At 37.1% G+C, this 129,845-nt stretch overlaps 3 protein-coding genes across 10 annotated transcripts; 2 read left to right on the top strand and 1 right to left on the bottom strand.

The window, feature by feature from the left end:
• Window positions 1-33,916: 33,916 nt before the first annotated feature.
• On the top strand, window positions 33,917-65,153 carry POLI (DNA polymerase iota). 2 transcript variants are annotated; one of them, XM_014846744.3, is made up of 10 exons: window positions 33,917-34,277; window positions 35,483-35,605; window positions 37,772-37,936; window positions 42,494-42,646; window positions 44,512-44,748; window positions 49,597-49,775; window positions 50,581-50,672; window positions 53,522-53,652; window positions 58,834-59,039; window positions 60,853-62,075. In XM_014846744.3, the coding sequence occupies exons 2-10, from the start codon at window positions 35,569-35,571 to the stop codon at window positions 61,672-61,674; spliced, it is 2,022 nt and encodes a 673-aa protein (XP_014702230.1). In that variant the 5' UTR covers window positions 33,917-34,277; window positions 35,483-35,568; the 3' UTR covers window positions 61,675-62,075. The 2 variants fall into 2 exon arrangements, with proteins under 2 accessions (XP_014702230.1, XP_014702224.1); XM_014846738.3 differs by having other exon boundaries at window positions 33,928-34,101; window positions 60,853-65,153.
• Window positions 65,154-74,718: 9,565 nt separating this feature from the next.
• Window positions 74,719-97,928, bottom strand: STARD6 (StAR related lipid transfer domain containing 6). 2 transcript variants are annotated; one of them, XM_014846824.3, is made up of 9 exons: window positions 97,752-97,888; window positions 97,102-97,192; window positions 96,400-96,483; window positions 95,021-95,114; window positions 94,790-94,839; window positions 86,986-87,112; window positions 83,651-83,768; window positions 81,252-81,345; window positions 74,719-77,112 (listed from the first exon to the last, which is right to left on the bottom strand). In XM_014846824.3, the coding sequence occupies exons 4-9, from the start codon at window positions 95,108-95,110 to the stop codon at window positions 76,911-76,913; spliced, it is 681 nt and encodes a 226-aa protein (XP_014702310.1). In that variant the 5' UTR covers window positions 95,111-95,114; window positions 96,400-96,483; window positions 97,102-97,192; window positions 97,752-97,888; the 3' UTR covers window positions 74,719-76,910. The 2 variants fall into 2 exon arrangements, with proteins under 2 accessions (XP_014702310.1, XP_070369100.1); XM_070512999.1 differs by having other exon boundaries at window positions 97,102-97,928.
• C7H18orf54 (chromosome 7 C18orf54 homolog) lies at window positions 97,290-121,799 on the top strand. Of its 6 annotated transcripts, none has more exons than XM_070512994.1 (9): window positions 98,001-98,185; window positions 98,852-98,947; window positions 100,650-100,978; window positions 102,023-102,805; window positions 103,129-103,279; window positions 105,945-106,047; window positions 111,880-112,011; window positions 113,332-113,402; window positions 118,908-121,799. In XM_070512994.1, exons 3-9 carry the CDS (start codon window positions 100,696-100,698, stop codon window positions 118,978-118,980), a joined length of 1,596 nt encoding a protein of 531 aa, XP_070369095.1. In that variant the 5' UTR covers window positions 98,001-98,185; window positions 98,852-98,947; window positions 100,650-100,695; the 3' UTR covers window positions 118,981-121,799. The 6 variants fall into 6 exon arrangements, with proteins under 6 accessions (XP_070369098.1, XP_070369095.1, XP_070369097.1 ...); XM_070512996.1 differs by lacking the exon at window positions 118,908-121,799 and adding an exon at window positions 118,280-118,424 and having other exon boundaries at window positions 98,026-98,185; XM_070512995.1 differs by having other exon boundaries at window positions 98,039-98,217.
• The last annotated feature ends 8,046 nt before the right edge of the window (window positions 121,800-129,845 follow it).

Below are 129,845 nucleotides of genomic sequence, written 5' to 3'. Positions count from 1 at the left end.
ATGGAAAATCAAAATTTATATGATTTGCTTTGGAAATGCGTGAAGGCAAACACTAACTCACACACACAAACTTGTCTGTCTCTGAGTCTGACCTTAGACTTTTTTTTAACGCTCTTGAGATTTGAGATACACTAAGTTATAGCTTCCTCCAGGAAATCTATCTAGAAATGTATCCAGCAAAGTGTTGGAAATTCAAATCAAGTCCTCAGGAGAGAGGTCTGTTCTGCAGACATGCTTTTAGAAGTCACCTTGTGAAAGTGACAACTGAAGGAAACCCTGCAAATAAATAAGATCTCCAAGGAAGACCATGCATGGCAAAAAACAATAATAAAAAAATAAAAGAAAGAGGACCAAGAACTGAATCTTAAGGTAGAGCTACAGTTAAGGCTCAGGTGAAGGACTAAAAGTCAGAGAAAAATGAGGTCAAAGTTTGGATGGCAAACACTCTGCAAGAGGAAGGACTTTTATTTTCACGCCTAGTTAAAAGTAAAGGATAAACATGAGCAAAAATCTCAGTAGAAATGGTAGTTGAGACAACAGATGGGAAAAGATATACTTTTGGAAAGTTTTACGTTTCCATGCTGTGTCTAACAAGGCATTAGATCAATTGATATAATGGATATAAAAGCCTATTTAAAGGAATAAGTCACTATGAATTTAAGGTAATTTGCTACAATCAGATTCCATTTGCTAAATCCCAATAGATATAGTTTAATGTTCCCTCAATTAAGAAAAATCTCATTTAGGCATTTTGAAAGCTCTTTTGGTCACACTTGAATTTTTCTGCTGTGATACCATAAAGCAGAGTACAAAAAAAAACATTTATTCTCCCACTAAAAGAAGAAAACAGTCTGACTAAGGAAGCAGGTTAAATTCTCAAAGGGACTAGATTGAGACCCTAAAAGTATTGAGAACTAAGAGATAGATCCCTTTATTTCTCTTAAAATACTGGACAAATACGAAAGCTTTTATAATTCTGAAAAAAACGCATTTTATATCATTCCTCAAAGAAGAATAGCAACATTGCTTTTCTCAGGCAGTAAAGTTGTGACCAAATTTTCCAGGTTTCTTTCTCTTTCATTGGAAAAGCTTTTGCTGGTTTCATCTTATGGACAAAGGGAAAGACAACAAGAAGAGAAAATTAAGTATGAAATCTGGTCTATTAAATACACAATAGAGATTTAACCACCTCTACTCTCAGCCTCCCAGGTGTAGAAGCAGGTGCTGAAACACCACCTGTCACCCTGGAAGACTATCCCTTCTTTAAAAGGTTTTTCCCTGTATTGTTGACCAGGTAAAGCTGAGGTTAAGCCATTAAAGAAAGCATCATTTTCAAGAATAATAGGCGTTAGTTTGAATTTTTGTTATGAAAAATAGAATAAATTCAGGGAATGGAACATAAAAGAACTGTTGGGAGATAATGGCTGTTTTTAAGATCTTTATATTTTATGGACAAATGTGTAACCTGCATTTGAATTTTTGGGTATGATAAGATATTCAATAAAAGAAGGATTTATATGTTGGAAAACCTCACTTTTTCCAATGAGCATGTATGCATCCAGTGGTAACAGGGGCATCATTTTCCATCTCTTATAGAGTCCAAACAGTATGGTCAGAATTTATTAAGATATCAAATAGGAGTATGGGCATAGCCAAAAAGCATTTTCCAACTCAAATTAGCAAGTTTTATGATTCACTGAGTTGGCCCAACTACTATTCACCTAATTCTCAACTAAAACAAAATGATGCTGGCATGATATGTCAGGAGGCCAAATGACACTTTCAAGTACATGCAGTATAAATAAAGATTTTTTTATTACCTTCCACTTGGAATGACTACAGAAGAGTCTTACACTGCATAGTTCAAAGTAAAAAGAGAAGAGTTAATTACTTGAAAGGCAAGTGAAAACAAGGAGGGGTAAATTTTAAACCGAGGGAAATTATTCCAGAAGATAATGTCTGGTATTTAAAAAATTCTCTGCTAGTTGTTACATTAAACATAGGTAAGTGGCCAGTATTAAGTATTTAGGATTAAGGGATGGAGAGATGCTTATTTGATTTAACTTCCTAAAAATAGAAAACACAGTCCTACCAATAGAAAGAAAATAATCTTATTGTTTCAGAGCCCTAAGATACTACTTAATATACTAAACAGTGGTTTTTAACCTCAATTCTGGCGCAAAATACCAGAATGCTAGGACACATGATCCAAGAGAAATAAGGGCTGGCTACAGCTGTAGTTCACCGGAAGGGGAGGAGAAGTAACGGAGTAAATCAGTAAATACACCGTGCCAGATTTCTTGCTGTTGGTGGCTTTCCCCAAATCTCACATATGTCCCAGAAATGGCAGAGCTAGGACTAGAACTGAAGTCTCCTGACTCCAAGTTTAGAGCTTTATCTGCTTAGCCGCTTTCAAACTGCCCTATTGCTTCTGGTTTCTTCACCCTTGAATTCGCTGCTACTTCAGAGTGGAAAAACCTCCTTTGTTTCCACCCCTACCCCCACCCCAGCACCTTTCTTTGGCTAATTCCTGCTTATCCCTTAGGTCTCATCTTAGACATCACTTCCTCCAAGGAGCCTGTCCTGAGCTCCCCCAACCCCTCCACTCCCACACCCCACTAGGTTGTGTACTCTTTGCCACACTACCATTAGGTGTTTCTCCCACCCATTTATTGTACTTTATTGTAATTAGTTATTTAATTGTCTTTCTTCACCTACCAGCCTAGAAGGCTATTCTTCATGTTCATCGTTGTATCCCCACTGCTTACTGGACTGGCCTGGAACGTGGGAGGGGTTATTAGATAGATACCTGATGAATAAATCTAATTAATACCTTTTGTAAAAATTGTGTACACTCAAAATAATGAGCAGCATATTTTCTTCTCAGTGAAAGTATATAATCACATGGATTACATAAAATCAGAATATTAACAGCTGTTCTAGTCTTAGAAAATGTGGGTAGGTTTCCATGTCCCAAGAAATATTTAACAATAAATCTGACAATTAAAAATGAGGCTTAAATTCCTTTTACAAATATGTTTGATTATTAGACAGTTATAATGTTTTCTTTAGAGTAGTCTCTTCCACAAGGATTGAAAGTAACTTTAACTATTTATCAGTTCCTCAAAAAGTTTGTGTAGTATGTATCGTAAGGGACTTAATTACAAAATGAGACTCTACTTCTTTGTTTGTGTGTGTGAGGAAGAGTGTCCCTGAGCTAACATATGTGCCAGTCTTCCTCTATTTTGTATGTAGGATGCCATCTCATTGTGGCTTGATGAGCAATGTGTAGGTCTGAGCCAGGGATCCGAACATGTGAACCCTGGTGCTGCCAAAGCAGAGTGCACACACTTAACCACTACTCCACCAGGCTGGCACCTGGGACTCTACTTCGTAACAACCATTCCTGAATTTCTATGTTTATCTACATGTGTGTTTCTGATTTTTGACTTCAAATAACTTGACGACTCCTAATATTCTCTGAAATTGTGTACACGCACATATATTTCAATGTGTTTTGTTTATTTTGGAATCTTTTACAAAGTTTTTCTGAATGTTTTCTTTTTGGCTTTACTCATTTCTAATTTACCCCTAATCTGTGATACTTTTTTATCATAGCTTAAAAAAACTAATAGAGAGCCTGTGATTTGGTTCAATGATCCCTATTCTGAAATACTTTCAGACTTTATATCCCAACCCTCAGCTACCTCAAGACTCCCCAGCAAGTTAATCACAATCGTATAGTTAATCTCGAGGCCTCATATTGCTTATCTCAATAATCTATTATTAATATAACACATTTTTCTGCATAGCTTGGAAGTCTGTCCTCTGAGATGGAAGATGAGAACAGGAGTGATTTCAGCAATTTTCTCTGTCACCACTTGTGGCAGACACATTGGTTGGTCTAACCCCAAACCCATTGCCAACCTGATTCTCCCTTGCCCACCTCCACCACAGAAACTAGAAAATCTAAATACTCACTCTCCATGGCTAGTTTGGGGGACAACAGAGGAGAGCTGGGAGTCGTTCTGAGAAAGTTTTTACTCCTCTATTTAAACAAAACAAAATAAAAACATGATTGGCACTGCTCTCTTCCCTTTGTTCCCTTTGTTCCCTTTGTTTATGTTTACATGGATGTGATTTCTGGAGCCATGACAGCCGTCTTGCAACTATGAAGCAAAGAACACAGATAAAAGGCAAACACCCTAAGAATAGCCAGAGGAACAGGCTGCATCCTGAGAGAGCCCGGGGATAAGAGGCAAACACTCTAACAGAGCCAGAGGAAGAGCCAGAGCCTGAACGACATTGTTGAGCAGCTGAACCAAGTCTTCCAGCTATTTAGCTCCAGACTTTTGTGTTATGTGAGAAACTGGACCATTTTAGCATTAAATCACTGATGAGTTTTTTTTTTTTTTTTTTTAGATTTTATTTTTTTCCTTTTTCTCCCCAAAGCCCCCCGGTACATAGTTGTATATTCTTTGTTGTGGGTCCTTCTAGTTGTGGCATGTGGGACGCTGTCTCAGCGTGGTTTGATGAGCAGTGCCATGTCTGCGCCCAGGATTCGAACCAACGAAACTCTGGGCCGCCTGCAGCGGAGCGCGCGAACTTAACCACTCGGCCACGGGGCCAGCCCCTCACTGATGAGTTTTTAAATAACTGCAGCAGAAAGCATTCTTTACTGAGATACAATTTCTTCCCTCAGTGAACTGTGTATTACCTCACTGGAAATCAGGCAGCTCCCAAGCTTAAGATCCCTGGGTAAGAGACTGCAAGGAGTAAAGGGGAGAGACAAAGCAGACGAGAGTGGTTGGTAGACTTTGCCCCCAGCAGCAGCAGACCAAGAAAGGTCTCCCTTCCATAGTCTGATGGAAGGAAAAACATTCCAAGAGATCACCTCTACTTCAACTTTAATTTTTATCTCCTTGCTTGGTCCAGCTCCAGAGAGTATGGTCCAGTAAATTATCTTTGAACTCGATCATTTCATTGCAACTGTCCTCTTCTCTTAGTAGAGTAACAGGAAAGAGGAGGGAGAGCCCAGATCAGTGTTTCTACAACTGAAATAGCAGATGTATTCAGTTTGCCAATTCTCTACAAAGAAAACAAAATTTGCAAAAACAAAATTTTAACATGAAGTTTTCATTTCAATAATAAACTTTTTATTATCAAGGAAAAGTCCTAACGCAAACATATAATGGACTGTCTGCATTACCACCTAGTATGTGAGTCATGCCACTTTGTTTCACTGCCCAAGATTGATCTTGTTAATAACAAACAGTGCTACTTCGAATGACATTGACTAATGAAAAAGGAACACATGCCAACTTAATATGTGAATAATGAGGCTTGTGCTATATGAAAACCGAATAACTTCAGGGCACATCCAGTAAAAGCTTTGCAGTCATTCAATCAGAGAAAAGTGATGGGAAAACTTGTTACCCAAAAAATACAGTGGTATCCATAGGCCAAAATCCAAACTATCTGACAGGTGACAATGTCAGAAGGAAAAGTAGTTTTCTCATCAGTAGAATCTTGCTGTCTATTTTTCTTAAGTCCTTCCTGCTGAGAGACTGTTGCTATTGGTTGGAATATTTAGGGAAAAGAAAGCAAAACATGAATATACATTCCCTTCTAACGGTGGTATCATTTGTGAGTGCCAAAAATTGTCCCATTAAATATTATGTTAATGTTTTGGGGTTTTTTTTTCTGAGAAGTTTAGAAAATAGTCAAATAAGTTAACCCTAAACTTAGAATAATAACTAGATTATAAGATCTGAATGTGTTACTGGACACATATATTGGTCCTTTATCTGCCACACAAAGGGGGCCAAATAAAAACTGGAACACCAGGCTTATGCAAGAAAAGTGTTTTTATTTCAGGTGACACCAGCCAGGAGACAAGAGTGAACCCTCAATTTCATCTCATCTCTCCATCTCTCTGAAAGATGGGAGGCAAGGGGTTTTAAAGGTTGCAAAGAAAGTGGCTGCTGTAGGGAGAGGGAGCCTGTGGCCTTGCTGGTTGGTGCTTTCCCACTAGGCTGCGTTTGGCCTTGTGTGGCTGCTTTCAGAAAGGAGGATGGTGAGATAAGGGAATCCACAGATGGATGTCCTTGGTTGTCTGCCTCCATGGTGGATGGTGGATTCTCGTGCCAGGAAGCTGAGGAGTAAGCAGGGAAAAGGGATGAGTGTTTTTGGGTTTAACCCTATATATGCTGGGTTTATTGTAGGGGAACTGATATCAGGGCCGATATCAAATGGTCTAATAAGATAGAAGGACAACATACTGTCAAAATATTTCCATAAAGTAAAGCAAGCTTTGACATTTCACTGGAGTGGGTGGGGGAACACAAGGAGGTGATTAAAGAACAACAGTATTATTCAAGTCTAGTTTTTTCCTAACCTTGCTTTATCATGGAACAGATGAGATAAAGGAATAATCTCTGAATGTATTTTGAAATGTGAGCCTCTTGTGACCCTTATGAGAATGTGAATTTCTTTGCCAGAGGAATATCATTTTAGAGTATATGCTGTTTAATCATTTAAGATACACCTGAATGGGGGAGGGAGGGGTTTGCAAGTGGAACTTTTTGCGTGTCCCCTGCTGAGATAATTGAATTGTAGAAATAAGAGATAATCGGAATGTCAAGTTTTAATATTCCTTTTACTCGTTGGTACTTTGGTGCTGATCTCACGTTCATAACCAAAGGCAGATCGTGCCACATGTCATTTTCACACCCATAGAAGCAGCACAGTGCCCCGACTACTGACTTGTCTTCCTTGAACTAACATAATATCATCACTTGATTGTGTAGCACAAGAGCCTGTCCTTCACTCACTTCCAAATGTTTTCTCTAACTATCATTTTGATCAGATCCCACGATTCTTAGGTTCTCATGGTACCTTCTCACTGTATCTTAATCAGATAAAGTCTTTCAACTTCAAACTTCAATTTGATTACATGTCAAATGCTTCGCCAGGTTGGCTGAAGCACCTTTACTTGGTTTCCTCCTATCCTGTTTCTTTCACTGTTTATATAAAATAGATTTTTCTTAGAAGATATTATTTAACTCTTCAGCACTTATCTCCAAGTCTTTCTAGGGACATAAATGCCCTGCTTTCTGTGTATTGTACTATTTATTTATACTTTCAAGACATTCTTAAGATCTTTCCCGTCCATGTACACAGAGTTTCCAAACAGCTTTCTCGTGTTTTACTCTTTAATATGGGCAGCCTAGGATCTCCAGATGTTTGAGGAAAGCCCTGACATGGAAAAGCAGACCAAAAAAAAAAAAAAATAGAAAAAATAACTTTGGAAGAAACGAGCAATGAAAGAAATTGAATGGACTTTTAAAAAATCAATTAATAGACTCAGAGATTAATGTTCAGAAGATGTTTCAGGATGAACAAGACAATACTAAAAAGGAACAATCAGAGAATAAGAAAGATCTCTTAGAAATGTAACTATGCTAGCAGATTAAAAATAATAATAAATGTAAGTATTGGAAAATTAGGTGAAGAAAATCTCCCAGGAGAAGAAAAAAGAACTAAGAAATTCAACATCTGACCAATAAAAGTTCCAGAAATAAAGAACAGAAAAAGCAAAGAGGAGTAAATTATCCAAAACAAAAATTAAGGAATTTTCTAGAGCATGAGTCTCCAGATTGATAGGCCCACTGAGACCCCAGCATAATGAAGAAAAACACAAACTCACCCCTACACAAAGCCTCACGAGGTTTCAGAACATTGTAGGTTAAAGTAGAGGTCCTGAAAACTTCTGATGAGGAGAGAACCCACGTACAAAGCATTGGCAATAAGAATAATTGAACTCAGAAAATTCACATACAAAGGATCAGCAGTAAGAATACCACTGAACTTCTCAACAACACTTAAAGCTACAAGGCAAAGAAACAATGCCTTAAATTTTGTTTTTAATTATTTTCAAACTAGAACTCTGTACCCCATCAACAATCATTTTAAGCACTGCAAGATAGGCCTCAAAAAGTAAATTTTCCAAGGAGTCTTTTCCAGGAGGCTGCTGAAGAATGTGCCCTACCGAAACATGGGAGTAAAACAAGACTGAGGGACATGGGAGAATCCAGGAAAGGGGGATTCCAACAGCACCGGACAGAGGAAAAGGAATGCCAGGATGATGGCGGCCAGAGCTCCTAAGAGCTGTGCAGTAGGCCTAGAGAGCAATATTCCAGGTTGGGGGGAAGAGGACAGAGGTCATAGGAGGCATATCTCTAGGAAAAAAAAAAAGGATTGGTTATCTCTGCTGATGCCTATGAAGAAGTTTATATTGGAAAGCTCTTGAAGACTGTGGAAAAAATCAGAGATGATTACATAGAACCCTAAGAAAATTTTAAAAAGAGGTAATCATTGACTTCAGGAAAAAAAGAAACAAAATATAATCATGGTGATAATATTGTGCTATTATGTAATATGCAGTAATATTTGAGAGTTTTAACCAAAAATTGTGAAGGTGAATCTACACTACAGGAAACAGCTAATAAAGCAGAAATTTGTTGCCTCTGGGGAGTGGGGCTGAGGAATAAATATGGGGCTGGGTCTGCAAATTTTCTTTATATACTTAGTATTATTTAACTTTTTGAACCATGTGCATGTATGATTTTGGTAAAAATATAACAATTTTTAAAAATTTAATGTGACTTCCTTTGGAAACTTCACTTAGCACCTCATGATATTAAGGATAATTACCATTATTTCCTGGGTGCCTATTACATGCCAGTCCTTGTGTTGGATACTTCACATGCATTGTATCTAGTCATTGCAACACCATGCAAAGTAAATATCATCTCCAGTTTACAGATGAGGAAACTAAGGCATTGAGAGGTTAAATTACCCATCAGAGTTTACCTAACTGGTAAATTATAAAGCTGGAATGTAGCCATCTGGTTTAAAACCCAAGCTCTTTCAATTACACATTGCAGTGAAATACAGCTTTACTTTTGTTTACATATAATTCTAATTTTTGCAGATGTTGCACGCATTGCATAAAGCCCTGTGTGGGGTTTATAGATATGTGGGTCAGTGTTGTCTGTTATGCTGTCATTCCTTAGGTTGATATTTTCAGCATGGAGCTTACTTGTCTTCCTCAGATTCCTAGTATATCATTTTGAATAACTCTTCATATTGTTTCTTCTTTAGCTGATCTGAGTTTCAGAGATTACCCTCAGCTCTAACTCTGAGCTTAGAGAAATTTTTAGCACTGAATGATAGCCTTGAACTGTTCAGAGTATTTGTTTGCATGTCTGATTGCTTGGTGTAGGAGAAGAAAAATGCTAGTTGAGAAGGTAAGGTGTGTCTAGAAAGAATTTCTGTAGGCTGACTGACTAAAGAGCCAAATGTTATACAGCAGCAGCCTCAGGAGACAGAAAGAGCAAAGCATGCTCTCTTGATAAGAATTATGCCCTCATTCCTCTCCCTTACTCGTCTCCATCTATTAATCAGGGAGTAACGATTCCAGTATAGGGGTTTCATAACAGTAAAAGTATATGAAAATATTAAAGTAATGTCAAAAAATTTAGTGGGAAATATTTTTCTTTAAAAGACATGAAACAGAGAAATGTTTACAAACTTTTCTAAACCCGTAAAATATCTATACTAATTATATATGAGGAAGATAGTTTTTGGAATCTAGTTAACAATAAAAAGAAGACAGAATTATAAATTGACTTTTTTAGCATCTAAACTTAGGTCAGAAAGAAATGCTTTCCCAACCGTACACGTTTTGTCGTTTACACTAAAATAACATTTATACATCTATGTGGATATGCTATTAGCCGCTACAACTTGAAGAATACTGTAATTAACTGGTCCTGAATAATAAATAGCACTTGAGGATGCCTAAGGAAAAACATTCCAAACTAAATTACATTTTAGAGAGAAATGGAGAATTAATAGATGCATGAAAATATGAAAAGAGAAATTCGTACTTATTTTATCAAATATCTTCTGCAAGCTTTTCAAAGTTTATGACTATACAAATCATGATCTATCACAAAGGGAAAAAAAACAATTAATGAAACCACAAAAATAAAATGATAAATTTTACAGTTTTTAAAACGAATAGAAAAGTCATATGGTTCCCATATAGATGAGAAAATAATAACATTGTGTTATTTTTGGAGAAAAAGGAAAACAGAGACTTTTAAAAACAGAGTCCATTGGAAGTACTTTAGGGGTTCCCCAAATGCATAATTTCTTAAAAGTCCAAGTATGCAGCTTTTTGTGTGCCTTTAGAACAATCTCAAACTTCCAGAAAATTTTCAAGAACATCCTTTTCCTCACTATTTGAAAATAAATTACTAATATAGTACCCAATAACCTGAAATACTTTAATGTGTAATTCTTACAAATAAGGACATTCTCCTCCTTGATAACCACGATACAGCCGTCACAATCGAGAAATTAGCATTGCTATATTACTACAATCCTCAGGCCCCATTCAACTGCTGCACTTGTCCCAACAATGTCCTTTCTAGCAACAGGGTCCAGAATCTCACAGTGCATTTAGTTGCCATGTCTTTTAAGCCTCCTTCCATTGTGGAACAGTTCTTCAGTCTTTCACTGACTTTCACAACCTTAAAGATTTTGGAGATTGTGGGTCAGTTATTTTGTAGAATGTCCTTCAATTTGGGTTTGTCTGATGGTCCTCAAGATTGGATTCAGGTAATGTTCGTCTTTGGCAGGAACATCAAAGAAGTGATGCTGTGTTCTTCTCATTACATCCTACCAGCAGACACAGGATTTCAATTTGTCCCATTACTGGTGATGTTAACTTTGATTGCTTGATTAAGATGGTGTCTGGCAAGGTTTTCCACTGTAAAGCTACATTTCTTACCTTTGTAATTTATGCATATTTAAGTATGTGGCTAAAATTTTTTAAATGATAAAACACACTGGAATATGTTATAAATCAACTTTTAATTCATTGGAGGTCATTTCAAGTTATTGGCTTAACTCATTTTTGCATGGAGTTTAGGATGTTGCTCAGGTTCTTAGAACATAATTTTGAATGACTCTTCATATTGTTTTTTCTCTAGCTGAGCTGAGTTTTCTGAGCTGATCTGAGATACACTCAGCTATACCTCTGAGCTTAAAGATTTTTTAACACTGAATCATAACCCTGAAGTGTTCACAGTATTTATTCGCCTGGGAATAAAGCATCTGCATTCGTTTTCTATTGCTGGATAGCAAATTACCAAAAATTTAGCCATCTTAAAATAACACACATTTATTATCATCCAATTTCCATGGTGCATGGTTTAGCTGGGTCCTCTGTTCTTAGGCATATTCAAGGAGTTGAGTAGGGCCAGGGTCTCAGTCTGAGGTTTAGGTCTTCTTCCAGGCTCACGTGTGCAAGCAAAGAAGTATTCATTAGTTGCGGCTTTAGAATTCATGAAAGCCGATTTCTCCAAGACCAGCAGGACAGTCTCTGACTTCTTCTGATCTCCAGACTCTCTTATAAAGGGCTTACCTGGGTAGATCAGGCCCTCCAAGGATAATATCCCTTTGATTAACTCAGCGTCGACTAATCAGGGACATTAATTACATCTGCAAAATTCCCTCTCGTTTGCCATAGGACGGGACACTTGAACTTCTTGTATTGCTTCACTGGCTTTTGAGTTTGTCGCTCTGTTCTGACTCAGCTTTTTTCTTCAATTTTAATTTGGGTTTTTGCATGTTGGAACACATAAAATTGTACAAGTAAAAACATTGTTACAACATGTGTGCACCATTGTGAAATATCAGACGAGGTTTGGGTATGTCTGCTTTATGCCTGCTTTGGAGTAAAAGTTGTGCAATAGCAAGTAAACGCACAGCATATTGAATTGTGATACTTTCATATTAAGTAATTTTAATACTTGTAGATTTTTATTGATTCTTGCCTGCCTATTTTGGTAAGGAATAAGACCAGTTATTAGATATTATTAGTGATTCCACTTAAAGGCAAACATTTATTAACATCCTCTCAAGCTTCTGTATCAGTTTAGTTGACGAATATATTCAGTTTATATTGGGCATTGATAAAAAAAATCTGAAATTGCTCATCTGTATGAATCTGGAATTTCTGAAAACTGCGTTCTGAACAAGGCATAGAAGTGAATGCTGAGGTTGATAGATCAGCAACAATCATCCACAAAATTTACATGGCAAGTCTGTGGTTACTATTCTCTAGTGACATACTCGTCCACAAGAATTAAAAATGTAACCTTATAAAATAAAATATGGTCATAAGTTTCTGTTTTTATCTGCAGCCGGGGCAGTGATTGAGGTGGATGTTTTGAATGAGATTTTGCCTGATTAAAGAGTCTTTTGCTTTAAAAAAAAGTTTAAAAGCCACAAAAAAGGTTAAACAAGATACTATTGGGAAGGATGGATCTATAGCTGATTAATGAATCCAGGAAATTCAGGAGCCTGATCAAGTAATAATTTAATTCAACTCTTTCTTTAATAGGACTTAAAGAGCTGCTATATAATTTGACTATTTGTATATTCACCCAGTCTGATAACAGGACTACTGACATCACTTCCTCCAGCTATAGCTTTGTTGTACATGATCAAGACCCTGTTTTTCACATTTTCTTACAGAGACATACAATAGCTCATCTTGTGTTGCCGAGTAAACCTTATATCTGAATCAATGTCTCCTACCACCAAGATCTGACTACATGCATTTTATCAGACAAGGTCAGTTCTTTCAACTATCAGCTATAGTTTTGTTAACTGTAGGCTGCATAAAGTCGATGATACAATTTTCCCAACATAGTAGATTCCTCGGTATATGCCTCCTAAGTGACAAAGATTTCCTCTCCTAGAATGGGGCCAGGAAGGACCTAAATCTAAACATCCTAAAGTGTTACGTTTCTCAAGATATTTTTCCCCTCAATCTTATTAAGGTATAATTGAAGTATACCAAACCACATACATCCAGAGAGCACAATTTGATCCATCTTGACATACGTACATACCATAACCAAGATAATGAACATTTCCATCAGCCTCAAAAGTTTCCTTTGCCTCTTTGTAATCCTTCCCTGCCTTAACCCCCTCCCCCAGAGAATCACTGAGCTGCTTTCTGTCACTATAGATTAATTAAAATTTTCTGGAATTTTAGATAAATGGTATCATCCAGTATGTGCCCTTTTTTTTTTACCTAGCTTCTTTCACTCAGCTACTCATTTTAAGGGACATCCATGATGTGGTGAACATCAGTCATCAGTTCCTTTTCATTGCTGAGTAGTATTCCACTGAAAGGATGTATCACAATTTGTTTATCCATTCATTATTGATGGACATTTGAGTTGTTTCCAATTTTACACTATTACAAATAAACTTGATATAAACTTTCACATCGATGTCTTCATGAGGGCATATGTTTTAACTTCTCTAGGGTAAATAGCTAGGAATGGAATGACATATGGTTGGTGTCATGTTTAACTGTTTAAGAAACTGCCACAGTGTTTTCCAAAGTCACTGCACCGTTTTGCACTCCCACCAACAGTGTATGAGTGTTCCACTTGCTCTGCATCCTCATCTACACTTGGTATAGTCAGTTTTTAGAAGTTTAGTCTTTTTTTTTTTTTCAAAGATTGGCCCCTGAGCTAACAACTGTTCCCAATCTTCTTTTTTGTTTTTGCTTTTTTCTCCCCAAATTCCCCCAGTACATAGTTGTATACCTTAGTTGTGGGTCCTTCTGGTTGTGGCATAGAAGTTTAGTCTTTTTAATGGGTGTGTAATGGTTTTAAGTAACATTTCCCAATGACTAATGATGTTAAGCATCTTTTTTTGTGAAGTGTCCAAATTTTTGGCCCATTTCCTTGCTAGCTTGCCCAGTGTGTTTTTAATGAATGTGTCTGGGAAAGATTTGGCATTCAAATAACTCATTTCCTCATGTTGAACATTTTGGCTCAGGAAATGATAAGTCAACCACTTCTATCACCACCAAATTGAGGGGACAGCTACTTTCCTCTCTGTACAACAAGAATCTGCTCTGGGCTGCTTGATCTGATCACCTCGGATGTTAGATATCCTCTGCCTTTATTCTTACATCTTTCCAGCCAGGGCATCGCTGCCTGTTAAAATGTTCAGCTACAATTTGGTGCCCTCTTTATTTCACACACCCTGTGATATTGTTATTGGAAACATGAGCACTAGAATTGGTACAGGGGCTTTTGAAAGCCTCCTTGCAATCAGTGTAGAGTGGGAGAACGGTTTTTTTGTGTTTTGTTTTATGGTTATCCTTCTAGGGAGAGCACGATCAACTTAAATGGAAAACTTTTCTCTAACTGTTGTCAACGAATATTATCCATAACCAATCTATAAATGAAAATTTGGGTGAGTTTATTCTGAGCTTAAATCTGGGGATTATAACCCGGGGCCTTTCTTCCCGAAGGAAGAAAGGGCACCAAAGAAGTGGGGCGCACAGAGTGGTTATATACCCCCAGAGAGGATGTTTCACAAAGGATTGAAATGTCCCTTTTACAATAGTCGCTAGACTGCTCTGTCGGCACGGCGATTGATGAAAACAGCAGGTAGGTCTTCTGTCTTAGTGAACACAGCAGGGTGGCAGTCTGTTGTCTCCAGCTGAGTGGTCACAGGTGAGCTGGGTGGTCAAAGGTGCGTGCAGCAATCAGTTCCTAGCCTAAGGAAAGATGCTTATCCCTAAGGAAATGCCAATGTGGGGGGAAGTTGCACTTTTATCTCAAGATCCTTTGTTCTGGCCATAGGAAATGTCTAAGCAGATATACAACGTGTGCTCAATAGCCACAGTCAGGCCCTTTTGGAAAAAACAAAGTCAGGCCGAATTAGGTTTATACCAAATGGCTTCCTCATATACTCCAATATATCCTATTGCTTGCCATTTTTATTTGTCACTGTATTAATAAATAAACGAGATATTGCCAGTAGAAATCTAAGGGAAGGCTTATATCTATCCTTAGACTTAGCATTATCTAATTAAAACAAGAGCAGTTAACTGAAAGGCAAGCTCTCTTTGCTCACTACCACTCTCAGGGTAGATATTTTGAACTCTGTAGGCAGCAACTAATATGTCTTTATTGTAAATCTTAAATAGCTGTCTCCTAGCTGAGTTGTGTGCATAATCGGACTTGAAATCAATACTGCCTGATAAAACAAAATACAGATAAAAAGATGAAGTCACATCCAAAATAATAGTGGTTACCTGTTTTCCCAACTATTGCAGATTGGGGGTGGGTAGTGTTAAATATTTGCTCTTAATATTTTAAGAATGAAGAGGACTTCTGCTCTACTGTCCCAGAGGTAATGTATTTACCTTCTTTCTCTCTGCATCCTCTCTTTGCTCTTCCCCAAGGCAAGAACAGATCTTTATTTAATTAGTGAGGAGGAGAGCCTGACAATCATAAAGCCAGGTGGGCTCAGCCTTTATAATCCTTTCTGGGCCGCCTCGCCTGAGGCATTGTGGGCTCTCTGCGCTTCCAGGTTCTCATCAGAAAACTGTCAGGTGTGTTTGGCGTCCTGCAGGCTCTGACAGGCCTCTGTTCTCTCAGAACCAGCTTCTTACCCTGCTACTGGTGGAAAAGTCAGATTGGCTGTTCACACTGGGCTGTTTCTCTTCAGTTCATGGTGGGTAGGGCAATGCGGGAAATAGAGAAGAGGCCTCTGAAAAAAGCTTTTGCCTTCAAACCTAGTTTCACCGCTAATAAAGCTGAGAATCAAAACATCTTCTATCTCCTCGGGTCTATTTCTGAGTTAGTAGAATCTGGAGTGGATTTGATTTGAGCTATGGGCTTTGAGATTCAAAAAAAAAAAAAGCTTGGATTGATTTATGAAAATGTGTGGCTCTGTTCTGTGCCCTTCGGGGACGCATTGCCCAGTTCAGGGGACACATACATGATGTGGTTCATGGCAAGCTCTGTTTTTGCCTCACCCTCTGTATATTCCTTCAAGACCAGACTCTCATCTTTTCCCTGATACTTAACTGAGATACTTTGTAAAAGGGCTGGGTGTTACACAAGCATTTGCTGAGACTTGCAAAAACAAAGGAAAGCGCAAGGAAAAGAAACAGTAAACTTCAAGGTACAAAGGGCTGATTTGAAAGCATTAAATAGAGCTACAGTCTGATAACATGATGTTAATGTGAGAATCTACCTCAGCAATTTTTCCTGAATAACAGATAAAGGTGACGCAGGAAACGGGTGACCTTACTGGAGCAGGTATTTAATGCCAGCAAATCTGGTTTTTTTCTAAAGCAAATGCCTCCTACTTTTATTTATTGAGTTAAAAACACATTTAGCCAGGCTTGGTGGTCTAGTGGTTAAGATTTGGGGCTCTCATTGCATGGCCCGAGTTCATTTCCTGGCCAGGCAACCACATCACATGTTAGTTGGTTTTCATACTGTGGTGACTATGTGTTGCTGTGATGCTGAAAGCTATGCCACTGGTATTTCAAATACCAGCAGGATCACCCATGGTAGACAGGTTTCAGTGGAGTTTCCATTTTTTTTTTTTTTTTTTTGAGGAAGATTAGCCGTGAGCTAACATCTGCTGCCAATCCTCCTCTTTTTGCTGAGGAAGACTGGCCCTGAGCTAACATCCGTGCCCATCTTCCTCTACTTTATATGTGGGATGCATACCACAGCATGGCTTGCCAAGCGGTGCCATGTCCGCACCCGGGATCCAAACCAGCAAACCCCGGGCTGCCGAAGTGGAACGTGCGCGCTTAACCGCTGCGCCACCAGACCGGCCCCTGGAGTTTCCATACTAAGACAGAGTAGGAAGAAGGAACTGGCCCCCCACTTCTAAAAAACTGTCCGTGAAAACCCTATGAATAGCATCTGAACATTGATACAGCACTGTAAGATGAGAAGGTGAGAGAATGGTGCAAAAAGACCCGGCAGGGTCCTGCTCTGCTGTGTACAGGGTCGCTAGGAGTGGGAATCAACGCGACGGCACTAACAAAAAAAACACATAATATTCTTATAGCATGCATTTTTCTCCTCACACTGTATATTCCTTGTGATCAGGATTGTAACAATAGTGGTTTTGCTGAGCACAGTAATTTTTAGGACTTTAACCTCCATAATTGATAAAGGATTACCATATTGCTTTTATATTTCAAGGGAAAATTTATTGAATTACAAAGAGGAAAATTAAATAACCTGGTTGGAAATCATGGGCTTTCAAATTCTATTTCTTGAAATTTGCCTCAGATATAGGAAAACAGATCAATAACAAACTACAGTTGACTTTATCCTTCTTATGTTCAAATGCCCATGATAGTGAGTCAGAGAGGCACACTGGAGGCACAAACTCACATGAAGCGATCTGAGAACTCAATAATTTTCAGTTTTATCATAAATTTATTACCTGTGAAAATGTGTGTCAAATGCTGGATCTGGACATTCAAACCTTCCCTGAGGACAGTGGACTAACTCTGGTGTGTAGGATTACAGAGGCTTTAGCCCCGACAGACAGTTTGGGGGCCTTCTTAGCTCTAACATTCTGGTACAATTACCCGGAACTTTGTAATTACAGTCTTTTCTCTGATTGAAACTTAGTAATACTTCCTCATATAATTCATTTGAATAGAAAGCTTGAATTAAATAGGGTGCATAGACTTGCTATCAGAACGGTTCAAAAATCTTCTCAGATTTGTGAGCTATGAGCCTTGCCACCTTCTTACTTTTCTTAAATTCTACCAGTGAGATTCTGTTTGAATGGACACACAGTAGATTCAAGCCAATGTCCAAGAGGGTATTCTTCCAACACTCAACAGAACAAACAAATTAATTTGTTGCCTATTTCAGCTACAAATTATGCCAGTATCCTCTTTAATAATTGCAAGTCTAAATTTTTAGACTATTCCTCTACTAACTGTTTAGACTGTGTTAGTGTCTTTGTAATGAAATCAGTTGAAAATGATGCTTATTGACAGTTTATGTTGGCCATTTATTGGCTGAACTAAGGACTAAACTGTTCAAGCTTAACACAGATCCTAGATGTTGATGATTTTACAAAACCTGGACCTCAGTGAGCAGGAATGATTTCCTGACAGACATTTCAAATAACGTCAAATACAATTTTAAGCCACCTATAATCCTTGTACATTTTCTTTAAATTGTGTCACTCTTTCTAAACTTGTATATTTGTTTATACTCTGCACAAGTGGTGCTTTAAATATATTTGGTTCTTGGAACTGCACTCTTCACAACATCCGACCACGCTGCGGGAAGGATAAACGTGAGCAACCTGAGAGGCAGACTCTGTCTAGGAAGACAGGTTGCTGAGATTAAAAAAGCACTGGTTTAGGAACCAGGAAACCTGTTTCTGCCAAACAGCTCAATGACCATGAACAAGTTATTTAATCTTTCTGGTTTTTGTAAACCTCATCTGTAAAATGACCCAGTTCTGAATATTTGAATATATGCTGTTTTAAAATACACTGGCATTTCTTAGAAAGCCCTTTCACATATACTTTATCAGTTTATCCTCAAAAGAATTCCTCAAGTTGACAAGGCAGGTCTTTAGAGAATAGGTCTAGAAATTGGGTGTCATTTTTAGATGCGGTAGCTAAGGTTGTGGGAAATTAAGAGCTCAACAAAGATTATCTATCTGATAAATAGCAGAAGAGGAACAAGAACTCAGGTCTTCTGATCCCAGCAAATATCTGTGTAGGCCACAAAAAGACACAAGAGAAAGCATAACTTCTTGGAGTCATGAATTCTAAGTATGAATTCCTTCTGCTCATGATACTTCCGTTAGTTACTGAAACCACACTAAACTCAAACTACAAGTAAATAACAGAAATAAAAGTAACAAAATGACCAGCGCTCTATTGTGATATGACCATGAGGGTAATTACAAGGGATTGAAAGATAACAACCGAACTCTGGGTGGGTAAATTTGAGGCTGCAGTGTCGAGCAAAGTTATGATTCAGTTATGGCCACTCCTTACCAGAAGTGTAGAGATAAGGTACGGGGGTGGTTGGTGCACAAAGTCATGGGGAAAGACAAGGAATTGGGAAACTCTCACTACTTAGCTAAGTGAAATGAGAAAACTCATAGACTAAAAATATTTGAAAAGCAATAGCACACAAAACACATAAATATCTACCATGTTGGAAAGAATTAAGATTAGGAAAGGAAATAACGTGATCATTAGATTGCAATAAAAAAAAGTTTGTGACTGCAAAATCATATGCCAAAAGGAGTAATAGGATTTCAAAACTACACACTGAAATGTTAAGGGGCAAAGGGCATGATATATGGAACCTACTCCCAAATAGTTCAGAAAAAAAAATAATAATGTGTGTCTACATGTGTGGCAAAATGTTAAAAATTGATGAATCTGAGTAAAGGATATATGAGAATTTTTCCACTATAATATGAGAGTACATTCTACTACTATTTTTACAACTTTTCCGTAGGTCTAAAACTATTTCAAAATTAAAAGTTAACAAAAAAGGACTGATAGGAGCAGTTACTCAGTAATTAAACAATGTGGCGGGACTCAGAGGGGAGAAAGACTTCATATTATATTTCATAAACAGGTTAATAGACCTGAATTATAGTCTACATTTGTCCTCCAAGTGACTATGCCATCTTGGACTACTCTTTGAAAAACTGTGGTTTTGGTCTAAATCAAGTGATTTTAAAACTGTTGTGTGGATTCTGGAAAAGTACTCTAAGACCAACAGAGCAAGGCAGGAGGCACCCCAGACCTGCCTTCCATTCCTGTCCCCATTCAACCAGAGCAGCTCCCCTTTTTTGGGATGTACTGTATAGTCGTATTTGAAGAAAGGGTCCCACTGCTTCAAAACAATTTTTTTCCCAAAGCTACCAAACTAGGTGACCTCTAAGAATGATTTCAATTATGAATTTATGGGCTTCAATTGTTTGGAGGGAACTATGTTATTGCAGAGATGGGCAAAGCAGGACCCACAGACCAAATCTAGCCTGTAGATGGTTTTGGGAGGACCCTCTACCTAAGAATGGTTTTTATAATTTTAAATGGTTGACAAGAAAGAGAGAGATTTTATGCCTCATGAAAATTATATGAAATTCAAATGTCATTGTCCATAAATAAAGTTTGATTGGAACACAGCCACACCCATTTGTGTATATACTGTCCATGGCTGCTTTCACTTACAACGGCAGAGATGAATGGTTGTGACAGACACCAGAGACCTTATGCCAACAGAGCCTAAGTATTTATTATCTGGCCCTTATAGAAAAAGTTTGCTAACTCCTCTGTCTTATAAAAACCAGTATCAATTGTATATTTCAGGGAATCCAGTGACTTCTGTGCACATACTCAGTTAAAAAGGAAAATGTGTTCTTAGGAAAGCTTGGATTAACTAGGGTAAGCCCTTGAATCCAACTGTGAGGTGACAATGAGCTGTGTTTACTCATTCCTGCATTACAGGCGTCATTACAGGTGTGATTGGTAGTTAATCTTTGCCCCTACCCACAAAATGTGCCTCTTATGCAGTCGACCAAGGAAGCTTCTATTATCAACTCTATAATTTCCCTCAAGGATGTTTGCACTGTAGGAAGAGCTCTACAGGAACCCTTGTCCAGAGGTGGGAAGTTCAGGCATTATGGCGGGACTGTGGAGACTTGGAATGGCATGACATCCTTGGGCAGTGCCCCTCAGATCTCACCTTTTCCACAGAAGGTCAGCCTTAGCTCTACCTCTCCCTTCATTCGCCAGACAGTCAATTTCTGCACAAACCAGAATAGATACTTTCTGCTTTCTGTTGCTATCTGACACAATTATTACTGACTAGGGAATAAAACCTCACCCAATCCCATAAGAGTTTGGGTGATCAGCAGAGGTTATAGATAGAAAGTATTAGCGATGTTTCTCTCCTACTATTTGGCTCCATTCTTAAGGGTGACATGCTAAGCTCCTGTCTGGCTCAAGGTTTCTATGAAGATCAAGAGAGTTAATGAATGAGAAAGTACTTCATAATGACAATGAAATAATACAAGGGAAAGCATTCCTGAGTTGTGGCACTATGACTATGATGTATACATAGTTGTTATTAAGTTAAAAGTAATGCAAGGTTAGAACTGAAAAAAATCACCAAATTGGTAGTCTTGTTTTTTAGACTATAAGCACATAACAGACAGTTTAGCTGCCCTAATCCTGATAGATACAGTATCCACTGCTGTTTTCTGTTCTCAGTGACTCATGATGTGTATTAGTTTACTAGGGCTGTAATAACAAAGTATCATAAACTGGGAGGCTTCCAACAGCAATTTATTGTCTTAACAGTTCTGGAGGCTACAAGTCCGAAATCAAAGTGTCAGCAGGGTTAGTTCCTTCTGTGAAGGAAAGATCTGTTCCAGATCTCTCTCTCCTTGCCTCGTAGATGGCCGTCTTCTTCCTGTGTCTCTTCATATCGCCTTCCCTCTATGAGCATCTGTGTCCAAATTCCTTCTTCTTACAAGGATACAGTCATATTGGATTAAGACCCACCATGGTGACCTCTTTTTAACTTGATTACTTCTGTAAAGATCCTATCTTCAAATAAGGTCACATTCTGAAGTACTGGGGGTTAGGATACAACATATGAATCTTGGAGTGACACAATTCAACCCATAACATGAAAGATAGCTTATTTTGTGAATTTGAGGACAAAGTCCTTTTCCTGAAGACCTCATTCTTTGATGACCCATTGATTTTAGTGAAAGATGCTTCTTTCTTCCTTACTTTCTCAACTTCAAGCAAAGCATGTCTCATTTCCACTGCTAAATCTATCTCGTTGAAATGGTGAAGAATCATAAGCTTGCCGTCTACAATACGGCAAAGAATGGTCAGTAAATTCAAAGATCTACCATGTAGAATTCCAGGCATACCCAACTTGGTGTTCCAGTCTTTCAATACACAGATCTTTCCCTAAGAACATAGGAACAATAGGTGAGAGCACACTTACCAATTTCTGCAAGAGCATAGTAAATGGCAGAGGTGTGGTTGTGGTTGAAGTCAGCCTGCTGGCTTGGCTACAGAATACAGTGTAATTAGAAGCGTCTGAGAATGGGTGTTCACCTGTTTAAAGGGAAATTCAAAAAGAATATTTTTAGAGGAACATATCAGTGATAGAACACTTACAAATACCAGATTTCAATAAGTTCTGTCGGGGAGAACACTTTTTTAAGAGACACAAGGCATTGAAGAAGTCTTTCTTTTTGTGGCTGGAATATCTATAAACCTGAAAATTAGCCTATTTATTTATTTTTAAACATTCAACTAAATTTATCTGCTATTTTAATAAAATCATTCCACCTAAAATATTAAGGGCAGCAGCTGGCCTTTTCCACTGTTCCCTGAGTGCACCCCCAAAGTCTAAAATACAGTCTTCATTTTCATTTGTCATGTACTAACATGTACTGCACATCTTAATTCAGGCAGTTACTGAAAATGTCTTTGAGGCAGTAAGACTGGTTCTACCTAATTCTCCTCTTCTGACTGTACAGGGTTCAATGATAAACTCTGGAAATGAAAAGAAAAAAAAAGGAAACCTCAAAAGCTTTTAGAAACTTCCTCCAAATTTTTATTCAAGCAGTGACCAGTTTAGTTATTAGCCGTAGGCCTCCCCTGCTACTAATAACTGCTAAAGAGTAGCAAAAGCTGTGTAGGAAACTGTCAGTTTGTGTCAGTGAGGTACATATAAGAAGCTCCAAAGTAATCCTTAGAAAAGACTGAAAAGTGTGTTGTTGGCTTCATGCCTGAGGTGGTCTGCGGGAACAAAGGCCTGAAGGGGAGGTCCTGAGTAACCTTTTGCAGTAGACTGATTTCCAGCCCATGCATTTCTTTATTCATGAATGCCTTTCCACCGTGCAAGAGCTGAAAGTGTACCGGATGGCCTTAAACCAACGTAAAAAAACGGTGGTAGGGTTGGCCTAGTGGCATAGTGGTTAAGTTTACGCACTCCGCTTCAGTGACCTTGGGATCATGGGTTCAGATCCTGGGTGTAGACCCACACACCACTCAGCAAGCCATGCTGTGGCAGCATCTCACATGCAAAATAGAGGGAAGATTGGCACAGATGTTAGCTTAGGGACAATCTTCCCCACTAAAAAAAAAAAAAAGGTAGTGACAATCACTGAGCCCAGCTGAACTGAATTGTTGATGCAACAAATACAATGAGAAGGAAAGAATCTTGCATTTCCTGAACACTTACTCAGTGACTAGGTCAGCACTTCACCAACTTTAATGTGCAAAATGAATCATCCAGAGCATCTTCTTAACAAGCATATTCAGATTCAGCAGGTCTAGGGCAGGGCCTGAGATCCTGCCTTTTTAGCCAGTTCTCAGTGACTGCCTGCTGCTGGTCCTTAGACCACACTTTGTGTAGTAAGAGTCTAGATCCTTCATATTTAATATCTCCAATAAATTTGAGAGACAGATATTATTATTACCTTTTAAAACAGACAGGGAAGGAGAGGTTAAAAAATATGTAAATGAGGAAAGCTAAAATTTGACTAATAGCAAAGCTCTTATTCTTTCCAATAATCTCATAACACCCCAGAGGAGTAACAGATGTTTTATTTTATTTTATTTTTTAAAATTTGTGTCCCACATATGCCTGATCACTTGTGACATTCCTATAAAATTCAGATCCTCAGGCCCCACCCCAATCTATTAAATTAGAATTTTCAGATGACGTGCCTAGGACAAGGTAATTTAAACTGGTACCTGGATGATTCTTGTGATCAGGGACGTTTAGGAAACAGTGATCATTTAGGTCAAAACACTGCAGTTTTGAAACTTAAGTAAGGAGCTCTGGTATTCTATATTTATAAGAGAGCTTGAAAGAACATCGTCTGCTCAGGCAAAAAAGATCTCGGAATCCCTTTAACGCCTTTCAGCCTCACTGAGAAGGACTAGTAGGGTACATGGAAGGAAACTTGCTGGTTTCACGATGTAAGGGATAGGTTTAAACCTGTATCTTATAACAGGGTGCTAAAGTATAGTATCTAATTATGTCGCTTTTCATTGTAAGGTGAAAGCAACAACAGCCACAAAGTTTTCTTTCCCTCGGTTTCACGTAAAGGATCTTTGTCTACCAATCCAGTTATGGAGCATCTGTACTCTAGAACAGAAGCTCATCAGAATAATATTTCCCATACCCAAAGTACGTAATTAAATTTTTCAGTAGGAACTCTCAATGGGATGAGAGTCAGGTTGGTTCTCTATCTCTACTTTGACAGGGTAACTGTGCACCAAGGAGATTACCCATAAATTTTTCACTATCGTTCTGAATGGTAAACAAAGGGCCAAAGAAGAAGACTATTTCAAATAGACATTGAGTTACTTCTTTTATATCACTGATATTTTTTCTGGCTTTAAAAAAACACATTTAGTGTATTGTAATACTATACATTATTAAAAGGCACTCTAAGATCTTGACATAGTTAAGTTAATGTATTTGTGAGATATATACTTTATTAACTTAATACATTTTGTTATTAAAAGAACCTAATAACTTAATAACTAGAAGACCTTGGGTTTTCTTATATATTTCTATATTTTGAAGGAAATATAATTATATATGACCATTTTCAAACAAAATATCACATTTCCTCTTAAAGTTAACAGGATATTTCAAATACGTCGAAAGACTTGTATGCTGAACTCTCACTACGACACAATGCACACTAAGGCTAGAATCTGTTGCAGCACAGGTAAAGCAGTATAAATAGACATTTAGAGACAGCCTAATCTGAGTCTGAAGTCTAAATCAGACCCGTTACTTAACTTTTCTGCGTTTCTATTCTCTCATCTGTAAAACAGATACATTCTCTTGCTGAGTTATGTTTTAGACTAGAGATAGATAGATGGGCAAGTATATGGTAGGCGCTTACTGAATTGTAATTATGAAACAGGGTATAATCGCTGAACTGTCAAAAGGACCTCCTTTTAATGATTATGATTTATAAAGGAATCTCAAAGAACGAATTCCCCCATCACTCATTTAGCAAAGATCCTGCGTTATTTACTTCCTCCATTGGATTACAGTGAAGTCACATGATATCTACTTTTTACTTATTCAAACTCAACTATATGCCCTTGACAAGAAAGGAAAAAAATGGAAAGGAGAAAGAAATCCCCCAATTTTAAATTAGTCAATTTAGCCCAATATTCCACTCAATGAGCAAATGCTCTGGCATAAATATAAGATGAGAAATGGGAATATTTCTCTCCACTGGTCTCACTTCCAATGGGGCTCTCAAAGTATGAACATTTTGCTGTATAAAGCATAATTCTAGCATCTTCAAATATTTATTTCTGTACAAAATATTCCTAAAGCACAAGCCAACAACTCCACTTTATCTGTTGCTCAACTGAAGAAACAATGCTCTGTTTCAAAGCTGGAGGGAAAACGGGCTCTATTAGAAAAATTGAGAAATATCACGTGTCTCTCTGAGGTAACAACTTCCTGAGGAATTTTCCAATGCAATTTTTAAAAATATTTTTATTTTGAAATAATTTTAGACTTACAGAAGTTGCAAGAAAGTTGCAAAAATAGTTCAGAAAGTAATTGTCTATCTTTTACCCAGTTGGTCTAATGTTAACAACGTACATACCCACAATCTAATGATCAAAAGCAGGAGATAAACACTGGTACAAAACTATTAACTAAATTACAAAGCTTATTCAGATTTTGCCAGTTTTTCCCCAATGTCCTTTTTCTGTCCCAGGACGTGATCTAAGATTCCACTTTTCATTTATTTGTTGCATTTTCTTAGTGCCCTGCAGGCTGTGACAGTTCCTTTGTCTTTCATGACTTTGATCTGCGTCTTCATGAAAGTAAAGAAAACTAAATCAAGTCAACATTTAACAAAATGTCTTAAGTAGGTATTGATTTCTTAGGTAATTCTGTGTAATACAAAACCAGGATATTTTCTACAGTGGATTATTTATTAATTTGTCATTACACAATTGAATGTAGCAGATGCCATTATCAGAACGAATATAACTACCCAAGTGATAACAAAAAGCACAAACTGCTCTTGCTCTTAGATAGTTACTATCTTACAGCAGGAGCCACTTCAGACACTGGTGGAAGAATCTGTTGGTAGCGTTCCATTTCTAACACCTCAGATGGATCGGAGATTCAGCAATTTTGACTTCAGGTACTCATTACTCCTGATTTCTTAATAATCTTTCTGGATTTTATTCAAAACAAAAATAAGCTAAAGTTTATAGACATGTAAGAATCCCTCATGTAGAAACTCTTTTTTTAAGGAGTGATGATTTTAACAGCAGTAATTATCGGTTTGGTGCCAGTAGGTTTAAAAATATCCTTCAACTGTAAATATTAAATGGGCATTAACTGCAAAGATAACATCTTTTAAGGATTTTAAAGTAGGGAAAATAAGAGTTGAGACCTAGGAGGTTTAAAAATTCTGTAAACATAATTCAAAGAGTCATAGTTATCTATATATGTATATTAACTATAATAAAAAGGCAGAATTTTCATTGCACTTTTGACTATTGTAGCAACATATAAGTATTTCTCTAGAGGACTCTTTTTCCCCAGTTTTATTGGTATAATTGACAAATAAAAATTAAATATACTTCGGGTGTATGATGTGGTTATTCAAGATATGTAGACCTTGTGAAATGATTACCACAATTAAGTTAATTAACACATCCATCGTCTCATGTAGTTACTTTTTGTGTATGTGTGGTGAATCTAGAGGACTCGCTATTTTCAGGTTTTTGTTCTTTTATTTGTAAAGATTTGAAAAAATATTGTGGTTATTTAGATTCTGTTTTGTGACTACCTACTTTTTTTAAATAAACTTTTTATTTTGGAATAAATGTATGTTTACAGAAAAGTTGCAAAGATAATAAAGAAAGTTCTCATAGATTCCTCACCAGTTTCCCCTGTTGCTGACATCTTACATTACTGTGGCATTTTGGTTAAAACTAAGAAACCAGGGGGCTGGCCTGGTGGCTGAGTGCTTAAGTTTGCACGCTCTGCTTCGGTGGCCCAGGGTTTGCCAGTTGGGATCCTGGGCGTGGACCTAGCACTGCTCATCAAGCCATGCTGAGCATCCCATATACAAGAACTAGAAGGACCTACAACTATGTATAGGGGGGCTTTAGAGAGAAAAAAAAAGGAGGAAGATTGGCAACAGATGTTAGCTCAGGGCCAATCTTCCTCAAAAAAAGCCCCCAAAACCTAAGAAACCAACATTGATACATTTTTGTAAACTTGCAATTTTATTTGGTTTTCACCAGTTTTCCCATTAATATTCTCTTTCTGTTCTGGAATCCAATCCAGATTGCCACAGTGCATTTAGTTGTTACGTCTCTTTCACTCTGTGACAGTTCCTTTTACCCTGTCTTTCATGACCTTGACAGTTTTGTAAATACTGGCTAACTGTTTTGTAAAACACCTCTCAATTTGGGTTTGTCTGAGGCTTTCTTATGATTACATTGAGATTATGCCCTTTTGGCGAGAATTCCACAGAGGGATGCTGTGCCCTTCTGAACGCATCCTGTCAGGGTCGTATGATAGCTACTTGATAGTTTTGGTCAAGGTAGTGGCTGTGAAGTTTCTCCACTGTAAATTTACTATTCCTCTCTTCCCATCCTATGTTCTTTGGAAGCAAGTTATTGTCTAGTCCATTTGCAAGAGGGGCAGCTTATCTACATATATTATTTGGATTTCTTCTATAAGGGAGATTTGTCTATACTGGACTTTTAAAATCTGATACTATTAAATTATCCAATTGATGTTGAAATAATGCTATTCATTTATTGCACATATGTTTTTGGTAGATACCAATAAAGTACAAGGCATACTAGGTCCCTGCCCTAACACAATTTATATTCTAGTAGGGAGAGATTAAAAACAAGTAAACAGCAAATAAAAAATTACGTATTTGGATAAGTGTTATAAGTGATACTCAGTATGTCGTGAGAGAATGTGGTGATTCTTGGGGAGCCCATCTGAAAGAGTGTGGTTTCAAAAGGGCAGTTACAGGTGTTGATATTTGAATTGAGAACTGGAAGCAGAGAATAAGCCAGTTCTGTGAAAAACTTTTCAAAAAATAGAGTGGTCTGGAGGCAGGAAATTGTCCTATAATGGTTAATTTCATGCATCAACTTGACCTGGTCACAAGGGTACCCAGACATTTGGTTAAACACTACTCTGGGTGTTTAACATTCTGAGATGTTTCTGGATGAGATTAATGTTCAAATTGGTAAACTGAGTAAAGCAGATTGCCCTCCCCAACATGGATGGGCCTCATCCAATCTGTTGAAGGCCTGAATAGTACCAAAAGGCTGAAAGGAATTCACTCTCTCGGCCTGACTGTCTTAGAGCTGGGACACTGGTTTTCTGCTATCAGACTTGGACTCCAACTGGAATTTACACCATCGGCTTTCCTGGTTCTCAGGCCTTCTGGCTCAGACTGAAACTCTATCATCAGCTCTCCTGGGTCTCTAGCTTGTTGACTACAGACTAATACATGTCCCCAGAACAGAAAGGGGGCTGGTGTGGCCCAAGTGCCAGGAAAAATGATAAACCACTATGAGAAGTAGAGAAGAAAAGTGAAGGCTGCCCCAATGGTGCCTTGAGGACCACATGAGAAAGGGGTTTGAATTTTGCTCTAAAGGTTGTAGAAAGCCGTTGAAATGTTCTTAGCAGGAAAATTAATTATTTCATTATTAGAGATCATTCTAGGGCCCACAGATGGTAAAGGACAGATGTAGGAAGTCACTGCTGTAGGCTAAGCCGGAGATGACTATGTGTGGTCTGGACGAGGAGTGTGCCAGCTCAGATGCAGAGAAGTGGAAGGATTTGAAAGAACGTTTGCAAGGAGAACTGACAGGCTTCATGTATCATGGCATACTTTCATACAGTGTTTCTTAATTTAAAAAGATAAAGAAATTCTTATAGAATTTTAGGAGGTTAAATTTGTCCTAGGGAAGGGTGGGATCAAACTCCCGAAGAAGGATACAAAGATAGACACACAAGGTTGTTCACTACTGCAAAAAATCAGAAATAAGTGTCCATCAATATGGAACTGGTAAAACAGAGCATCTACTAAAAAAAAGGCAGTAGATTTCTGTGCACAGAAAAGAAGTGATGATCAAGAGATATGAAGTGAAAAAACATGGTGAAGAAGTGTCTGTGTAGTATGATCCCACTCATGTAAATTAGAAATGATGATCACTATGTCTACCCCATATTAAGCACTATAAGAAAAAGTCTGATGAAGCCTATCAATAAATACTGTTAACAGTGCTTAACTCTGTTAACAGTGGCTATCTCAAGGTGCAGTGTGGATAATGGGGGGTTTTCACTTTATGCCTTATACCTTTTTGTCTTACTGGAGTATCTTAAACAATGGATGAGAAGAAAAAAATTTTTTATCAGAAGTATATGCAGTACTTTCAGGATTAACAGGTACTTTAATGAAGTCTTTGAACCAACTTTAAGAAATAAGTCCTATAGGGGCCGGCCTGGTGGCGCAGCAGTTAAGTGCACACATTCCGCTTCGGCAGCCTGGGGTTCACCAGTTCGGATCCCAAGTGTGGACACGGCACCACTTGGCAAGCCATGCTGGGGTAGGCGTCCCACATATAAAGTAGAGGAAGATGGGCATGGATGTGAGCTCAGGGCCAGTCTTCCTCAGGAAAAGGAGGAGGATTGGCAGCAGATGTTAGCTCAGGGCTAATCTTCCTAAAAAAACAAAAAAACAAAAAAACACAACAACAAACAACAAAAGAAAGAAGTCCTATAAATATTATTTTCCTTTATAGAGAGTTTATATCACACTCAAACCAGGAAAATAGAGATTACTGATTAAATTGAAATTATTAACATTTCCAAGAGGATGTTACAACCACATTTATTCATTTCCTTCAAATTAACATCAAAAACAAGTAAGTTTATAAAGGTTTTTCTACGTCATTTATTCAGGCAATGCCTCTCACAATGGTTTTTGTAGCTTGGTAAAGAAGTAGATACAGAAATTTATTTGTGAAATAAAACAAAACCTTCTTTTTAACTTGTGCTTTATGAAGGACTGTTAAAGCATGGTTATCCCTGAGCAACAAGATTATGGGTTATTTCCATTTTCTTCTTACCTCCTGTCTGTATTTTCCAAGTTCTCGATAATAATCACAAATTACTTTCACAGTCAGAAAAAGAGGTTAGTTTTTTTTAAATTGTTACATTAAAGATAGGTGTCCATAAATTCAACACAGTATACCTGAACTATGTCAATCTGCTTGCACTTTCTATATGACATCAAGTAGTTCTCCTTTTCTCAATGACTGAACTTTGCAGACTTTATTTACAAACTGGGACCGAATCACTTGCATTGTGATCACATTAGTCCCCACCTCTCTCCATCCAAAATGACAAGGCAAAGTCCATTGAGCACACCCTGACAAGCAACATTTTAAAGGTCATTACTAAAATTACTATGCAGGCTTCAACAGAACCACAAAGAAAGGTCAAAGCAAAGAGACGCTGACTGTTAGAAAAACTCCAGCCTCTTACACCATTTCTTAGCCACAATCTCATGGCATGTAGCAAATATTTTTAGATTACACTGAGAAAGCTTGAAACTGCAGCTTTGGTGTGCAGCGTGATGTGCAAAAAAGAGAGAGAAGAGGATTTCTTCACAATGATTGAAGTTTTTATGCAAAGGGTTCGAGATCCTTGGATGAACGTTAGTAAGTAAATACTACATGACATGCACCTGGTACAACAGCATATCATAATTATAGTTTGCTTTCATCCATCTGAAGCCTTTTTGTATTTTCTGGTTTTAGCTTCCAAGCCTTGTAAATTATTTCTGACTCATTAGCCTTTCACCCTAGGGGCAACTCAGAAGCTCCATAAAAGTATGGATATTTTTCTTAAACTTCTTTTCTAGCAAATGCATTCATTTACTCTTTAGCCTCAGAATGTAAATTCCTACAGTGAAAAGCAACTAAATAATACTTGTCTCCCTTTCTTATATCCTCCTGGTTCTAAAAATGTCATATTTATAACTAAAAGCACATATCTGAAGACCAATTCTTTATTACAACTGAGGACCTTCAGCAGAGGAGGGAGTTGGGAGCAGGATGGTGTAAACACTACTAGGCCAGAATGCCCCAACCTTGGCCCAACTGGCTCCTTGGGCTGGATAATTCCTTGTTGTGAAGGGCTATCCCGTGCATTGTAGGATGTTCAGCAATATCCCTGGCCGCTACCCACTAGATGCCAGTAGCACAGAGCTCCAATCCCCCACATATGACCACCAAAAGTGCCTCCAGATATTGCCAAGTATCTCCTAGGGGACAAAATGGACCCCACTTGAGAAGACCAAAGAACATACAAAACCAAGCCCTTTGTGCCATTGCCAATTCAAATTGTTCCTTCGACCCCACGATCAACTTCTACCTACCTACCTACCACCAACCTAAAATAGAGACACTCACAAACACCCTCACACTCTTCATGCTGAAGCCCTTGAACATTGTCAAGAGTCCTCCCTCTGAACCATGTGTGGTCAACTCAGCCAGGAGGAGAGAAGCAGGCACTGCTGTTTCCCACCTCTCACTGACATGGGTGTTCATGCTTGTCACTTTTAACATATGTAAATTCATAATGTCTTGACTTCTGAAGCACTAAAATATTTCCAGTTTCTTTATCTACTAGCCACACTCTGCAGACCCATGCTCCGTCATGAATATAGTTTCAACCATAATTTTATTTACTTAAATATGCTTATTCTACCTTGTGTTTTTCTCACTTGGCACTTAAATATAATATTATGATCTAGGCTCAAAATATTTACTTCCTGAAATTATCCTAGATTAGAGTCCCTTAATTAAAATGGGGGGAAAGGATTTATAGAATTAAAAAGAAAAAACAAAAAACAAAAATGCTTTCCCTAATTTATCCCACAACAAGCAACACATATTAGCTCATATAATTTTCTTTTGATGCCTCCTAATATATTCGAGGAATGTTTATTCTCCGTACTCCAGGTCGTCTGGTGTTTGAAGCACCAAGGAAAATGGGCAGAGGGAGAGATTTCCTCTATGGAAGAAATATTATTAATGAATTCTTCTCTATGGAAAATTCTGAAAAATGAATCTACCATTACTAACTTTGTAATCTTGAATAAGCACCTTAGTCTCTGCTGGCTTGTTTCACCTTTGGTAAAATGAGAATAGTGATTCCTACCCTCTAGGGCACATTGAATGAGATAATCTGTTCTAAACTCTTAGCTCTGTGCCCAACATATAGGTGGTTTAATAAGTCATTTTCCGTGCCACCTCCCTTCTTTGTCCCCAGTACCAGCTAAATAATTTGTGAGGTCCAGTGCAAAATGTAAAGGACGGGTCCTTTATTCAAAATTATTAAGAATTTCAAGACAACAGCAGATCATTGGACCATGTGTGGGGCCCTTCTAGTTAGCTCTGTTATTGCATAGGTTGTATACACTCATAAAGCCAGCTTGGCTTGCTCCCCTAGGGTTTTCAAAGTTCCATTTGTCTATCCTTTTACTAAATTAAAAGCCACTTTTCAATGTGACAACTGACAGAGAAATAAACGCAACTAGAGAGGGCTCGATTATGTGTTTTGTTTTTCAGTGCTGGCTCACTTTTACTCAAGCTGCTGAGTGTTAACGAGCCCAGGACTCTTAGAAAGGAGCTGTTTTAATTTGCCATGGTATTTTAGAGGTGTGTATCATTCTCAACATGGAGGAATTAAAAAGATACCTTCGTTGTCTACAAGTAATTGGACCCTTGAAGAGAGCCCAAGAGGCACTTAGTGACCAAAGAGGTATTTAATTCAAAGGGTCGAAAGCTCTTTATCTAGACTTATCAAACAGCACTCACAAAGAAAGCAGTATAGTTCTAAATCAGTGTGTTAGATCCTAGACTGGAGACTTTTAAGGAACTGGTCCAGATGTCTAAGGGTAAAATACCCAAAGAGGAAGACTTGGGTCTCCAAACCAGAGCCCCGGCTCTGCTCGTTATTCCTTCTCCTTTATGGACGCATCAACATGTCCTTCAAAGGGTTTCTCAATGTTCTCACATCCTGTTTACAAGAGCAGATCCTGTAAAAAACAAAAAGTGTGTGAATACATGTATATATGTATACAAACACACCCCTCCCACACCCACACCCAGGTACACAGGCATCTTAACAGAAGGCAAAGAGAACTAACATTTATTAAGCACCTCCTCGGTGCCAGGTGCTTTATATACATTGGAATATTAAAGTATATGTTAGTTTTCATACATTCATTCATTAAATCTCAAGACACCCAAGACAGCTTTTTTTTTTTTACAGTGGAGATACTGAGGCTCGGAGCAGTTATGTAACCCGGCCCAGATCACAGTTAGCAAGTTGGACGGTCTGGATTGGGGATTTTATGACCTCAAAGCTCATATACCAAAATCCTATTCAGTTTAAATGATTAAAAATTCAGAGTTCCAATTTGTCACAGTATCTGTGAATCAAACAACAAAGAAAATGCAACAAACCTCAACATATTTGCTAATTTTATTAGTTTACATGACCACCTTGCTCTTACCATAATTTCCACCCTTTCCCCGACTCCCATCATTATAAATCATTCAGTTTCTTAGGGCTGGCAATTTTGCTAACGCTGATTGGGAGGCCACGATGGCCTCTCAGAAAAGATTAAAAGGTAACATTTGTGGTGTGGAACTAACACCGAAGCCCTCAAGAAAAAAACGAGCAGTTTGGGATGGCAATTCCTCACTTCCGGCCTCGACTCGGCAGGAGGGAACTTCCAAACGTGGGTCGGGATGACTCCCAGTCCGCGATTCCCTCCCGGCAGCTGGCGCGTCGGCCCGGACCGCGCAGGCGCCGGGGCGGTCGGCCCACGGTTTCCCTGGAGACCGGGCGGCAGCGGCCGGAAGCTGCGCGGCGGTTGGCCTCGGCTGGAGGGAGAAGCTGGGGGTGGAGCCCGAGGAGGAAGGCGGCCGCGACCAGGAAGAGGAGGCGGCTCGAGGCATGGAGCGGGCGGAGGCGTGGGCCGGAGCCTCGCCGGGGACGCCGGAGCCTGAGGAGCTCGGCGGCCTTCCTTGGTGTAAATGAGAAGGGCGGGGCGGGCGGACACCAGGGCGGCGGCGGTGGCCGTTGGGGTGTGACGGTCCCCGCCCCGCTCGGTTCCTTTCCGTCTTCCTGGCTGCGCCGAGAACCACCCTGCATTGGTGTTTTGTAGCTAAGAGCAGGAGAGGGATGGCTTCGTCCAGTAGGAATAGGGTGGGTGCGACAGGGTATTCGTCGAGGGTGCATTTGTCATCCTTCCACCCGCCCGCCAGAAGCCTGAGAGGCTCGGGGCGGTTCAAGGTGCAAAAGTGGAGAGCCTTGTCGCCCGCTTGGCACAGGTTGGGGCCTGGCCTCAACCCGGCCTGGAAGGAGAGCTGGAAACCGAGGCCGAGGCCCGTCTGCTGGGGCTGCCTCGCCGGTGCCCGCTTCCAGCCTCTGGGCTCTACCTTGTGCCGCCCATCCCCAGGGCGTGGGGCCAGGGCTCTCCTTGCTTGCCCATTTATTATTATTATTAAAGTTAAATTTTGAAATCATTTTAGGTTTACAGAGGTTGCAGAGATAGCTTTTCCTAACGATAATCTCTTACATCGCCGTGATACATTTGTCAAAACTAAGAAATTAACATTGGCATAATATTATTAATTGAAGTGCAAGCTTTATTCCGATTTTACCAGTTTTTTCCACTCAATTTTTTTTTTTACTGTTCCAGGATCCAAACCAGAATGGCACATTGCATTTAGCCTACTTTGTTTTAACTGGTGTTAAGAGCCGTAGTCTCCTGTCTTATCCCTCCCACCCATGGCATGAACTGCTTTTTAAAGTGCAAGAAATATTTACTCATTGTTTCAGTTTAGCGAGTATTCGTTGGTGGTTTGTTAAATGTCAGGCACTGTTCTTGGTACTGGGAATTCAGCACTGAATCAGATAATCCTGCTTTCCTGTGGGCGCTAAATACAGACCACTGGGACCCATAGGTTCTGTCTTCTGCTGTTTTGTATTTCTGATTTTTGTCTTTTAGTTTAGGGACATGCCACTTGGAATAATTTTTGTTGGTTGAAATCAGCGTTTAAACTCGTGTGCCCCCTCTGATTTACTCTAAATTTTACTGTAAACTTCCTAGTGGTAGGATTACCTCTTACATCTTCCGTTATTGATCAATTCCTCAAATTTATTACTATCCTGAGAAAAACACAGCGCACAAAAAAATGCTAGTAACAGGACTGAATACTCTACTGTAGGTGGAGTTTCTCTCATGTTTGTAATTTTTAGATGCTTTGACGCAATACCTCCAGGAAAAATCTTTTAAAGTCATTCTACATTCTTCTTTCTCAGTTACCATGTTTTAAGGAATGTCAGTTGCTCAGGGATGATAAGCAGCCTAAATACGTTTTGTATTTTTTTGCGTATTGTGCATGCAGTTCATGATCAAGTGGTGCCGGCAGGAAGTTCTTCATTCAGAGTCATAGTACACGTGGATCTGGATTGCTTTTACGCACAAGTGGAGATGATCTCAAATCCGGAACTAAAGGGCAAACCTTTAGGTAATTCTGGGCATTGCTAATATTTTCATAGTATGAGAGGATTAGCTACTCATTTATTATGTTTATTATATTCTTATTTATTAACCGTATTAAGAAAGATTTGGAAGCACTTCTTAAAGGTGCTTTATAAACAGTGATCTATGTTTCACTACTAGGTGTGTACTTTATAAGCCTCATTTATTGAATGGTGAGTTTGAGGCAAGTAGTATGGTCAACTGAACAACTGAACAGAGACCGTAAGAAACTTCTAGTCTTTTTCCCAATGTTTGAAATTTTACAATCCTCTTATCTCAAAAACAACCTCTTTACTTTTATTACATTTTGATGGAAGCTTTCAGCTATCTTCCCCTTTTGAAATTAACTCTTAAATTGTGTGATGTCTGACAAAATAGTTAGATTTTGAACAGAACCCTAAATATTAAGGCATATGTAGCAAGCTTTCTGTAAAACACAAGTGTCTTTAAATAAAAGGCAAAGAGAAATTTTACATTGAGGATTTACTTATTAATATGTTGCCTTGTTTTAACATTTTTATTATTTCTTAAAATGGAAAAGTAATTTAAATTTTCAAAAATTTCTTTTACGCGTGTAGTAAGGACTTATCTTTTAGTATAAGCTTAAAGAGCAATTTTGGTTCACCTGCTGCTGCTCTCTTGTGCCTGGTTTGGTTGTGATAAATCCTAGTTCAACCCAGCCTAGTTGATTTACTAAAGAACAAAGGGATGACTAGCTTTTGGTACTCCAAGCTTGGGCTAGGATCTTTCAATTTTCCTAAGGGTGTCAAGAAGTTAGGATTAGGGGGCCTAAGTTTTTTCCTGAATGCATTTCTAATTGGTAGCATTGTCACGCAAGATGTTTTATGGAAAATGCTTGAGGGCGGGCTGCGTGGCCGAGTGGTTAAGTTCGCGCGCGCTCCGCTGTGATGGCACAGGGTTTGGATCCTGGGCGCGGACATGGCACTGCTCGTCAGGCCACGTTGAGGCAGCGTCCCACATCCCACAACTAGAAGGACCTGCAACTAAGATATACAACTATGTACAGGGGGTGTTTGGGGAGATATAGCAGGACAAAAAAAAAAAAAAGAAAGAAAGAAAATGCTTAATAAAAAGGTATTGTGTAATTAAGACAGGAATGAATGAGTATCCGGAAGTGAGGGATGTGATGATGAAAGTTTCTAGGAGAATGCATAAGTAGACTTTCAGCTATACTCAATAAACATATGACTAAACGTGGGCTGGTGACATATAGTGGTGGTCCATATAATTCAGCATTAAAAGACTGCTCTTTCAGTTGAGGATGTTACCAATCTGACTTTTTATATAGTTCACTGATAAATCTTAAATTACTACTTTTGACCCAATGTTCTGTTTTTGGGCATAATCTGAAATATCAAAAATCTTTATGTGAAATAATGTTTCTTTGCCTTGTTTATGATATCAAAATTTTAGAAACAAATGTCTTACATTAGGGGAATGGGTGTAACCTTATTTTCCTTCTTCTTGTTTGTGTTTTACGTATTTTAAGTGAACGTTATTTTTATAATGGTAAAAAGTAGTCGACTTGTGTAAAGAGAAGAATAATTTTAGCAATGTTAAGCCACCAGTAAACTAGAATTTGATACATTCTGTAGATGACCATAATTTAATCATTTTTGATAATGAGGAGGGTTTATAATGCCACCTCACTGTCTGATCTTTTCTGCAGATTACTATGAAGAACAGTCCAATAATTAGAACATTTATTGGGGGGAGATCCCTAATAATTATAATAGAACTTTGTTTTATAGTCATTGCAAAGTTACTCAGAAGGTGAGTTTTTCTAGCAGCAGCCAGTAATTAATTGTACCTAGTTATTTTCATCTGCTGTATGTTTTGGTAAAAAATGGCCTAGAGTTATATACAGAAAAAAATCCCGGAAGGATTTTATTTATATCTTTTCGCTGAAGATTCCATACAATATATTGATATATGGTAATTTTTGTCAAATTCTACTCCGTAGAATTTTGATGAATGGAGTTGACATTTTTTAATTGAGATAGACCTTTTTATTCTTCTCAAAACAAATTGCATTACAACTTACAATTATAATATGGAATTAATAAATTATATTTTAAGATATTTCTTCAGTCCTGCTCAATTTTCTCATAAAATGTTTATTTTTTTATAGGAGTTCAGCAAAAATCTTTGATGGTTACCTGCAACTATGAAGCTAGAAAACTTGGAGTTAAGAAATGTATGAATATCAGAGATGCAAAAGAAAAATGTCCACAGCTGGTGTTAGTTAATGGAGAAGACTTGACTCGTTACAGAGAGATGTCATATAAGGTTACAGGTACAGATTATGGACAATATACTTTCAGCATTAATTTTTATATAGGATGCCTAGTCACTACATGAATCTTTTAATAAGTGTAAAATGCCATCAGTCACTTCCTTTTTGTGAATAACTTTTTATTTTGGGTCTTGCCTGCTTTAAAAAAATTTTTTATGTGAGAGATGACTTTATGTATAAGAGTAATGTTGACAAAAAGAGTATAGTTGGAAGGAATTTGAATTCTGTCATGACTAGTGTTTATATAAATATGAGAAAAAATATAAAACAAAATTTAAAAGTGAGAAAAAGGGAAGCTGTACCAAAGAAAGCCAAAGATTTTTAATTTTAAATGTCAAATTTAAATAAATTATGAAGAAATATGCTGTACTCTAATGCACTAATGGTAATTGGGAGAAGCTTCTGTAATGTTTGATTAACATACCTAAAAAGTGATCTAAGAACTATGAGCAAAAATAATGGGTAAATTAATTTTTTCTTAGATTTGTATATATATTACTAAATATTACAGTGTAGATAAACTCCTCATACTAAGGTTTGAGTTTGAATCTTAGTGTTTTAGTTCATTACAGGAAAAATGAAAATGTATGTACTGGCATATTGCAAATATATATAATTTAAAAATGTATAAGAGGGGCTGGCCTGGTGGCATAGTGGTTAAGTTCACACACTTTGCTTTGGGACCTGGTGTTTTCAGGTTTGGATCCTGGGCACGGACCTAGCACTGTTCTTCAAGCCACACTGTGGCAGCATCCCACATAAAATAGAGGAAGATTGACTCAGATGTTAGCTCAGAGCCAATCTTCCTCATCAAAAAAAAAACAACAGTGTAAGAATCAGCCTTTTATTTTTTTGCCATTTTTTATTGTTCTTTTGTTATTTGTAGTAGTTTTCAGATGAAAGGGTTAAATACCATAATATCCAAAAGCTCTTACAAATTAGTAAGAAAAAGAAACTCCAGAAAAATGGACAAAGGATAGGAATAGGGAGTTGACAAAATGAGCAAACCCAATATCCAACAATTCAGTGGAAAAAGAATGCTCAAATTCATTAGTGGCTCAGAAAATTTGAATTAGTAAGATATTATTTTATATCCATCATACCTGCCAAAAAATAATGTGAGAAAAAATAGAAACATAAAATATTACAGGCATTCTAGAAACATTTTTTGAAATTAAAGATATATGTTATATTCTTTAACCCAGTGATATCACTGCTGGGAATTTATCTAATAGAAATAAAATCATAGGGGCTGGCCCGGTGGCACAGCGGTTAAGTGCTCACGTTCCGCTTCTTGGTGGCCCAGGGTTCTTGGGTTCGGATCCCGGGTGCGGACTTGGCACCGCTTGGCAAAAGCCATGCTGTGGCAGGCATCCCACATATAAAGTAGAGGAAGATGGGCATGGATGTTAGTTCAGGGCCAGCCTTCCTCAGCAAAAAGAGGAGGACTGGCAGTAGTTAGCTCAGGGCTAATCTTCCTCAAAAAAAAAAAAAAGTAATAAAAAAAGGAAAATCATAAAAACATATGTACAAAAATGTTTATTGTAGCATGGTTCATAATTGGTAAAAATATGGAATGAAAACCTGTGCTCATCAGGATAAGAATGACTAAACACGCTAAGGCTTTTATGATGAAATATTATATAGCTATTAAAAAAAATGCATTGGTGCTGTATTGTTTGACCTATAGAAGATATGCCTTGTTGTTGAGTGAGTAAAAGGAAAGATGCAAAAACTTGTATCACATTTTTCTATATGTGTAAAACAGTGGTCCAAACCCCTCCTCCCACATATATGTATGTGTCTATAGATGATCAAGAAGAGAGACTTGAGAGGATATGTACTAGGTTTCTAACATTGCTTAACTTCTGAAGGGGAAAAGGCAGTGCTGAAATGAGAGGAACGGGCAAGAAGCGTTAGTCAAGCAAAAAAGAGAAGACTCCAGTCCCAAAATATTACTTGTGTTTCTATGCCAAATTGTGTATGTGTCTGAATATTACGAAGTTAATTTTTAGTGTACACAGAAGCGGTTATATAACACATAAAGTTGTGCATTTGGCTTTATTCTTGGTGATCTTTCATATCATTCCTACAGCTCTTGCTCATTCGTTTTACTGCCTTTGCGGTATTCCACTGTATTTTGTTCCATACTTATTTAACCAGGTTTTTAGTGGTAGGAAGACAGTATGTACATTTTATGCCTATTGTCTCTACATAATTATTACTAGCACCTTCTGTCATTCAAAAAATGTCTTGTTTTGGATGATAAATTATATGGTTTCCCTGATAGTGATGGATTATTAGGCTGTTACCAGCTTTTTACTCTTACAAATACATGCTTCCATAGACGTTTTCATATAGAAATTTTGGCATACTTTTATGGGGATATCCATATGGTAAGTTCCTACCTGCCAGATCAAAGGTAATTTGCATTTAAAATTTTGAATACTGCTATATGTTGCACTTGAAGTTGTCCCAACATATTTCTAGTATGTATGAGTGTGTTAGATATTCTCAAATTGTAAAGATTTTGCTTGGTAGGTAAAAGAAACAGTAAAGTCATTGTTTTGACTTGCATTTCTCTATGAGTAAGTTTGAGCATTTTTTCATACATTTTTGGTCATTTATATGTATTTTTTCTGTGAATGGCCTATTCACTTTGGCCTATTTTTCATTTGGATTGTTCATCTTTTTTCTAACTGGTTTGTGTCATTTTTTTGGAAGTTAAGGAAATTAGCCCTTTGATGGCCATATGTTATAAATATATTTCCAATTTGTATTTCATCATTTTTATGTTATTTGTGGTATCAGACATACCAATCTTTCTTTTATGACTTCTGTGCCACTGCACCTTTTCACAGTGAAAATATCATACTGAAAATTTAGTGAGTAAATTTGACTTTCTACACTGATTTTTATAAAGTATCTTGAAAGAATTAAAAATGCAGTAATAGCAAGAAATATTCTAAGCATGATTTGTGCATTGATAAAGTTATTTTGTTAATTTTTCTCATAGTATTTTCTGAATTGATGTAGGCAGATAGCCTATAGTCCCATACTGAATTTATCTTTGATCTATTTATGGTGTATAACCTTATTGTTTATGCTATATTTTTATTCTACAGTATATATACTTTTTTGTCTAGATAGTTTTTTTTCTCTAATTATGAACTCCTCTCTTTGGCCTTGCAAAAGTATATGTAAAAATAAATGCATCTTGTTTATGAAGTTGACAGCGAAAAGGAGATTAACTTCAGGAATGGGATAAGTGATTTATCCCTGTGACCTAGTAATAGAACCGATATAATCAATCGATATTTAGTGGTCCACCAGGTTTGTGCACAATTCTATATTTGACTTGTTTTTCTGTTTAGTACTTAAAACCTTGTCCTTTATTTTTCTTATACAGTATTGTTTTGATATACTGTTTTATTTTCTACCTGTTCCTCTTGGGTATCTGGTATATACTTTTGAAAAAAAATTGCAGAAGTTGATGAGGGAAATGCAAAATAATTCTTTTATATGATCAGACATATTGTCAGTCTCTCCTCAGGGTACACAACTCGTTTTTTCCAGGTAGGTCAGAAATGATTTTTGGTGGTCACCAGGTCACATTATTATCTTTGTTGTTTTCTCCTGATAGTATCAATATTGGCATTACTAAAACAGGTATTTTTCATATTTGTGTAAAAAACTGATTGTGGAATGACATAGTCCTTTTATTTCTGAGCTTTCAGATTATAGGACTTTAAGAACCTATGCATTTTTATATAATAAGAGGCTAATAATTTGTTTTCTGCTGTCCAGCTGGTATTAGTAGGTGATTCAGAGACAAGTAAATCTTCTTGATGATTTCAAAGTTTTTATTAGTCTTAATCCTAAAAAGTGAGAATTGACACCTCAAATCTTGGTTCAGTTCAATTTAGTAGACATTTGACTTAAGGATTAGGTATTGTGTTAGATGCCGGACATTCAAATACGTGTTAAGTCCTGGTCCATCTCTGCCCTTAAGGAATAAGCTGGAGGATGACTAATCAAAATATTGCATCATAGTGTATTTTGGAAATTAAGTGACTTTTCTTTTTGTCTCAATAATAATTGGAAATTTTAAATTTTGTTTTATTTTGTCTTTTTAAAACTCTTGTGGAAAGTATAGCTAGACTATGTTATTACTTGTTTTTAGTTTTCTAGGCAGACTATAATATATTCTTTGATGCACTGGTTCAAGATCATAATTAACTATATTTAATATAGTATTTCATATACTACAGCTATAGAAATTGTAGGTATAGGATATTGAACCAAGTATATTGCTATGAGTATCTGCCCAGGGAATGTCATTTTTAGACTTATTTTGTTGGAAAATATTGCTTTTATTCAAAATGTGCAGGAAAAAAAATCTCAGTTAACTGAAGACTTTGTTAAAGATATTGTGGAACTGTGAATATATGTAAAGCCTTTAACAAATATTTGATGTATTTTTTAAGCATAAAAGAGTTAAATTTATTATAGTTATAACTTTATTTACATCTGTCCTCCAATATTATTTCAACTTAGAGTTGTTGGAAGAATTTAGTCCAGTTGTTGAGAGACTCGGATTTGATGAAAATTTTGTGGACCTAACAGAAATGGTTGAGAAGAGACTACAGCAGCTTCAAAATGATGAACTTTTAGCACTGACTGTGTCAGGTCATGTATACAATAATCAGTGTAAGTAGGTTCTCATTCATTCTATTTAATAACTAAAAGTACATACATTTCTTGATGTTCAGTGAGTTCGGTGAGTTGACTGTGTCTTTCTGAAAGTCTTATGGCTTTTGTTGGAGGGTTAGCCATACTTCAGTAATCTGTCTAAGATGACTAAAATTAGGTATTGCTTGCTATTCCATATTAATCAGGCAGAAAATGAGATTTTGATGACATGTAGTTTAATGCACCATGCAGTTTTCAATTCTCTGACACAGTCTTTGTGTTACTGTTTTTAAGAGCTGTACCTCTTTAGGTTATCCTTAAATTATAGGAGTTGGCTTGATAATATGCTTTTTAGAATAATTTTTGATTCTCCTAAAACTATCTTTAAGCAAAACTTTGAGGTAGTCTAAATTTGCTTTTGTTACCTCTTTTGCTTGTTCCTTTCTATCCCCCCAAGGCACCAAGACCCTCATGTTGCCCTCTGACTTCCGGAGTTCCCCCTTGTCGAAGCTTATCCAGGCCTACCTACCATCTTTTGCAAGCTCCTATTTAATTAGGTCAAATAATCATTGCTAACTCTTAGCAAGAAAGCAAAATGGTTCATCTCCTTCACATAGTAAAGTATAAATGACTGATGGTCTTTCCAGGGATATTTGTATTTGAAAATAAGCTGCAGTCAGCTCCAGTGAATATCCAATTACACTTTCAAACCTCTTGTGACTCTACTGGTGACTTCCACATCTTACCACTTAGAAGACAGGCTACTCTGCTGTTGTGTAAGGCTTGCCCTGACCCTCTTGTTCCTAGGTGTCAGCATGTGCTTCCTCTTATCCCCACTTTTGGAGAGCTGGTGATCAATCTCCAGTCTAGTTCTCTACCTCCTTGATGTTAAAGAAGAAAAGATGTAGAGCTACAGTTCTCTTCTAGAAGAAGACGTGATTCTTTTCATGTGTCTTTTGTATCTGTGCTTTTTTGTCACTTACAAGGGCTGAGTAGCAAGAAGGTTCCAAATGTATTTCTATATAATTTTTCAAGCAAACTTAGACTTTATGGTTAGAACATTTTACAGAGAGCTAGGTTTTATATCCTAAAAAGAAAATGTCTAATTCTTCATGAATTCTTTCTCCTCCCCACAAGATTTTGTTAAAAAATTTTTTCAAACCTACAGAAAAGTTGACAGAATAGTACAATGAGAACACTTATTATGTCCTTCCTTGTAGATACACCCGTTGTTATCATTTTGCCACATTTGCTTTATCTTGCTCTCTATTGATTGACCAGTGAGACATTTGAAAGTAAATTACAGACATCATGACACTTCATCAGTAAATACTCCTGAGGATAAGGACTGTCTCATATAACTCTAGTACCATTTTCATACCTAAGAAAATTTGTTTCTGTATAATTTACATACACTTTTTATAAAAGGTCTCTTAAACTATGTACAGATCCAAAATTGTTTTCAGTAGCACATATAGCTAGCGCATAAAGTTTAGATTCAGGCCTTTAAAGCTGTAACGTTAGTTTTCTTATTAATGTAATAGTTTTATTTTTGTGCTTACTTATAGGTAAACATGAGTAAAAGTTTTACTAATGTCAGTAAGAATTTTTTATGAGATCAGTTTTCATGATTGTTAATCATTAAGCACTCCCACTATGCATTCACTGGCACAGGCCCTTAGAATTCACTTGTGGTAGTTGTTTACTTTTCAGAATTCCTATGAAGAACAAAAGAGATTAGTTAAGTGGGTGGCATTATGGTGGTGTTGGCAGGGGAGGGGGGTGGGCAGTGGATCAGCCCTGTGTCCTTTTTAAACTCATTTGTAAAGAAGAAAATTAAAAATTTTCGTGGTGACTTTTAACAACCGTGACTGTTTTTGTAGTTGTAAACCTGCATGACGTCTTGCACATCAGACTACTTGTTGGATCTCAGATTGCAGCAGAGATGAGGGAAGCCGTATATAATCGCCTGGGTCTCACTGGCTGTGCTGGAGTGGCTTCTAATAAATTATTGGCAAAATTAGTTTCTGGTGTCTTTAAACCAAATCAACAAACAGTCTTATTACCTGAAAGTTCTCAAGATCTCATTCATAGTTTGAACCACATAAAGGAAATACCTGGTAAGACAAATATATTTAAAAAGTATATGTTGGTTTTATTGTATTGCTTTAATTTTAAAAATTATAGATACATGTAATTAATTCTTAGAGCCTGTGTATTTGGCTCTTGGGAGGAAACCAGAAAACCTAATGTTTTCTAGAGGGAATCTGTATTAGGAAATATATGAAAGTACTTTTCTGGTTTCACCTACTTTTGTATAGTTTGAATATGATCATGAAAGTTATAACCTGGAAACATATGGTCCTTTATTTCCAGTTCCTGGTTCATACTCTTATACTGTACATTGCATCTAGAGAGGGGAGTTCATCTTTTACTAACTCTATTTTGGGATTATATATAAAATATTAGGGCTACAAGGGACTTTCCAAAGCATCTAGGCCAAGTTTTTATTTTAAAGATGAGAAACTTGATTTTCTTGAGGGGTGCAGTGGTCTATTCATGTCGTGGAGTGAATTTGTATCTTTGTAGATCAAATATGTTTTTATAGACCATCAATAATGGATATGTTAAACTTCATTTCTATAGCATTGTTGGGGAATAAGATGTTATAGTAGAATTCGGTGGAAGTGAATTTCTAAGACAACTGACACTTAACCTTTAGATGTCATAACTTCACCTTTTTAACTTATGTTTGTGTGATTCCAAAATGTGTCATACACTGCCTTGCCTTCCTTAATATAGCAGAGTTGTAACTTGAGGTTTTGTGGGTGATTCAGAGTCTGCGTTTTGAAGAACAGTTACTATGCCAGGCTGTAGTAAATTAAGAACTGTATGCTGATACATAACTTATTACTCAGCTTTATTTTTTTGAGTTCTTGTATTTGTTTTTCTTACAGGCTTTCTCTTTTCTTGCTTATTGCCAAATTGCCAGCTCTCTTATTTTTCAGCTGTGAAAATATCTGTCACTTCACTTTAATAATTCGCCCTACATACTCAATGCCTTTGATTTACTTCTTTTACTGTACAAGGAAACCAGATAACTGTAGAATTAACTTATAAAAAATGAGAAGAGTAAAGGGGCACTAAAGTGAGCATTTCTCTGTGATAAAGTATGACTGAGTTTAGTGCAAGAACTTTGTCATAGGAGTTTTGCTAATGAGAAGATTGTTTTGTTTGTTTGCTTTCTGGTTTTTAGTTGTATTTTGGATGGTAAATATTGCCAGATATGACTTGTGGATAAATGTGGGTGTTGTATATAGGAATTGTTTAGGTTGGCTAATAAGCACATGCTAATGAATTTTAATTGCTTTACTGACAGTCTTTCTTTACATGAATAATAACTGTGATTCTTGGACACTTCCATAGTGTTACGTAACAGGTGGTAAAAATTTCATTTTATCAAGACAGCATTTATTGGTTGTCTCTGTATTCATTATATTATACTAAGGTTGTTAGGTTTTCAAAGTGGTTCATATATAGCCATGTACTGCATAATGATGTTTTGGTCAGTGATGGACTGCAAATACGATAGTGGTCCCATAAGATTATGATCGAGTTGAAAAATTCCTATGGCCTAGTGAAGTAGGTGTTGTAAAGTCATAGTGCAACGCTATACTCACATGTCTGTAGTGATGCTGGTGTAAACAAACCCACTGCACTGCCAATCATATAAAAGTATAGCACATACAATTATATACAGTACATAGTACTTGATACTGATAATGAGTGACTATGTTACTGGTTTATGTATTTACTATACTATCTTTTTTGTAGTTATTTTAGAGTGTACTCTTTCTACTTATAAAAAAGGAAAGTTTACTGTAAAACAGTATGCTGTGTTAGGCTAGCAGCAGCCTTGTACATCTTGCATTTACCTCATCTTTTGATTGCATCCTTTTCTCTTGTACTTAACTTAATCTTGTGTTGTTTTATTCATCATGGCCCCTAAGCATACAAAATCCACTGCTAATGTTCCCAGTAAGAATCTGTGTCAAGTACTTGACTTAGAAATGAAATTAGAAGTTATTAAGGACTACTAAGGTGGAAAACCAATGGTGGTTGTTATTGCTCGCTAGTCAGGCACATCCCATTCTGCCACAGCTACAATCTTGAAGAACAAGAAATAGTGATGGAAGCTGTTAAAGGATCCACTTCATTGAAGGCAATGAGACTAAAAAAAATTTGAGAAGGGCCTACATCAGACATGGAGAGACTTATAATGACTTCGATTGAAGACAAAGCAGAAGCATATCCCTTTCAGCACCATCACGATCATGGCCAAAGAAAAAAGTTTGTTTGCAATGTTGGAAAGAAAAAGTTGGACTCAACTATGATGTTGACTTTACTGCTGGCTGTGGGTGATTTAAACGAGTAAAGAATCATTGTTCCTTACATAATGTGAAAGTGAATGGTGAGTCTGCAAGTGCTGCTGTGAAGGCAGCTGCAGAATTTTTGGAAACTACATGAACTGATTGTGGAGGATAATTGCTTGCTAGAGCAAATATTCAATATGGACGAGACCTCCCTGTTCTGGAAACAGATGCCTCAAAGGACTTTCATTCATAAAGAAGCTAAGTAAAGGCCAGGTTCCAAGGCTTTTAAGGACAGTATAACAGTCTTGCTTTGGAGACAATGTTATAGGCTACAAATTGAAACCCTTTGTGATCTGGCATAGTAAGAACCCCAGGGCCTTCAAGTATATCAGTAAGAACACACTGCCAGTGTACTACAGAAGTGATAAGAAGTCATGAATGACTTGGCTCCTCTTCCAAGATGCCTTCCTGAATTGCTATGCCAGCAAAATAGAGAAGTACTGTTTGGAAAGTAACATACCTTTCAAGATTTTACTTATTGTTGATAACGCTCCCATACGTCCTCCTCTTATTGGTGATCTTCATCCCAATATTAAAGTGGTTTTTCTCCCTCCAAACACCACCTCTTTGATCCAACCACTGGAACGAGGAGTTGCAGCAGCTTGTAAGGGCTTACTACCTGAGGAGGACCTTTGCCCAGGCTGTGGCTACAACTGCAACTGAGAAGCAGAAGACACTGAGAAGATACTGGTACAATTCTGGAAGGATTATAATGTCTCTGACTGCATCAAGAACCTTGCTTGGGCATGGGGTGATGTCATTAAGCAGTGTATGAATGGCATCTGGAAGAAGATACTCAAGAGATTCATCTGCGATTCAGGATTTGCTAAGGATGAGGAGGTTGCAAAAATCAACAAGGCTATCATTGAGATGGCAAAACAACTTTAACCTGAGTGTGCATGAGGATTACATTGAGTTCCTAGAGGTGGTTCCTGAGGAATTTACTAATTACTTGTTGGAACTGTAACAGGAATGCATAAATGAAGAAGAGGCAAGAGAAAAGGAAACTGCAGGAGAAGTTGTTTGCCCCAAGAAGATTCAGTGAAGGTTTAATAGAAGCTTTTGCAGACCTCAGCAAGCTCCTTAAAAAGTTTGGAAACATGGAGGGGGCTGCCCCGGTTACACAGTGGTTAAGTTTGCACGTTCTGCTTTGGCGGCCTGGGATTCACCGGTTTGGATCCCAGATGCAGACCTACCCACCGCTTATCAAGCCATGCTGTGGCAGGTGTCCCACGTATAAAGTAGAGGAAGATTGGCATGGATGTTAGCTCAGGGCCAGTCTTCCTCAGCAAAAAAAGAGGAGGATTGGTGGCAGATGTTAGCTCAGGGCTAATCTTCCTCAAAATAAAAAATTTGAAAACATGGATTGCCAACACTGAAAGATTTTATTAATAAAGAGGAATATTCACGGTATGTTGTCTGCTTATGAGCAAATCTATGATAAAAAAAGAAACAAACCAAGCAAACCACCATGAACATATTTCTTAAAAAAGTGACACCTCCTCAAGAACCACCTCAGGCAGATCCTTCAGGAGGTATTCCAGAAGAAGGCATTGTTATAGGAGATGACAGCTCCATGCGTGTTATTGTCCCTGAAGACCTTCCAGTGGGACAAGATGTGCAGGTGGAAGACAGTGATACTGATGATCCTGACCCTGTGTAGACCAAGAGAAATGTGTGTGTGTCTTAGTTTTTAACAAAAAGGTTTTAAAAGTAAAACAAATAAATAAATTTTAAAAATAGAAAAAAGCTTACAGAGTATATAAAGTAAGAAAATATTTTTGTACAGCTATACAATGTTTGTGTTTTAAGATAAGTGTTATTACAAAAGAGTCAAAAAGTAAAAATTAAAAAGTTTATAAAGTAAGAAAGTTACAGTAAGCTAAGGATAATTTATTATTGAAGGAAAAAATATTTTTTAATAAATTTAGTGTAGCTTAGTTGTACAGTGTTTATAAAGTGTACGGCAGTGTACAGGAATGTCCTAGGCCTTCACATTCACTCACCGCTTACTGACCACCCAGAGCATCTTCCAGTCCTCTCCCCTCCATTCATGGTAAGTGACCTATACAAGTGTACCATTTTTTATCTTTTATACTCTATTTTTACTGTACCTTTTCTGTGTTTAGTTATGTTTAGTTACAAAAATACTTATCATTGTGTCACAGTTGCCTGGAGTATTCAGTATAGTAACATGCTGTACAGCCTAGGAGCAATAGGCCATACCATATTGCCTAGGTGTATAGTGGGCCATGCCATCTAGGTTTGTGGAAGTACACTCTGTGATGTCCACACAGCGACAAAATCGCCTAATGACACATTTTTCAGAACATATCTCCATTGTTAAGCAACTCGTGACTGCAGCTCAGAGGCTGTGAGCAGAACAACTACTACCTGATTTTCAATAAAGTTTGATCATAGCAAAATATTAATTATGGAATTTAAAGATTTGGTTGATATATTTATAATATTTTAATTAGTCTTATTTTAGGAGATAGCACTATGGTAACACGCTGTGCATTTCTTTTTGTTTAGGTATCGGCTATAAAACTGCCAAACGTCTTGAAGCACTGGGTATCAGTAGTGTGCGTGATCTTCAGACCTGCTCATCCAAAATATTAGAAAAGGAATTAGGAATTTCAGTTGCTCAGCGTATCCAGAAGCTCAGTTTTGGAGAGGATGACTCTCCGGTGGTGTCTTCAGGACCACCTCAGGTACGTAGTAATGATGTTTTTATTGAGTGCTGGTTGTCGCATGTGGAATAGAGAGTTCTAGTTTTAGTACTATGTTCTTACTGTTGCAGTTTGCTTATTAAGTTAGTACATGATCCGTTTCCTATGAGAAGGCTAATTTATTATATTAGATTGGTATTCCTAAATTGAATCTATTTCAAGTTAGCCACTTTGATTACATACTACTTAATTTTGGTAGCCTATATTGCATATATGAAGCAAAATATTTTAATTTTTAGAAAGTCTTGTTTTCAGAGTAGTCTTACGACTCAGGCAATGGAGAAAGATAGAGTCAGCCAGTTAACATTGATATTTTTCCTGTGTGACAGGTACTTTACTAAGTGCTTTATATACATTAGCCCATTTAGTTGTCACAACAAACCTTCGAGGTGTAGGTAGTACTATTGTTTGTTCGTACCTTTTTCCCTCCTTTTCTCCCTCTCCCATTCTTTTTTTAAGATGAGGATACTGTACTTTAGAAAGGTTAAATAATTGTGTAAGGTTAAACTGATTCAAGTCCTAGGAGATTGAGCCTTGCCATAAGCATACAATAAGCATACTTGGAGGTGATGCTAGAGCTTTATAATTTTCTTGACTTCCAGTGCACTTTCTAGTAGAGTACAGTACCTTGCAGATAAAAAGAGTTAATATAGAAGTGAACTAAATGGCTCAAACTAAGCACAAGAGGTAAGTTAGTAAACAATGTGTTAAATATTTGAAATGTGCACTGATCATTGGATGTGCTTGTTTGAGTTTACAATAATCCTTATTTGTGCTTCTTTGGTAGTCCTTTAGTGAAGAAGATTCATTTAAAAAATGTTCATCAGAAGTTGAAGTTAAAAATAAGATTGAAGAACTACTTGCTAGTCTTTTGAACAGGTGATTTTCCATTTTGCCATATCATCCTATATATTTTGTATATGGTATATAGAAAGAATACTTGATGTTCTATCTTGGAACTTACAGATTAACTGGAGACTAAACGATGTAAGATAGATCATTTGTCACTGAATTTCTCTACATTATAAACTATTACAAAGATAATAACAGATGCTCTTTGTAGTAGTTAATCCATCTACTTCCATTGTTCTTAATTTTAGTAAAATTGTGGTTATACCGTGGATCTTAGCTGCTGATAGTTACCTAGGGAGTTTTATGGATATCTCTGTAATCTTTATACCTATAAATTGGTGATGGTTGAGGATAGGAAATAATTAAGAGCAACAGTGATGGAGAAAGCAAAAGAACCCTTATGTCTTCTTTGTCTCAGCCTATGTGAAAGAAAATGGAGTCAGATGAAGTAGTAGTTAACTGGGCCTATGTACGAGCAGTGAGAGTGATTGTGAGTGTGTGCAGGGTTACTAGTCTATAGGTACATGAGGAGTGTCAGCCGGGATTATGAGTATACAAATAGCGTAGCATAAACTGAATAAGACGTTTAGTTTGCTGATGTTCCTTTGACATCAGATATCTATTTCTCAATTCTCCATAGATGGGTATTGTCTCTTTTCCTTCCATTTCTTTGGCTTCTCAAAATGGGGTCTCAGGGTTCTAACAGTTTTGGGTAGGTGTGCTTTTGTAATGATGCTAGGATGGCTAACAGTGACTAGAGAAAATGGTTTTTGGATGACTCTAAGTCTCAGAAAACTGATAAAGTGAAACTTCATACAGCTCTGCTCTCATATGCAGTGGTTCGCATGTCTTGAGCGGAGACATGCAGCTCATGGTTTGCTGCATGCAGCTGGGTTGGCTATGTGACCCAGCTCCGGTGATATGACTCAGTCTGAGCCTGTGAGTATGCTAGTGAAACTGGGTCATCTGCTTTGCTTCAGCTAAATATAAGACTCCTGTGAAGTGCCTGACCACTGGAAACAGTTCTGCACATTGAGAAACCACACATATAAGTTTCATAGGTTCTCTTATTTGAAGAATCAACCAGAAATGAGACTGGGTGCTGTCAACCTGTGAAATACCAACTATTAGCCATTTATCCTTATTTTTGCTTACCCTTCCCACCCTGCACCATGGCTTCTTATTTCAGTGACTGAGATATAATACCATCTGAGTGGCAAAAAAATAATTGTGTATGTGTGAATGTGTTTTCCTTCTGGAGTAAATGATGATTAATACTATAAGTATGTAAGAAGTATAAAATCATGTAATGTTTAATCCATCCTCTAGGCATTAGTTTAAGATTGCTTTAAATAAAACCTTTTTCTGGTAGTTATAGGAACCAAATCACACTCTTTGAATTGCATAATGGCTTGATGGAACAAGTTTAACTGGAAGGTATTTAAACTAGTAACATGTTTACAGGAACCATTTAAGATATTTTATTGTCTTATGAAAGCAGCAATCAAGAAATTTTGTGATGATAAAAGAAAAGAATTATTTACTATAAAAATCTTAAATTTTCCAATTCAGAATCTTAAATTTGAGTATGTTTAACTGTGCAATATTTGTATTTTGTGTTGGTGATTTTTTTTGAGGAAGATTAGCCCTGAGCTAACATCTGTGCCCATCTTCCTCTATTTTATATGAGGGACACCTGCCACAGCATGGCTTTAGAAGCGGTATGTAGGTCTGCGCCTGGGATCTGCATTGGCAAACCCTGGGCTGCCAAAGTGGAGCACGTGAATTTAACCACTGCGCAAACTTAACCGTTGGGCCACCAGGCCAGCCTGTTTGTGATTTTTTTAATGCATTGCCATACATATAAAAAAGAAAATGTTCTTTAATGACATTTATTTTCTCAAATAATTAGATTTTTAAGTCAATTTTCTATATCATTAAAACTTTTGTTTTCAGTACCACAACCAAGACTATTTTGATGAAGCGCTTTTTGAGATGCGTGTACGGGTACTTGCCTTCCTAAATATATTATATAATTGATCTTTGAATTTATTGCTCTAATATGTCATATGATGGTAATATTATTGGCTTCCTTGGATCTATTTGGAGAATGCTCTTTGACCAAAGTAATCTCATTTTTTTTTTTAAAAAGAGTACCACCTGAGCTAACAACTGTTGCCAATCCTCTTTTTTTTCCCCTGCTTTTTCTCCCCAAATACCTCCAGTACATAGTTGTATATTTTCAGTTGTGGGTCCTTCTAGTTGTGGCATGTGGGATACCACCTCAGCATAGCCTGATGAGCCATGCCATATCTGTTCCCAGGATCCGAACCGGTGAAACCCTGGGCTGCTGAAGTGGGGTGTGCGAACTTAACCACCCACCTGCCATGGGGCCGGCCCCAGTAATCTCATTTTTAAAACATTTTTTCTTTTTTTAATTTTTAAAAAAAACATATAGGAAAAAATCATCTTCTGTCATTTTTCATATGTTTGCATCTGGCAGTGAATGATTCTCTGTTTCTTAAATTTCCTGCTGATTTTAATATGTTGCTTTTAGTTATGTTTTAGACTTGGATTATAAAATGGCTTGTTATAATTATATCTTATTTCTGTTCTTTTTCTGATAACACTCAATTCTGAGTGAAGCCTGAGAATCTTACATTAAAAATTTCAGAGGTTTACTGCATAGACTTTGTGAAATTTATTTGGGCTATTAAGGGACCTTTATTGCTTATTGCCTGGTTATCAACTGTATTTATAATTGTTACAGTTGCTAAATCTGGCACCTTTAGATAAATGAAGTGTAAGACCATTTAAAACAATAATTAGGCAATACTTTTTCTAATTCGTTGTTTTTGCTTTCTCTTTATTTTTAGAGTATGCCAAGATGGAAGGAAGCCACATACAATAAGGTTAACAATCCGTCGAAATTCATCTGAAAGTTACTATAGCCGCGAGAGTCGTCAGTGCCCTATTCCATCCCATGTAATTCAGAAGTTAGGGACAGGTATGGGCTAATTTTCTAAAAATTTAATTGGCAGCTATATAACTCTTAAAAAGACAAGTTTTGAATTAAAAATATGATCCAAAGTTGGAGGCTCTTCACAGGGAGTTAATGAGCTATTAAATACCTTTATTCTATTAGGAATTTTCACTAGAAAATTTTGTTGTTGTTTTTTAGTAAGTAATAAAAGTAAAGACTCAGTTAAGAATGTTTCCCAAGTTCAGAGAAAACAAAACTGTGAAAATTAATTATACAGCATGAGATAACTTCCTTATGGGCATTTAGATTGTTTCCATTTTTTGGCAATTATGAAAAATGGTGCTATGAACATTTATATGCAAGTCATTGGGCGGATGCATGCTTTCTTTTATCTTGGGTAGATTATGAGGAGTGGAATTGCTGGGTTGTCTGGTAAGTTGAACTCTAGGCAACTGCCAGACTTTTTTCTAAAGTGGGTGTAGCAATTTAGATTTTCACCTCATGTATGAGGGTTCTAGTTGAAGGTTCCAGTTTTCTCAGATCCTCACTGACTTACTATTGTCAGTTTCTTTTATTATAGTCATTCTTGTGGCTGTGTAGCAGTATTTCATTGTGTGTTCTTTTCTTTTATGGATAGTGGTTTTGGTGTCATATCTAAAAATTCTTTGCCTAGCCCAAAGATCGCAGATATTTCCTCCTATATTTTCTTTTAGAAGTATTATAGTTTTAAGGTTTACAGTTAGATCCACTTTGAGTTAATTTTTATGTGTGGTGTAAGGTAAGAGTCTTAGTTCATTCTTCTGCACGTGAGTATCCAATTGTTCCAGCAGAATTTCTTGAAAAGACTATTTTTGCCCTGTTGAATCGTCATGGCACATTTGTCAAAAACTGACCATAAAGATAAGGGTTTGTTTCTTGACTTTCTTATTGCATTCATCTATACGTTTGTCCTTATACCAGTTCCACCCTGTCTTGATACTTTGTTGTAAGTTTTGCAATTAGGTAGTAGAAGTTCTCCAGCTTTGTTCTTTTCTGAAATTGCTCTGGCCGTTCGTGGTCCTGGGCTTTTGTTTGTGAGAAGATTTTAAAATAGGCATTTGATTTATTTGTTGTAAGTTATTCAGATTTTCTATTTATTTTGAGTCAGTTTTGGTAATTTGTATCTTCTAGGAAATTGCATCTCATCCAGGTTGTTTAATTTGTTGGCATGAAGTTGTTAATGTTTCCTTATTAATCCTTCTGATTTTTTTAGGGTCTATAGTGATGTTCCCTCTTTCATTCCTGATTTTGGTAATTCGTGTATTCTCTTTTTTTCTTTGTTATTCTAACAAAGGCTTATCAGTTTTGTTGATCTTTTCTAAGATCCAACTTTTGGTGTCATTGATTTCTCTGATGTTTTTCTACTTTCTGTTTCATTTATTTCTGCTCTGATTTTTGATATTTCCTTCCTTTTGCTTGCTTTAGGTTTAATTTGTCTATTTCCTCCTGGTTTCTTAAGGTGGTAGCTTACATTATTTATTTTATACTCACCTTTTTTCTAATAATTCAAGTTTAAAGTTATACATTTCCTTTTAAGCAGTGTTTTAGCTGTATTCCATAAATTTTGTTGTGTTTCTTTTTCATTAAGGTCAAAATAGTTTCTAATATCCCTCGTGATTTCATCTTTGACCTTTAAATTTATTTAGAAATTTGTTGTTTAATTTCCAAATACTTGATGATTTCCCAAATTTCTTTCTCTTACTGATTTATAATTTAATTTCCTGTTGATCGAAGAACATAATTGGAGTAATTTCAGTCCTTTTAAATGTATTGAACCTACATTTACTGCCTAGCATATGGTCTTTCCTGAAGAATGTTCCCTTTGTGTTTGAAAAGAAGAGTTGAGCAATATTATCAAACAATTCTACTTAACTAAAATTTATGGAATACTCCACCAAAATAGCATCTTTGAATGGCAGTTTGTCAGTATATATAATTCTTGACTGTTTTTCTTTCCATTCTTTGAATATACCATTCCCTTGCCTTCTGGTTTCTATTATTTCTGATGAGTCAGCTGTTAATAGTTTTATCAGTCTCCTTCCAATCAGGAGAGAATAACCACATAGAAATTTGAACAGAGAAAGTTTCACAGAATTATTAAACTATGATAGGGGAGTGACTATAAAGGTATAAAGAGAACTCTAAGAGGTATCCAAGGGCTGAGGAAAAGTACCCAAGGAAGGACAAACTTAGAAAGGGTAGTCCCCCTACCCCTAAAGGAGAAGATATGGTACTTAACACTGGATGGTGGAGAAATTCTTTGAGTTACCTCGCCCAAGGCTTGTCCGTAGTTATTGGACAAAGAGAAAACCACCCTCTGATCTGTAAATGAGCTGAGGCTGACTGGTGGGCACACAGGAGGAGTTAGGATGTTGGGAGCTTGCTCATTGTCAGGGCAGTGCATGAGCTGGGGTATGCAGTGTCCACGTTGGGAGGGCTTACGTTAACAAACCTTGAGGATGCAGGCAAGCCAAGGCTAGCGGGTGGTTGTGCTGAAGGAATCTGCATTCTTCTGCTAGCACAAAGGTGGAGGGTATGGTGCCTGTATAGGAAGAACGGGAGGAAACAACCCTTTGGGGTGTAGGCAAGTCAAAGCTGTTTGGTGAGTGTGCAAGAGTCAGGGCACTGTTTACGGGACCAGCCTGGTGTGTGCAGTGTTTGAGTTGGTAGTGCCGTGGTAACACGGTCACTAGGCTTGGGCTGGGGGTGCAGGTTGCTGAGGGACTGAATGCTCCACACCTGTGTGGTGTGGCAGAGCACTACATAGATGTCCACACACACATGTACCACAAACAGACCATGTAACAGGAGCAAAAGAAAGTAAATGACAGTATGTTGGAACTAGGAAGAGACACTCCCTGTCTCTCTTTGTGGTCCTCCGCTGCTCTCTACTGACAAAGCTTAACATTGTGCTCAGTGTAAAAAAATTGTAGAGGGTCCAGCCAGTTATCATAGAGCAGGTAGTGAAGAGTGAATTTGGAGCTGAGAGGAAATAAATTAGTAGACATACTTGTATTGTTGTTTCCCTTTATGTGATGAGTCATTTGTTTCTTTGCGTTTTTCAGCAGTTTGACTATGACGTATGTCTGAGTGTGCAATCGCTTTGTGTTTACCCTTGTTAGGGTTTATTAGGCTTCTTGATTCTGTAGAGTAGTTTTTTTTTTTAGTGAAATTTTGGGAGTTTTTGGCTCTTACTTTTTCAGATTTTTTTTCTTTTTTTTCTCTCCTCTCCTTCTGGGACTCTTACTGCATATATGTTGGTATGCTTCATAATGTCCTACAGGTGTGTGCAGTTCTGTTTATTTTTCTTCAGTCTTTTTTCTCTTCTTTGCTTTTTAGACTGGATAATTTCTGTTGAGCTGTCTTCAAGTTCTCTGATTCATCTGTCATCTCAAAACTGCTATTGCTCATCTAGTGATTTTGTTTGGTTTGATTACTGTACTTTTTAACTCTATAATTTCCATTTATATTTTTGTTTTTATGTTTGATTCTATTTCTTTACTGATATTCCTCTTTTTTTGATAGTCATTATTATATTTTACTTTAATTCTTTAAAATATTTTAAAAAATTCTTTGAACATGTCTATAATAGCAACTTTGGGTTTTTTTGGTGTTCTTGGTTTTTTTTTTTGAGGAAGATTAGCCCTGAGCTAACATCTGCTGCCAATCCTCCTCTTTTTGCTGAGGAAGACTGGCCCTGAGCTAACATCCGTGCCCATCTTCCTCTACTTTATATGTGGCACGCCTACCACAGCATGGCTTGCCAAGCGGTGCCATGTCCGCACCCGGGATCCAAACCGCTGAACCCCAGGCCGCCAAAGTGGAACGTGTGAACTTAACTGCTGCGCCACCGGGCTGGCCTACAACTTTGAAGTCTTTGCCAAATCCAACTCAGAGTCAGTTTCTATGGGCTGCTTTTTCCCCCTAAATACAAATCATGCCCTTCTGGTTTTTTGCATGTATTGTAATACTTTGTTGAAAACTGGACATTTTAGATAATGTATTGTAGCAACTCTGGATTTCCATTTTTTTCTTGTAAGCTCCCCCCCGCCACCTTTTGTGGTAACTTACCTGGATTTGAACTGCAGAATCTACCTCCTCTGTGATATGTTGCCCCAGATTTCTCTGCTCAGCTTTGTTTTTTTAATTTAGATGTTTTATTTTGGCTTCCTAGCAGGTTACCCCTGTCTGTATAGTTTAGTGTTTAGCTAGTGATTGCTCAAAGGTTTTGTTCAAATGCTAGAGCCTGGAAGGCTTCCACCTTCTGTCAACAGATAGGTGCATGAGTTGGGGAGTGCATTCAAAATTTAGGCCGTTTTCAAGTCCACCTTGGCTTTTATTTTCTGCTAGGCCGTTTTGCATCTCCCTGGCTGTGCTTTTGCTATTCCAGTCAAGGATGTATATGGAGAGCTTGGGACCTCTCTGGCCTCCCCTTCATGTGCATGCAGCTTCCCAGTCAGCTGAGGGTTGAGAGGAGAGCTTATCTAGCCCCTTTATGGTTCTTTCGTTTCCAGATCTCCTGGTTAAAGTTATGGCTGGTCCACTGATCTTTCACTCACCCCACCACAGCTGCAACGCCAAGCTAGAGTGCTGTGCGATTTTCCTGTTTGTTTCCTACCAAGTGTGTTCATTTTACTCGCAACACTACTGGTCAGGTCTGTCCTTTCTGGCAGCAAGGCTGCTGGCTTTCACAGCCAGCCTCACACTGGTAGAACTACTGTACCAACTGAGCTTTGTAAGGGGAGAGGCAAACAGCTCCAACCAGTAAGGCTGTAGTCTCCCACTTTCTTACTTAAGTTCTAGCAGCTTTTCATAATTCACGCTTTTCACTTTATGTGCCTTTGATTCATTTCGAGATCCTCAAAATGGTTGCTTTTGACAATTTCAGTTTTATTAGAGTTTTATGGGGAGAAGATTTTCTGTCCTCGTCACCCTCGCATAACCAGAAGCGTCCCATAGTTTCAAATCTTTTAAAAACTTTTAATTCATTTGGAGTTTAGTATAAATGTTGAGATGTCTCAGTTTAGTATATAATGTCAAGATGTCCCAATGATATCCATTTAGGATTTTAATTTCTTAATTTAAGCAATATAAATTAGATTAAGCTTTTAATATCAATTATGATATAATATGTTTGGATACTGTCTTCTTAAACATTTTATTTAGGAAATTATGATGTGATGACCCCAATGGTTGAGATACTTATGAAACTTTTTCGAAATATGGTGAATGTGAAGATGCCATTTCATCTTACCCTTTTAAGTGTGTGCTTCTGCAACCTTAAAGCACTAAATACTGCTAAGAAAGGGACTATTGATTATTACTTAACACAATCATTATCAACAACTTCACGCTCTGGCAAGCACGATTTTGTAAGTACACTGTTATTGGATTTGTGTGGTCAAATTACAAATCTAAGTTTGTGTTTGATATAATTCAGAGATTCTTTTGGGTAGTATTGTTTGAATGACTTATATATAGTACCTGTCATATTACAGTTGCTAGCCTTAAGTACATTGTACTGTGTTCTAAGAAGAAAATATAAGCATCACTGGATAAAAGAGAAAACTGTTATGGAGGCCCCCTGTTTTGGAAGTAGGTTAAAACATTTTATGATAGTATATAGGAATATGATGACTAGCTCATCAATGTGAAAATATTTCCAGATACTGGAAATCAAATCTTTTTATCTGTTAACTTATGCATAAGCTACCAGCATCCCACCCATCTTTTTGTTAAAGTATTTAAATTTTCTTGGTTTTAAAATTATATTGAATTCTGATGGCAGTATTGGTAGAATATAACTACAGGTATATGCCGCATAACGACATTTTAGTCAGCAGTGTGCCACATATATGACAGCGGTTCCATGAGATTAGTACGATACAGCCTGGGTGTGTAGTAGGCTATACCGTCTACGGTTGTGTATGTATGCTCTATCATGTTCACACAATAATGAAATTGCCTAACGAAGAGTTTCTTAGAACATATCCCCATCATTAAGTGATGTGTGACTGTACTCATTTTACAATTGTAGAAATTCTAGTGTGGCAATAGAGAGGCAGAGACCGGTCATATTTTCAGATGACTAAAACAAAACCGTATGTATACAGCCATTTGGCAGACTCCTATTTACTAAATGGGGGATGCTTTAAAAAATAATCATCTTTTACTAAATTGTTTGTGCCTACAATTAACTCTTAATTTAAACTGTTTTTATTTTATTTATTGTTGAGTCAGTCAGTATAATTTTAGTAATATTTTCATTTACATTTAAGTTTAAAATGAGAACAGAATGGTATTATGGAAATAATGAATTAGTGCCCTCTTGATTTACTTTTTTTCTGTTACTTTTTTAATCCCATTTACTAACTGAAATTTTAAAAGGTGTTTTACTTTTTAATCAATCTGTAGAATAAAAATTGAAGGTCTTTAATTCACAGTGGTATTAGAGAGGTAAACATTGTACATGTCTGGCACATAGTAGGTGCCCAATAAATACAGTGGCGCAAGTCTCTTCTCCTTTTACTTTTTTGAACTTACTTTTGTGTTCGTTTCCTGAATTATATTTGACTGTGTATATATTTTTATGGTGATTAAAACTAGAGGGAAAGTTTAAGTGAGAAGCTTTACATAGAAAAATAATGCAAATTAGAATTGAAGTTGTTTTTAAATTTTTATTGTATGTAAATGAGTGTTATATCTTAATAATGATGTTGGATTTTTACCAGAGAAGTATTTTTTTCTTTCTGTTAAATGTTATACTTTAGAATAGGGATTTTTAGAAAGCCAGCCCTTGATGCTTTGTGCTCGTATATACTTTTTAGATAGCCTTAGGTGAGTCATTTACTTTTCTAGGCCACCATTCTTTTATTCACAGAATTGGAAGTTTTAGTACATGATTGTTAAGATCCTTTCCGGTCTCCAAATACATACCTACCTTCTGGCTCAGTGCTGTCTAGGAAGGAAACCTCTTCCTGGAATAGTGAGCATAAAGATCCGCACAATAGTGTGACTAATTGTGGTAGATTAATCATCTTTAGTTGTTTGGAACTGGCCAAAAGGATTGAAGTTATGGAGTAGAATAGAAATATATTGGTCAAGTGACAGCTACAGTCACACTTTAGCAACATGAATATTTAAAAGATATCAGATATCTAAATTATTGTTATCCTTGTGTTCTAGAAAATGAAAGACACTCATGTGGAGGATTTTTCTAAAGACAAAGAAACAAATTTGGATTTTCTACCAACTGAAAGAATTGGAAGTGCAAGAACTGGGGAGTCTCCACTGGATACTACAAATTTTTCTAAAGAAAAAGACAGTAATGAATTTCTACGCTGCTCACTTCCTGAGGGTATCGACCAAGAAGTCTTTAAGCAGCTTCCAGTAGATATTCAAGAGGAAATCCTTTCTGGAAAATCTAGAGAAAAAGTTCAAGGGAAAGGAAGTTTGAGTTGTCCATTACGTGCCTCTAGAGGAATATTGTCTTTCTTTTCTGCAAAACAAATGCAAGATAGTCCCTTAAATCCTAGAGATCGTTTATCCAATAGCAAACAGCTGTCCTCTGTATCTCCCTGTGAACCAGGAACTTCAGGCTTAAATAGCAGTAGTTCCTCTTGTGTGTCTAACCGAAAGGATTATTCACATTGTACAGACAGTAGATTAAAAGATGAACGAATGGGCCAAGGACCTAAAGAATCTCAAGGATTCCACTTTTCGAATACAAACCCCACTGCATCTATTTTTCATTCGTTTCGAAATTTGCAGAGTGAGCAACTTTTCTCCAAAAACCGAACTACAGATAGCCATAAGCAATCAATAGCAACAGTCTCTCAGCATGAAGGACTTATGAAAAATAGAGAGCAAGATTGTACTGATAAGAAAGTCACTTTTCCTTCTGACATTGATCCTGAAGTTTTCTATGAACTACCAGAAGAAGTACAAAAAGAATTGTTGGCTGACTGGAAGAGAACAGGATCAGATTTCCATATTGTACATAAATAAGCACGTTCAGAAAAAAGGTCTAAGAAAGCAAGGGAAAGACTACTGTTCTCAGATTAGCACTTTGTTAAGCTCTTCTAAATTAAACACTACATTCAATAATGTAGAAATCCAGTATAAAATGTTCTGGATAAAGCAAGAATAGCTATGGGAAGTAAATTCTGGCACAGCGCATAAAAATATTTATGACAGAAGAAATAATGTAAAATATTACCTTCTCTGATTTCTAAGGCTATTTTATATTGCTTTTCAATAAAAAGAATATCATGGTTAGCAATAGTGCATTTTCCATAAATTGGGGGGAGGATATATATGCTTACATATAAAAAATAGACTAGCCAAATCCCTGCTATGCTATAGCAAAGAAATTTTTTTTTCTATGAAATATGGAATGGCTCAAGAAATTCAGCCCATTAGGAAACAGCCAAATAAGAAATTCTGCTGCCAACTAATCTATTAAAAATGTAGATATCTTTGACTGCAGTACTATGCACCATATAATAAGTTGACTTTTAAAAAAATACCAAAGCAGTCTATATTCAATTAATGCTTCTTAATATACCTAGAACCTATCACAATGCCCGGCACACCAAGGGTACTCAGTAAATATGGAATGAATGAATAGTGTGGCAGGGACCATGTGGGGAGTTGGATGGGGAGTGTGTGTGTTGTAGAGAACTAGAAGAACTCTCCATACAGATAGACTAAGGGAAGGATGGAAACCAGAAATGTAAGGTAATAGGTCTTTAAGAATACTAGATAATGGAAGAAGTCCATTTCCTTCTGGCCAGTCTGTAGAGTTTAAAAGCAATGGATTAGATGTTTTTGCATTTTCTCCACATTTTGGAGATAAGATTAAGGACGTCATCCTTACAACAAAGTTAACTAAATTAGACAAAGTTACTAAATTGATGTACATTCTCTTTCTCCTGTTGTTACTTTCCCCTTTTGCCTGCCAGATTAAAAGTTGGATGTAAGATTGTGGACATCTTATAATTTACAAGACATAGAAGATGTTTTTAGAACACACTAAAGTATCCCTCAGCGCTGGTTTGGAGGAGTCTTGTTCTCAGGTTTATAAACTCTGCAGATATAATCTAAAGAAAAGATGATGGAAATAACGCAAACATAAATAAAGGATAGCTTAAAAATACTTTCTTCTAGGTAAGAAGTTTTAACTCAGTTTTAGATTTCTTGAAATTTGAAAATTCCCTAATTACCAAGGATTTTTAACAGGGAGTTTGGGGTTATCAAAAACAATATCTTGGAGCAAGAACATCAAAAGTTATTTTCCATGCAAATATTTAGTGCTCTGGATCAAGGACTGTAGAATTTTCTATTTGTAGTGTTCTGGTAGGGTACTTAAACTTGTAAAAGGAGTATATTACTTTTTTAGATAATACATTAAAAAAAATTCTTTTTTTAATGTGTAAAAAATTTATTTATAATTTTTATTTTTTCGGATGTACATCATATTTCAAATTCTGTATACATTACATCATGTTCACCACCCGAGCACTAATTATAGTGCATCCCCTCACATGTGACACTAATCACCCCTTTTGCCCTCCCCCCTCTCTCGTTCCCCAATGGTAACCACCAGTCCAATCTCCAATACTATGTGATTTTTTTTTTTTGTCGTTTTTATCTTCTCCTTATGAGTGAGATCATATGGTATTTGACTTTCTCCCTCTGACTTATTTCACTCAGCATAATACCCTCAAGATCCATCCATGTTGTCACAGATGGCTGGATTTCATCATTTCTTATGGCTGAGTAGTAGTCCATCGTGTATAAATACCACATCTTCTTTATCCATTCGTCCCTTGATGGGCACCTAGGTTGCTTCCAAGTCTTGGCTATTGTGTATAATGCCACAATGAACATAGGGGTGCAAGTATCTTTATGCCTTTGTGTTTTCAAGTTCTTTGGATAAATACCCAGCAGTGGAATAGCTGGATCAAGGGCTGTAGAATTTTCTATTTGTAGTGTTCTGGTAGGGTACTTAAACTTGTAAAAGGAGTATATTACTTTTTAGATAATACATTAAAAAAAATTTCTGATAGTCCTTGTAATTATTTCAGGCAGAAATCATTAGCTAGAAAGATTAAAAGAAATTTTGACAAGTAAACAGTTTTGGCTAGCTTAAAAATAGAACATAAAATAGTAGTTAAAAGTACACTTTCTGAAGTGAGAATGCAGGGGGTATATTATAGCTCTGCTACTTAGTGTGTGCCCTTAAATTAATCTTTAAGGATCTTTGTGCCTCAGCATCTGACTTTTTAGGTTATCTTTTATCTCAGTCTGCTTTTTCTTTCTTTCTTTCTTTTTTTGGAGGAAGATTTGCCGCAAGCTAACATCTGTGCCAATCTGCCTCTTTTTTTTTTTTTTTGGCTTGAGGAAGATTCACCCTGAGCTAATATCTGTGCAAGCCCTCCTCTATTTTGTATATGGATCACTGCCACAGCACAGCTGCACCCAAGATCCAAACCCACCCCAAGATCCGAACCCACAAACGCAGGCTGCAGAAGTGGAACATGCTGACCTTAACCACTATGCCACGGGACTGGCCCCAACTGAGCTTTTTCTTATACTCTGTGTATTAAACTCAGTTTCTTAGTCCTGTTTTTATTTTAAACAATCATTTTAATTCTATATTCGGTAATACAAATGTTTGAATTCTTTGGTGGAGGACTCTAACTCTTTGTCTTATTTGTTATTTTGCTGACAACTTATTCATGCTGGTCTTTTTCATCATGTGTTCTATGATTTTGGGTGTTGGCTCGCATTTGCTGAGCTTTATTTGTGGGACGCCTGTATGGTCTGGACATGGATATGTGCCTCCAGAAAATACTTGCACTTGCTTCTGCCAGCACCACTTTGGGGAAGCACAAGCTTAGACCATTTTCATTCCTCATCTGGAAAATTAAACCCCGGATCTGGGCAGACTGGGCATGGATTCTCAGGGGCTACTTCCACCCCTTCTCCCCACCCCGTTCGTTTGTCTTTTTATTTTGTGGTTGGCTTATTTTTTCTAGTTCACCATTTTACTGAGAGGACAGTCCTGTGAGGCTCCTGGGCGGTTTCATCCCAGTTACCTGCCCTGTATGGGTCCAAGGTTTGTCTTCTGTCTAGAAACTTAGATTTAATTATTCCGTTTTCTTATTACTACATTTCTCTCTTTGCATACTACTACCACTTGTAAGTAAATTATTGAGTTATGTGGAATTCACTCTAATCCTGTTACCTCACAGTATTTTCTGTACTATCTTTTTCTGGAAGAAGGAGATATGAGCTCTATATGTAACCTTGTTCTGATATAGAGTTGATTCGTGTTAACAATGATGTCTCACTTTCAGTCCACAAAGAGAGGTCTGTTTTTGATAAATAAAGGTGAGGCTCTCGTAATTTGGTGATATTTGGGTATCCTGTCTTTCTTTCCTAGATTGTATTTATTATATATTAAATATATTAAAGTTTAAGATATTGAAAAATATTTTTAAAATATGCTAAATCCTTTGAGAAAACTATAAACTTCTTTAAAATGTTTGAAAGTTTCAAATGTTTGAACTTCTGTAGATATTTTAAGCAAGAAGAGATTTAATATAGTGAATTAAATACTTACAAAGTCATTGGGGAGCTGAAGGAGTGGATTCTAGGTTTGGCCTTCAGAAACAAATCTGAGAACTAGACAGAACCAATCCACCAGGTAAGCTGTCTCTTTTGAAGTCATTGGTGGCACTATGAATTTAAGGAGCTGGAATCAATAAGCTGTCACTACTGCCACTGCTTTTTGACATCTAGAAGGCTGGAGAACAGTTACCTACAATTATGACCTAGTGATCAGGAACCAGAATTCAGGAAGCTGCTCCTGCCTCTGTCATTGATGAACCCACTCCATGGCACACAAGAATCTGGCAGGTGTACACACTGGAACACAGAAGAAAAGCCTTGCTTGTCCTTGTCCTTGCTGGCCAGCAGAAAAAACAACAACAAAAGTAGGAAAAAGGGGCTGTGCCTCACTCGTAACTCTGACAAGACTTCATCCAATGGGTGCAACCAGAAGAATAGGTGCAGTCAACCCCTGGGATACATGTTTTTCCTTTTTAGCTTCCTTCCTCTCCAATTAGGAGCTAGGTAGAATGGAGGTGAGCAAGCCAATACACAGAATCTGTCAAATATATGTGTGTGTGAATGTGTGTGCATGCAGACATATATATGTAAAGAAATTACTATTGAATTTTTTAGAAGTAGTTACTACAATATATTTGTGTCCTGGTGGCAATTTCTTTTTGTCTCATATTAAGAACTTATACTGTAATAAAGTTCAGCCTGCAGTTGATTTATCTCAACCCAACTTATGTGGATACACATATATTGAGATAGAAAAATTTCAGATGTTGATAGAATATTTCATCTTTTGACGTAGCCAGACTATAGTATTCTAGGACAGTGTCATCAACTTTTTTGATATGACATGCTAACAGTGAGAATTGGGAAGGATGTACTCCCAATATCTGTGTATTTAATTAGGGATACACCAAAGTTTACCTTTAGCCTTGGTATTCAGTCAAATTCAGTTATTTGGCTTTTAGGTGGCTGAGTAATCAACTGCTTCAGCATCATTTGTGGCATCACTGAAACTGCACATGAAATTATCACGTGATTATGTAGGTTACCATCATATCTAACTAATGTTAATGATCCCAGCCATAGAAATAAAGTATCACATTTAGAGTTATTATTAGCATCTGAGTATTCACTTTCAAATATAGGTAAGTGTTCCAGATATAACCAAATAAAATCTCATGAGCTTCCTCTTGTAATTCCGTAAGCCAAAGTATAAATTTGTAATTATTACTGCAAAGTAAAATGCAGCAATTGATGATTCTGAAAGCTATTAATTTTGTGGAGAAAATTATTAACAATTTTCAAATTATTGAGTAGGGAAAGAGACTGACGATTAATATGAATATTGGGAGAGTGCAAATGCTCAATAACTTTATGATGATAATACGAATATTGGGAGAGTGCAAGTGCTCAGTAACTTTATGATGAACATATATTCTTTTTTTTTTTTAAAAGATTGGCCCTGAGCTAATACCTGTTGACAGTCTTTTTTTGTTGTTGTTTCTTCTTCTTTCCAAAGCTACCCCTGCACATACTTGTATATTCTAGTTGTAGGTCCTTCTAGTTCTGCTATGTGGGATGCCACCTCAGCATGGCTTGATGAGTTGTGCTAGGGCTGTGCCCGGGATCCAAACTGGTGAGACTCTGGGCTGCCAAAGCGAAGTGCATGAACTTAACCAGTTAGCCCCAGGGTCAGCCCCTGAACATATATTCTTTTTGAGTCAACGGAAAAGTGTGTGGCTATGTGTTTTGTGACATTATTTTGGCCATAGATAGCTGCTACAAAAGCTGGTAGCTAGCCCTTGTAGTCTAGTGGCTAAGATTCAGCACTCTCACCGCTGTGGCCCAGGTTTGTTTCCCAGTCAGAGAACCACGCCACCATCTGTCAGTTGTCACATTGTGTTGGCTGTGTGTTGTTGTGATGCTGAAAGCTATGCTACTGGTATTTCAAATACCAGTAAGGTCACTCATGGTGGACAGGTTTCAGCAGAGCTTCCAGACTAAGACAGATTGGGAAGAAAGATCTGGCCACCCACTTCCAAAAAAAAATTGACCATGAAAACGCCATGAACAGCAGTGGAGCATTTTCTGATAAGTGCCAGAAGATGAGGAGATGGCGCAAAAAAACTGGTCAGGGTTCTGTTCTGCTGTACACAGGGTCACTAGGAGTCAAAATCAATTCAACAGCACTAACAACAAACAAAAGTTCATACCTAGAGGTGGGGTGGGCAGTAGGGAGTTGAGAAAACTGTTAGCAGAGGCCGGGATAATGGTGAGAAAACTGCTTTATTAAGAAGTTGTTACGAAACATTTGATAAAACATCTGACTGTGGTACCTTGGAAGACAGAAAATATACCTAAGGAACCTGTTGGCTTTGGGTAGGGATGTCTCCAGGTAGAATGTAGAAAGCGCCACCTGGTGGCTTCTAGCTGCATAGGCTAAAGTACTGCAAGAAAAAGTTGAACTTCAAAAAAAAAAAAAAAAGGAGCTAGTTAGGTTTCAAGCAGAAGTTAAAAGTGATATAGAGAGCCAGAGCTATTAAATTGGAAAATAAAACTGTTGTCTTATCTCCAGCTGCCCCAGTTAGCAAAGCCTCAAAGTAAGACATGAGCGCATGTCAAACATCAAATCAAGATTGTGACTATCAGATATTTAGATAAGACTTCTGAGAGTTAAGGTGGTGCTGAGTAGATCTCAAGTGGACAAAAGCTGAAGAGTGTGGTCCCACAGAAGCCTGATCCAAAAGTAGCTTTAAGAAATTCTAGAGAAGCATATGTTGATACCAGTTGTAGGTGTGGCTTTTGGGTGTGTAGTGGACTGTAAGCAGACGCAGTAAGCTCAAAGGTTTTAGAGAGAGTGGTACCAGCAAAAATACCAACTGCCTGCACTAAAAGATGAGTCAAGCCATAACAATGCCCCTGGGCCTTTGATTTTCTTTGGGTAAGAAGCAGCCTGAGAAAGTTACTCAACTACTAACAAGGATCATTTCTTCAGAAAGAAGAAAGGAGGGTGATGAAAAAAGGGAGGGCATCTCCGATAGTGTAACCAAAAGCTGTGGAGAACAATGAGTCAGGGAGGAACTCCCAGAGAGCAAGACTGGGCTCTAATCAGGGAACGTTTCCCCACTGCAGGAATGGTGGGCCCAGTGGGATATCAGAATTGTTATGAACCCGTGAGTATATGCCTCCCGTTCTTCCCCCTTTTCAGTGGGCCTATTTATTGTGGTTATCCTGTTCCTTTTTATTATTGTGTATTGGACGTGTGTGTTGAGGCAGAGGGGCAAGTAACTCGTCTGTTTACTTCATAGATCTCTAGTTCAAAAGGAGCTGTCTCTGGACCTGACGCATATCACAAAATCCTAGACTTGAACGCTAATACCGTGATTGTATGAGATCTTTGGGGGTGTTGGGAATGAGTAAGTGTATTTTGCATGTGGAAGGAATGTGACTATGGTGAGACGGTGATCTGGCCATAATTTGCATTAATTCTTCGCCTCTGGTATGTATGCATACTCCTTTACCATGTGACTTAACAGTTTCACTAAAAAGGCAGATTCTTTTTCTTTGCTTATCAATCGATTACTAGTTTAGCCATGTCACTTGCTTTGTCAGTGGGATGTTAGACTTGAAAAAACACTTACAATATGTCCACTTCCTCCCTTGCTCCTTTGCCTCCATCATGAGAACATACGCAGGCCAGGCTACTGGAGGATGAGACTCGTGAAGCAGAGCTAAGCCACTCCAATTGTTCCAGCCCTGGCCATCCTTTCTGAGATGACCCACAGCCAATGGCCAGGCATGTGCGTGAGCCCAGCTGATCCCAGCTTAAATTACTGATCCACACACTTAAAAGATAAAATTAATTGTTGTATGTCCCTGAGGTTTTGTGATTGTCTATTACACATCATTATTGTGGCAATTGATAGTCATATAATAATTTACATTCATATACATGGTAAATCATCTTATGAAAAAAGATAAAGTATATGAAGAAAGTGTTAGTGAAAAAAGTGGTAGTGAAAAACAACTCATTTTGTTCTGACCAATTAAATTCCAAAACAACTTTTAAATGGAGGACTAAATTTAAAACAATTTATCAAAATGATTATTGTAGACTGCCATTTTTGACAGTTGAAGACAAAGGATTTTTGAGATTTGCTACAGCTATGAATCCTAAGTCAAAGTTCATTCTGAAACTCATGTAACTGAGAAAGCTTCTCCCAGACTTTATGTCCACAGGAGTTAGTGGTGTTACGTGTGCCGCTTGAAACAGCGTGCTTTATAGTATCAAAGATAGACAATATAGCGTCTGCAGGTATAGTTTAGTAGTGACAATGTGGGGAAACTATTTTTCCCTCTACTCTGTCAAACTTTAAAGTGTTGACTTCTAGGGCCAGCCCTGTGGCTGAGTGGTTAATCGGCAGCCCAGGCTTTTGCCAGTTTGGATCCTAGGCGTGGACCTAGCACCTCTCATCGAGCCATGCTGAAGAGGTGTCCCACATAGCAGAACTAGAAGGACCTACAACTAGAATATACAACTATGTACCGGGGGGATTTGGGGAGAAGAAGAAAACCAACAAAAGAAGATTGGCAACAGATGTTAGCTCAGGGCCAATCTTTAAAAAAAAAAAACGATAAGAAATTCCTATAAAAACATATTTAAAAAACTGTTGACTTCTAAAATTTTTTGAACAAAATTGTAATAAATATTTTTGGATAAAACTTCAGATTTATCCTTATATCCCCGCTCATTCTATGATAATGATAATAGGAGCTGGCCTTGATTTGGCCAAATACTGATTGTAATACTCACCTACTTGGCCAAAATGTGTATTCAATTCAGTGCACTTCTATTTTTACATACATTAAAGTTATAAATTTATACTACTGTCATTGGGTAACATCTCAAGATGTGAACGGCATTTAGAGGGAAGTTCATTTTCATTGATAGAGGATGTAATTTCATGTTTCAAATAGTCTTGATAATTTCTCTTTTTTTCCTAGCTTCTTGTGAGATCTAACTATATTGTCATTGTGGTTTACTTTGTGATGTTGCAAAAATCTCACATTAGGAGTAAAATGTTAGCTTTACTGTATTCTTGTTTTTGCTTTCATTATTAGTATTTTCAATCCTTAGTTTCTTTGTAGAAATCTTGACCCATTTCACCATTTTCTGAGGATTTATTTTTCATTAAAACTATATCCGTTTAACTGTACTATAAAACCCAATTTGTCAAAATATACTGAAAGTCAACGACCATTTTCTAACCTTCCACATTGTGGAACTTATTCTTACTCCTCGGAATGTCTTTTATTATATACATGTCTCAGGACCTTTTCATAAACGTCTGGGTGTGGCACTGGAGTCAAGGTACGTATTATATATTAGTAAAGCTTAATTGATTTTTGAAGCAATAAAATGTATTGAAAAAATAAATAGAAATAGAAGTTGTAATATTTTATTTCTGCACGCCAGTGGAACTTCTCATTTGCTTTCTCTAGTATAGATGCGGGAATATCTTTAGATGCTTTTGCAGCCAAGCACAGCCATGTGTTCCACTTTTGGCTAATGAGATGGGAACATCTTTAATGGGTTCTAGGAATTTCCAAGAAAGCAATATAACAGGGATGAACTCAGCTAAAATGTCTTTCACCTTTTACCCTTCTTCTTGCTTGGAATACTGGGACAGTGCCACCAGAAAGACAAAAGCCACAAGCTAAATATGGCAGAACTGAATGATGTAAAGAGCCTTGGTCCCCAATTGTTATTATTAGCCCTGCACTGCAGACTCCCAGACGTCTTGTGTGAGATCAATAAACCTCCTAACATTTATGTCCTCTGTCTGTTTTGGTTTTTTGCAGCCAAACGTTTTCTTAACTGATACAGTTATGTTGCACTCCCCTTTATGGAAACCACTGTTCTGGTTCATTAATATGATAAATATGTCCAACATCATGGTTAGATAAGATCTAAGATATGAAGGGGCATAGGGAATAAGCATTTCATTCAATTAAGTATAAACATTTTGTTTGGGTAAGTTCAGTAGTGTCTGAATATCTGAATGATTAGAAGAGTTATATGATTAGAAAGATTGAAAGATTTATAGAAAAGTCTAAGGTCAGAATTGTTAAATTAGTTTTATTTTTCATATTTGGATGACAGTGTTACCTTCAAACATTTCTCTTATATGGAATTTTTGTTATTATAGATGGTACCTTCCACAATTCCTAGCTATTTAGAAGTAATTGAAATGGTAAAATACCAAAATATATAGAAAGAATGACAGGGCAAGGAGAAGGAATCAAAGATACAGTGCTTGGTATTACTTCTTTGATATTATTATTTACATTCTACCTTAAATAGGATACAGCTTAATTAAATTTATTATTTTCCTGTTTGTAGAATGGGGAAAATAGTAAGATTTTTGCTTCCTTATTTCAAAATCATTTGTCTTTCTTGGAATATATATTAAAATGTGTAATTTGTGTGTTTATGGAGTTGGTGTGTGGCTAAAAGGCTCGCATTTCTTCTAAGAATACAGTATAAATTGGAAAACAGTAAAAGTGGCATACTCACAAAATCAGGCACCTTCTAAACCATAGGATAATTGTATGTTTAATTATGTCTTTTGAAAATTTTATTAGAGAAGGAAAAATACTCAGAATCCAGGGAGTTTTAGGAAGAGAGATCAATATCCAGGGGGTTGAGGACAGAAGGCATCAACTCCCTTTAGTTAAGCTGCTCGTCACAATCACAGTGGTTTTCTGCTCCTTCCCAGCATCTCACCCACTGTGCCCTCTGCCTGGTGCCGGGTTTCTGTGCCTCTTCTCTCACACAAAGGAGGCTAGAAGACTAACTTCTGAAGCTAGAAAGTGATTATTAGAGTTGTTAAAAGTGACTGCTTTGAAAGATCTAATCATTCTTCGTGAAGATGGTACTTCTGTATCTTCCTACACTTGAATTTTGACATTATTTTCTGTGAAACATCAGAAGCTGTTCAAGTCACAATTCCAAAAAGGTGTGTGCCTCTTTAGATTTGTGATTTGGTATATTATATTTATAAATAAAAGCAGACTTTTTTTTTCCTGGGGCTAAATGTCTCCTTAACAATCATTTCAATCCACAGAGCCAGATTAGAAAATCTTGACTAGAGAAACTGCATGTAAAGAGGAATGTTACACAAGTATTTACAATGTAAACACATCAACTCAGAATTTTTAAAACAAATGCTACTGATTATGAGATAGCTTTATAATTTTATGACTCATTCAATTTCTTTTTTGCTAGGATAGGTTTTAAAAATTTTTTCTTGGGGGCCAGCCCTGTGGCTGAGTGGTTAAGTCCACATGCTCCACTGTGGCGGCCCAGGGTTTCACTGGTTCGCATCCTGGGCTCGGACATGGCACCGCTCATTAGGCCATGCTGAGGCAGCATCCCACATGCCACAACTAGAAGGACCCACAACTAAAAATGCACAACTATGTACCGGCGGGCTTTGGGGAGAAAAAGGAAAAATCTTTAAAAAAGTTTTTTTTTTAAATTTTTTATCTTTATTGCAGTAACATTGGAGTATTACATTATATAACTTTCAGATTTACATTGTAATATATTTCAAATTCTGTGTTGATTATATCATGTTCACCACCCAAAGACTAATTATAATCCATCACCACACATGTGCCTAATCACCCTAAAAATTTTTTCTATTTAAAATTTTTTCTATTAAATTTTTTTTAATTTTGAGAGAATTGTAAATTTACATACAGTTGTAAAAAATAACACAGAGAGATGCCATATTCCCTTCACCCAGTTTCCCCAATGGCAATATCTTGCCTAACTACAGTACAATATTACAACCAGGAAATCTACATTGATACAATCCACTGATTTTATTCAGGTATCACCAGTTTTGCATGCACTCATTTATGTGTGTGTGTTTAATTCTATGCAGTTTCATCACGTGTAGATTCATATGAACACCACCACTGTCAAGACACAGAACAAGTTTATCACAAGGATCCCTCCCGCTGCCTTTTTTTTTTTTAATTTTTTTTTTTAAAGATTTTATTTTTTCCTTTTTCTCCCCAAAGCCCCCCGGTACATAGTTGTGTATTCTTCGTTGTGGGTTCCTCTAGTTGTGGCATGTGGGACGCTGCCTCAGCGTGGTCTGACGAGCAGTGCCATGTCCGCGCCCAGGATTCGAACCGTCGAAACACTGGGCCGCCTGCAGCAGAGCGCACGAACTTAACCACTCGGCCACGGGGCCAGCCCCTTCTCCCGCTGCCTTTTTAAAGCTGCAAGTACCTCCCTTCTTACTCCCACTTCCTTAATCCCAGCAAACTACTAATTCTGTTTTCCATGTCTATCATTTTGTCAGTTCAAGATAAATGGAATAAAACACTCTTTAACCTTTTGAGATTGCTTGCTTTTTACTCAGCAATATTTCCTTGAGACCATGCAAGTTGTGTGAATCCATAGTTTGCTCCTTTGTGTTGCTTAGTAGTAGTCCATGTATGGATTACCACAGTCTAACTATCCCCCCATTTAAGGATATGTGGGTCGTTGCCAGTTCTTGGCTATTTATAATAAAGCTGCTGTGAATAGTTGTGTACAAGTTTTTGTGTGAACATTTTCATTTCTCTGGGATAAAGAATGCAATGCTGGCTCACATAGTTACCACAAGTTTCATTTTGTAAGACACTGCCATACCCTTTTTTAGAGTGACTGTACCATTTTACATGTCCACCTTTGATGTATGAGTTTTCTCCGCATCCTCACCAACACTTGATGTAATCACTAATTTTTTTTACATTTTAGCCATTCTGATAAGTATGTACTGATATCTCAATGTGGTTACACATTATTTGCATTTACCCAATGGCCAGTGACATTGCACATCTTTTCATGAACTTAGTTACTTATCCTCTTCAGTGGAATGTCCTTGTCTTTTGCCCCCTTTCTAACTGGATTTTTAATACTGTTGAGTTTTGAAAGCTCTTTACAGGTTCTAGATACAAGTCCTTTGTCAGAAATGTCTTACAAATATTTTCTCCCAGTCTCTACCTTGTCTTTTCATCTTCTTCACAGGATCTTTCCCAAAGCATCCATTTTTTATTTTGATGATCAATTTATCATTTTTTTCCTTATATGGATCATACTTTTGGTGTGTCCAGTATAAGAACTCTTTGCTTAGCCATAGGTTCTGAAGATTTTTCTCCTAAAAGTTTTATAGTTTTATGTTTTACATTAAAGTCCATGTTCCGTGGTGAGTTAAGTTTTGTATAAAGTACAAGGTGAGGTCAAGTTCTTTGAATGTCAGTTGCTCCAACACCATTAAGTGAAAGCCTGTCCTTCCTCCATTGAATTGCTTTTATACCTTTGTCAACCATCAACTATACTCACAAGAATAGTATATATTACAATTTCACCTCTATTTTTACCCATTCTGATATTCTTCTTTCCATTCCGGACGACTCTGGATCCTACTTTATCTTCTATATTAGCAAGTAGTCCCCTAGTTGAGGTGTAGTGCAAGGGCTGGGTGAGTTGTCAGCTTCCCACGGGGCCCTGCTGTCACCACCCTGGCAAAAGGAGAGCACTGACCAACACTCCTTGCAGTTCAGCTCCCCTGCCTGGCAAAAGTGGGCACTGATTTGCATAGTCTTGTTGCCTCCAAGTGCAAAGGTAATCTCAGCTCCCCAATGGACCCCATGACCCCAGGGAAGGGGGTAGGGAAGCAGAGTGTTAACTAGCCCATGTCCCACCACCTTGTTTCACTTTGTTGATCCCAGATGGGAGTGGAGGCCCAGATCGCCACCGAGCCCTGCTAACACCGAAAAGGGTGTATTTGTTTCTTATGGCTACTGTAACAAATTACCACAAATTTGGTGGCTTAGGAAAACAGAAATTTATTCTTTTATAGTTCTGGAGGCTGGAAGTCTGAAATCAAAGTGTCAGCAGGGCCACACTCCCTCTGAAGGCTGTGGAGGAGAATCCTTCTTTGCCTCTTCCAGGTTCTGGGGGCTCCAGGTGTTCTTTGCCTTGTCCTACAAAACTCCAATCTCTGCCTCTATCTTCACATGGCCTCCTCGTCTCCACATGTCTCTCTGTCCATCTCTTATAAGGACACTCGTGATTAGATCTAGGGCCCACTCAAATAATCCAGGATAATCTCATCCTGAGGTCCTTAATTTAATTACGTCTGCAAAGATCCTTTTTCCAAACAAGGTCACATTCAAGGTTCCAGGGATTTGATAAGACATATCTTCTAGAAGCCAAATTCAACACACTACAAAGGGGAAAACATTGATGCTGAGTGGGGATGGAGGCTCAGCATCCTGCTGGGCCTTGGCGACACTGGTGATCAGGGGAGCACAGTGAAGCTGAATGGTGACTAGCCCTTCTTTGCACTAGTTGGTTAAGTCTTGTTGCTGCCAGATGGAAATGGAAGCTCACTTTGCCACTGGACCCCACTGACACTATTCCAGCAGGGATATCAGAGCACCACTACTAGCTTCTGTTGGGTGGAAGATGGAAAATCAGCTCCCTGCTTGTCAGCCTGTACCACCTGGGAGGGTAATCAGAGTGCTGTCTGCTTTTGCCAGGTAGAAGGTGGAAGATTAGCTCCCTGCTCAGCCTTGCCAACACCACAGGGTGGGGGTGTCAGAGCACAACCACCTGCTTCTGTGGGATGAGGTGAGTGAGGCGGAAGATCATCTCTCTGCCTTGTCCCATTGAAACCATAGGGTGAGGTGGATGCAGTTTTTAGGCTGATGTTTGGCTGATGTAGGGTGGATATTGTCAAAAAGATTTTTGTTTTTTTAGGCCACCTTTTTGTTCATAGCCACTCCTATGGCTAGGAGGCACAGGCTTTTTCTTGAAGCTTTTTGTGGTTGTTCTTCCCGCCTGTTTGTGTCTCCAGGCTGGAGGCTTCTGCAGCCCCTTGTCAGGAATATATGGGAGGAAATAAGGAAGCCCAGAGAACTCACTGCTATGTCATTCCTAAAGTCCCAAGGTCTCTAGGCAGTTTGCCTTCTTCTTTCCACCTATGGGTGAGTCTTCCTGTGTTGTTTGTTGTGTTATAGGCAGGGCCGTTTGGTTGTCAGAGGAAGGACTTGGGAGGAATGGGCTACTATATCTTGGCCAGAACCACAAATTGATTCATGACTCATTCAATTTTAAGTTCCAGATATCATTGGCCATACGTTCTAGTGGAATTCTTTTCTATTTTTGTGTTCAGGTTTCCTACGGCTATCAATGTAAGCAGTAAGTGAAGGAAAAACAATTTAAAGTATATTTTAAGCTTTAATTAATGCTGACCTCTGACTGTATATGCTTTCTTAATGATTCTTTTGTAGAGCATTTTCCAGGGAAAAAAGCGAAAGATAAAAGTGCATTAAGAATATTTGTTATTCAACATCATTCTTATATGAGATTAAAAACTATATTTCACGCTGTTCTCTTTTACAAGTTCTTATTTTCACAAAGTACCTTCAGTAATTTGTCCAAGAATACTGTCTAGAATAGTTCAACAGTGTTTATGCATATTGACTTAGAAGTAAACTGCATATTGCCACACGTGACATTATATGGCCTCATTGCAATGGCCTCATTTCTTCCTTAGGAATGATGAATGCCCATTACGATGACATCCACGTCCTGATGGAGCTTTGTGTGTCTTTATTCCCTCTTTTGCATTGAGGATGAAGTTTACTAAGTTGGAAGGCATGGTTGCTTCAATTATTGATGGGGACAATTTTCCTCTCATTTCTGTCTGGACAAACATCACTAGTCGGGAATGTGCTGGGTTCCTGTAAACAGAGGAAAAGTTAAAAAATATAAAGACATTTTAGATTTATTTATTGAATTTACAAGCTTATAGAGAGTAGGATTCTTGTCTTATTCACCATTGATTCCCTTCATAGTGCCTATGATAGGATAAATAGTTACAGAAGGAAGGAAAGAAAATGAAGGTAGAGTGATTTTCACACTCATAAATAAACATTTACATAAAAACATTAAGCAAGTAGTCAGACTATAGTTTATTATTTATTTATTTATTTGGTGAGGATGATTGGCTCTGAGCTAACATCTGTTGCCAATCCTCTTTTTTTGCTTGGGGAAGATTGTCCCTGAGTTAATATCTGTGCCAATCTTCCTCTATTTTGTATGTGGGATGCTGCCACAGCATGGCTTGATGAGCAGTGTGTAGATCTGTGCCTGGGATCTGAACCCGAGAATCCCAGGCCACTGAAGCGGAGCATGCGAACTTAACCACAGACCATATTTTAAAGTCTTCAGTTTTAGTCAGCTTTTTCTTTCTGTTATTTTATGGATTTTTTAAATTACAAAAATAATGTATGCTTATGAAAATTTAAACTACAGAATTTTCATAATTATTCCCCTTCTTCTGTTTCCCAGAAATAATCACTGTTTATAGTTTTGACTGTATCTTTTCAGACTATTGTCTATCAAAGATAGCATAGATATGTACATATGTATGTACCCCACATATATACACATATACATTTTTTTTTACAAAAATTAGACATATTTTTATGCAACTAGTTTTATTCCAGTAGGATATCACGCAACTCCTTCTGTGTCAAAACATACAGCTCAGCTTAATTGTTTTACATGACTGCATACAGTATTTCATACTCTATTTAACCAGTCCTTTATTGACTATCATTTGGGTTGTCTCTCACTTTTTGCTACTGTAAATAAAGCTGCAATAAAACATCTTTGTAATGTATCCATTTGCACTTATATAAACACTTACACAGAATTTCTAGGTCAAAGGTTTTGTGTATTTAACATTTCCAAATGACTCTCCAAGAAGGCTGTGGTATTATATTCTAAACCAGGGTTCTTCAAACTGGAGTATGTGAAGACTTTCCAAGGGGTATGAGAGGATCAATAACATTTAAGGGAATAAATTTTCAAATCTCTAACTTCCATATGTACGTTTTCCTTCACCTGATCTGAGACTATGTCTCTGATGGAGCTGTGGGTTTTCCCTTTCCCACTGGCCTGTTCACATCACACTTCTGTTGCTTTGCAGAACAAAGGTATACCTGTCATCCCCTCCGGATAGTACCGAATAGTACTATGGTGCTTTACCCTGGCATATAAAAATCCTTGAGATGCCAAAGGGAAAATCTGATCTCCTAAAAGTGAGTTGAGAAAGTGAATGACTAATGATTGGGTAATAAGTCCTGACCAAGTCATATTGTCAATTCTTTGCTTTCAATAAAATTTAAGGATCTAATTGAGTTGTCAGCTGACAGGTCATTAAAAATAGTTTTTGATTATAAATAACTATGATTTGTGGTATTAACTCAGAAGAATGTCAAGGGATTGAAGGACAGTGTTAGAATTATACTCTTTCCATTTTAACCCACTTATTTATGTAAACAAAGTTTCTCAGTGCTTATGTTTATAAAGATGCAAAGTAGGAGTAGTCTTGATATTAATTGTTGTCTCATTTTATTAGTAATATCATTCCACTGTTAAATGAGTGTAATTGTTAGAAGCATGGGTCCTGGAACCAGTCTGCATTGGTTAAGAGCTGAGTTGTGCTATTACGTATGTGTAACCTTGAGAAAGTTACTTAATCTCTTTGGGCTTCCATTTTCTTTTCTGCAAAATAAGGACAGCAATACTACCTACTTCATGGGGCTATTGTGAGGACCAAATGAGTCAATATATGTAAATTGTTTATGACACTGCCTGGCACATAGTAAGTGCTATCTAAAGTTTGCTAATAATAAAAGATGTGTTTCCAATAACAGTTTGCTTTTATATTTAATAATTATATAACATATTTGATAATATACTTTTTATTTTGATCAATATATAATAATTTAATCCAGCACACACATATTTTTTGACATTTAGATACTTACGATCATAAGAAATAAAACGAATTTTAAAAATTAAATACTTATTTTTGCCGAGAAATATGACAGAGTGATTAATAAAATAATTCGAGGCATAAAATATATTTTATTAGGATAAAATTATGTGAGGGAAAAAGTAAAAATATTGGTTCAAGGAGAAAAGGAATTACTAAAATTTCTGACTGCTAAAGGTTGTATGTATTTTGACACTGATAATGTAACGGTCGGTTTCAAGTTATTATGGTATTTGGCTTCTATTGGATACATTTACAACGGTGATATAACAGTTTTTTAAAACTGTCAATATTTAAAGTATGCTGGAAATTGTACCCTCTTATTTAATCCTATGAAAAAGTTTAATATCAACTTAAAAATATGCAAGGCAGAATATAGTTTTACAGAATTCTTTTAGGGGCTATGAAGACCACCGCTCCAACAAACTGTGTGAGTGTCCATTTTCTTATACCCTCTCTACGCAGAGCTTAGACTGCTCTTCCAGTGCCTCCGATGGCTGGGTTGAGAATACTCACAGCAGTTCATATGGTCTTAAGTCTCTGGCTGAGTTGACCAGGGCTTTACACACTTAAGAAAGCCTTTCCTATATTTACTGGAGAGCACTTTTACTACCGATATTACGTTTTATAAGTTTACTACATGACTTGTTTACAAATGTTGGCTGTCCAAAATGTAGGGCTGCACAGAAAGAGAAGGTGCAAGAGACTCACTTTTAGTCAGTACCAGTCTCCAGACTGTGAGGAGACTGTATCTTTCCCAGCAGGGTGATAGGCAGAGCTCCCACCCTAGATGGGCTATCTAGATCAGCGGAAAGAGAAAGCTGACAAGGTGCAAGAAGGGGACTTGGCCTGTGAAGCACACTGTAGGGTGTGTAGCTTCCCAACTAGCGTCCCCGCCAGCAGTTGACTGACCTAGCTGATGTGGAGCAAGGATCCTTCCCTTGTTTCGTTCCCTCCTGCTGTGGAGAATAAAGCTTGGCCATAGATTCAAAACTGACAAATAGGTAGAAAGACCACACATCACCATCACCATCATCATCATCAGCAGCAGCAGCATCATCTGCACCAATAATCCTATCTATTAATGTAAATAATTGTGAATTTCTTTTAGTTCTCCAGTTCATTAGAGAAAACATTAAGGAATACAGGTCTCAAATGTAATTTTATTTTGACTTCCTTCACAGAAATATTTTTTCTCACATTGAGAGGTTTATGTCTGACCAATATAAAATTGTATATGTTTTTATATGCCAATATCTTTTACGTAATATAAAATCATTTAGCGAAAATGAAAACTTAAGGAACTTGTGAAATGATATACATTGAATTAATGTACATGCATTTACAGAACATGTGTTACCATTTTATCCCTGGGGCGGCCACCTGTAGGCAGTGACTCATCTCCGACTTCCCCAGGTCTTCCCTTATCCCAATTTACCTACGGAATGTCTCATTCTGCGGGTATCTGTTCTCAGCAGGTAGTCCATTGGAAAGAATTCATTCAAGATAAAGCATTCATTGTTGATAATGTAAATGTATTATAATTCTAGGGGAATTTATTTTTAATTCACAAAAATTCCTTAACAATTCACAGAAGTGACTCTAATGGAGAAATATAAAACATCAGGTTAAGTTTAACTGGGGAGGAAATGTTTGTATGTGTCACTAGCTCCAGAAACCTCAAATCATACTTTACAGGAAATTATCCATTCTGATTATACTTAAGGTGAAAATACTTATAAACATTATTTTAAAAATTGCATTTACACAACCAGGGGCACTCACAACTAGAATATACAACTATGTACTGGGGGGCTTTGGAGAGAAGAAGAAGAAAAAAAAAGGCGATTGACAACAGATGTTAGCTCAGGTGCCAATCCTTAGAAAAAAAAAATTGCATTTAGGGGCAATTTTTTTCCGAATAGAATTATGCTGGCACATATTTCTACTGATGTGTTAAGAATCCTTTAGTTTATAAATCACAAATTGAACTAGAAGGTTAAAATAAAATAAATAAACGCAAGTAACACTTACTCTTGCAGAGGTGAACATACATAGCCACAAGCATGGTTATAACCACGGATGTAATTTGAAGATGGAGGATATGCTGGAAAATCCACACTCCTAGCTAAGTGATTTAAAAAAAAATTAAAATGAAATCTATTCCACAAAGATGAAAAGTTCTATTTCGAGTAGCATATTTTAAAAAAGTATGACATAGTATTTAATTTAACTTAGTTGTTATCAGCCTTGACACTGGTTTATACATGTGCGTGTATGTCTGCACAATGAATGTGTACACAGGCCAAAACTGAGAAAATACCAGTATGAGCACCGTTGTCCTCTCAAACTTTTTTGTGCTAGTATTTCTAGGCATGCTGTTACATTTTACATACAAGAAAAACTTTAAAAAGTATCATTTAATTACTTTTGAAGATTTGAAGCAAAAGAAGAAATCACAAAGAAAAATACTATTCTATTAGGATAGTGGGTTTATAGATTTTTTTGTTAATCATTTTTTAAATAAAATATTTGATGTGATTATTTGGCCTGTCAATAAAGATAGTTTAAATACCTTTTTCTGCCAATTCCCTATAGCTAACTTCAAAGTATAATTAAAAATGAGTAGAGTTTGTTTTAGGAAATATGTAGCATAACTGGATTGTATGTGAATGTATGAGAGGTGATTTGATTATGATTAAGTTTAAGAAAATTATATATATTCCTTCTAAAAATATTTTTAAAAATATATTTATTTATTCAGTGCAATTGAATCCTGTCTTGTCAGAGAAGATGCATTTTCCTATATGATTTTAACATTAGCAATCAATTCTGTGAAAAATACAATATTAAACACCAGCTTAGGACTAGCTTAGGAGACAAATGTGGTTGAATGAATTTTCCATTTTCATGACCTGTTTCATCATCTTAACAGAGCCTATTATGTTGGTGTAATGGTACTGCCAGAAGTGATATTAACATAATTTTTCTCTGTTTAAAATATGGAGAGTATGCTTGTCTTTAATAAATAATAATGTATACCTGAAATTATACAATGTTATAAACCATTATGATCTCAATAAAATAATTGAAAAAGAATTGTTATATTCCATAAACAAGTATGGGTCATATAGTGTGGCAGTTAGCACAGATTTTGGAAAATCAGAAAGACTTAGTTTTAGTTCTGGTTCAGCTGCTTATTAGCTATATAACTTAATTTCTGTGGACTTTAGTTTCCTCATTAGTGAAATAATGCATGCAAAATATTCAGCTCAAAGCAAGGTGCATAGTAAGTTAAATAGTAACAAAAGAAACATTAAGAAGAAAACTATCAGTATTCATCAAAAATTCATTCAAAGAAAATTGCCTAAAGCAAATTCAGTAGTGATCACCCAATGACTGATTACTACTATTTGTTGATTTTAACTTCCATTCTTCTTTTTCACCTTCCCTCTGACCACTAAAAATGAGATAGAAGTGGTCTGCTTTCAAAATACAGAAAATAACAGATCAGACAGACAGCATTTTGTGTTGCAGCAGTGAATAAGTTTTTATGTGCACTCATTTGAAAAGTGAGACAACTAAATGACAACAATATGAGACAACTATATGAAAGTGATGACCGTCAGTCCTAGTGAGGTGCTACAACAGAGCTAACTGTGTGTTAGTGAGTGCTATTAGCAGAGCTGACTCAGTCTGGACTCTGAAACTTAGAATACTACAGACATATCAGAGTAACTGAAACCTCATAGTCCCTAGCCCTCAGTAGTTTACAGTAGGGAAAGCTACTTAGAGAGTAATGGTGAGATTAAATTGAATTATGGAAAAAAACAGGGCTCTAGGCCACTGTCCTACCAAAGTCCCTTTATCATGAGTTAAAGAAACTTGCGATATGAACTGGTATGTTTTAAGTGAATAATGCAAGTTAGGAAATGGTTATACGTTGGCATTCTACAGAGTGGCACATTTTTTGGGGGGATAAGGATATATCAAAACCTCTAGTTTCTAAAAGAAATATAAACACATTTATGTAAAGACCCATCTGGTGAAAATTTCTTCAGGAGTTTTATCAGTTAACAATTATGCAATTCAAATATAAAACTATATATCCAAAGATTACTTTTGTGTCTTAGTAGTTTGAAAATGTGTGCTGTCCAGGTTTAGCGTACAAGTATCTATTTATACTCAGTGCTGCAGTGTACATGCAGCACAAAGGCCAGGAGATGCCATCATCATTGACTATGATGTAAACGGTACCTCCAGAGTTGGGTAAAACAGCAGGCTTGTCTACATTATACATGTGTTTACTGGCTCACTAAGTAAATAAAAAAATAATTAATTGAACATAGAGTTTCTTCCAAACTGTGAGTTAAATAAAAAAAAATTAATGACTCATAGTAACTCCAAAATGTAGGCAAAATGTTTCAACTTACAAGTGATAATATCCATATTCCCTTCGCAGTGCTTGAAGGACACTAAGTCAACAAAGTCTCGGGGGGAAATTGAGCCCATAGCAAAACTCTGTGTAATGGTATGACATATGAATGTGTCCTGAAACAAATCAAACCATAAAGATTGCAACAATTATTTAATATCTATTCTTTGTACTGTGCCCCAAAGAATTTCATTGCCTAAGGTTGGCCTGTATTTGGAAAAAACAGGGCTTTGAAGTATTAAAAACTTATCACCAAATAAGCTTGCATTTTCAGTGTTGGAGGAACATTAGATCTATAATTATAAATGTAAGGCAACAAAAGCAAAAATAAACAAGTGGGCTACATCAAACTAAAAAGCTTCTGCATAGCAGAGGAAATGATCAACAAAATAAAAAGGCAACCTACAGAATGGGAGAAAATATTTGCAAATCACATATCTGATAAGGGGGTAACATAATTTTCTTTCTGAAAGAAAATTCAGAAAGGAATCTTGATATCATCTGCTCGTTGAATTTGTAGATGGAGAAATTGAAGGCTAACAGATTAAATCACTTGCACAACTTGAGATGAGTACAGAACTAGAACCCAGGTTTCCCAATCCCCAGCACAGTACTATTTCTCCTACTCCACATTGGCTAGGTAATATATTCTGAAAAATATACTGATTTAGCACCCTGTAGTGTAAGGCCTAAAATTAAAGACCAATATTGTGTGCTGCAGTGACATCGGCTGAAGTCTGGAGGCTCCTGAATGGCCTAACTACAAGTTTCTCTCCCTACTCTGTTTCCACAGATAAGGACTCTTAGCCAAACACTGCTTGCTCCTTATCAACAGCCTCAGACACATTTCCCACTTATCCCTCAGTAGTAGGTTTCAGTTCCCTGCTAGCCTGCAGAATTATTCCAACAACCCATCACTTTCTCCCGCAGGAATCAGGGGCCACCTCAACCCTTGATGCTACAAAGCCTGCCTTGCTGTTCCTGAGTGCAACTCCCCTGTCACACTGCATAGTGAGGTGTGTCCTTGAGAGTTTATTGAGCTAAGCCACTCCATGGTATTCTTGCCTCAGCATCCATCTTGTTTGGCCAAACAGCCTGTGGGAGCCTTAAATGGACACTAGTCCCCTCATGCAAGCACATACCCTAGATGGCAGCCCACAGAGGCCAAGGCAAATATACGTTGCTGATATGACTTCCCCAACAGCCCTGGTGATCAACAGTCTCCCCTGCGTCCCAGGGACTTCCGCTGTGAGCCCCTTAGATAAGCACCTACGGGGAGCTTACCAAAATCCTGCTCTTTCTGGTCTGAAATGATCAATATGGGCTTAACCCAGGAACCCCAAAGCACTCCACCTACACACTCTAATAAAGGCACCTGCACCAGGTCCTGCCTCTCTCTCTGCCTGCACCCTGCCTTGACCTCCCCGAATGGCCCCTTGAGGCATGCCGCGTACCTCCTCCGGGACCTGCGAATAATGAACTTCTCTATTTCAATCTCTCTTATGGTCATTTGTGAACCATGGCTCACCGTCTGGCACGCTGTGCTCCACTTGACAAATGCTAACAAAGTCCTAACAGTCATCATCCCCTGGGCTGTCGTTAATGATTAATAAACTGCTGTTGCTCTCATTTGTCTAGTGTAGGGTGTGATGTGCTTGACCACCCCCAGAGCAGAACCCCTCCCTCACCAGTGGGGTGGATGAGTCAATTAAAACACACCCCTGGAGACGAATACTATAAATATTCAGAGGAAGGTAAAATAATTTTCACATAGTGTAATGCCACTCAGAGATACTGTGGTGTACTGGAAAGGGCACGGAATTTGGAATCAGGAGATGAGGCATATGTCCTGGTTCGACCCTGTATGGGCTGTGGTGCCCTTGGGAAAATCACATAATTTCTGTGAATCTGTTTTCAAGTTTTTTGATGCCAAGTCTAATGTTCTTTCCATTACTACAGCTGACCTGGAGCAAAAGCAGAAATATCTGAAGTGCTAACAGAACTATATAATCAATATCACATGATCATGAGTGAAACAGTCCATTGTTTGGATTTTCATTTGTGATGGACCATGTTTCCCAAACCAAATCTTCAAATCCCAAGAGGGTCACGGACATATATGTGATTTTTGGGGCTAGGAACTTCAGGGCCTCTCTACAAGATGAAAGTGATTTACCTTCCTGAGCCTTTCTACAACCTCCCCACTCCCATACTTTAAAATCAGTTTAATAAAAGGAGGTGAAGTTAACCTATAGAGTTCTAAATAAATGATAAGGTGATGGCAGATATGTGGGGCATTTGTTTGTTTTGATGAATGGAATGTGGCTTGGAGACTTAAAGAACCAAAGACTCAGTGATCTGGAATTTTACAAATGCAATTGTTTGTGAAAATCATAAAAGTTTGCTTTACTCCAAGATTCACATTTACCACTTCATAAAGTTATTAACCAAAAACATAGGACTCAATTTTTAAAACCAGCTTGCTGCAGTATAATTTACACACCATAAAGTCTATCAGTCTTGCTAAGTAAGACACTCACAGTGTGCTGCACCAAAGTTCAGAGCCCCTTACCCCACTTCTGTCTTCTTCCTTGTTTCTACATCTTTTTACCACGTATCGTTCTTCCTCTCTCATTTCATCATTTTTCTCTCCTCCTGATCTTTTATTCTACTCTCACCTCATCCTGGTTTTTCCTTCTCTCCTCTTCTAAGCCCTACTTGCTTCTTGCATTCCGTCTTCCCTTCTCTCACCTCTATGACTTTACCTTTCTACTCCAGTTACCTATATTTTTCTTTTCTCTTTGCTTTTATTCTCTCTCTTCCTCTCTATTTAACTGGCAATAATATATTTGAAAGTGTTTCTAAAACCACAAGCATCTATATAATGTCATTTCACAATTTATCCTTACTCTTACATGGTGTTTGTTCTTACATCCCTACAGTAGGTGTCTGCATTGTTCCTGTTATCTAATAAATTATGACTAAGATAAATCTACTGAATTCCCATCAACAAGGTATGCTTAATCTTTTTTTCCACTTAATGGAAGAGATGAATCCATGAGTTCAGGCTCCTCCTAACCCAAGGCACACATCTGCAAGAGAGCTGACCAGATTCAGAATGTGGTATGCATTTAAAACAGAATAAAGCTAATTGAAATTAAACTCTTGACTAAGAAAGAGGACAGTTTTAAGCCTTTTATAAAGATTTCAACTCAATTAGAATCTGTAAAATACAAAGTGTCTACACAACATAGGTTTAATAAACTCCAATCACTGACATAAAGCTAAAAATATATTAATACAGTAAAAGTCCAATGTTAAATAACAAATTACCGAGTCAATCTTGTGTACCATATTATACGCTTTCAATGATTTATCCCATGTAACTCTGTTTTCAGTTTTGTAGAGGAAATCAGATAGTTTACATGCTGATTCTGGAAATATTCCTTCAACACGGTATCTATAGTTAACAAAATAAAGAAAATTCAAAATTTAACAAGTTTAGTCTAAGCTGAAAATAAAATGCTATCATAGTATAGACTAATTTAGCAACTAACAGTAAAGAAAACTTGCAGGTGATATCAGCAATTCAAAACACTAATGGTCAATTGGAAGTAGCCAGTTTATTTAAATATGCATTGAAATAATATAAGTTATTTCAAAATTCATTTTTCCACAAATTTTTTAATATTGTTTCTATAGTTGTCTTTTTAAAGGGACTACTTTCATTTAAGGTTTTTCTAAAATCTTTCTTGTAAACGTTTACCTACTGTATTTATCACAAGCCAACAGTAATTGATGAGAAGTCTGTGTGCTTAAGCAGTTATCTTGTGGCCCCAATTCTTAGTTTAAGGATGTAATGTAAAGCAGAGGTTAGCAAACTTTTCAGTAGAGGTCCAGATGGTAAACAACTTAGGCTTTCAGGGTCTGGTGGTCTATGTTGCAACTATTCAACTTTGTTAGTGTAGCAGTAAAGCAGCCATAGACAATATATTATGATTGGGAATGTCTGTGTTACAATTAAACTTTATTTATAGACACTGACTTTGGAATTTCATTTATTTTTCACACATCAGGATTTCGGAAAATAACTAACCTTTGTGTTCATCCATCAATGAAACTGAGTTTGATTATCCATCAATGAAATTAAGACAATGTGAGGAAACTGGATTAAATGCCACTATTTAGCAGAAGGTTGTTAAATGAAAATGAAGTCTGAGCAATACTAGCTATACTCTCTCTCCCTGTTAATCATTCTTTTCAAACTAAGGGGACAGGTTTAAGTAAAATCAAATTTTTAAACCTCTAAAAGGTTAAAATTTCTAGAGGAAGTGAGATAAAAACCAAATGCTATTATTACAGAAAATAGTTGTCATATTTATGAATTCTTCTTCCTCTGAATCTTTGTTTTTATGGAATAGGAATTTATTAGACTATTTCTTTGGATGTTACTTTCTCTTTAAAAGCTCAGTTGGTCCCTAATTTTCTCTATGAGATATCTTTAAATTTCCTTAGTATGTAAGGTTTCTTTCCTTCAGATCTACAAAGTTTTCTTTTTTTTTTTTTTGGAGGAAGATTAGCCCTGAGCTAACTACTGCCAATCCTCCTCTTTTTGCTGAGGAAGACTGGCCCTGAGCTAACATCCGTGTCCATCTTCCTCTATATGTGGGATGCCTACCACAGCATGGCGTGCCAAGTGGCACCATGTCTGCACCCAGCATCCGAACCGGCGAACCCTGGGCCGCCAAAGCAGAATGTGCGAACTTAACCGCTGAGCCACTGGTCTGGCCCCTATATATTTATTTTAAATGCTGTGTAGTATGGAAGTTCTCTATATTTTCTATTAAAATCCTTTATTAATTATACACATTGCAAATATTATTTCTCAGGCTACGGCCTACATTTTCATTTCTTGTGGTACGGAAGTATTTAATTTTAGTGTAGTCAAATTGACCAATATTTTCCATTATGGTTTGTATATTGTAATAAAAGTTACCATAGATCTTAGCAACCTCAGCATATGATTTTTTTTTCTTATTAAGCTGAGAACTTCCACATTTTCACTTAAAGCAAGCACTTTATGGCTTCTTTTTGGCAGACTCAAATTGCCAGCATCACAACTCTGACACTTTGGGGCCATTATTAAATAAACTAAGGGTTACTTGAACACAAGCACTTTGATACTGTGACAGTTAATCTGATCAAGGAGAGGAGTACTAAGTGACTAACGGCAGCAGCATATACAGCATGGATACACTGGACAAAGGGATGAGTCATGTCTTGGTTGGGATGGAGCCAGATGGCCCAAGATTTTATCATGCTACTCAGAGCAGTGTGCAATTTAAAACTTCGGAATTATTTCTGAAATTTCCCATTTAATATTTTTGGACCGTGCAAAGTGAAACTTCAGATAAGGGGGGACTACTGTAACTGATAGATCAGAATTCATGAGATTATGCTTTCTACAGACCATACGGTTCATGAGCCTTCAGACTGTAGTGAAAAGCTTTCAGTAAATGTGGATTTGTATCAGTATGCTAATTTGAACATGTCTGTAAAAAACTCTATATTCTTTTATGGTTTTTGTGAATGAGTACTGCCAGAATAGTAACAAGGAGGATGAGGGAGGAGGAAAATAGTGTAAAACGTCTATTTTTGCATACTAGAAATATAAACTTGGGGAAGCACCCATAAGACGATATGACACTCAAAGCCGATAGTGATCTTGTTTTTGGCATTTCCTATGTCTTATTAGAGTTAGAGGTGGGACATCCAGAGTGGCTGTGTGAGGAGCTAAGTAATCCCTCCTCCACCGTGAAACAACCATTTAACTGGTGAAAATTTTTTAAAAAACTATTTAGATTCTCTAGAAATTGACCTAGGGGCACACAGGAAATGGAAATCAAGAAAATCTACCCAATCTAGGTAGGAAAAGTCAGTCTGTAGCATTTGAGCCATGACCTGATTCTACCCACCCCTGTCACCTCTACGGAAGCTGTACTCCAGCTGAGTGCAGACAAGAAGACAGAGTCTCCCTCTCCCCACCGGCTCCCAGGCTAGGGCTATGGTTTCATCCTAGGAGGGGCAGAACACTGACATCTCTCATCCTTGCAACCCTCAGCTCATATTGTGGAAGCCCTATTCCCAGCAGGCACTGCTAACAAGACCAGGGCCTCCTTACCCACCCAGATCTCACTGGTAGGGTGAGGGCTCTGCCCAAGGCACAATAGTCTGTGAATACTGGGGCCTAAATTGCACCATGCCTCCCCTCAGAATAAGAGGAGCAAACTGCGAAAGTCATGGTACCATCCCTCCCCTACGCCACCCCCACATCCTGCACCTGTTCATGGAGTGGAGGTGTCACTTGGCTCCAGTGTAAGAGTGCACAGGTTCTGCTCAGGGGCAAAGGCAAGACATAAGGACTGGCAGCATCTCACTTCTGCCTCAGAAGACTGATTGCATTTAAAACATAACGTGGAGAAATTTTCAAAAACAATAGCGATTTTGTCGGTGAACAATTAGAAGGGAAGCAGTCAGAAGCAATCGGAGTAAACATACTAGGTGGCCCCTACTCAGGAGCAATCGGAGTGGATGTACTAAGTAGCCCTTACTCAGAGTAAGAGGGGTGGATGTGCTACGCAGCTCCTACCCAGGAGTAATCAGAGTTGATGTATGAGGCTGCCCCTACTCAGAGCAATCACAGTTGATGTACGAGGCTGCCCCTACTTAGGAGCAATGAGTCCAAGTTGCGGCTCAGCCAACCTACAAACATTCCCCAAGACAGACAGGGATTAATTAGCAAAGGGCTGAAGTCTTACTGGCTCAAGAAACTTGAGAATAACCTCTGACCCATCACTAACTGAAAAAATAAGCTATTCTGACCATTTTAAAATAAAATCATATTCATCGCTGGTGGTCTGGAAGAATGTGTGTATGCCCAAGGCTGCACCCTAGGAGGAATGACTGATGACACAACTTCTAAGCTCCTGGTCCCTGGCTAAATGTAGGGCAAAACCATAAAACTCCTTGAACTGGGAAAACAGTCCCAAAGCCACACACAGATTGGACAGTAAAGGGTAAAAATCTTACTAGCTTTGGAGACTAAGCCCAACTTGTGATCAATAAATGGCTTATGTTGAGCCAGGGGTGACCTATAGGAAGCTGGACTAAAAGACAAAAACAAGGAAAAACATGAGAGGGGGAATATCAGAGGCTGCAGACTGGGGGTGGGGGGGAACAGACTTCACAGAATTTGTCCAGCCAAATCACTAACCAAATAAACAAAGGCTCAAACAACAATCATCCCTGGGTGGGTGGGTGGAATCTGTATCCAGAATTGCTACAATACATTACCTAAAATGTTCAGTTTTCAAGAAAAAACTGCAAGGCATGCATGCAAAGAAACATGGAAAGTGTGATCTATACACAGGAAACACAGCAGACAATAGAAACTACTTGTGGGATACATAAAGAGTAAGCTAAAAAATGAAATAAAATTATTTAGCCTAGCGCCTGACATATAGTACAGCAGCAGTTAACATTTAGGGAATAAACCGTGTCCTGGTAGGTCTGTATTTCATCTCTTGAGGGTAGAAAGGAAAGAAATTCCAACCAAATGACTGACCCTCTTCTCATGCATACAGGCAAGTGCTCAAAGCTAACGACAAAAGGAACTTTTTGGGTGGTAAATTATGAAGAAAAGGTGTAAGTGTTGAGAAAACATTTTCAGGTTATTTTTTTATACTGCAGTCATAAGGGAAATGTAAAGATGTTTAAATAATTTCTCTTTGGCAGCCAATATAATATAACCAAAATCCATAAATTCATTCAATAAATATTTATTGAGTGTTTATGTGACAGACACCGTTCCGGTGCTAGGGATACTGCGATGAATAAGACTGACTTATTTCCAGTCTGGTTCCTGTTCAGGTTCCTATTCTCATCAAGTTGATAAGCTAATTAGAGAGACATATAATAAATAAGAAAACAAAGGAAGAAGCTCAATTTCCTATAGCGACAGATGCTAGGAAGAAGTCATATAGCAGAGTAGTATAGTAAACCGTGGCTGGGTATATTTCAGGATTTTGGCCAAGTGGCCAGGAAGGTCACTCTGAAGAGAAGCAATGAAACTGAGATCTTGAGGGCAAAAATGACATTAGCCTTGGAAAGATCTGGGGGAAGAGCATGCCAGGGAAGAGAAGAGCAACTACGGATGCCCTGGGATGGGTTTAAGTTCAGTGCCTTCATGCAACAGTAGTCCGTTGTCCGTTGTGGCTGTAGCACAAGGGGAGCGAGGGTGAAGTGGCAGGAGAGGTCAGAGAGGTAGGAGGGGGCCAGACAGTGCCTTGCAGAGCAAAATAAAAGGTTTGGGTTTTTATTTTAGATGCAATAGGAAGACTTTAGAAGGTTTTTAGGCAAAAGAGTGACACAATCTGAATTATATTTCAAAAATCTACTTTGGCCATTGTCTGAAGAAGGGGATGTCGTTAAGTAAGAGTACATACAAAGAGTCCATGAGGAGCTTACTGCAATAATTCAGATGAGATGATGGCGGCTTGCACCACGATGGTAGCTGGGAGATAGTGGAAAATAAATCACTTCTCTCTAACATGTCTAGTCAATTAGAGCTTCTATTAGAATCCAAATCTGACATCAATGATCCATTATCTGGGCCAATGTTTTACAAGCATGTTCTTGGTTAAAAACAATTGGAAAAGTCTGACTTAAAGTTGAACAGGTTTCTTTAAGACTTCTCTGAACCTTAGAATGAATCTCCAAAAAGAAAATATAGTCTGGAGTGTTTTGAAAAACTTATTTGACAATGCAACCCATTTTTGCCTCCCAGGGCATTTTGAGGGATTACATTACTCCCAGAACCGAGTTTGGCAAACTGCAATAGACCATGCTATAGATCCCCAAAGCGTGCAGTGTTTACATTCTGTTGCCCATTCTAAATTCAAATGCATATGTTTCTTGCTTTGATTATTTACAATTCTTTAAATAAAACTGTGAAACTTTGTGTGATGTACTGGAAAAATTTTAAGCTTCCTCAGCTTTTTCCCCTGATTTGACTGTAATCTCCCTTTCTCACTCCAGGCTGGGGGAGGCAAACTTTTGACTGAGGCAGACCAACCTGACCAACATGTTCAGATTGATTTCCTTTGTAAGAAACTAAATATCTGCCACAGCTGATTTAGAATATACAGAGATTTTAAAAAACATAAACTGCTCCAGTCATACTCTCCTTCTTTACATAAACATGGCAAATTTAGAACAATCAGTGGGTTGCACTTGAGAAAACAAGCATGCAAAACTGAGTTTCATGTATGTTTTATCAATCTTAATTTTGAAGCTATGTTTGATATTTACTAGACTATGGTCCAACTATAAAAAAGAATTAAAAGAGAGTTTGCCAAAACTAGTGTGTGACAAGCAGCCTCTAGAATGGCCCCCAGTGATCTCCAACTTCCTGGTAGTCACACACTTGTGTAACCCCCTTCCCGAGTCAGGGCTAGAGCTAGTGATTAACTTCTAATAAAGTGAACACTGCAAAAGTGATGGGAGGTTACTTCCAAGATCAGGTTGCAGAAAGACTTTGGCTCAGTCTGTTTTGTTTGCTCTTTCTTTCTCTTGTTCTCTTCTAGACCCCTCACTCTGAGGTAAGCAAACTGCCATGTTGTGAACAGCCGTACGGAGAGGCCCAGATGTCAAACAACTGAGGAAGCTTCCAGCCTAGAGCCAGCAAGGAACTGAGGCCTCCAGTCCAACAAGCCCATGGGGGACTGAATCCTGGCACAACCATGTAAGTGAACTTGGAAGAAGAGCTGCCTTCAGATGAGACCTAAGCGCCAGCTGACACCTTGTGAGAATCCTTGAGGCAGAGGCACCAAGCTAAGCTACACCTGGATTCCTGATCACAGACACCATGTGATAATAAATGTCTGTTAAGTCACTAAGATATGGGTAAGATATTATGGTGCATCAATAACTAACTAATATACAGTGCATACAAATTGCACTTAAAATGTGATTGTAAAAAGTTCCAATTTTTTTCTCTGTTTAGCTTTGCATGTAAGAATAAAATATCTCTGATAAGAAATTTCAATAAAGCTTTAAAACAGCCTAATTGAGGCTATTCTTTAAATGGCTCTAGACATTGATAAATACCCAGAAAGTATTTGTAGAATGAATAAATATCTTCCAAGGTTTCTTTGATGCATAGGTTGCTGTCTACACTGGTCTGATCTGTAAGGCACCAAAAAACCACAATATCCAAAGTTTATTCCTCTCTTGTGCCTGGGCTTGATCTTACCTACTCCCTCGTCAGCCTGTTTTTGAAAGTGCCACTATTAAAACCGTTAATTGTTTAGATAAAAAAGATTATCCTCTTGATAATTACTAAAATGAACAGGAGAAAGCAAACGAGCTTTGGAAAAATTGGATTGAAACAGAAGATGAGTAAATTTTAGTCAGATGAAAAAGAGCAAGAAGCACAAAATGAACCAGCTGAAAGGAGGAGTGGACTCAAAAAAAGAAAGAAGAAATTGAATAAAATTTGGTTTTCTCAATAACATATGATGATCTGATGGCATTAATGTGATATCATGAGCAATGAATGCACAACTCCTAAAAATAAGATTAAAAATGTTAGCACAATTTCTCTTAGTGTACTTGTATTTGAAATAAGAGGATCCTCAGAAATATTCTTAAAAGCAGTTTACAGAAAAAAATTACATATATCAGCAAAAAAAGAAATTGGGGAAATAAACATCATCTTTCAGTGGTTAATTCAATGGAAAGGTAAAGTGTTTAAAGGACCACAAAATACTTCTGTTAGCAAGAAAATACCAATCTGCTTTGACAGTAGTTATTTCTTGAAATGAAAATTTGCTATCTTAGTGAATTATTCAGTGGAAGAGATTTTTTTCTGATTGTCTTCAGGTTTGAAAATGCTTAGATGGTACATAATTGGTCCATTTTATTAATATCCCATTTCAGCCTAGTGGCTTTATAATTAATTTCTATTTCCTGATCACTATCAAATAATGTGGCATAGCTGTAGAAGCAGCACTGAATTTTAGATACATCAATGCCACTGAACTCAAAACAAAAACTGTAAATAGGAAATGGTACTCACAGATTTCCCTGGAATTTTTTAGAAGGCTTCTTGGAAACAGTTATCTTTTTCTCAAAGGGGAATAAAAATTCACAAATAAATTAGCTGTCAGATATAGAAAAAGTGAAAAACAAAAACCCCCCAAAACACAAACGTAAAAATATATTTTTTGTTTGTAAGAGAAAACATGAAAAAAAAGTCCTTACAAGTTTCTCATTAAAAAACAAACTCAAAACATATTTGTTTTCTTACTGAAATTTTAACCACTTTCCAGCCCGATTTATCTTGATTGTAACCTAAAATTTCTTGAACAGTTTGTTGGGTAAGTGCCTTATAGTCCATCTACCTGCAAAGATTTAAAAACAAATGACTGGTAAGAATGTAATCATACAAAAAATTTTTTAAATGCTGTATTACATTTTAATCCTATTTCTACAGTGCCTGTCACATAGCAACAGATGGTAATTTCTTGTTGAAGGCATGCATGCATGGATCCCTTCCTCTTTATTCCTAGTCTTTCAAATGAGAAAATGTGGTATAGTACAACGAGCAGGTTTTGGAGTCAGAGACCTGGGTCAAATCCTGTTTCTGCCACCGACTGATTGTGAACCACTGTTATGTGCCTCGCACATAATAGTCATTCAACAAATCATGATTATTTCTAGCAGTGTGAGCACGCTTTCTTTCTCTTGTAAAGCATTATAATCTGTTGATCATGTGTTCTTGGGAATTAATCTTTTTAAAGTGAGTGGCAATGGCACTAAATGATCTGACCTCTGGCTTCCACTCCTACCCGTTTTCCCTCTCACTTAGCTTCAGTCATATTGACCTCCTCAAATACAACCAAGCTTCTTCCTACCTCAGGCTCTTGGTACTTGCTGTTCCCTTTGTTTTTAACATTCTTCATAACATGTTCACATGACTAACTCCTCTTCATTGGTGTCTGCTTAAATGTTCCCTCTTCAGAGAGGAACACCAATTCAATTTAAACACATTGACTGCACTCTTTACTAGGGGTTAGGGAATGTGGTAGGTATGGCAACAACAGTTGAGGAAGATACTCTTTCCGCTCTGAAGGAGTTCAGGAAGCTGGAATCTCATTGGGTCTTTGTTCCATTAGCCAATTTTCAGTTAGGAGAAGTTGGCTGGGAGAGTGGAAAGAAGGTGATAACACAGAGCTGGATTCAAATCTTGACTTTGCCACCCACCACCGGCTATATTATTTTGGGTAAATTGCTTAACCTTTGAACTTAATTTTCACAGATAGATTGGGGATAGTAATACTTATCTCATGGAATCATTACAAGGATAGAGTTAATATATGGAAAAGTGATTGAAACAGTGTGGGACCTCTTCCCTGTGATCAGAAAGGTTAGTTTCTTTTCTTAAAATGGACACATTTAAATCCTCCTTTTAAAAAACTCTCCAAAGAGCTGCTTCAATAAACCTTAAAGCTTGTCAGAACATGTCTTCCTTAGCTCTCACCTAAAGCTTTTTAGGTTGGATCATAAGTCTACTTTCTCCTGTTTAGTTCTCCAGCAAGGCACAACACCTAGTTCCCAGCTAAATTTGAAAAGCTTTAGTAAACCACTATAACTCGTCTTTCCTAGTAGACAGTTTGGTTTCTTTACCTTTCGTAATAGAGCTAGTCCAGAATTTTAATAGCTATTGGGACTCTTGTCCAAATCCTCATGGCGATTTCCATATCTCTTAACCTGTGAAGGAACAAAGTAGAAGTAGAATTATTTTGATCCATTAATTAGGTCAGTATGTTTGATAATTTCCTTTTTTATTTTCTCAATGCGCCTTATTTACGCTTTATTTCTTCATTAGGAAACATCTGCTATATTTGCCCCAAGACGGAAGAAAAAGGTAGTAAGAGAAACAGTAATGATACTATTTATGAAAAAAAAAACCTTTAAGAAATCATTTTTAAAAAGGACAGCTTAAAGAGATATTTAGGTGGAAAGTGGATAAAAAAGTCTGTCTTTTTAAGCTCATGCCATTGACAGTCCTTGGCTGGCCCTTAAGCAGGGCTCCTCCCAGCATATATAACACAGTTCTTTATTTTCTATCAGCAACATACTTGATACTGACTGATCTAGAAATTGCACAGATTGGAACATTCCACTACAGTATAAACTCCTGCAAGGACTTTTTCTTATTCATTTTCAAATCACTAGCACTGCCACAATAAACATATGTTTAATTGAACCACTCAACTGAATTTTATAGCTTCTGGACTTTTTCATTTTCTAAGAAAAAAGGTAGGGTTAAGTTTAATGGGCTAGAGAGAGTGAAAAGAAGAAAGAGCAAACCGAAGGTTAAATTACCTGGTGATATAACATCGGACGAGCTGTAACACACTCAAGTGAAGTAATGGTCAAGGTATCTTCACCCATAGGGCCAGTGGAAAATATAAACCTATATTGAGATGGCATCTTTTTTTGATACACCACTTGGTTGAAACGGGTTTCTTCGCACCTGATATCCTGTCCCAGCCTTGTAGACAGGTTCACACATGTTGTTAGTGGGTCTTTACATCTGTTTGCATAATCTCCCTCTTTCTGGGCTGCCTGACTGGGTCCCCAATCCGAGCTGGGTCACTGCCATTCTTTCCTGGGAATCAAGGTCCCCAAGGAGTTTGTTAAATCCCATCCCTGGCCAAAGTCCCTCCTCCAAATCCGCATCTGCTGTGAGTGTGAGCGCCCGGCTGGAAGCCCAGCGGGGCCGGGCTAAGGGATGGGATGGAGGAGGCACTGAGGAGGGAGGGAAGGAAGTGGTCCTGGGAGCTGCCCCCAATCCCCGCCCCTGCCGAGACGGTGTCTTATCCCGGGAGGGGTGCTCTGAAAGCGGGGAGGCCGAGCTCCCCAGGAAGGACTGTTGGGCTGGCTCTCGGCGACTGAAGGGCAGCCGCCAGCACCCCCAGGTCCCCTCACAAAGCCCCAGGAGCTGGCGGAAGGAAGCTCAGCTTGTCACCTACGCAGACTGGCGGCGAACAGCGGTGACCGAGGTGGGCTGCGACGTGGAAGGAGTCCAGGACCTCCCCACCCAGAAAGATGAGGAGAGAGAATCTACATCCCTCTTCAGGGAGCGCGACCTAACAACAGCCGGCCCCCGGCCCCGGCTCGCCCCCGCCCGGCTCGCCCCCGCCCGGCTCGCCCCCGCCCGGCTCGCCCCCGCCCGGCTCGCCCCCGCCCGGCTCGCCCCCGCCCGGCTCGCCCCCGCGCATGCGCACCGCAAGCCAGCGCCATGTTGGGGCTGTTTGAAAGCGAGCGCGGGCGTTGGGTTCCGCTGTGACGGCGGAGGAAGCTGCCAGCTAGCGGAGCCTGGGGCGGGGTCGGCCGGCTCGGGGGTGCTTTGTCGTGTCTCCCGTCCGACCGCACGCCTGGATTTTCGGGGCAGAGTTGCGGAAGGGTGCGTTTTTATGTCTTATTGGGCCTTCGTCGGTGAGTCCGGCCCGAAAACAGCGTGTATTTTCGAGGGGCGTCGCATCCATCCTTTGACAGCCCGAGGGAAAGGCTAAAGGAAGGTGGCGGGGAGGGAGCGGGGAGGCACGTCCTGAGGGAAGGCGGGGGTTGAGAGTCCCTGTGGAAAAAGGACAGCTTTGGGGCGAGGGCTCTCGGACCGGGGAGGCCCGCGGAACGGGACGGAGAGGATCTGACGCGGGCCTCGGGGGACAGGCGGCATCGATCGAAGGGGGCGGGGAGGGAGGGGGCTAGGGACCGTCACCTCCGAGAAGCTGCCTTCGCTCACGGTGGCACTCCCTGTCGCAGCCTAGTACATGGTTTCTGAGTTGCGTGTGGCTGTGACTGCCGGGATGCTGGCACCCCGTGGGGAGGGCGTTTCTGGATGAGGGCGGACGCTTTGACCCCGGCGCGCGGCGTGGGGAGGATGCCCCGCTGGACGCGCCGGCGAGCGGCGCGTTCCTGGTTCGCGAAACCTTGTCTTTTTGATGTGGAATCAATAGATGTTCAGGGTCATAAGATGTATCACAGAGCTGTTATTTCTAAGAGTTCTTAATTTCCTACGGGCTATTCCTATTGGTTATTTAAGACTGAACATTCTGTTTTTGAATCAAAGGTAGTAGGAATTTCTGGCCTTTCGGTTAACATTCTATTCTTCGGAATGATGGATTTCTCTTTGAAGATACGAGCGGAAGCGTTTAGGGAGAAAAGGGTAAGTTATATGGAATTTGGGTCCAGATAATCCTGCGGCAGAGGTGGGGAGAAGTGGGTGGACAAAAAGTTTGGGTATGTTGGTAATTGTTTGAAGCAAGATAATGGGTGCATAGGGGTTTCTTAAATCATTCTTCCTACTTTTGTATCCTTGGAAACTTTCCACAATAAAAATTCGATTATGGATTTTTCTTTTGCCTCCTGCGAATTAGACTAAATCTTATTATTCACTAACTGAGAATTGTAATCCAAGAACTTTCTCTTTTAGTTTTTTTTTTTAAGTTCTGTAAAATCGGTAACCTGTACTGTGTTGGAATAAGGGAGAAAACATTTGGTGAAGCTTATTATCCAAGCAATATTTACTTGAGAAAATTTAAACAACATTGGTGAGAGGGTAAAGAAAGGGCAAAACTGTCTTGGTCTAGCCATTAGACTAGAGGTAGACCATTATCATGGCATCCAGGGAAGTCACAGAGGTGCAACAACCATTATCTTAGGTCCTGCTGCTACTTCCACTGACTGCTGCCAGCTCTCTGGCAAAGGCAGTTGCATGCTGTAAGGCTGAGGCGGGATGACATTTTACTCTCTTTAAGTAGAAGACTTTCAATATTTTAAAGTCAACTTTGACAGTTATTAAGATTACATGGGAAGTTGTTATAACTTAAAATATTCCCAAAATTATAGCCAAAAATTAAACATTAACTTTACATCATAGCATGTGTTAAGTCCTAGACGTTAATCTTTCATTCTTAGTACAGAAAATCCATTGATTTAATTTTAAAAAGAATGTTATATCATGTACTGAAGTAGTGTCTGTTCATGCTGTTGTTTTTTAGGTTTTCAAATATAAATCCTATTTTTGCTCTGTTAAGGTAGACAGGAATTCTGTCAATTTTTATAATGGAAAAACGGTAAGAAAGTACATTGTCAATTTCCAAATTATTTAAGTCTCCTTTAAGAGAGAGGTGGGCTGAGTCTGTTTAACATAAGAATTGAAAATAGTGAGGGTAGTACTAAAAAGGAAGGTCAGAAAATGATTATTAACAATGTTATGTTAGGCAAAGAGTGTTTTGCTAGCTCTTTATGGTAAGACTTTTCCTTTAGGAGAAATACTGTAAATTATTTTGTTCTCTCGAATCTTTTTTGTGGGAAGGGCTTGGCTAAAATTGCATATTGGCATTTACAATATTGAAAGTAGATGGTCTTCTCTGTTATTTTTTCTTATTTCTAATACCTCATTGGGTGCCTTTAAAAAATTTTTCAAGCACCTACAATCTACAGTGCATGATGGAAGGCTTATGAATTGAAAAATATTCTGTATAGGGGAATGTTAGGTATTATGATGTCATAGAATATATCACAGTAAGAAAAGACTGTACATCAGTAGTTTTTAGGACTTTAAAAAGAAGTGAGTACGCTTCGCTTGATTCTTTCCGTACATACTTTTAGGTAGTTTTTGTTTACATAATTCCAGGCACATAGTTGGTGCTCAATATAATTTTTCCAAATCAATGAAGAAGGAATTCACAATAACTAGAACAATAGAAAATCTGTGATGTGTACTGCTTCAAAAGGAGGAGTTATAGATAATGGATTTTATTCTTTAAAGAAGATTATAAAAAGTTTGCATATTTAGTAATTTCTCTGTATATGGCTGTTATTCCTTTTAATTGGAACCTTAACCTTTTGTTTTTGTATTACAGTTGTTTTTAAGAGAAATGAATAGAAATAATCTGTTTTGAGGAAGCCATGGCAAAATCAAATACAAAACACAGACTTTGTTCTCGGGAATCTTCAGTATCTTCTCTGTTAGCAAGCTGCAGCCTGAATGGTAGTAATTCTTATAACTCTGAAGGCTCTTTTCAGTATAAGGATAAACTGTACAGTTCTGCATCTCAGGCTCTGCAGGCCTATATTGATGATTTTGATCTAGGCCGGATGTATCCTAGTGCAAGCACTGGAAAGATTAACATCGATAAATGTTCTGCTAATATCCCAGAATTCTCCAACTATATTTATAAACCAAACAACGGTATGCTTTTTTTCTTTTTTTCCAGTGATTTAAAGCATTTGAGAGATGTATTGTAGCCTTGGAAAACTAGATGCTTCTTTTTGTTCTTTTGGGGGTAAAAACAACTTTTATTATGTTGAGGTCTGGATATTTTTCTTAAACGGTTCTGTAATTCTCTTGTTCTCAGAAATTTTCAGCTACAATCCTTTTTTGAGCTTGTAGGGGAGGCTTATGACTGTAACTAATAATAGCAGGCGGCTCATCCTGAACCCTTAAGCCGTTTTGTTATAACCTAGTGGAGAGAGCGTTGACTTGGTGGTTCTGGCTTTCATTCACTAGCTTAATGACTTTAAACAAATTTCAGCCTTTCTGAGTTTATACTTAATCAATCCAACTTGATGGGATAGGGCTATATATAGTCTTTCTGATCTGTATTCTATGGGACAATAATATTCACAAGATGTTCATAGTTTTTTCGTGATAAGTCTTCCATAAAGACAAGATTGGAAAATGCATCTGTTGATAACCCAGTTAACACTTTACTAAGCACTTATGGAATGGCCCTAGTATGGAAAAAGTTTACATTCAACTCTTAGAAGGATGTGGGCAATATATTCCAGAAGAGGAGAATTAAAACAGCTGTTTTCTGTGTGTTAATGCTATTTCAGGGTTAGTAGGCAAGAAAGCAAATTATTTTTCCACCTAGTTCAATAGCATATTTTTATTCTAATGTTGCAAGCAGTATTGAGTGATCAGCATTAAGGTGAGTGCATCAGGTGTCTAGATGAAAAAAAACCTGAAGAAACAGTAAATTAAAGAACATGGGAAAATTCAGGAGGTTGGAGAGAGAAGTATAGAAATTTGTTAAAACAAATTGAAAATATGTGAGGAAAAGAACACATCTTATTTCATCAACCTAGACCTTTTATACTTTTAATCAAAGCTTTAGTGAAGATAAAGTGGCAAAAATGATCCTTAAATTCTTAATATTCATTTACTATTAAATATTATAAAGTATTTTTATGTGTTATAGGAAGATAAACAGAACTATGCTTTGTTTTTCAGCTTTTGAAAATCTTGATCACAAGAAAAGCTCCTTGTTCTTATCCTATAGAAGACAGACTATTAATGACATAGATTCTGTTAGCCTAACAACTGATGATCTATTAAAACTTCCAGCAGATGGATCATTTTCTTTCACCTGTGTTGGACCACGTCACCGAATTAGCAAGAAAAACAAGAAATGCATTCGGAGACTGAATTTGCAGGACACTGAAAAGAATCAAAACTTTCAAGAACCCTTCACTCCCGTGGGGAAGGATAACTTAGCTACTCCTATTGTATACACAAATATAAATGGAAAGCAATGTGGTAGACTAAAAAACCCAAAATTTGTGAATAAGACTAATAAATGCATTTCTGAACCATCTTTTTCCAAGAAATCATCTTTCAAGGACAATTCAGAACATAATCTTGAAAAGAATTACCCAAGATGGCTCACTAGCCAGAAATCTGACCTTAATGTCTCAGGGATAACGAGTATACCTGATTTCAAATACCCAGTCTGGCTCCACAATCAAGACTTGCTGCCTGATACAAATGGTCAAAGGATTTATAAAATATTTAAAGAAGATCAATGTTCCCCTAGACATAGTTACCAGGCACAAAGAACTTCTCGGCTCATGAATAAATTAGATTGTTTTGAATATTCTTTTGAACCCTCAAACATTTCAAATTCTTTGTGTGATGATAAAGGATTAGTTAATGAATATAAATCTGATTTTGAACATACCCAATGTCAATGTGAGAATCCACTTCTCCCAGGACAATCCAAAAAGCCATTCAGTGGTAATTGTTTTGTTTTGTTTTTAAGAACCAAAGAAAGTGCTGTAAATTTGGCCTTACATCTAGGAGCTTTTATATTGTATTCTTGATGTAATGATCAGGTGATGTATCTTTTTTGAACTGTTAAGGTCTTCATTTGTGTAGCATTTTGTGACTCTATGTCTTTTCTCTCTTTTTTCTTTGGAATGTCACATTTTAACATAATTTGCTGTTAGAGGTATGTGTGTATTCCAAATTTTCTGAATTCTTGTTGCCTTTGTGAGATTTTGCTGTGTTTTGCATTTATTTTTTTTCCTTAAAAAAACTAATGTAATCTTTTAAATTAGGTGACAAAATTGAATTGCTAATCCTGAAGGCCAAGAGAAATATAGAGCATTGTGCAGAAGAATTACCAGAGTCTGTGGAAAAGGATGACAGTCCTAATTCATTAGATAAACTTGAAGCAGAGAGATCATGGGAAAATACTCCTGTTACTTTGTAAGTTACAATGGAAAAACTGTTTAGTTTTCCAAATAAAAAATGTCATGTGAGTGTCTGATTTATTTTTTAAATAACTTAATGATAATTAACAATGGTAATAAGGTAATTCTACAGAACACAGCTTTCAGTGTTGCTTGCTTTAAATTGCATTTTTCCTTTGTTACCACAAGATGGTGTAATGTGTCATAAGATTGGAGGTAGATTATATAACTTTTGTCTGTTACGTGTTCCTTTTCTTGCACTTTAAAATATTACTATATGTTTAATATGAGAAATTAGAATCAAAAGTAACTATTTGGCGGATGGAAGAGTGGTGCTATGAAATTCTTGTTACTTTTTTACTTTAAGCTTTCCCCTCTTCTATATTCTCTCCATTTACTAGAATAAGTTATCCTTTTTATTTACATTTTACTTTCTCTTTTAGTCATTATTTTCCTTAAATGATGAACATGTTCTTGTATAGTCTATTGTGTAAATGTTTGCAGTTTCTCAGATTGTTTTGTATGCTTAACCTTTCTGTGACATAGTTTCTCAGAATAATTTAAAACGTGTTTACCTAGATACCTGTGAATGTGAATGTGGAGTAAGAATTAGGAGCTTAGGTAGGAAAGCTTTTATTCTTAGTAGTATTATTAGATCTCGAGTCGTCAGAAATGTACTGTTGGTAACCCTAGGTTCTGATAATTTATTATTTTCAGTTGTCTAAACTTTCATTCTGTTATAGACGGAGTCGGTTAATTCCTGGGTCCTTTTTTGATTATTTCCCAGTTGAACATTTTTTTTCTTTTAATGCGGACACTGCCTATAATTATGGTTTGGAATTCTGGCTCAGTCACTTCCTTGCTGACGCCTTTTAACAAGTTACTTAACTTCTCTACACTTTAGAGAGGGAGAAATAATATTTACTTTGGGGTTGTTGTGAGGATTCAATTGATTACAATAAGTATAAGGTACTTAGGACAGTTTCTGATTTTTGATGAGCTCTTCTGGAAATTGTAGTAGTGGCGATGATTATCCAGAATATTTTTTTTCTCTGTTTAGCTTTATTTCTCAATTGTACGTTCAATAATATCTTTTTTTAAATGGATTAATAATTAGCTCACTTAATTCTTAAACTTATCTTTATTTTCTAATTTTTTATCTACTTATCAGTTGGACTGTGTATTTGTAAAGATGTAGTTGGAATACTTTGCTTTCAATTGAAACCAAAATGGGTGAGCAGATAATATCAGAGATGTTTAAACTAGGAGTAGAATTTTGAAGCATTTGATATATTTTATAATTAAATAAGAACTTCTGACTTGTATAATTAGTATTATCAATGGTTTGGTCCAGTCCCTTGCATACAGTGTTGATTTTTGGAAGATTGAATTCAGATTGTGATGGATATGTTTGCACATAAGTTTAATGATGGATTGTGAGAAGAAGCAATAGACCTGACGTCAGTGTGACGTAGACAAATTATTATCAATCCGTCATCAAAACCAAGATTGACTAGGAAGTACTCAAGGTAGTATAGTGAAAGAACACAACCACAACCAGATAATTGCTTTTTTTTGTTTGTTTAGCTTTTCATAATGGAAAATTTCAAACAAATAGAAAAGTAGAAGAATAGTATAATGAATCCCTATATACTCAGTCTATGCACCTGTCTTCAATAATCAGCTAAATGCTTTTTGATGATAGTGGGTGAGTGCACAAACTCCTTTGGTAAAGGATGGGAGAAAAGACTACTTAGGAGTGAGAAAAAGCTCATAGTAAATTACAAATCAAATGAGTCAATGATGAAGTGCTGCTAATTATTAAGAAAAAATTAGCCTTGTGAAATTTAAATGTTATAAAAAGATTCTTAGAGAGCCTAGTATTTGAGTTAAAACACATTTGCTATGTAAATGAGAGAGAGAGAATGAATTTATTTTCTGTGACTAAAATAATTTAGTTTTGGGAAAATTCTTACTTTTGCTAGGGGTGCCCTTCTACTATCCTTTGAACATCAAGAAAGAAACTAATATTTATTGAGCATCTATTAAATGTACCAGATGTGTAGAGTTAACTATGCACTATTTCTGTGAGATAAGTGGGATCACAAATGTAGAAGCTGAAGTTCAGATAAATAAGTTTGCTAAGGTTCCACCTGAGTGGGATTTTAATTTCAAAACTGATCCTTTCCCTACTATACTCTGTCTTCTATGTGAATGCCAGTTCTGGAGGAGAAGTCTGTCCTATTGCTTTGATGTGGAAGAGCATGGAACTGCCATCCGGGTAGAAACTCATAAATTTGTGGGGATTTTGTGTATTATCTTTGGCTAACTAACAGTGTTTAATTGGAAAACAGTACTGCTTATTTCAAACAAATGAGCTTTTGGAGCATAGCGTATAGTTGAAGCCTTATTTTTTTAGTTGAAGACTATGTCTTTAGTTTCTTTATAGTTTTTCCTTAAAGCTTTAAAGGAAAAGCAAGGAGATTGGGAGGGGTTGGATTCTGCTATCAGTTTAGAGAGAAGATTAGGAAATTACTAAGCAACGTCAATATGGATCATACCCGTAATGGTTATTTCTTGCCCACCATTTGGGTTTAAATAATAACCATTTAATTGTATACTGTGTAATTTTTATAAATTAGGAAATTAATTGATGTTTTGTATCCTTAAATCCTATTTAGCAAACCCCCTGTTCCTGTTAACTCTGATGATAGTCCTCAACAAACTTCAAGGGCAAAGTGTGCTAAAGGGTACCTTGAAGACTTTTTAAATAGTGATAATCAGGTGAGTGAAGTTAATCTTTTTCAACTTATTAGAAAATTTATGACTAATACATAGATATTAATTTTTGTTATTTAGATAATAGAAAAAATGACCCAAGTCCTCTCTTCCCCAACACACATCTATAAGACCATCACTTGTAGAATTATTGATAATTTTATTGTAGTATTCTATAGTAGAGGGACCTGGGATTGAACTCTACAGAGAGCCTAAATTGTCATTACAATGTTTTTTCCTGGAAAACATGTAAAACAGACCATTATAAAGTAAATTATATTTTCCCATAGGGTGGTTGATTATTGAGAGTTGTGTTTCTAAGATACAATTATAAATCTCTATAATTTAAAATAGGAAAACTATTATTCAGTTCTATAAAATTTGCATATGTGCATCTTGCAAGTAATCCCAAAATAAAGTATAAACATGTATATATGCACATAAGAAATGATAATTTGATTTAAAAATATAAGCCATGGCTGTTAAATATTGAAATAATACTTTTTAAATCTTAAAATTTGGAAGATTTGAGAATTTGATCACTCAAAACAAACATTAGTTAAAAATGTAATAAAATCTGTCTTTTCCTTCAGTGAAATTTACTAGAGAAGGTAGGGGCTGTCAGAATATGTCCAGCCTTAGAGCTGTATGTAAGATACTATAGCAGATGCTGGGTAAGTGAAGGTTAATTATCAAATATTTATTTGACAAATATTTGAGTACCAAGCACTTTTCTAGGAATTGTGTTGCTAGAAGTGAATAAGTGAGAGGAAATCCTTGCCCTTGAATTTTTTATTCTAGTTGGAGAGACAAACTAAACAGAAATATAATATATATATATTATATATATAATATATATATAATATAAGGGAGTAATATAAGTGTTAGGAAGAAAAATTAATTGAGATAGAGAAATGAGGGTGCAATTTGAGATAGGAGTAGTCAAGAATGGCCACTGTAATGAGTTAATAGTTGTGCAGAAACCTAAAATGAGTGAATAAGCCAGGTACCTATGAGGAAATAACTTTATAACGGGCGCAGAAACCTCAAGCTGGAAATGTGTTTGACATGTTCGAGGAATATCAGAATCTAGTCAGTGTAGCTCAATCAGAATGGTAAAGGAAAAGAATGGTAAGAGGAAGGATGGAGAGGTAACCAGGAGCCAGGCCATGGCAGGTCTTGTAAGCTATGGAATGAAGCCTTTACATTTTATTTAAGTGTGAAGGGAAGTCACTGGAGGGTTTTGAGTGAAGGAGTAAAATGATCAGATCAACATTTTAAAATGTAAAATGGAAGCCATATGGAGCATGGACTTAAGAGGAGCTGGAGAAGGAGCAGGGAACTCAGTCAGGATGCTTTTGCAGTCTTAGGCTAGGGATTGCAGAGGCTTGGATTGGGGGGGTACATTGGAGGTGATCAAAAAGGATTAGATTTGGGATGTATTTTGAAGGTAGACCTGGTAGGATGGAGATAGGATTCAGAGAGTGAATCCAAGATGTTTGAGCCAAGCAACTAAAGGACTGGGTGGTGCCATGTACTTAGTTAAGTAGAACTGCTAGAGGAAAAAAATTGCAGAAGGTTTTTTTAAATTAGAGATGGATGAGTGTTAAATACTAACCAACTGGTCCCTTTTCCCCTGCCCGTACACGCACAACCTCGCTACCAGGTTTTTTTAAAAAATAATTTTAGATGTATAGAAAGTTACAAAAATAATACAGATGGTTCCTGTCACCCTTCTCCCAGCTTCCCTAATGTTAACATTTCACATTATAGTATAATGATCACAAACAGGGAATTAATATAGGCACACTATTGTTAGCTAAACTACAGACCTTTCCTAATTTCACCAGTTTTTCTACCAGTGTCCAGTTCCAGGATCCAACATTGCATTTAGTTGTCTTGTCTCCTTAATCTACTTTGGTCTGTGACAATTCCTCAATCTTTCTTTGTCTGTCATGACCTTAACACTTTTGAACTGTATTGGTCACTGGTTATTTTGTAAATAGTTCCTCAATTTGGGTTTGTCTGAAGTTTTCGCATGATTAGAATGAGGTTATAGATGTTTGATAAGAATGCAACAGGTATGATGCTCTGCCCTTCTCAGTGCATCGTGTTAGGGGGTTCATGATAATATTGGTATCATTGATATATTGATAGGAGTCTTAGTTTGGGCTGCCATAATAAATATGTCAGAGACTGGGTGGCTTAAATAACAAACGTTTATTTCTCACAGTTCTGGAGGCTGAGAAGTCCAAAGGCAAGGTGTCTGGTGAGGACCTGCTTCCTAGTTTGCAGATCTCCTTTTATCTTCACATGGCAGAGAGCAGAGAGGAAGCAATCTCTCTTCTTACAAAGGCAGAGGGTCCACCCTCACAAATTACCTCACAAAAGCCCCTTCTCCAATACCATCACATTAGGATTCAGCTTCAACATATGAATTTTAGGAGGACACAAACATTCAGTACATAGCAATACGTTAATATAGTAATATGTAAAATTATAATACGTTAATACTTATGATGTTAACCTTGAATACTTGATGTGTACTGGCTTTCTCTTTAGTAAAATTACTGTTTCCCTTTGTAATTAATAAATATCTTAGGGGAGATAGTTTGAGCATAGTCTCAAACTTTTATACACTAATTTTAGTATCCATTGGTGAATCTTATCTCTTCTTCTACATTATTAATTGAAATTCTTGTGTAATGAAGAGCTTTTCTTTCTCCCCCATTTATTTGTTTATTAATTCTTCATATCAATAGGGACTCAGATATTTATTTTATTCTAAGTTTATAATACAATGTTATTGTTTGTTCTTTTGCTCAGATTGTTCCAGTTTAGGCCATAAGGAGTTCTTAAGGTTGCCTCCTGTGTCCCTTTGATGTGTCCCCACCCTTTTTTGAGCACTGCTCTAAGGAGCTATGGTTCTTTTTATTTGGAAATGGTGTTTAGAAACTAAGACTAGGCACCAGGTGTGCTTGTTGCTACTGAGTTGCTATTCATTCTAGACTTTCGCAGCAGGCAGACTTAGGAAACATGTATGATTACTAACCCACACATGCACATCAATATCTATGTGTATATATATATATTTCACATACATGTATGAAATTTTGAGTTTGCGCTGATGCCTCTGATTCTGGTCCAATACTACAGAGTTCATTTTAGCCTTTCCTGTTCCTTATTTGTAACTTTTTTCTCCACCTGTGAGAATCCTGACCTTTATTATCTATAATAGCTTTACTTATTTGTTCAATCTTAGCATATAGGTAGTTTCAGAATTGCTAACCCATACCTGTATAAGAAACAAATTTACTCACTAGATTACATTATTTGTGTAAAGTTCTTTTTGTCTTTAGGCGTACAATATCCCCAAACAGTCAAAATGCTGTTTTCCAAAGTTACCTTGGTTAATTATTTTTTTCTCAACCCTTTTCAGTGTGGTCATGATGTTCATTTGTGATACTGTTAGGTGGTTCATTTTTTACTGTACATATTGAGTTCTTCCCACATTTTATTTGGTTGGTTTGTTTGTTTTTTGAATATGTGAAACATACTTCTGAGAGTCAGAGCTGTATAAAAAGATATACTCATAGACATTCATTACCAGGTTTTAATGACAAGTCTCATAAGATATTCTATCACACATACCATCGTTTATTTATTCATTAGCGAATGGCACCAAACGATTCATAGAACCTATTTTGTAGTTTTCTTTTTTTGGTACTCTGACCACTGCTTTGCATGAAAAGTTCACTCAAGGCAGACATAGCAAATTCCAGAGGCAGGCTTTTGTCACTCTTGTGGTTGGCATCAGGAAACCAGAAGTTCTTCTAAACCAGTGACTGGGTGCAGATCATTTAGAGGTAATGCCTTGGGTGCCGTCTCCAAGAGTGCAGGGGTATAAGCCTAACTGGATGCTTCCACCCCTTTCTTTTTAATTTTTTAAAAATTTTGGTAAAATAGACAAAACGTAAAATTTACTATTCTAACCATTTTTAAGTGTATAGTTCCATGCAATAAGTACTTTTACATTGTTGTGCAAGCATCACCACTATCCATTTCTGGAACTTTTTCATCTTCCTGAACTGAAACTCTGTGCCCATTAAACTAAACACTAAGTCTCCTCCCCTACCCCCCTCCCCCAGCCTGTGGCCAACACCATTCTACTTTCTATCTCTGTGAATCTGACTATTCTAGGAACCTTAGATGTCTTGGTCTTCTCAAGCTGCTGTAACAAAGTACCATATGCTTGGTGGTGTAAATGACAGAAATTTATTTCTCACAGTTTTGGAGGCCAGGAAGTCTAAGATCAAAGTGCTGGCTGATTCTGTTTCTGGTGAACGCTCTCCTCCTGGCTTGTAGACAGCCGCTTTCTCATGCGTCCTCACATGGCCTTTCCTTGAGCTCTCAGTGTCTCTTAGGAGGACACTGATCCTATGTTATCAGGGGCCCACCTTTACAACCTTATTTAACCTTAATTCCTTATAGCCCTATCTGCAAATATAGCCACATTCAAGGTTAGGGCTTCAATATGAATTTTGAGGGGACACAATTCAATTCATAGTTTCGTATAAGAGGAATTATACAATATTTGTCCTTTGATTACTGGCTTATCTCATTTAGCATAATGTCTTTAAAGTTCATCCATGTTGTATCATGTGTCAAATTTCTTTCCTGTCTTAGACTAAATATTCCATTGTTTGTATGTACCACGTTTTATTTCTCCATTCATCTGTTGGTGGACACTTGAGTTACTTCCACCTTTTGACTATTGTGGACAGTGCTACTGTGAACATGGGTGTACAAATATCTGTTTGAGTCTCTGCTTTCACTTCTTTTAGGTATATAACCAGAAGGGGAACTGCAGGGTCCTGTGGTAATTCTATGCTTAATTTTTTGGGGAATTGCCATACTGATTTCCACAGCAGCTGCACCCTTTTACATTTCCGTGCTCTGTTTCCTATACCCTCTTCATAACTATGAAGAGTGACTTTAAAATCTTTTTAGCTGTTATGCTTAACACCAGTTAGAGCTCACTTCTATTATTCTTATGTTAGAAGTCAACAACTTCCTCTAGACCTGAAATTTAATAGTATATGTACTGTCTGTGCTGAAATATGTTAAATTACAGGCACCTTAAGAGGCCTCTTTGCCACTTTGTGAACAGTTATCAGGACACAAACGCATTTGAAAGATGTAAAAATAATAGATTGTTAAGACTTTTAAAAAGGAGTTTAAAAATATCCCTTACAGATTCTCTTAAAAGAATCCTGACCACCTTATGTGGCTAAGTGCTGTTGCCTTCTTTGGATGCAGGTAAGATCAGTGATAATCAAGGTATGAGTGTTTTTTAGGTAGTGAGGAATGTGTGGTCCATGAAGAGGTGAAAACCTAGCATTCTTTGTGTGAAAACATATTTAAAAGTGTGCAGAGAATAATGTATTTAAAATTCTAGTCTTTGCTCAGCTGGTAACCAGCTTCATTTACACACCTGAAAAGAGCACGTTGTCTTAGCTGTTCTCTGAGGACCTTTCAGTTCTAAAAATCTATGATTTTAAATGTACTGAATGAATGCATTGCAAATGTAAACAGGTACTATTCATTTTAAAAGAGCAAGGACTAGAAAGGATGCCAAACTGTTAATAACGATTGTCTCTAACTTCATCTGGGGACTGGGTATGTGGAAAGGTGATGAATTACAATTTTGATTTTTTAAAATACTTTATTGACTTGTTTGGATTTTTGCATTAATTTTATGTTGAGGAAAATAATACAAAGTATAACTTTTTTCCTCCTGAATTTGGATGGTTAATCGTTCATCTGTTTTAACTTTAGAGCTGTACCCTTTCTGGAGGGAAGTATCATGGTCCTGTTGAAGCCCTGAAACAAATGTTATTTAATCTTCAGGCAGTACAAGAAAGTTTTAATCAGAATAAAACCACAGAGCCAAGAGAAGAAATTAAGCAAGTAAGCACGAACTTGATTTATGACTTGAGACCTGTGAATGTGAATTGAGATCTGTGAAAAGATTTCTTTCTACTTCTTTTTTAGATTGACCTCTGGTTTTATCTTAATAAGCATGCCATATAGTGCATGTTATAGAGTTGTATTATTATTCTTTTTTTGACAAACATACTCAAGTTTAGTACTATTAGATTTCTGCAGTTGTGTACCCCCTGAATGGACTGTTTGTTCTGTTCAATTAATGGTTATGAATACAACATCTTATTTAGATATGATATTACAACTATAGTATGAAAGAATCGTAAGAGTTGCTTTTTAATGCCCTACAAGATTATTCTGTATGGTCTAACTTCTTACATTTATATTTGGAGAATCCTTGAAACCTTTTCAGTGTTAGACTTCTCCATGTCCCTTTATCATCTTGAATTTAATTTTGTTACCTGTGTTTATTGACTCTTCTGAATACAGTTATATAAAGTTTTATTTTAAAACCATTGTGTTTTCGTGCATTTCCTGAGAATGTGGAAATCTGTTTCTGCTTTGGCCTTCTTCTGTAGGGGTTGAATTTTCTTCACAGTATTGTAGCATTTATGAACATAGAGTTTATATTCTCCCAAGTCTGATTGTGAATTCTAATTCTGCTACTTATTAGCAAGTACAGTATTTGTACTTAACCTCTTTAGTTTCAGTTTCTTCTTCTGTAAAATGAGGTTGTTGAAAGACAAATTGAGACAAACTATATAAAGTACTTATTATAGTGTTTGGTACCTGGTAAAAACTTAACACCTGGTAAATACATAATAAATGTTTTTATTGTCGTTTTTTTGTTATTATTATTCAGTAGAGCTTTATGAAATTCAATATTCATTATAGATGAGTGAATCAGCTCTTGGGAACTATCACAGCCTGTTCATTTGAGTTGTATTTCTTAATTTTTCTCTTTATATGCTAATGATTGTAACATTAACATATAGAGTGTAATCCATCCTCCTTTTCCCTGCCCTTTTAAACATCATTGAGACATAACCTTGTTCAGTAAAGTCATAATTTCAGACCAAGATTTGATTTTTTATTGGACATACATTTAAAAGCATACTTTAGGCCAATTGAAAGATGAATCTAAGTAGTAGTTAGAGTATTTTTAGAATGAACAGAAAATAAAAATATTTAATGGTTTACTGAAAATTATTTGTGAGAATTATTTCCATGGAAATGTGGACAATATTTTTTAATATTCTTATCAATCATGTATTAAGTAGCATTTAAATTTATAATTATATAACATTTTCAATATTTTATCATATTTGGTGTTTTTAATAATAGATTTCAGAAGAGGATCTCTCTAAATTACAATTGAAGGAAAGTATGGTTCCTATCAGTAGGTCACTTCAAAAGTAAGTATTCTATACTAATTTCTGAATGTGTTGGGGATGCAAATCCATTTCAGCCATCCCTTTGATTGAAATCAGAACGTTACAGCATGAAATTATGTAGTTCTAAGAATAGATATGCTAGATATATTTAAGCTTGGAGCATATTGTTTAATCCTGAAGTTTTCTCTTAAACCTGTGCTATTTCCTATTTAAAATATTCATAGGACCTAGTGAGATAACCTTAGACACCTAAAATATAATGGATGTGAATGGCCTAGAGAGATTATCTTTTCATTTCTGAGTAATAGCAACAATTTAAGATAGTACTGGTGTCAATATCCTGGAAGAACAACTTGTCCGTGAAATGTGTTTTCATAAATTTCCTCTAGGATAAATATAGTAATCATGAATGTATTATTATTTGACATATCTCCACAGAAATCTAAAGGGGATATAATGTCCTCGATATAAAGATAGATCTAAATGCTCTAAGGGTGTTAATCCACCTATTTTCTTAGTTTCTTATCTTATTTCTTATCTTAACTAAAAGACTGGAGAAGAATACTAGTCTTTCCTGTAGTCATGATATTGGCAGAAGAGAAAGGTATTTACTTATGGGTTTGGTTGTATGAATATGACATGCCCTCAGAAGATGGAATACTGAGTTTAGGAAGTCCTAAGATTAAAATCTTTTACTCTTATAGCACTACTTCACTTGGCTGTAAATGGGGCCAAACAAATACCGTCTACCTTTCGTCCTTTCAGAGTTTGCTTAGGATTCTGTTATCTAAGGAAGCAGTGGAAAAATGAAACACTAGACATGTAAACTTATGACTCTAATTGTCATTATATGTGTGTGTGTATATATATATATATCTTTTTTGTTTTCATAGTTTAAAAATATACATATGATTTTTCCCCGCTCTACCTAATTTATAATCTTTTGGGTAGATGGGCAGAAGTAGTGCCTCTTTCTTTGTAGCTTGCTGTAGTACTCAGGTATAGTGTTTGATACCTAGTAGGATTCACTGAATAGTGATAAAAACTAAAATTTACCAAGTGTCGGTGTTCTAAGTGCTTTTGAATGTAATTCATGTGATCTTCACAACGCTGTGAGGTAAGTACTGTTTTTAGCTTCAAAATACAGATCAGGTGATAAAGATCAATAATAAAGTACCTTGCCCAAGGTTGAGTAGCTAGTAAGAAGTAGCACTGGGATTCAAACCAGACAGTCTGATTCTACAGCCTGTGTTCCTAACACTACTCTCCTTAATGAGAGCGGTGCCTTATCCATTTAGACTAGTTGCAGCGCCTCAATTGATTACCTAGCATAAAAAACCTCATTCTGCTTTAAAATTTAAATTAGATGACTTCAAGCTTTCCATGACCCTTAAAAGCACTCATATTGAACTTGTGTCACAGACTTAAATGTGTTTTCTGAGTTAAAGTACATACCCTAGAGGATGTTTTTCTTGGTGAAAAGGAACGCTGGGCCATATATAATTAAATGACCACAAAAATTGACACTGATCATAGGTGCTTTTACCATTTGCTAGAATTTTTTTTAATAGTAACTTTTTTCTACCTTAGACAATCAGTAATCTTGCCTACATATAGAATGCCATTTTCAGAGAGTAAGATTCATGTTTTTTAGATGGCTTTTAGCTATTGCTTCTGTTGGACTAGCTGAAGCAACCTTAATTTAGCTTTTACTTTACATTTCAAAAGTATTATCAATAAGGTATTTGTACGGTTATTAAGTGTGGACTTTTAAAAGCATGTTAATATATTCATTATTTTCAGTCTGCAGATTGACTGCTTTAAGGACAATTTAAATTTAATTCAGTCTCAGAATTCCTCTTTCCAGACTGTAAAATGTTCTGGTTAGGTTTATGGTCATCTTTTCATATCTTAAAATAGGTAGACTCAGCTTCTTCAAATGTTACAGATTGTACCTTAGGTGCTTAAGTGACCTTTCCTAGGGTGAAAGTCCGATTATGTCTCTCCCCATTCCTTAAATAACAGTTTTTTGTTCTTAATAGTTTGGATTGCTAACCAGTTTTAAAATACCTTTCATTAGCCTTAGGAGATTCCAGACTTTTAGTGTGGGTTCTGTTTACTCCCTTGGACACTCGATTTTCTTATATTCTCCCATTAAAAATAGCTCCTCTCTAGGAGCTGAAGTATGCATGACTGATAGCAGCTAAAAGTGTTACATTTTCCAGAGTGAATTTGCCTTTAGTAGGAATCAAAATTGTAATTGTTTTGTCTCTCTGTAATACTTAGCCTTGTCTTATACCTCTACACATTGAACACTCAATAAAAACTTAACTGAAACCTCCATAAGGTAAATTTGTCATCTTTAAGCAAATGAAAAAATTGAGCAAGGATCTTTTCTAGAATCTTTTATTATGTCATGTAAACCACCAGCTACTCCACATAGGCTGGCTGTGATGAATGAGCAATTGTATATTGCTCATATACTGTAAAGGTGAATGATAGACAATAGCAAAATCATCAGGCATCCAAAAATAATTTGTACTGGCTTTGGAATATGTTGTTTTATATATAATTTGGAAATGAATGTGTAAGATTTCTAGTTCTTAATACTAGAGGTCATACTGTGAAAACCAAACTTAATTATAGCTAGAAAGTTGTCCGCTTTCTCAGTTCTCTTTTCCTGCTGAGTTTTCTACTCTTCATTCTATACTAGAGATAGATGGAATTACCTCTCAGACTTGCAAAATATGAGCCTAAAGCAAAGGTTTTTCTTTATTCTTATGTACTCATACTTTACTTAGATCTAGGGAGTGGTAGGCAGTTGGTTTTGAAAAGCCTTTCTTTCAGTTCTTGCTGGATACTAGGCTGAATATAGGCCGGTATACGTAGTATTTAAGACAACAGCTAGTATAGTAGTACTAATAGGAAACCAAAGGCAAGATATCAATGAGTAAATTTTAATATAGCTGAATTGCCTTCATATAATCAGTCTGTTACTGAATTTCTGTGGGTTGCTATGTATTTACTCTACTGCTTATCAATAGATACCTTGTCACAATAAAAAAATGAGTTTTTAGGTTTTATTTTGGTTTTTAAGATGAATGACTACTCAGTGCTGTAATGTAACCTTAAATTGATGTTTTCCCCGTTAGCCTACTTTTTCACTTTTTTAGAGAAGAAATTAAAGAATAATTTCCTTCTACCGTTTTATCTTCCACTTCTCCCTATACACATACCTTTGAAACACTAACCACTTGATAGCCTCCTCTCTAAGTAGATTGACTCTTTTATTCTTAGCAGGGCAGATAAAGGTTAAATGAAAGGCACTGCCAGGTGATTGTGTAGCTGAGGTAGGGAGACTGAAGATTTCACATTCCTACTTAGCTTTTCCATTCCTTCACATCATACCACACCCCTCTATTCCCCTCCCCTCTCCTCCTCTTCTCTTCTTTCTCCCTGACGTTGTTTTTAAAGGCATAAAAAAACTACATAGGATTAGAAAGGAAATCAATTCTATTGAATTATAGTTATGAAAATATTAAAATGAATTTCTAATTAGTAATATGTGCTTCTTAATGCATTTAAAATATAGGTAAGTTAAAATTCATTTTGTAAAAACATATGTTAGTATGAAGGCCTTTTGCACAGCTTGAATAAAAGCCTTGAACCATGGTGTGGTCTTTTACTCACCTTTCACATGTCGCTCAGCAAACAGAGAAAGGCACTATTGGAAAGCATCAATGTCTGGGTCACCAGAGACTTCAGTATTTGGTGGATGAACAGCTAGGCTTAAAGTTGTCTAATACTGGTCAGTAATGTCACATGAACTTTGATACTGTAGACAAAAAGACTTAAATTACATATTTTCTAGCAGTGGGATTAATAACATAATTTTGTAACTATTATTTAACTATTGTAATTTTGAAATAATGAGTATAAAAGGTATTTTGAAATACCTGCAATGGCTATAATGAGATATGAGAATATCTGATTTCTGTGGCATATGAGGTTACAGAGTTTGGTCTGCTGCTTAGCTTCAGAATGGAAGGAAATGCTAACTTACAGATAGCATTTAGTGAAAATAAAGATGAAGCTTTTTTTTCCACATCCAATTTCATAGCCTCTAAGTCCAAGGTCTCTGTGGCTCTCAGAGTTATAAACAGTAAGGTAAGACCCTAGCCAGTTGCCTTTTTCTTTCTCTCAAATCACAGGTAGTTAAATAATAAGCCCGGAAAGAAAAAGGAAGACAAGTCCCAAGTATATTTACAAGTTATCTTCTTTCTCATGAATGTGTGTCTCGAGGAAGAAAATAATTCTTTTTAGGTAGAGAGATATTACTATAGAATGTAGAAATGGTAGACTATATTTAATTTTACCTCTGATTGCTTACTAACTTTGTGTGAGTTATTGTCATTTAGTTAATGAAGATGAAAATCTCAAAAATTAACTGAAGTTGCCAAAAGGGTGGCAGAATCCAGGTTCTTCTCTTATTACATTTGAGTAAAAGTGTCCAAGAATTAGGGTATAGGGAAATAGGTAAAATGCAGTAATTAACACTACTAGTTTCCTCTATCTCCTTATCCTGGGTGAAGGGGCAGATGTGTTTAATATACATTTACTGAACCTGTTCGAGACTGTAGAATAGGGTGTTGTAGTCACCTCCCTTCAGCTCACCCTACAAATGGCGAACACTAGTGATTACTGCACATTGTAACTTTTGTATTATTTCTATTTTTCTTGGTCTCTTATTTATCAGAGATCTAAAATATGGTTGATTAACTGACATTTTCTGAGTAGTCCTCAAGGATCTGAAGGATAGGGGAGAGGAAAAACTGGAAGAATATTTTTAGAGGAAGACTGGAAAGTTAAGGACCTCTCTTTTTCTGGTTTGTTTGAAGGATGACTGAGTTTTCTCCACTGCGACCTGACCTGTAATCTTGGCTTTATTTTAAAGGAAAACCAGATCTTGGTATAATACCACATTATTCAACATAATTGTCATTTGTTTCCCCCATGCTCAATAAAAATGAATTTTCCTTAGAACTATAACCAATCCTTCAGTGCTATTTTAAAAATTTTAGCTATCTTGAATGTGCATGTTAAAAATGAATTATGTACTTTATTTCTTAAATGATGTACACAGTATACCAAAAGAAAAGATATCATTGCACAGAACTGTTGTGAAAATTACATGAAAAAACGTTTAGTTAAATGTGATACAAATGATATTTATTATTTGTTATTAGGCTACTTGGAAACTTTAAAAAAATAAAACTTGAATATCAAACATATAATTTTTAAAGTAAATGTTTACAGAATTTTAGATGAATTATTTTAACCCTCAATTATTCAGATCTCAAGGGTTTAAAAAAAATTCTCAAAGTTTGATACGTACATTATTCTATAAATTCATTTCTCATACTAATTTTCGATTAATAAGCAATGTAATCACCATTTCTTGCTGTCTCCATTTCCTATTCAGTCCTTAATATTGGTTTATAATGTGTTTTATACTTTTTAATGAAGGGCTTTGCACCATTTGTCTCGACTGAGGGACCTGGTTGATGATACCAGTGGGAAACAGTCACCGAAAATGTGAAGAGGAAAATAAAACAGTCTAACCAATAAATAGTCACCACAGAACAAAAATGTATTTTTTTCTATTGCTTAAACTGACAAAGTAATTATAAGCCATACATTATACTGTGATTGGTTCAAGTATTATGTATTTTAAAAAACTAAACTGGAAAATGTCCATGGGTTTTGTGAACTAATCTCATTTTGTGCCAAAATACCAGAATGTGACACACTATGCCCTATAGTCTGACCTTGGTCTTCAGGTCAGCAAATGTCTAATATTCAAAGATGGATAATTTCTGCTCTTGAAGCTAACATGGACTTACCTTCTTCAGCATCCTCATCATTTTATCATCTGGTTCTGGGTCATTAAGAAACTCTTGCTAGTTTCTATTCAAAATCTCTTAAATAGACTTTTGATACAGTTAGCATCCACTTTTAATGAGCTTAAAGGAATACCAAAATCATTATGGTGTATCTTATCCATATGGAAGTCTGTTACTTTTAAGTTTTCATAAATCAAATATTTAAGCTGTGTTGTATTTGCAAATAACAGTAATTTTCTAGTGGGGTGATGCTGAAAGGAATGTTTTCATGTTGTAAAAATGCAAGAGAACCTAATTTAATGCTTTGATTCTGTGTAAGAAAATCTTGATAATATTTGACAGTTTACAAAACATTTTTGAGGAGGATTCTTGAGAATTTAATTTTTTGATATTAGATTATTTCCCATATTTTAGTTTTGGGGTTACCTCAAATTAGTGAAAACTGAGATCAGTGGCCAATTGCTTTATGAAATTTGATAACAAAATTTAAAGAAAATGAATATGGAAAATCAGAAAGCAGCTCTCTGTATTTTAAAGCTATTTTGTAAGAACTGAACTTTCTTAAAAGCAATCTGTTGTCTTTAAAGTTTTTCTCTAGTTGAAACTGAACAGAGCTGTATAGTTTGCAATTTCTACCAAGTGAACTAATAAGCAGGCAGCATCTTTACCCACAAAACTAAGAATTAAGGCATAGCATTATAAATAATGAAACATATTTCAAGAAGCCTGATGGAATTAAAGAATATCTATGTACAGATTAAATGGAATTAAAGAATATCTATGTACCGATACTACAGATATACAGATACTACAGATTAACACTTTACCCAAACAGTAGCATCTTTCCTAAGTAGCTTTACTATCAAATAGGAATTTCGAAGTACATTGGGTCAAAGAATTTTTTTCCCCCAAATTTAAAGCACTATATAAGACCTTTGTTATAGAACTGACATGTCAAAGACTGTAGACTGATCCCCATCTTATTTCTGGGCCAGTGAGTCAGTCACTGTACTGTTCTTTTTGCCCAGTTTGAGAGAGACTTGCCAATAAATTTGTTTTGTTTACTCTGGAGGTATTTCTGCCACTGACATGCTATGTTCTGTTATCTTCTTCACAGCAAATAGCTTGCATACAATCAAACAAGGCATTATTTGGTGTTTAAAGTCTGGCTGGCTGTTAAAAATGCAGATTTTAAGTGGGTAAACATCAGGTGGATCTGGATTGATCGTGTTCCAGGCTTAGCGAAATCCACTATTGGGCAAATTCTAAAGAAGGCAGAGAAGATAGAGACATCAGATAAATAAACTTCTAATTACATATTATATGTTGGTCAGACGTAATATTTCTAGATGCTCTAGAAAGCATCTCCAAAGAGATTGTGCTGTAATGGCTGAATAGCACTGATTTGGTTAGTGCTTCCATTTGCAAAAACATCTCTTCAGTACTAAATAAGATAAGCCTTTTCTGAAATTTTATGTTATAAATAATGTTTTAAGAAACTTATTATGCTTACCAAAGGAATATTTTTCCTTTTATGTTAAATATGGAAGTTTAGTATTTTATCCCAAAAGGAAATTAACTTTATCAAAATGATTAATTCCAACATTTTTAAAAAAGAAATATGTTGGCGAGTCAACTAAGAAAAAAACTAAATGATAAATGTTTAAGAAGTTCTCTAAAGAATTGATTGAATCAGTTACATGTTAAGTATTTCACTGTTTTTTATCTTGAGGTTTCCAGGGGGAAAGAGAGAGACAATGGTATTGAGACTGCTGAGTTGGGAATTTAAAAGCAGATAATGACAACAATTAGATTTAAAAAATTACATTGTGAATATAAAATTTTATCAACTCTTTTCTCTCTTTTTAGTATATTGAAAAATGTTAAGTAGAAAAAATGAGAACATTTTAATAAAACATTTCAAATTTTTAATGGAATATGAAAAAAATTTAACAAGCCTGATCCCCAAAATTATTTGAGATCAAGGGATAAAGGTGTAATGAATATATGAAAACTCAAAGCTCAGCTGTATTTTCCTTATTATCAGTAAGAACTCTACTTTCAGTTTTTCCTGTGAAATTTATTTCAGTTTCCTGAAGATTTCTGACCAAATTGAGGAACTCTGTCTCCTTGGGTTTTTTTGGGTTGTATGTCCCTTTTGTTATATTATTTCTTGTTGAAATTTATAAATATGGATTTTTTTTGTATTGTTTTGTATTTAATGTTTAGGATACTGTCTTGTTAAATTATGTGTAACTATACCAAAATGTTGCCTGAAGATAAATCACGACAAGATTCCTTTTCCCCCCTACGTTTTGAATACGTGGAATCGCTTACAGATTTGCATTTTGTTTCATTTTTCCTGTCCCATCTTTCACTATGTCTCAAAACCTATTTGGTGAAAATGCCTGGAGAAGTGAACTTGCCAAAAGGCAAGTAGCGTGAAAAGAGACGAAAGAAGCAAAAGGCCAATAAAATTTATAATTTCTGAACAACTGAAGTTTCTTCAAATGTGAAAGACTGTCTTTGTATTTCATGTATTAACTGAATGTTTCCTAACACGGCTCTGTGTTGTCTTTGGTTGTACTGCCTGTCATATAGTGATAGGGCAAACCTATGCCCAAACCTAAATACATTGTATAGCAGGTTATAGTGTTAGATATTTTTCCTGAGATATTTGAAATTATTCCCTTCCCACTTGTCTTGCTTCCTTTCTTATTTATACTCGTCTGTGACTAAGATCATTTTCCTTTTTTGAACAAAAAAATTTAGGTTTAAGTAATCTTAGCTCTTTACCCTCCCAGTTTAGTCTACGTTGTCCTTAGCCTAGACTAGACCAGTCTTTGTAACAACTTTTCTCACAATGTAACAAGTGTAACAACTTCTCTCCATCCTTCCTTACCTTAGCTGAGCCTAGTCCATTTTCCTCCCCATACCTGTTGCAACCTTAAACATTTCTCCCCTCACTTTCAGCTCTTGCGCTGAGACAGGCTGAGTGGTCTTTGCAGAACACTGTTGTACACCAGTACTGTAACATTACTGGTTTATTTCAGCAAATTTGCTGTAGCTAAATTACTTTACTCAGATTTCCCCACACTTTCTATGTATATTCTCACTTTGTGCTTATTATTTACCATGCTTGGAACACTCAAATTTTCTTTCATTCTGATTATCTAAAGTTTATCTTTTAAAGCTCTGACTGAATCTTGTATTTCCTTTTCCGGACATTCTAACCTTCCAAAGCCAGGTAGGTTGGCTTTCCATTCTCCTTCCCCCATGGCTCATTTAGCTATTATATTTCTTGTTTTATGCTTTGCATAGTGCCTCTTATACCACATTGTATCCCTAGGGGAGAAGATGTCTCAGAACATGTTAGATGATTGATTTTGCTTTATCTGCTTGATCATAGTGCCTCTTACATTATGTTGAATAACCAGGAACATATAAACTTAAAGTGTTGATTGATGATTCTAAGCCTGGTTCCCTGTGTAAGGTTGTAAGCTCAAATAGGAGAGACCACATCTTTTATTTATGTGATGTTCTGTAAATGCTTTTTAAAATGGGGTAAATTAAACCTATTTTGGAAGAGTTATTTCTTTTTTGATGTTGCTGCTGCTGTTGATCAAATAGGAGCAACATTGTGTAAGTATTTTGGATGACTTAGCTATAAGCTTTCTAACTTCTTTTTTTCTTAAAGATTGGCACCTGAGCTAACAAGTGTTGCCAATCTTTTTTTGTTTCTTACCCCCAAAGCCCCCCAGTACATAGTTGTATATTCTAGTTGTGAGTGCCTCTGGTTGTGCTATGTTGGACACCACCTCAGCATGGCCTGATGAGCGGTGCCATGTCCACGCCTGGGATCCGAACCCGTGAAACCCTGGGCCGCTGCAGCAGAGCACGCAAACTTAACCACTTGGCCACGGGGCTGGTCCAGCTTTCTAAGTTATTCGTGAGCCCTCAACACTTTAAGAGTTTTACTTTTATATATTTTGCATTTCGTCAGGTATGTGAACTGGTTTACAAATCTAGGACTAAGTCTAGGAAAACTTTCAGTGACCGTTTTTCATTGTGTTGCTCCTTTGAACCTGGTTTAATGGAAACCTATCAGTCTGGATCCAGTCTCAAAACAGAAACCACACGGTGATTTTTAAACAAGGGAAATTTAACATAAAAAAAATTTAAGCTATGACAAAAAAGATAAGATGTAAGAGAACTCTGTATGGTACCCGAGAGCTGAGAGAGAGTACCCAAGGAAGGACAGACTTGGAAGAGGGGGCCTAAGGTTTGGGTTCCAACCTGGTGAAGAAGGGATAGCTGCAGCCCACCGGATGGCAGAGAAGTTTACTGGTTTGCCCAGGCCAGAGTTGGTCTTTAGTCATTACGCAAGCAGGAAGCTGCCCTCCAAGGTTCAGGGAAGCTCCAGCTGGTGACCGGGTGTGTGGGCATACAGAGGGAGTGAGGGGCCACAGTGCTGGCAGGACGCCTGGAACATGAAGTGTTTGTGTTAGAAGCGTCAAAGGAAGGTGGTCCCCAGCCTGGACCAGGTCTTTGAGGTCACCGAGGAAAACTACATTCTGGGATTGTGACTGGGGCACAGCACCACCGGATGTCTTCATACCCACCTTGATAACTGGTGGTGCAGCTGCCAGAAAGCAGTGGCAGAGGCCCGTCAGGGTGAATTTGGAGCTGAGAGACTGTAAATGGATAACTGGCACAGAAACTGATCAGGTTCTAAAAGGTTTTGGTGGGAGGAAACATAAGAGAAATATAAACTACTTCAATGGTCTTCCTCTGTCCTCCATGTTTTGCAATGTGTGACATAGCCTATCCAAACCAAGAAGTGGGCATAAAGGTAAGATAGCAAAAATGTCAGGTTATTTAGAAAACAGGCATAATGAGAAACCTTGAGACAATATTTTCAAAATCTGATGAATTTGATAATTTTGTAAAAGAAAATAGTTCAGAACTAGAAATCTGGGACTATTATAAGTATTCTGGAATTACATGAATGGTACTCACAATCAATTTCAGAGATAGGAGTAGGGTGCATTCCTTCCATACTTTTCATCAAGGTGGCCACAGAGCTTTTATGTGAATGTTTCTGGAAATGGAGAGTTCCCTGCAATTGGAAAGCTTTGTTTTCTAGTATATTCTTGCTTCAATTAAGTCACGATTTGCTTTTCTTTGTTTTCCACATATTGCTCTTAATTTTACCTTTCAAGACAGTCTCACACACAAGTTTCAGTCTTCCTAATATTGAAACCAACAAAAATAATGTTGCTTCCATCCTTCAGGCTGAGTGTTTCTGGTTCTTAAATTATTTGTTTGGACAGTTTTATGTTCATTATTGTCTCCCTTCTTTGAATGCTCTCTACCTTTCAATGTTTTGTTGTTATTTAAATGTCTGTCTTTATTTTACAAATGATCCAGGGCCTTACTTAACAGAAAACCTAGAGTATACACTTTATTTTTAATTGAGATATAATTAACATATTAGCTTCAGGTGTACAACATACTGGTTTGAAATTTGTGTATATTGTGAAGTGATCACCACCAAAAGTCTAGTTAACATCCATCCACTTTATGTTTTCTTATTGCCACCTGTAGCTAGTTTTTTCCAGCTTTATTGGGGTATAATTGACAAAATTCTAAGGTATTTGAAGTTTACATTATGTTACACATATACGTTGTGAAAAGACTCCCCCATCTAGTTAATTAATACGTCCATAACCTCAGATTTATCTTTTTTTTGGTGAATGTTTTAAATTTTTTAAAATGTGGCACCAAATGTCCAAGATGCATAGAGTAGAATGGGACTCCACAGTTGATTCTTTAATAATTTATTACTCCAATAGCATTTATTTGGCTCTTGGCACTGAAAAGGGAATGTAGGCGTGGGGGAGGTGACAATAAGTCATGACTCTGTCATGAGGAAGTCAATGGTGGAAGTATGTAAATGGATACAGTTACACTGCAACCAGGTGAGTACTGTGTCAGAGAAGTGACGATGGAACAGCTGCTGTAAAGGCACAGAAGATGGAGCGGCTAAGCGGCCTGGGAAAAGCCAGGAATGATTTCACTCAGGGCGGAACACTTGAGTCGATCTAGAAAAATTAACACATTTGCCATAAAAGAAAGTGGGTGGAAGGGTATTTATTTGAGTCAGAGGGTAATATGTACAACAACTTGAGTGGTAAAACGGTCTGATACAGAATTTATTGACTCCGAGGGTATCTTGTGTGTTATAGTGGAAGAAACCTGTGCTTTGCTGTCAGGCAGATTTGTTTTATGATGCCACCATTTATTAGCTCTTTATTGTGAACAAGCGACTTGTCCTTGCCTGAGTCTTTTTTGTTTTCCCTTCCATTTGTAATAACTACTTTGCAGTTTTGTGATATCAGTTATGCCAGGCACATGTGAGCTCACTAAATACTAACTGCTAATATGGTAATGTGTCTAATTGGGGGAGGGGGCAGAAGGAATAAGACATAGGCTGTTTCTTGTGCTTCCCCATTCTATTCTCCATACTATAGCAAGAATTATCCTTTAAAAACATGTCCAATGATGTTGCACCTCTTCCAAAAATTTCCAGTGACATCCTGTCTCAGAGTAAGTGAGTAGTTAACTACCACAGCCTAAAAAGCCCTATGTGGTCTGCCAACACCTGTCCCTTCGGTCCCCAAGACCAGAGCGTTTCCTTCCTCTCCGTTTGCTCTCTGATCCAGACACATTGGTCTTGCCATTCTCAGATTACTGCAGAGGTGCTTACGCCGCCAGGCCTGTGCACTGTTTCCTCCATCTGGACAACCTTTCCTCAAATACCCCATGATTCAGTCTATCACTTCAGATGTCTGCCCAAATGTCACTTTATCAGAGAGACCTGCCCTGACACCCACCACTCCCCATGCCGTTATTTTTTGCCGCTTTCCTCCTACTTTATTTCTCACTATTGAGGGCAAGGGCTTTGTTTTATCCCCAACAACTAGAATAGTGCCTAGCAGTAATTTAAAGTGCTACACAAATATTTGTTCTCTGAATGAGCGAGGCTGAGAAAGTGGCTTGGGGGCCCAGCTGAGGCACTTGGTATGCTCAGCTAAGAATGTTGTTTTATCCTGTGGTCAAAAGGAAGGGGACCAACGCTTTTGATGCAGCCTAAAGTGAATGTTAATTTCTTTGTTAGTCCTTACGTTGATTTGTGGTTGTAGTCAAATACAACTTTTCCCAAATACTAAAACCAACCATGTTCCTTCTTTCCAGTACTTAGATGTCATGTGTTAATAAATGCATTGTGTTAATTTTTTTAGGTAGGAAAGAGACACGCGCGTTTGGTTTTCTGAGATTTCCTAGGCAGGTTTAAAATTTAAATGTCACATTTTTCGCTCATTAGCTGGGGTGCTTTGGGCAAGTTGAAGCTTTAAGTTTCAGTTTATAAAGCAGAACTAATGGTATCTGCTTCACCGGATTGCAAGGATTGAATTATGTAATGCCTGTAGAGTGCTTGCTTAGTACAGTGCCTCACGCGTAGTAAGTGTCCAGCATTAGTTATTAGTGGTAAATACAGTTATTCAGTACTTGTTTTCAGAATTTCAGCTGATTATAATTGTTGCCATTTAACCCCCTGCCTGTGGATATTTTGTAGAAGTAGATACAGGGCAGTGTTAGTAAGGACTGTTTAAAAATTTTTTCCCACTAGAGGGCGTAGTCTACTTTGGCAGTAAGATTAAGAAACTGCTTGAGTGGCCCACTACCGCTTAATCTGGTTTTGAGCTGGTCCCCTGACATTCATTCTCCAGTTAAAACTCTTGTAGCCTGTGCTGGAATATGTTAAGAAATGCTCTTTTTTGTATTCCCCTCACTTCCCACACCAAGTATAACTGTGTTTTGAGGAGGAAGAAGCATCTCTCTCTATCCTATAAACCAGATATACTATTTAGACTTGAGGCTTGATGATTTGGACCCCAATTCTCTTCTCTTTAGCATGCTTCAGCCCCAGGGTTCCTGTTAGATCACTAGTGGACTTGTGTTGTGCCCGTTCTCTCCGTTGTTACCCTCCCCATTCTCATAATGGAAGGGTGTTTGAGCCTTGGCACATGCTTTTGCCATTGTACAGGGGTGGGGGGCCTTGAAAGACTAATAAGTGGCCTTGGGTCTTTAGCAAGACATAGGCTTGATATTGTGAGCTGGCAGTGAAGGTTCAAGGAAGAACCCTTGTTACTTCTCATCCCTGAGGCCTCTTCCCCATACATAGGATTAAAGCAAGTTTCGCAAGTAGACTAGACCAGTGGCTGTAGCCTCCCCAATATCTCTTATTTCAAGTCAGGGAGAAAAGAGAAGGTGTAAGGTGGGGAAAGAGACAAGACAGAAAGGGGCAACAAAAGGCGAGATACAAACTTTGATAACATCCCTATTTTGAACTAACAGATCCTCCTTGGGTTAATCTTTTCATGGATTAGTAGACACTTGAGATTCCTACCTGGTGACCATAACTACAAAGTAACTTTGCAGGGGATGTTATAACATCCACATCCTAGGTGCTAGTGACTTATCATTTTCTCCCTTGTTTCAGTCTGTATATGTCTATGTGAGGGGCCCAGTTGCTAGGTCAGGCCTCCACTTAGCCATGGCCACAAAGGGGAGCCCCCAGACATGAAAGGGTAAAGTATAGACATAAGAGACGAGGAGTAGAGTGGAGGATCTGCCAGGATGACTGAAATGCTAGAGATTCCCTGTTGCCTGGTGGGGACCCTCTTTGAGTCATCTTTGTAGGGTCCTGAATTATAAAACTGGGAGTTGGAGTCGCTGTAGTCCAGTTGTAGGTTCTAGAAATGTCTGAATTTCATAGCAGATTTTTCATAGCATTCACCACGACCCATAGTCTCAGATTCACAGGAAAAGGTCCAAACTCTTTATATTAACTCTGTAGCAGGGCCTCTCTGGCTATTGAAACGCCTCACTTGTCAAGAATGACCCAAACCAGGGCTTTGTCTCAATAATTTGAACAGTATCTTGTCCAAGCTTCACGCATTCTGACCTTGAATAAAAAGGGGGCAGGGTAGGAATGGGCTTTACCGTTGGCAGAGTTGAAATAAGAGGTGAAATTAAAAGACAACTACGGGGTTTCCTGAAAGCTACTGACTGAATTAAAAGCAAACAACCACTGGTTCTGCAGGAACTAAATTGTAAACAATCTAGCAGAAATAATCACCTTTTTAATAAAGCAGGATCCACCCTTCCTGGAAGAGAAGTCCATAAATGGTGATTAACCGATTCTTATCACACAGCTTGCTAGAAGATCCTAGGTCCTGAATCTGGGAGGGGGGAGAAGTTATATCTGCTCTAGAGCAGGTGTGGTTGAACTATGGCCCACAGGTTGAATCTAGCCTGCTGCTACTTTTTGTACAGTCCACAGGCTGAGAATGTTTTTTTGCATTTTTAAAAGGGTTGAATAAAATTTAAAAGATGAATATTATTTTATGACACATAGTAAAAGAATACGGTCTGCATCAAACATTACCACACTAAACACTCATGACAATATTTCCAACTCACAGGAAAGCAACAAATTAGAAATTTTGTTTTTTCACTCATCACAGAAGAGTTTCTTTACAAAAATAAAAAATGAAAATGAGGCTGAAGTCACAGTAAATTTTGAGTGGCTTATTTGTTAGTCAAGTAAGGAAAACAATTTACCAATAGTGGGTTAATTAAATTGTGATTGATTGCAGCAACTGAAGGAATGTGTCCATTTAAAGACTATTAGCATTTTGGGGAGATCAGTTGACCAAAGAGTTGACGACATTGGAAGCAATGTCAATAGTCAGTTAAAAATCAGGGCGAATGGTTTCAGTGGTTTTGCTTGGCTCTTGATGAGTCCAGAAGATGTTATTGACACTACTAAGTTGTTTCTTATTCCAGAAGTCAATGCTAAATTTGAAGTGACGAAAGAATTAGCCTCTAGTGGATAGTCTGTATGTTACAGCTAAAGGGGGAATATTTCAAAGTTGAAAAAAATTAATCAGTAGACTTGAAGTGGAATCTGCTAAGATGTATTACAACTTACAGTGATAAAAATATGTGTGAAGCAGAGAAAAAAGCTCAGTTGTACAAATTTGCGAATCTTGGTATTATTCATTAGCATATGCTTTCAGAAAATATTGAGAGTCTACCGTGAACCTGTAGTGTCAATGGTGAACTTCATTTCCTCTAGTGGTCTTTAACCTTCATCAATTCTGTGAATTTCTGTCAGAAATAGAAGCTGAATCTTTCCTCTTGCCCTACCACACACCAGTTTGATGGCTCAGCAGTGGTAAAGTTTTATTGTGATTTTTTTTGATCTTAGGATCAAAATTGAAATTTTTCTTAGGAGCACCAGTATAAACCATAATGGAACACTGAATACCTTTGGAAATTAGCTTTTGAGGCAGACCTCATAATGTTTCTTAATAAATTCAACCTAAAATTGCAAAGCGAAACATCGGTTATATGCAAATCTTATACTGTGGTAAAGTCATTTTGGTGACAACTAATGTTTTAATTATATGTAACATCAAACACTTCCCGT

The sequence above is a fragment of the Equus asinus genome, chromosome 7, assembly GCF_041296235.1.
Source record: "Equus asinus isolate D_3611 breed Donkey chromosome 7, EquAss-T2T_v2, whole genome shotgun sequence".
Lineage (NCBI taxonomy): Eukaryota > Metazoa > Chordata > Mammalia > Perissodactyla > Equidae > Equus > Equus asinus.
Note: the sequence above shows the minus strand (reverse complement) of the source record. Positions and strands in the feature narration are given on the sequence as shown.

What these genes read in the sequence shown, in the direction of transcription:
- POLI (XM_014846738.3), top strand. Translation starts at nt 34,026, where the DNA reads ATGGAGCGGGCGGAGGCGTGGGCCGGAGCCTCGCCGGGGACGCCGGAG. An exon ending in ACTAAAGGGCAAACCTTTAG is followed by an intron (nt 35,606 to 37,771) that starts GTAATTCTGGGC and finishes ATTTTTTTATAG; the next exon opens with GAGTTCAGCAAAAATCTTTG. An exon ending in CCACATAAAGGAAATACCTG is followed by an intron (nt 44,749 to 49,596) that starts GTAAGACAAATA and finishes CTTTTTGTTTAG; the next exon opens with GTATCGGCTATAAAACTGCC.
- STARD6 (XM_070512999.1), bottom strand. Translation starts at nt 95,110, where the DNA reads ATGGACTATAAGGCACTTACCCAACAAACTGTTCAAGAAATTTTAGGT. An exon ending in GGAAAGTGGTTAAAATTTCA is followed by an intron (nt 94,840 to 95,020) that starts GTAAGAAAACAA and finishes TTCCCCTTTGAG; the next exon opens with AAAAAGATAACTGTTTCCAA. An exon ending in GTATGTTCACCTCTGCAAGA is followed by an intron (nt 77,113 to 81,251) that starts GTAAGTGTTACT and finishes CTCTGTTTACAG; the next exon opens with GAACCCAGCACATTCCCGAC.
- C7H18orf54 (XM_070512994.1), top strand. Translation starts at nt 100,696, where the DNA reads ATGGCAAAATCAAATACAAAACACAGACTTTGTTCTCGGGAATCTTCA. An exon ending in ATCCAAAAAGCCATTCAGTG is followed by an intron (nt 102,806 to 103,128) that starts GTAATTGTTTTG and finishes CTTTTAAATTAG; the next exon opens with GTGACAAAATTGAATTGCTA. An exon ending in CAAGAGAAGAAATTAAGCAA is followed by an intron (nt 112,012 to 113,331) that starts GTAAGCACGAAC and finishes TTTTAATAATAG; the next exon opens with ATTTCAGAAGAGGATCTCTC.